This window comes from Leucopleurus acutus, assembly GCF_964270905.1.
Source record: "Leucopleurus acutus genome assembly, chromosome: 21".
Lineage (NCBI taxonomy): Eukaryota > Metazoa > Chordata > Mammalia > Artiodactyla > Delphinidae > Leucopleurus > Leucopleurus acutus.
Window position 1 is genome coordinate 10450492 of NC_139163.1, and position 143525 is coordinate 10594016.

Below are 143525 nucleotides of genomic sequence, written 5' to 3' on the forward strand. Positions count from 1 at the left end.
GAGCCCTGGTCCAGGAAAATCCCACATGCCGCGGAGCAACTAAGCCCGTGCACCACAACTATAGCCTGCACTCTAGAGCCCACGAGCCACAACTACTGAGCCCCTGTGCCACAACTACTGAAGCCCACACGCCTAGAGCCCATGTTGTGCAACAAGAGAGGCCACCACAATAAGAAGCCCACGCACCACTGCGAAGAGTAGCCCCCACTCGCCGCAACTAGAGAAAGCCCGTGTGCAGCAACAAAGACCCAATGCAGCCCAAAATTAATTAATTAATTAAAAAATAATGATAGCAAAGGCCTGATAAAACAGGATAGTAATAATAAAGACATGACACACTGGACGTTATCAATAAGGACACGACATAATGGATAATAAAAATAAAGACACGGGGGCTTCCCTGGTGGCGCAGTGGTGGACAGTCCGCCTGCCGATGCAGGGGACACGGGTTCGTGCCCCGGTCCGGGAAGATCCCACATGCCGCGGAGCGGCTGGGCCCGTGAGCCATGGCCGCTGAGCCTGCGCGTCTGGAGCCCGTGCTCCGCAACGGGAGAGGCCACAACAGTGAGAGGCCCACATACCGTAAAATAAAATAAAATAAAGACACGACCTAACTAGATATTAACAAGAGCCAGCAAGGAAAGCAAAGCAGGCTGAGTGGACAGACAGTGGCTGGGTTGGAGGGTGGTGTCGAAGGCCGTCTCCTGGGCAGGACTGAGAGAGAGACAGGTGGACATGGGGGGCCGGAGGCGTGGGGACAGAGGGCCCTGGCAGAGGGGACAACAGCAAACACTGTGGGACAGGCACAAGCATGGCCCAGGTGAGGACCAGCAAGACAGCCCGAGTGGCTGGAAAAGCATGAAGGTGGGGGAACAGTAGGGATGGCGTGCAGAGGTTGGCAGAAGCTGATCGTGGGGCCCTGTGGGCCAGGGTTGGAGTCTGGGGTCCACCGAGGTGTGTTAGCAAGCCACCAGGGGGTCTGTGTGGGAGAGCGACAGAGCCACCCCAGAAATGGTCATTCCCCAGGGAGATGACAAAGGCCAGAGGGTGAGATTCGTGCCGCGTCCTCCCCATGGATTTAAAACCCTGTCGGTTCCACACAAAACCCTGCACACGTTATCCATAATCGCCAAAACTTGGAAGCAAGCGAGGTGTCCTTCTGTAGGCGATGGATAAACTAACAGTGACACATCCAGACGATGGAGTATTTCCTTAGGGCTAAAAAGAATTGAGCCTTCAAGCCATGAAAGGCATGAAGGAGCCTTCAATGCATCTACCTGAGTGAAAGAAGCCAATCTGAAAAGGCTACAGACTGTGCGATTCCAACTCTACGACATCCTGGAAAGGGCAAAACTGTGGAGAGAGTGAAAGACGAGTGGTTGCCAGGGGTTGAGGAAAGGAGGGATGAAGAGGTGGCGCACAGAGGGTTCTCAGGGCAGTGAAACGACTCTGCATGCCACTGTCATGGTGGACGCCCGTCATTATCCATTTGTCCAAACCCACAGAACGTCCAACACCAAGAGTGAACCCCAGTGTGAACCAGGGACTTAGGGTGAGTACGGCGTGTCATTGTAGGTCCGGCGATTGTAGCAAATGTCCCACCTGATGGGGATGCTGATGACGGGGACGCTGTGGCGTGTGGGCAGGGGTATAGGGGACTCCTCAGTCGGCTGCCGTCTCCACATCCAGAAGCGCACCACACCTGCCACGAGGGGCCACTGCAGTCCTCAGGTGGAGCAGGTGTCTCCGCCCAGGGTGACTGGGCTGACACCGCAGTTCTCGGGGGCTGTCCGGGACACCCCCGCTGTAAGTGGGGCTCCTCTGTGCCTTCCTTCGTCCCGCGTGTGGTTTGTGACAAACACCATCTCTTTGGGGCAATCTGAACTTAACAACATCAGGCGGCGTCCGCCAGGACAGGAGCCGGGCGAGGGTGAGAAGGCAGTTACGTCAGCAGACAAGGAGCTCCACGGCCCCAGACGTGTTCAGCGGGACTCCCTCCTGTTGGGACCTAGGAATTCCTATCTTTAAGCCGCTCCCTAAGTGACTCTCCTGGACTCCGAGCTTGAGAAGCACTGATCCCGCCGACACCGTGACAGACAAGCGCACACACCCGACCTGTTAGAAGCGTATCTCACAAATAAGGAAATGCGACATTACTGAGCCCAGGGGTCTGCCCTACAACCTAGCAAGAGACAGAACCGCAGTCCAAATGGATTGCGAGCGACCCACAGCAGTGGTTTCCCTGCTGAGTTACAACCAGCCCCAGGGGAAGCTCTGTGGCGTTCACATCACTCTTTAAAGAAGATTTATTTATCATTTAATTTATTTTTGGCTGCTTTGGGTCTTGGTTGTGGCACACGGGATCTTCACTGAGGCAGGCGGGATCTTTCGTGGCGATACGTGGGCTTCTCTCTAGTTGTGGTGTGCAGGCTCTAGAGCGCATGGGCTCTGTAGTGGCAGCACGCGGGCTCTCTAGTTGAGGTGTGGGCTCAGTAGTTGTGGCGCACGGGCTTAGCTGCCCTGCGGCACATGGGATCTTAGTTCCCCAGCCAGGGATCGAACCTGCGTCCCCCGCATTGGAAGGCAGATTCTTTACCACTGGACCACCAGGGAAATCCCGAGTTCACATCCCTGATGACCAGCGGTCAGTGGTTGGTACCCACCCTCTGAGACACCCCGATATCGTGTTTACAGCATGCATTCTTTGGGATGAGGCTGGGTGCATTCAAATGCTTGATTTCCTTTGCTGAAAGGTCTGGGGGCGTCTTCTAAGACGCAGGAAATCAGTCAGGCCATTACGGGGCATCCACCTGACTGCAGTGCCCAGGCCCCTCTGCAGTTAGTGACACGGGGTAGGGACACCACCTACCAGCCCGAATGGAAGTCTTCCATGTGGTGCTTTGTTTACGACCTGTGCACAAGGAAATCTTAAGAACTGTGCACAAGGAAATCTTCCTAAAGATAGATTTAATTGAATTTGTCTGAAGAGGTTAGAAAACATCCTTCCTTCTCACTGGGCGGGAATATTAGACTTCTGTGACTTCTCACCACATCCTTCGTCTGCCCCAACGTTCCTTATAGGATTCATCATCTGTCTGCGAAGCCTGTGTGTTTTGTGCCATTTCATCTAATTGAAGAGATGCCAAAGGCCAAGAAAATCATTTTAACTCATTATCAGAATCCCAAGACTCAGCAGGAGAAAAACATGAAGCCATGGGTACGTTCAGGTTTAACTCTATTTCTGCAGAAGAAAATGCTATTTAAGAACAATGCTCTGTTGTGATTCCAACTCTGCCATGAAAAAATAAATGCTTTCAAGAGGGAAAAGTAAATTTCCAAAGAATCCCTACAAGTTAACAGCAACACTGGAGTCCATACTCACGTCCAGTGCAAACAAGGGGGCGTGCACCGCGTTTTTACACACTTTCCATCCCAGGAGGCTGAGTAAGGAGTGTCGGTGTGATGGAACCGGCAGAGCTGCCGAGCGGCTCAAGAGTGGGGTGCGCAGGACGCGTGCTCTCTCCTCCAGAGCTGAGGGATGCGGACTCCAAGGCACATCGAGGAGACGACCTCTGGCTCTCCTGCCCCTCAGAGCCTCGCCCTGAATCCCCGTCACAGAACCCTTCTGTCCAGGGCTTCAGGCCATCTCTCCACCGTGTGCGTCAGAACTGCTTGCCCGGTACTGGTGCTGAAGCCATGACCCACCTCTGCTGCCCTGGTCTGTCTCAGACCCTGCATGCCCCTCCCAAAGCGGCTGCGGTTGACGCTTCCGTGCGCGGCAGAGGGTCAGAGCAAAGAGCGCCGGAGACCTTGTGTGCAAGAGCCCACGTCTGCCACACTCGTCCAAACTCCGGCTCGAAACTCAACAGGGTGCACTGGACAACCTCTAGACAGGCTCCTCCCCCCGGCTCTGAAATGCACACGGCTCACCTCCCCTCACGTACAGGAAACGGCTACCCCAGAGGCCGGGGGAGGACACCCCCACTCCCCTCTTCCCACGCGGAGGACATTTCCAGGGGGTACTCCTGATGTCTCTCTGCACCTCGCCGCACCCACCTCGCCCCAGGGCAGGCGGGGGAGCTGCGTGCTGGATTGGGGGCAGGCCCTGCCCCTCGCACTGGGCTCTCCCTTTGGGATCTCCCCCTGCAAGAAGCAGGCGTCCGTCTGTGCCGGGCGTTAGTTTACCAAGCTGACTGAGTGACAACACGGAGAAGCCACTGAATGAAAAAGGCCGTGCTACTCACAGGGCCCTAGAGATAAGAGGCGTGCGATTGGCCGGTTTTAGTGATTTTGCTGGGCTTTGGGCGACAGGGCTGCCCCGAGCTGCCCGGCCCGGGTGTTTCAGGCAGAGGAGGGGCACCTCCCCGGGGGCGGGGCAGGCGGAGGAGGCCGGGCCTGGCCGGGCTGTTGGCATAGGTCCCAGGCGGGCTCCTGGCTGGGCCCTTGGCTGGCGGGGGCGAAGGGGGGCCATCTCGCTGCAGCCAGGCGGGACCTAAGAGGTCAGAACATCACAGTAGATGGAAAATTTTTAGTGTGTACAATCCACCGACTCCTGTGGACCTGCAGGCCCGGATCCCGTGGCCTGATTCCAGTGGCGTGTACCAGCCACTTGGTCAGCCAACCCCAGTTCCACTTTCTCTCCCCTCCTGTGCTGCTAAGTGTCTGCTCAGCCTCTGAGCCTATTTCTCAGTTTATCCTGAACTTGGTGGGTAGGGCAGGAGAGCAGGAGACAATCCCCTCAGGCCCCAATTCTGTGCCCCTCTGGACGCCAGAGGGAGGAGGTTTTTTCGGGAAATGGAGGGGGAGCGGCGGAACCCAGGGACGCGCTTCCAGCTTCACCCGATGCACTCATCGGCCCCCAACCCTCTGTGGGGCTTGGGCCGTGGGCTCCACAGTTGGGTTAGGCCTCGTTTCTTATTTTCTCTGTTGTGTGATGATTTGACCCGGGAGAGCCTCTCCTCCCAGGGCCCGGGATTCCTGAGAGACGGCGAAGCACACGGGGCAGTCTCTCATCCATCCCCCCTCCAGCCCTGCCAATCCTGCCCCTGCCGCCCCCAGCCCTGCCTCACACGAGCCAACATCTCCCCTGCCTGGCACCCCGGCGGAGCAGGGGCCCCTGCCAGCCCTGGGGATCGTTCAGAGCAGCTGTGCCCAGCTGTTCACGGGAACCCTAAGAACAGCTCTCCCCTCGCCCCTGCGCTGCGTCCCTGACGAAGCCAGCTGTGCGCTGACCCCTCTCCGGGCTGTGAGTGTAATAACCTTGCCCCCGCCAGCCTGGCTCCTGCTTCTCCTGTGTCCACACCAACTCACCTAACCCACAACCAACATCGTGTCGTAGAGGACAGCCTCTCCAGGAAGCAGTGACGGGGGGCGGCCCACAGCCTGCTGGCCGAGGGGACAGGTGAGGAAAGGGGGGACCAAGGGGTTCATATGCACCTGATGAGTATGAAGAGACCCCCTGGCTTAGAACCGGAGCTGCACGGACCCTCCGGAGTCCCCAGACTCCACATTCAGACGGGGGACTCCAGCCCTGGGCCTCGCAGATCGGGCCGGAATCTCCCAGCCCCGGGAGCACATTCCCAGGCAAGGACCCCCACCCAGGGCTCCGCTCCTAAGAAAAGACACAAGAACAGCTGCGCAGGTTTCAGGAGCGCTGGCATCGCCCAGTGATTTATTTCATCTCAGGATAAACAGACAGACGTACAAGGTTTTACGCGATTGGTACCCAGGACCTAGAAACTGAAGCATTGACCCATAAAGCATCAGCCGGCCTGAACTGTGTCTTCAAGACACCTGTTTGCCTTTAATACCCGACCACACTGCAGCACTGCTCACAGCTTTCAAAAGCCTCAGAGGAGCTTTCATCTCGCATGAGAACACATCTAGGCCTTTAGTTCAATTCATCTCAAACCAATTCACCAAGCAGGTACGAAGTGCCCTGCCAGCTCCTGTGGTCCAGGCACCTTCCTGGAAGGGGGGAAAGTGTAGAGAACGTGGCCGCTGACATACGTTCAGACGCAACCAGAAGATGACACATTCTCATCTTTAGCTCTTCTTATCTTCCCATGAATAATGATATTGCAGAGGAAAGGGAAAAATAAGGACAGTGATATATTTTTTAAAAACACCAAAACAAAACATTTTGTAAGCTAGGAAAGCATCTACAATAAAACAGAACACAAGAGAGCGCCTCTGTTTACACATCGCCCCAGGAAGGCGTTACAACAGATTATGTCCTGAAACCATCTTAACTTCAGGAAAACACAAAGGACCTCAAAAACATTGCATCTCACTTCAAAATCTTTCACAGGAAGTTACCCAAGAGACCCACAGATCAAACAGCAGCTCCAGAATTACTGAAGGGACACCAGAAATTAACAGGAATCGAGCAGGTGATTCATTTCAAGGATTTGTAGCAAAACTGATACAAAGGGAGGAGTTTTAACTAAGTGGCAAAAGAACTTCCATGGTCTTCAAGGAAAGGAGATTGGTGCTGCCAGAGATTCAGAAATCGAGTCACCGAGTTCCAAATCCAGTCCCGTAAAGCTGCCAGAGGCCACGCCGCACTGCGGCTGTTCCCCGAACCAAAGGTAAAAACAGAAAGGAAGTGAAGACGTCTTAACCCCGTTCCTTTGGATCCCAAATGAACCTTGATTGACAATACAAAAGTCATTGCTTGTGAGCTAACCAAAAGATCGAGCTTTCCCAAATTATAGCCTTCCCCCTTAAAATGCCACTGCTCTTTCAAATATCTGGGAATGTCAGTGTGCCTGGGTTTCTTAATTTCATGTGAACTACGGATGGATGTCGTAAATGCACTAGCTTCGTTTGACTCAACTGATCGAAGAGCAGGAATATTTTTGCACCAACTGTTTCTCTAAATAGAGCTGCATACAGCCTTGGCACATCACGTTGAATGTGACATGATCCGTCCTCGGAACATCAGACCTGGAGGGAAGTCTCAGCCAGGCCTGCCCCTCCCCTAGCTGTCCTCCAAACCGAGGCTCTTGCATGGGGTGGCTTTTCCGTTGGTGTAATCGGTGCACCACTCTCCTGGCTCTACACCCCAGGTACTGGCCTCCAAAAGCAAATTAAACTGGTCCTCTCAGCATGCCAGGTGCTCTGGTATCTGCTCTCAGTGATATTACTAGTAGAAGTGTGGTCTGCAAGGTTCTAAATCCTTAGGCATCCTCGGGCATCTCATCCTGACAAATGCCTGGGACTCCGGGGCCAGCTCCCACAGAAAGTGATGCTACGTCTAGTCCAGGCATTTCTTCGTTCAATTAAAGGATGAAATAATATACACACACTCCAGCTGGGCATGTTATCGTGTGGCTGTGCACACGTGACATCTAACAGGTCTCCCATCTTCTATGGGGAGAGTTTCCTTTGGAAGCCCACTTTCAGCGTTGATGTTTTGAAACGGTAAACATCAGAGGAATGATTTCTCAAGTAAAATCACAGTGATAATATCTCATGAGTTTGATACGGAAGGAATGAAAATATTAGCTTGGTTCCATTTCATGTAAAAGTTTTACCATAAATAATGAAAGTCTAGAGAAAGATGTACTATCATATGAAATGCTCCTGTCTTTAGAAGGCCATTATTTATTTTGGATTTCAATTCTTTTCCTCCTGCCACGTCTCCAGTCTATTCCTACCAAAAGGCCAAAGGAGTCAGGCAATCTGAAGCCTGTTTTTCTTTCCTAAGACGATGGACCAAGTTGCCGAGCATTGTCTCAGGTCAGGGGCAGTGATGGGCAGGCACACACGTCACCAGGACGCACCCGCTGAAACGGTAAATCCCGTGCTCTGGCGCAAGCATGATTCAAGCTATCATTCCTAAACAGCTTAACTGATCACTTTCACAACCACAGACTCTTTAAAAAGCATAACCTATGTCCCACATACCCACTGATTGGCACAGACAGAGGTAACCCCCCCATCACTGGATCCACGAGTAAATCATAGTAAGGTACAGATAATGTCATCTACTTATGTGCCAATACCTTTCAATGTGTACTTTTCCTATCGTAATAAAAAAAAAAGTGGATTGGACTCAGAATGCAGATCACTTGGCCTCTATGAGCGTATACACTTTATCCTTAAACTTTTAATCAACAGTAAGCCCTGTGTGTACACACTTGGAAAGTAAAATGTTATAACAAATGAGGAAAGATCAATGGATTTGTTTTTCATCCTTGTGCCCTACCAAAGTACTGAATTTCATGTTACTTCTACTACGGTATTCTGGAATTCACGATTAGAAAAGTGTAGTTTACTTGCTAAACTACGTTATACACATATGTTATTTCCCCTTATGTTACTATGCTGTCACTCCGCCACAATTTCTTAGACTGATGCTTGTAAAAATGAATTTCCCTCATCAGGATGACAGAATTCATATTTAAAACATCATAAGTAGTGGGTTCAACTGTGCCTGTATGTTATTCTTTAGAACTCTCAAAAAGAAAGGATTTTAACCTTCTTTTGCGGGGTGGGGGGATACTACTCTTTTTGAGTCCACTATGAAATACCAAAGCGGCTGGGCATACCTGGTGGGTACCAAATGCCCCTTTTAATGCAGACAAGCACCACGGCCACTGTCGGCTTTTCCTACTGATGACATGCGCTTTGGAAAACATTCAGTCACCGAAGATTCAGAACTCAAATAAGAGCAACTCGTTACTACATCACTGAACATAATTATTAACATCTCTTAACTTGAAAATATTAAACCCATCTCAGTTAAGCGGTGAGAAGGACCTGCTCTTGAGGTGTGTGGGCCTTTGACCATATCTGGGCCCCTGTCATGACAGAGGAGACACTTTCAGCTCTCACTGGACAGATCTTATTCGGAATCAAAGATTTCACCCTTAATACTTACTACGTTTGGAATGGAGCCAACCGCAAGTTAACCACATGTGGCAGGAACTTTTAAGTAAGTTAGAAAGGGTTTAAAAGTTTTACTTATCAGTTATAATTTTAAACCTCAAGCCGAAAAAAGTATGACCTTCTTTCAGTCGTTCCACTAATATAGTTCACGTTGGCCTATTTTAGGATCTCAGCTCTGGGAGGTGGCCCCGAGGTCCCCTGTCATGGTGCAGGAAGCAACGGTACCTGGTACCCCACACAACTCAGGTCTGGCCTCCCGGCCACTCCGCGAGTGATACCGAGGACAGTACACCCCGGTACACTCCAGGCCTCACCCACTGCACCCGGAGGCTTCATCTCTCATTCTGTTTCTTTCTTTCTCAGGTATTTTGTATCTTATTTGTAAGGTTATCTATCTGCACACATTCTACATCTTGCCATCGACCCCATTAAGCAAAGCAAAGCAAAGCAAAAGGAATGCAGACTAGGCAGAGGGCCTTAATACAGCATCGCAAAAGGTCTTCAAGGCCCCGCGACAAGCTTCTACCTTCTAAGCCTTTAAACGATCCCGTGGGCTGGGCGGGGCCCACCGGGGCCCACCCCCGACTCTCTCCCTCCCCACCTCCACTCCCCTCGCCCCTTCCAGTTTCCCAGTTGGGACCTCGGCCCACGGGGCGTCCCCTGGCCCAGGGCTGCCGAGGGACACGCCCGGGTGACCCGGCCCACCCTACGCGGCGCCCTCCTCGCCTCGGTCTGGCTTCTCCTCCAGCAGGTTGAGCACGAACGGGAAGAACAGGCCCCGGGCGTCCGCGGGGGCTCGGAGCGACTGGAGCTCGAAGCTGCCTTCGGGGCCCGCGTCGCTGGCGCCGGGCTCGCCGTCCGGGGGCGGCACGAAGCGCCAGGTGCCTGCGCGGCTCACGCAGTAGATGGCGCCATCCAGCGCGGCGCAGCGGAAGGGCTGTAGGCCCGACGGCGCGCCCGGGGGCCGCAGGTGCGAGGCACAGCGGCTCCACTGCTTGGCCAGGCAGTGGTAGCGGAGCACGCTGAGCCCCCCCGCAGGCCCGGCCCCCGGCGCATCGCCGCGGCCCCCGCACAGGTCGAAGCGGTAGATGAAGCCGTCCAGGGCCACCATGTCGGCCGAGCGCTCACGGCTGCTGCTGCACGGACACTCCTGCCACTCGTCGCGCCGCGGGTCGTACTTGAGCAGGCGGTAGAAGAGCGAACCCCCGGACACGTAGATCTCGCCGTTGCAGGTGGTGGCCTCGTGCGCCACGGCGAAGGCGCCCCGGGGCAGCGGGGCCACGGCGGCCCAGCGGTCAGCGCGCGGGTCGTAGCGCTCCACGCTGAGCAGGCACTCGCCGCCCACGGCGTACAAGTGGCCATCCAGGGCCAGCAGCTGCAGCTGCGAGCGCGCCTGGCGCAGCGGCCGCACGGTGCTCCAGCGGTCGGTGGCCGGGTTGTAGCAGAAGACCCGGTCCGAGGGCCGCGCGCGGCCGTCGGGGCCCGCGGGCCCCACGCCGCCGGCCACGAAGAGGTAGTTGTAGAGCACGCACAGGCCGCAGCCCCGAGCCGGCGCGCCCTCGGGTAGCCGCGTCAGCTCGCGCCACTCGCCCGCCGCCTCGTGGAAGCAGTAGACGGCGGCGTCGCCTCGGCCCTCCGCGTCCCCCGACGGGCTCTGCGGCCGGCTGCCCGCGCGCTCCCCGGCCGGGCCGAGCGCGGCGGCCAGAAGACGGGCGCGGCCGGCGCGCAGGCGGCGGCGCAGCAGCAGGTCGCGCTCGGCGCCCGACAGGCGCCCGAAGACGGCGGGCTCGCGCAGCACCTCTAGGTAGTGGTCGCTCATGAAGCGGTAGGCGGCCTCGCGCAGCTCGGCCAGCCGCTGCCGCTTGGCCGCGCTCAGCACCTCGAAGCAGTTGGCCAAGCTCAGCTGCGGCGCCACGGCGTCAGTGGCGCGCTGCGCGGCGCAGGGCAGCTGTAGGCGGCGCGCGCCGGCCACCACGTCGGCCACGTTGTCGGGCCGCACGCCCGCCATGCGCCCGCTGTACGCGTAGGCCAGCAGCAACCGCAGCGCCGCCCAGCCCACGCCCTGCACCCGCAGCACGTCCCGCGACGCGCGCGCACGGAAGTAGTCGCTGCGCGCCGCCAGCACCGCCTTGTGAGCCCGCAGCCGGCGGCCAGACACCTCGATGAGCAGGTCGGGCTCCCCGTGCTCCGGCCCGACGCCGGGGGGCACAGGCGCGGGGTCCCCGGCCTCTTCCGGGGACGTGGGCTCCTCGGCCGGCGGGCACTCCCCGGGGGACGCGGGATCTTCCGGGGACGCGGCCTCTTCTGGGGACGTGCGCTCCTCGGGGGACACGGGATCCTCAGGGGACGCGCGCCCTTCCGGGGACGCGGCGCCCGCGCTGCCGACTTCCCACTGCCTCTGCACCACCCGCCGGCCGCGGCGACAAGAGGGCGGGGAATCGTCCCCGGAGCTGAAGCACAGGGACGCGCTGAGACTGCAGGGTGTCTGCGCCGGGGACGCAGCGCCCTCCCCCCCCGCCGCGTCCGGCGGCTGCAGGCCGCCCTCTCCCGGAGCCTCGGGAGCGCCGCCCCGGCCCCCGGCCTGGCCGCACGCTCCGTCCCCCGGGTAGAGGACGCAGGGGGCCACCGGGCTCTCCATGCGAGCGCTCGCTCCGGCTGCCGTCCCCGCTCAGCAGCCCGGCATGACTTCGCCCGGATTCGGGCTGCCCAAGGTCGATGGCTCCTCCGGGGCTCCTAGCTTCACACGCTTCTGCTGGCGCGCGATCAGATTTCACTTGTGTCCACACTGGTTTTCAATCGCACGCAGCTCCCCTGGCGCCCGCCCGCTCTCCTCTCCGGCGAAAGGGGTGTGTCGACTCGAGCGCGCTCCCGGCTGAACTTGTGAACCTGGCAAGGTTCCCGCCCGGCGGCCGTCTGCAGGGGTCTTTGTGGCTCGGTCTCCGCACCGCGTGGTGATGATCAGTCCACGGACAGGACCGCCCTGCAGCCGCAGCCGCGGCTCTGTCTGTAGCTCCTGCTCTGCGAAACTGAGCTGTCAGGTGCTCCTAAGGAACTGGGCCTGCCCTTTCTTCCTGAGTCAGTGTTTATCCCTCCACATTCCATCACATCTCTGTCTCTGAGGACCAACGAATCAGAGACGGGCTGCAGTCCACACTTCAGAACACTGACTTAACTGCTGTTTCACAGGGAGCCGCCCCAGGGAGCTTGTTTTTTGTGCGTGACTCCCACGTGCGATTAAGGCTTATGGATGGTCAGCCGGACAATATCTGTGTGTCCTGGCCTCGGCAGCGCTCCTGATGGGCCTGCCTCGACAATGTTCACCTGGAAGCGGGGAGGGCATGATTCAGTCGCCAGGTGGGTGTTAGGAAGACACAGTTACTGCACACACTAGACCGGCTTTCCTCCTTCATCCATCGGGAGCCTTCCTCTGCGACTTCCTTTGTTGGAATATCAGGTGTTTCCATGTCATGTCACCACGCTCTTTGTGTTCCTGTTTATACGAGAAAGAGACAGAATGTTGGAATTTGCATTTTTCCATAGGGCTACCTTGTGTCAGTGGCAGCTACCCCATTTCCCTCCACAATTTTCAGGTTATAGGATTCAGATAGGGTGGGAATGGGGATTGTGACTTTTCAGTGCTGGAAAGTTTGGTGAATAAAACATATGGGATTATTTAGATATTAAAAAGCCGTTCCTCCCCTGGTCTTCGAGGCCTTTAAGGAAGAGCCCAATTCAGCCGTGAGCCTTAAGTACCTTGGGTTGAACCATACGAAATTGCTGGGTTTTGTGTGTCAATACAACGGCAGTCAAATATCAACCACTTCCTCATTTCGACCTAATGAGATGTGTATGTAAAATTGAGAACTTTCAGTGAGAAAGCATGGCCCGCCTGTGAAACCTCAGTTTTATTGCGGGACAGTTTTCCTGAAATCTTTTCCAGCCAGCTATCTCAAATTCATTTACAACAAATATTTGGAGAAAGGTGCTGGGGACCCTTCTCTGGAGTTGGCCTCGGAGGCTCCGACTCTGGAATCTATCTGAACGGCTCACTCCTGGCTTTGTAGCTCTGAAAAACCTCAGAGAAGCAACCCTCCAAAGAGCACACGTGCAGCAAAAGAAAAGCCAAAGCAAAACAAAACCAAAACAAAAGCCAGGGAACCACTTGGAAGGCAGATGTGAGCACCTGCAGATGAACTATAAAAAATAATCAATTATCTCTCCTAATTGGCAAAACCTTCACTGAGACTCCCCAGCCTAGAAGGGGGGGTCTTAGCACAAGGGGAGGGGCAAACTGGGCTCTGGTTTTCCTAAGAGGCCGCGGGCGAGAGAAAAGGACCAAATACATACAGCTCAGATGCGTCATCATTGTAGGGTATGTTCACCTCTCAAATGGGATAAAGGGATACTTAACCACCTACCCTCAACCTCTTCTGATTTTCTACTAATTGTACTTAATACCGTTGCCTGATCCCCATAAATGCTCAGGGTTGAGAGAATGGGTGTGTATAAAAATATATGCTTGCCTGCTCTGTTTGCTACCGTGTTACGAAAAAGACTTTCCCATTATTCTCAGAAATACAAGTGTCTTAGAGGTGGAGATTCAAGACACTCAATTCTGTCTCTCCCTTCCTCCCCGCCTCTCTCTCTGTCTCTCTTCCCCTCCCTCTCTCTTTCTCTCTTTGTTTTACAGAAATCTTTAACAGTAACCTTTGGGGCATATTCACAGGGTGCAGGGCACTGTCTAGGACATGTGGAAAGGCAGCATGGAGACAGTCGGGATGAGCTGAAACTCTGACCACGGGCATGTGGGTCACGGAGGTGCCACGTGTTTACTCAGCTGTGCCCCAGCCCGTGATGCTGCTGGGGAGGTCCTGCGTCCACTGAGATGGAAATGCACTCTGGCCCACAGCGACCGGAATGTGATGACAAACTGGAAACCTGCACAGATTTTATAAGCAAAGCTTCTGGCCTCTTCCCAAACGCCAGAGGTGGTGTCTTAGTCAGCTGAGTCATTCAAGGGAAAGTCAGATAAAAAGGAAGACATATACATATCTTCCCAAATATACATATAAACGTCAATGTCTGAAATAAAATCAGAGAACTGGCTCTCTTATTTACTTCATTCTTTTCACACTTTCTCTGTATGATGCAGAAGACCTTGGACCTCAGAAAACTAACTACTTTTTTTTTTTTCTTTTCTTGGCCAGGAGAAGGGTTTCAGCACTTCCTGGTTCTTTCTCTGGCTTGACTCTCATCGGGACGTGCAGAAGCCCAACCTCTGAGAGTTCTCTTCGTGGAAGTCATCACAGACTCAAAAGAAAGGCAGGGAATAGGACACACTGAAAAACCTAAGTTTGCAATTCTTAGGTTTTCAGAGCTCTGCAGAATCCATTTAAAGCCTGAAAGAATCAGGCTAAGTAGACATTTTGTCGTAGCCACAAGAAGCAGGAGCTGCATGTCCACAATGACACAAATATGACCCAGGTGGTCAGTGGTCCAAGCAGGCACGTCCTTGCCAGCTCCCTGTGCGCCCCTGGCATGGATCACAGACCAGGCTGGCAGAGCCGGGGGTGGTCCGAGACCTGAGCACAGCCATGTAATCCCATCCAAAGTGTGACAGCTGCTCACCCACTCAGCTGGCTCTCTGCCCCGTGACCAGGTCAGGAGTCCCTGTTCACCCACCCAGCCAAGGTGATGCCGAACACCTGAGTGTTATCAGGTGAGACAGAAGACCGTCTGTCACTGCGACGCAGGCAGCAGTGATGCTGGATCCCAAGAGCTGGGAGGCCACCCAGCAGGTCCACTTTCTGAAGGAAGCTTCTGCAGCATGACAGGTCCTGGCCCCCACCCGCCTGGCAGGGTAGAGGGTCAGCTTCCACAGGAGAAATGAGGAAATTAAGCAGAGGGGCCACTTCCTTTTTCAAATGGTGTTAAAGAAAGCCAGCATTCGGAGCTATATCTTTTTTCCCCAGCATGGCCCATTACTGTGATTTGGCCTTAAAATGGATGGGAAGAAGCCAGCCCATTTTGTGTATGTCCTCTGAGCACTGCAAGTCTGCCAAGACACTTAGGGTCAGATTCTTTGGATTGGAGGTCCGGGATTTGCAAGGGGACGTCCCCCCATGTTGCAGTTGGCTCCAGCATCAGAGTCCCCCTAAGGGTCTCCTGGAGGACTCTGTGCCAGCACCCACCCTGGTGACGGCAAAATAACTGCAACTCCCCGCCCGACTGAGGCATCGGGAAGGATTTCTTCCCTGAGCACTGCTCCTGGGCTCTGTTACAGTCAGATGAACGGCAGCACCTTCGCCCCATGTAGCGACGGGAGGGGATCTGTCGGTGGAGGTGTGGGGTGTAGTAACAGGCTCCCTCCTGACTGTAGTGAGAAAATATTTTAACAGGAACAAGTCTGCTTTAAATATAACTTAGGTAGCATTTCTCCCTGAAGGCTATACATTTCTTCTCCACATTGTAAATATCTAAACAGAATTTTTTAGTCTCTCCATGAATTTCTTCACTCTCAATTTGATTTTTTTTAATAAATTTATTTATTTTTATTTGTTTATTTTTGGCTGCACTGGGTCTCCGTTGCTGTGCACGGGCTTTCTCTAGTTGCGGCGAGCGGGGGACTACTCTTCATTGTGGTGTGCGGGCTTCTCATTGCGGTGCCTTCTCTTGTGGAGCACGGGCTCTAGGCACGCGGGCTTCAGTAGTTGTGGCACGTGGGCTCAGCAGTTGTGGCGCACAGGCTTAGTTGCTCCACGGCATGTGGGATCTTCCCAGACCAGGGCTCGAACCCGTGTCCCCTGCATCGGCAGGCGGATTCTTAACCACTGCGCCACCAGGGAAGCCCAATATGAGTTTCTTAAAGAAGATTGTCTATGATTTCCCAAATGTGGACATTATTTTTGTGCTTAAGGTGGATATCAGGTTATTTAAAATTAAATATGCTTCATTAGAATAATATAGGTTGCTAAAGAGACTCTCCGTTTCAAATAATTAGTCAGTTTTTTTTAATATTAATGAACAGACTTAGGAAGTTTATCTAAATGTCTGTAGCACCTATTGTTGTAGCCGATTCCTCCTCGGTGTTCTCCAAGTCACGCCCGACAGGTATCTCATCCGTGTGTCCAGCCACACGCCTGTGACAGCAGAGTCCTGGAACCACCACTTGTGCCCTGCCCGCCACCTGCTTCCCACACACCAGCATGACCCTGTTCACATAGTGAACAGCCAATAACTCCTGGGGTTACTTCACAAAGAAAACCACAAACAGAAGAAACATCATCGAATCTTAGAAACTTGCAGGGAATGTCAGGATATCTGTTTGATCATAGAATATGTTGATTCCCTTCAGCTGTTCCTACAGATATTGCTGGTACCTTCTTCCTTGGGCCCAATTAAAATGAGGTGGCGGTTCTGGGTGCGCAGGGATGCAGGTGGGTGGGAGCGGATGCCTCGGTGGGGGTGGGGAGGGCAGCCAGTGACCTTCACCCCAGCCCTGATTCCCACGTTCTCTGCACTCGTCACGGTCCGTGGTCTGGCCCTAGCAAGGCCATCATAGCGGCGTGCCTGGAACATGGAGTCCAACGCTGCCACAAGGCAGCATCATTCACAAAATAGGTTTTCATTCCTCAGTCGTCCTGGGAGCTTGGCCGTCTGGCTGCTAAAAGCCGGGTGCCGCGTGGTCTTGGAAGACGCGGAGGGCGCAGGGCCCAGGTCCCTGTGTGCAAGGTTCTGTACACGCTTCGGCCGAGGAGACACCCGCCACCTGGATGAGAGGACCCCCCAAGCCGGGTGTAGGCCGTATGTTCTGTGAGGTTTGGGGATGGGCGGGGCTGGTGAGCAGCCTGGCGTGTTGAATAATTGAGAGGGGAAGTGACGTCCTTCAGCAGGTCTGGTGACGTTAATCAGAGTCTATTCTGCCAGGTTACAACCTCTCATTTTTAATCTGCTCTTCATGAAGGACATTTCTAAGACTCAACGGGCTGTAACATAACCTGAATGCGCGAGTCATCATGAAACAGCTCACACCTATTCTATTTTACAGGGACTGCTGTCACGTGTGTTACATCACTGGGACATACGCGACCCTCGCAAGCCACCCTTCTGTGGGGTCGTAGTTTTTAGCCCCGTTTTACCAAAGAGGAAATGAGATGTGAACCGATGTCACCATACAATGAATCAGCCCCGCACTTAGTAGGTGGCAGAGCCAGACGGGGACCCGCTGTCCGGCCTTGGCGCCCATGCCACCAAGCACTGGGCCCAATGCTCTGCGCCCTTCTGTCTGTTAACAGTTCTGAGCGTGAAGCACTCGACTTTGCAGCACGTGCGCTGGGCTCGTGGACGCCTACGAGACACTCCCATGTCTGGTCCCCTGCCCAGCGCATCCTGGGAGCAGAATTCTGGTGACTCAGGACGCCCCCAGCTCTGAGAGCAAAGCAAATAGAGACACAGGGCAGGTCGTGGCGGGAATGGGCTCCTGCCGGCGCTGTCTGCGTGGGCCTGATTTAGGGGGTAACGGCGGCTGAATCTTCTGGCAGGGCTTCACTGGAGGAAGTAGAATTAGAGAATTTCCTAAAGAGAAGCTTTTACGTAATAGCTATTTTCAAAGTCCAAACTCCTTAGGCTGGTAAGTGAGGCATTGCGCCATCTGTTCCCAAGCCTCCGCCGCCCTCATCTCTCCCTCCTCTGCCCAGGAGTCCTCTCCATCCTTCGCACAAGCACAGAACTGCTGCCACGCCCCGGTAAAGCCTGCGTGGGTGTGTCCGTGCACGTAAACCCCATGTAGGTGTGTCTGTGTGTAAACCCTACACAGGTGTATCTGTGTGTACAAACCCTAAAGAGGTGTAGCTGTGTGTAAAAACCCTACAGAGGTGTATCTGTGTGTAAACCCTACACAGGTATAGCTGTGTGTACACCCCATGCAGGTGTACCTGTGCGCATAAACCCTACACAGGTGTATCTGTGTGTACAAACCCTAAAGAGGTGTAGCTGTGTGTAAAAACCCTACAGAGGTGTATCTGTGTGTAAACCCTACACAGGTGTAGCTGTGTGTACACCCCATGCAGGTGTACCTGTGCGCATAAACCCTACACAGGTGTATCTGTGCCCGTAACCCCCGTGTAGGTACATCTGCATATGCGTTCCCACCTCAGGGTCTCTGCCCGCACAGTCCCTGCCACCCAGAGCCACCTCTCCTCCTTTGAGCCAGAATTCTTGCTCATTCCCAGGCCCCCAGGGACCTGCTGTCACAGACACTACCTTCCTCACTTCCCAGGTCAGCAACTGTGCGGTCCATGTTTGCACAGAATGTCGTATTTCAGCACCTCATATGCACGTGTGTCATCCTTCTCCATGAGAATGTGGATTCACGACAGGGAGATGCATTAATCGTTCTACCCTTGGCACAGGGATGGGCTCTGCCAGGGCCCCCAGAAAAGGCCTGATGGATGGTGAGTGAATAAATGTTAACCAGAGAACCTAGAAAAAACAGCTCTGAAAACATTCAGATAAAAATCCCTATTATAGCAAGTTCTTGCACTACGTACAATGTATGTATGTATGTATTTATGCCTTACCAGTGAAACATGATACAGAGCTCACAAAGAAAAGGTTCTTCAAAAGGGACTGGTGTTTGTGGACGTTGGATCAGAGACAGGTTCTTACTGTCTTCTATCTAGCTATGCCCAGTTTCTATATTTCCTGAAACGAATATACACTGGCTCCACAGTCATAAAGGGTAGTGGGGTTAAGTCACAGGGTTGCTCCAGCCCAGCCCACGCCCCACCTTCCCAGCACCTGGTCCCGAGAGCACAGCCCCAGGCCAGGTCCTCCCCCTGAAGGGTGATGCAGGAGAAAGGCTTCGGCCAGGTGGGTGGGTCAGGGAGCTGAAATCAAGGGCAAGCTTGTCCTCGGGAGAAGAAAGTGAAGCCAGCACAGAGCAAAACCTAGAAAGAGAGGAGACAGTGCCTGGGCGAGTCACCCCCAGCCAGGGCGTGTGATGCCTGCGAGCTAATAAGTCTGTTTCTGGCTTCAGCGAACATGTGTGGGATTCGTGTCCCTGGAAACTGAAATAACTCTGACTGTAAACAAGAAGCCACCTTGCTGGGTCTCCGCGGGGTTTAGACGGACATCTGTAAAGAGCTTCGCCCCGCACAGGCTCCAGCTCCTGGCAACCACGCACCGTGAGGTGCCGACCCGGACAACGCCGGTCCCGGCTCACGGAAAAGCCCCACCAGGACGGAGTGCACAGCCCTGCAGCCTGTACCCAGAGCAGCTCCCAGCCCTTGTGGCAATTTTCCATTTTGTCCTCACGTTCCACATATGAGGACGGGTAGAGGAATTGCCATGATCTTGATTCCAGACACGAGAAAATACTGGAGGCCCGGAAACACTACATTACTCGTCTCAAAAGACCAAACAAAGTTAGCAGCAGACCAAAACCAGAGAGCACTTTTCCCCTCTTTCCCCGTCTCTGGGGCATTTTACATGAGGCCTCAGAAAAGATGCCTGTGGCTTGCACCCGTTCACTAAGTCAGCGGCCACATGGGTTCACAGGCCCCACTTCCCACTGCTCGGGAGTTTCAGAAGTTTGGTGGCAACTGTGAGTGTCTCTGTGCCCTTAGCCATTACCCAGGACAAGCCGTCTGGGGGAAGATGAAGCCCAGGGCAGAGAGATGAAATTGACCTTAATCCAGCAGGACAACTGGGTCGTGAAAATCTGCTGAAGAGCTTCACTCTTCTCCTTCCTTCAACAGATCACGGGTCTTTATTGTTAATTCAAGAGATGCAAGCAGTGTTAGAGCTTCACGACTCACAAGACAGCCCTTCGCTGCTGATGTAGTAACGCACCTGAAGTCACCAGCTTTAAAGCAGGGGGGCATGGGGGCATGGCCACCGCGCTCAGGGAAGCGTGTGTCTTCAGCCGCCACCTAACGTGACATCACACAGACGGGCCCCACCTCAGTCCCGGCTGTGACACAGCCCTGTGCTCCCTGAAGCCAAGACCCTGAAGAACTGAAAGGAAAATGGATGAGGGTAAACCTGTGCATTCACTCAAAAGGGGGGCTCCAAGTTACTTGAGCGCAAATTGTGCCCTAGGTTCCGGACGTGCCATCAGGGAGCAAACCCCGAATATTCTGCAAGAGAAGCACCTGCCTTTGCTTGTGGCTCGAGGTTCCGGAGTTGTTGACAAGCGCAGGGTGTGAACACTGAGATCACACACAGAATCACAGAGACTCTGCAAAGAGGCACCTGGATTGCAATCCTCCCTGGAAACCTCTAGCTCTGAGACCCAATTCTGAGCAATATTCGGGCAACCTTAACTCTTTTAAAATAAGTCTATTGTGCGAGTCCCCTGAAGTGAGAGGTGAACGTCCCAGCAGTGATGCAAAGCTAGAGCCAGAAGTGAGACTGCCTGGGTCAAACCAACCCATACTTTCCCCAAGTCTTCAATCTGTTCAAGTCCCACCAACGCTGAGAAATAATTAACAATATGCAGTCATTTGCTCATTCACTGAGTGGATGTATGCTGAACACCTACAGTGTTCCAGGAGGTGCTCTGGGTCCTAGGAAGTAGCAGGAACCAAATAGACTTGGCCGAGGCCCCAGGGAGCTCCCAGCGCAGGGAAGAAGACGAACGTAAGCCACTACGACACGAATTCTAGAGGAAGTACAACCACGGCAGGAAACATAAACAAGGATCCGGGAAGTAGTGATGGACAGACCTGATTTCTACTTGGGATCAGGTAAGACTCCTCTGAGATCAAGAGGGAGACAAACACAGGTCGGGTGGAAGAGAGAACAGACACCTTGCAGTGGAAACAAGCTTGACCAGTTCCAGAAGCTGAACAGGCTGGGTGCAGCCAGGAGCCCCAGGGTCAGGGGACTGGGCCCCTCCGCGGCACCCTGGCATCTTAATGACAAACGGGAATCCTCTGATGGCTTCAAAGAAGTGAATATGATCACTCTTGTGTTTTAGAAAGAGCGCTCTGTGTCCTTTTGTACAAAAAGACTGATTGGACTACTTTTAGACTGATTTTCTATCACTGCCCAAACAACCACACACATTAAGATGGATGAACTAAATCTACATGTATCAAGGTGCATAAATTTCAGAAACATAATTTTGAATTTTTCAAGGTCTGCCATTTGCAGAAAGATACAGTATAATTTACATACATTTAAACGTGAAAAAAATACTATATGTCATTCGTGGAAGTGTGGAAAGGACAGGTGTGAATTCCGGTGCAGTGGTTACTTCTGAGCAGGAAGGGAAGGGAGGGCTGTCCACCTGCTCTGTATCACTTGGCTTGCTGAAGATTCAAAGCATAAACTGCAAGACGAGAACGTGTATTGTCTCACGGGGATACATGAATATTTTTATTGCATTGTTTACAGTGTTTGAGTATTTTATAATTTACCACTTAAAAATGTTTTTCCAGGGCTTCCCTGGTGGCGCAGTGGTTGAGAGTCCGCCTGCCGATGCAGGGGACATGGGTTCGTGCCCCGGTCCGGGAAGATCCCACATGCCGCTGAGCGGCTGGGCCCGTGAGCCATGGCCGCTGAGCCTGCGCGTCCGGAGCCTGTGCTCTGCAACGGGAGAGGCCGCAGCAGTGAGAGGCCCGCGTACCACAAAAAAAAAAAAAAAAAAGTTTTTCCATATGTTTAATCAGTACTTATCAATTAAATAGTCAATCTGGCCTGCTACTGACCCTCATGGAAGCCACACGATCTGTAGCACAATTAAGTGAAGTCATTCACTAGGTAAGAAGATCCCTGTCACTGTATTCTTAGTGCTGGAGTAGGTGTTCCTACGTTTAAAGTTCCAGTCAAATTGAAATATGGGAAAGTTAAATAAAAACTCACATTTTATCATTTTTAAAGCTCTAAGCTCTTGGTTTGATAACAGAGAGACTTGTCCGAAATCACACGCCTATTACTGGCCGGTTAGAACCCAGATTTCTCTCCTATTAATCTCACTTATTTACCATTATTGGCGTAAATGGAAAGCAAGATAGAAACCCCTCTCTCTGTGGTCCGTCCTGCTTTGCTTTAGTTAAGATGTAATGACAGAGTCCCTGCCTTGCCCTCCTGCAGCACCTGTGTCCTCAGGCTTCTCAGAAACGGTGCTGTTGACCTAGTACATCCCCCCTCCGGCTCAGCAGGCCCTGGGAAAGGGCCTGAGCCTCGCATGGTAACCACAGCCAAGCAGAACCACCTCCTGCCTGGATGTCCGGAGGAGCAGCATGGCGGGGAGATTACAGGGAGAGGAACTGACCCGAATTCAACACATGGTCTCTGTCCTCAAAGCGACGAGGGTGGCTCAGTGGGACAAGAAGGCTGATGAGATGCTAGCTCACCTGTTTCCGAAGCAGAAATCAAGACAGATGTTCTGATGAGTGTGAGCTCACCCACGTGAGCCTCAAGAGAGGCCATTCCTATCAGGCCAGTCCTGACACAGCCAGGAATAAGTGGATGCAAAGACGAAATATTTAAACTATCTTGAGATTGAATCCGAGGAAACGATGTTATTAGCCTTCTGCCTTTGCAAACTCTTTTAACATCTGACTCAAAAGAGTTTACAGATGAAGGTTGCCAACATCTTGATTTTTATGGCATTTTTCCCCTAAAATGTGGCTTTGGGGTGAATGGCTGCAGTGGGTTCAGGGTGAGAGAGGTCACTTCAGTCTCAGAAAGATGAGTATTTTGGAAAACAGCGCTCCACCCTGGCAAATGCCACAGTAGGTCAGGCATGTGAAGACTCTGGGGGGCTTCGCAGGCGGGCGGGCAGTCCAGTGGTTACGACTCCGCCTTCCAGTGCAGGGGGTGCGGGTTTGCTCCCTGGTCAGGGAGCTAAGATCCCACATGCCCCTGGGCAGAAAAAACCAAAACATACAACAGAAGCAACATTGTAACAAATTCAACAAATATTTGAAAAATGGTCCACATCCAAAAAAGAAATCTTAAAAAAAAGCAAAACTCTGAGGCTGTGACTCCTGTGTGTGACGCTAGCACCGACATGCCTCCCCCACCCCCAGACAGCATCTTACCACAGTCTGTCCATCCGGGTCCGGAATTCCACGAGGAGGCGGCCGCTCCCCGAGTGCAAAAGGCAGCTGTAAAGCGGCACAGCGGGGGCGGGGGACGGTGTCTGCATTCCTGGCCACAGCACAGCTGCCCCCCGCCCGGAGCACCCGCTCAGAGCATCCTCACCAGGAGACGTGGGCTCCGCCGCGTCAGCACCTCACCCGGGGGCCCCAGGCCACACAACCGATGTTCCTTCTGGAGGCCGGGCCCCCTCTGGCCATGCATCCGGCTGGCTTCCTTCTCTTTGGGGGTCTCTGGCGGGCAGCTCTGTCCCTCACAGCCCAGCCCTTGGTGAGCAGTCTCCGGAAAGGGCTGCAGGTTTTAGAGAATCTTCCACAGACACCAGAACGGGCCCTTTCAGAGCCTGAGGACACGACAGCATCAAGCTGCAACACCAACCCACCTTCACCCACAAGCCTGTGACCTTCCAGAAGCCGTGCGGGCGGCTCTGCTCTGCTCCTGGCCCACAGCCCTCGGGTGACAGGAGACGGCCTGACCCCTCAACAAAACCCAGCCTCGTCCAGAACATCACGACGTCCAGCAACCGGGACCAAAGCGCCGCTGTGGACAATCAGAGGCCGCCAGAGGCTTGAGGACAAGGCTACTGTTCAGAGCCGTCTTACTAGGAAAACAATGGACGGTCATCAAGGAATATGACCGGCAAATTGCACTATATTCAGTGTATGTAGTCAGTATGTTGTCAGTAGAAACCCCACTCTTGGTGGAGGGATAAATTAGGAGTTTGGGATTGACACATACACACTACTATGTATAAAATAGATAAACGACAAGGACCTACTGTATAGCATAGGGAACTATATAAAACATCTTGTAATAACCTATAAGGGAACAGAATCTGAAAAAGAATATATATATATATGTATGTGTAACTGAATCACTTTGCTGTATACCTGAAACTAACACAACATTGTAAATCAACTATACTTCAATAAAAAATAAATTTAAAAAATTTTAAACACACACGCAAACACACACAACAGGGGAAAAAAGACAATGAGAATAATACCAAAAGGTTTAAAAGGCATGTTGATAGAATTATGAGTGACTTTTTTTTCATAACTCTTGGTATCTTCAAGTTGTCTATAATGAATATGTATATTTTTAGAATCAGAAAAATTATATGTATATACACATCTCTCTATAGATGTGTATACATATACAAGAATGTGTACATGCGTATGTGTACATTTACATCTCTGTGTGCACGTGTATGTGTGTGCACCAGTGTGTGCATAAAATAAAATGACTCAAGTTTTGGTTGGGCCCCAAGAAAGAATACTTGGTAGAAAAATATGGTCAAATGAAAGCTTTCTTATAATATCCAGGCTTTTAGGCACAGAACTATGAAATGAAGGATCCATTTTGTTAAATCCCCGGCCTGATTTAGGTTGTAGGTTTGAAGAAAAAAAATGTTGACACTGAAGACGTGCTGTATCTCAGGATTGCCAAGGGTTTTACCAGTCCCAGAATCCTTCCCCAAACTGGGAACGTTGCAGTTGAGAGATGGCAGAGCACCTGGTCCAGCCCTTCCCTGTGTTTCACACACACAGGAAGAAACAGAGACCAGAGAGGGTGAGCCACTTGCCCAGGGGCACACAGCTCATAAGTGCTGTGCTAAATTAGAAGCCACACCCTAGGACCCCTGCCAGCTTCATTCCCTGCACTATCTCAACTCCAGAAACCTAAACACACTGAGAACAAGTCCAAGACCCAGTGATTTTCATAATTTCTACAAATCCCATGATGCTGAAGAAGGCGCAGTTTCTGGGGTTGACGTCACAGAGCTGAGAGCTCCAGTGTTTCTTTGTCTTCGCTGGTGAAACGACCAGACAGAAGGACCTGGGAAGATCCGGCCGCCTGTGCACCTTGTCCCGGGGCTGCTGGGACTCCACAGCAGCGACAAGTGCCCCCGAGTTCACAGCCTGAGTGACCAGGCCCTGAGGCCACCCCCCACACACACACACACACCTGGGCCACGTCGAAGCCACACGAGGTCAGCTGGATTAAAAGCCCTTGTGCAAAAGCATAGAAGTCTTCTCAGAGCCTGTAATGCTGACCAAAAGGCGGCAGGTGCCTACACTTCATTTCAAAGTTTCACGCAGGTATTCCACCTCATTCGGCACATAACTGGGCCTACCTCTTCCATCTCAATGTTTCTCTCAAAATATCAAACCCTTTACAATAAGTAGTAAGAACGGTTGCACAAGAAAGGAATCAAGGTGCTGTCTGTTTGACATAAAAGAAATGAAGACAATTTTTCTTTATATCTTGACTTCTACATCAAGATGATTATCTACATGGATAAAAGTACTTAGTCTTATTTCCTACTCAAACAGTGATTTCCATGCACTCAAAAGACAGGAGTTGGCACAGGTGAGAGCCTCGTGCAGACTGACGGGATCAGTACGCAGCAGAGCCGTGACATAAGCTGAGGAATGGATCTAGTGCCCGTCATGTTTCTATTCCCTGTGTCACCCCGGTGGCTTGACTCCACTAACCAAAGGACCAGGGAGGGTGAGACTTCTCCCCTCACACAAGGTCCCCTACACTCAGAGCCCAGAAAGTGCCCGGCCTTTGGGAGACACAGACCTCGACATCCAGGCACCCGGGCCTCATGGGAGGGCGGGCTGAGGGCCACACACAGAGCTGCAGGGTGGGCAGCACAGGCCCCGAGGAGCCACCACAGCCCCCTGGCCACTGGCCAGCCAGGAGGAAGGAGCTAGAGGGCAGGGGTGGCTGGAGAGTGCAGGACGCAGCCCATCCTTTCCAAGGTGACCTCGATCCAGCCCACCTGCACGCTCTTCTCACGGGGGACGATGGCTCCCCGGATGTCTGCATGTGTGCCCTGGTCTCTGGATCCTAAACACTGGTGACGATGGTGAGGTGAGGCTGTGTTGAAAACAGCAGTAATACAGATTCCTCTCTTAGGACCCAGAACTCGGATGCCCGGTGCCAACGTGTAAGAAGTCCGGGGACACCAGATGCCCGGCTGGAGGGAGCACAGCGAGAGGCCACGGAGACACTGTGCTGGGCGCCGGGTCCAGCCCCGCTGCCCTCGTGCTCCCAGCCGGGCTGCAGATGTGCGTGTACGCCTCCAGATAATCCATTTGAGCTTCCCCGCCAGACGGCAGGTTTATAAGCCCAGTCAACTCCGTTGTTTTGAGCCAGTATGTTTGGACTGGTCCGTTATGCACCCGCCTGGACGGGGCTGCCACCAGAGCAGGAACCCGTGGCAAGCTCAGCGGTCCCAGCTGGGCAGCAGGCAGCCGGTGGGCAGATGCCTCTGGGCTCCGAAGCAGTTGCTAGCGGGGCTCCAAGGACAGGTGGATGGGGTTCCTGGACAGGGCTCTGGAGGGCAGGGCTCAGCAGCACCGTGGCCACACGATGCTGGAGACGGAGGATGCGCTGGGTGGGCTGGATGACGCTGGAGGAGACTTCCAGGCAGGGCCCGGGTGACCCTACTGAGCTCTGTCTCTGTGACCTGATGAGCTGAGAGAGGAGAGCGGAAGAAGGAAGGGTTCCGTTTTCAAGTGCGATTTGGAGCAAATATAAAGGAACCAGGCCCCACTGGGTTGGAAGATAAAGCTCTTCTCTTTCCCAGCCCTTGCGATACTGTCAAATTAAGATGGGGCCTCAGAACAAAGACGGATCCAGGTGGCACCATCAGATGCCCTGCTAAGACCTCATAAATACCTGAGGGGACACTAGACACAGGCCCTGGAGGTCCAAGGTAGAGAAAGGACTTATGTGGATCTGTGGACGGAGCTTTCGTCTGGTGGCTTGAATCCCAGCAGATCCAGAGAAAACCCACAACGTGTTTAAGATAATTGTACGGGAAGAGACACTGCCAACTTGGAGAGAAACCGGGGAAGAGGCTGAGAAAACCACTGAGCTGCGAACACCAGGCATTTCTCAGGAAACAAGAAGGATGACTTGGAGGGCAGAACCTAGAATCCACAAAGCAGCGCCAAGAGCGCTGGAGATCCACCCCCAGGAACAGGAACCCCGCCAGCGGGTGCCCGACTGCACTGCAGGGCCGTCACGGGCCACAGGTCACCGTGCACCTCCACTCCCGTCTGAACAGGACAGTTGCCATGGTTACTTTTATATGTCAGCCTGGTTGGGCCACAGGACCCAGGTGTTTGGTCAAGTACCAGCCTAGACGTTGCCATGAAGGTATTTTTAGATGGGATTAATATTCGGCATCAGTAGACTTGGAACAAACAGTTCCCTCTCCGCAGTGTCTGGTAAGACCTGCTTCCTGGTTCACAGACAGCATCTTCTCCTTGGGTCCTCACGTGGGGGAAGGGGAGAGGGAGCTCTCGGGAGTCTGTGTTATGAGGGCACTGATCCCATCATGGGGTTCCACCCTCATGCCTCATCACCTCCCAAAGCCCCCCCTTCCTAATACCATCACCAGGGGATTAAGGTTCAACATGTGAATTTGGAGAAGACCGACATTTAGTCCACGGCAGGCACTAAATCTGTGGGGTTGGTCATCAGACAACCACGCCAACTGGAATGAGCGTCCTGTCACCCGTGTTGTGGACTACAGCCCACGGCACTGGGAAGCTACTGGCCGTCCAACATCATAGTATTTGTGTCTTTAAATGACCACCCTGACGACTGTAAGAGGAACCGATCAAGGGGGAAGGGCAGCTGTGTGAAGCCCACCTGCAACCACTGCAGTGGGAGCAGGAGGGGACGGGTGGCTCAGACAAAGGCAGCAGACTTGGCATCTGTACCAAGGTCCTCATGACTAAGACTTTCCAGAAAACGGTGCTAACAGCATCCAACAGCAGCACAGTGGTTATCAGCTTACAAGACGTTCTGTCCACAACATCCCACGGAATGGGGATCCCTTTGTGATTCAGTACATCTCAGTTCTGTAAAATTAACACACGTCCTACTCCATCAAGGCCTAGAGAGCAAAGTTCCGTCAATTTACATAGAGGAAGTGCCACAATTAATTAGGAATCAAAATTATATTAAGTTACAAATCTATGACATGGCCTAGGGGCCCCTCCCGGCCTTCCTTCCGTTCTCTGCTGCGCCAGGCCCCTCTGAGCACCATCTCCCCTGGGCCGTCCCCTGCCGTCCTCCTTTGCCAGGCCTCATCATCCTTCAGACCCCAACTCAAAATCCCCTCATCAGATGCTTTCATAGGGGTTTATTCCTTTCATTTAGGCCACTTGTCTGCTTATTACACATGAATTAACATGATTATATTTTTAATGCCTTTCACCTTATTGGAACCTAAGCCGCAGGGGGTGGGGGGCGGGGTGAGGACCTGTGCCTGTTTTAGATGCCATGGCATTCCCAGCACCTAGAACTGTGCCTGACCTGGGGTAGACATTCGATAAATGTTTGTGAAAGAAAAAACTGGCTTTTAATTGGTCAAATATTGCAGGAGACCTGCAACGGCTTCAATTTCCACGGCACTGTTTAATATTCGTTCTGGCAGGAGTTGGGTTGTTGGTAAAAGGCAAACTCCTGGAAGTTTCTGCTGTATTCCAAAGGTCATTGCTCCTTGCTAACTATGTCCCAAAGAGGTGCAGGTGCCAACACTATACTTTCAGCATAATTACAATAAATCCAAGAGAAAAACTGAAATCAAGGCCAGGGAGACACTAATCCCTTGAACTCCTGAGAAAAGCAGATTTGTCCTGAGTCACCAGGGGAAGATGTGCAAAACGACGGGGCTGGTTTCTGGTCTGCACACTGACGGCCTCTCGGGGCACCTCTAAGGCCAACCCCACATCTGCCCTCCGAGGGGCATTACAGCTGCCTAAGTAATTCCAGCTTCACTGCAGAGCTATGATTATGGACAATTTATGCTGTCGGCGTTTAGAAAAAAACTGAAATAGGATCCCAGATGGAGGTCCCACAGCACAGAGCGCCCCCAGTTTCAGTACAGGGACAAAAGTGGACTAAAAAGAGGCCTCCTGCCTTCCCGCTGACAACGTGGCTACTTGTATCAGAACATATGGAAATGAAATCAAGCACTGGCGACTGCCAGGAAAGATGTTCAGAGATGAGGTTCCAGATCCTTCTGTTCTGCCAGGGCTGGAGCCAGCAGCAGGCAAAGTCCTCTGCAGGTGAAGGAGGGCCCGCCCTAAGGAACGCCCAGACACTAGGACAGCAAGACGACCACACGAAGCCAGGCTGCCCCAACAGCTCAGTCCCCATCTAGGATGGACACTTAACTGTTCTCTCCCCTCCTCCCAAGCCCAAGACTGCCTTAAATCCTGTAAGCAAACTCTTTGAGCTATTTTCATTGTGTTCTGATTATTTTATCAGCAATGCCTGTGCAATTGACATTAAACGCTGGAAAGACTTTCTTTCTTTAAAATTTTGCTTTGTTAGGCCCCAAAGGGAGAGTTGTAATGCCAGTTACCAGAAGCGCGCATTCCCTGGGCTGTCCCTGGGCAAATCTGAGTGCGATGGAGAGCTTCCTTCTGCGTTTCATGGGTGGGGAGGGGGGAGGATTCTAATAGGACCCCATTAGCTGGGGATAAAAGGCCAAAGGGCAACATCGGCGTCCATTAAGGGTCCTAATTAGAGGCTGCGCAACTGTTGGTAGATGGGGACTGGAGGAAGGCGACAACAGGCCAGGCACAGAGTGAACCGGCCCCTCCACTGCGGGCAGCGCAGGGGCTTAAAAACCTGACCGTAAAGCGCCTTCAGTGCTTTGAGCGAAATAAAGCTTATTACATTGATTCGTTCTTTTTCTTTCCCTTGGAACAGATGTGAGGGTGGGTGAAGACAAAGGATGTGGTTCTGTAGGAACCGAAGAAGTGGTAGAATTTTTTAAAACCTTCCTTCTTTAACGTTACAGGCGCAGCCCCCCGAGGGAGGCTGGGGTCCCCCAGCACGAGCGCGGGTCGGGGGTGGGAGGCCTGCTGCGGCAATGCATGTAACCTCCCCGCCGGCCGTGTCAGCCGGTTCCACGCAGTCTTTATTTAAATGTTGCTCCTTTTCGTACCCCCTCGCCCCCGCGCCATCATGCTGTCAGGCACGGTCAAACCTGAGCAACAAGCACTGCTGGTGGGCCGTCTGGTCGGTCAGTGGGGCAAAGGCTCCGTGAAAAGAAAGCACGCGCTGTGCACCAGCCCCCAGCACCCCACGAGCCCTCAGCAATCCCGGCAGCATAAGAAGCGGACCCTGGGGGTCGCGGGGGTCTCGGCCGGCGGGCATCGGAGGAGAGCGCGAGAGGCGCCGCCGCATCTTCCTCCCCTCCCCCGGGAACCTGGTCCGGGAGGGACCTCCCACCCGCTTCCTGTGCCCCGCGGGATGGACGCTCCAGAGGCAGCGCGGCCCGGCAACGACCGTCCGCGAAGCAGGGCCCGGGCAGCCCGGCACCGAGCCCGGGCAGCCCGGCACCGAGCCCAGACACCCCTCGGAAGGGGGAAGCGGCCGGGCCCGCCATCCTACAGCGTGGCCGCGAGCCCGGGCCGCCTGCCCAAGGAGCGGTCAGCCTGGGCAGCGGGGCGCGGACGCGGGGTGCGGCTCCTCCCCGCTGGGCTCCGGGCCGCTCCGCCCCCGGGTTGGCTCCGGCTGGGCTGGGCGCGCGGAGGCGCGACTGGCGGCGGAAAGGACAGTGGCCACGCCGCCCCCGGGGCTGGGTCCTCGGAGGCGGTCACCGCGGGCACAGCGCGGGGACTGGCCGTCACCCGCTTCCGGCAGGAGCGCCCTAGGGAGTCCCCGCGCCGCGGCCCCCTCCTCCACGCGGCGACCGGGAGCGGGACGGAGGTCCGCCCACCCCATTCCCCACACCCCCGCCGCGGGCGGGGCCACCCCCGGCCCCCGCCCCACGCCGGCCCCCGCCCCCGCCCCGGCGGCCACCTCCGTCCCGACCAGCGCCCACCCCGGGACCCCCGCCCGCTTATCCCCCGCCTCCTGGGGCGTCTCGCCGCTGCCTCCCCCCCTTCGGGGCCCACCCCTACCTCTCAGCTCTGCGCCTCGCCCTCCACCCCGGCGCCCACCCAAGCCCAGGACCCGGAACCCTCGCCAGGGTCTCCGACGCGCATGCGCGGGGCTCTTCCCGCGCACCTGTGAGAACACCCGCGGGCGGGGCGGCCGCCTTCCGCGCACCTGTGCGAGCGCCCGCGGGTTCCCGAGCATCTTCCCGCGCGGCCAGGCCCGGCCCGACGAGTGCCCCCTGCGCCCCTGGCCTGCCTTGGCTGCAGCGGGCCCAGCACTCACCGCGTCTGTGGAGGCCGCGCCTGGAGCCCCGCCGCTCCGAGCAGCGCGCCGAGGCGGGGACGCGGGGACGTGGGCGGGAGGGCGGCCGCAGCCCCCGGCAGGGCGCGCAGGCTCCGGACTGGAGCGCGCCGGCGCGGCCCCGAGTCCAGGTCAGCCCGCCCCGCGCCCTCCGCTCGCTTAACCCTTTCCAGGCGCAGGGAGGTCCCGCGGACACCCGGCTCGAGGCGAGGTAGCGGCGCCCACCGCAGGCGCATCCGTGCGCGCACGGGAGGGGCGCGGGCTGCGCGCTGGACCCGTGGCACCTCGTAGATGCTGAGCTTTAATCCAGCAACGCCCAACAAGGAGCGAGGAACAGGTTACCGCCAGCGCTCTAGGCTTTGCCAGCTCTCTTTTGTGTCCTAGCCCCCGCTCCCCCCCAAAAAAACCATGAAATAATGTAATTTAGTGTTTATCATTTGGAAAATTAGGGACGATGCATTGTTGAAGTATTTAGTGGTTAAGAAAACTGCCTACATCCTTACAGACTCCAGAACAAAAAGGAAAAGATTCAGAACACCCAAGTAGAGGAAGCGCTGAAACTTGTTCTTGTATCTGGAGACGTGGCCCCCACCAGCTCCAGGTCCCTGCAGCGGGATCGGGGCGCAGGACGACGAGGGACCGCCCGAACCTCGAGCCACGATAAGGAGCAAGATTCCCAAAGACCTGACAGCAGAGAGGGACGAAGTGCCCTCCGACCTGGGCTGCTTTCTGTTCCTGCGCACAGCTGCTTCCTGCCGGGTCAGCTCCAGTTAAGACTGGACCCCTGATGGTAAATGCTATTTTTAAAGGTTTCGTGAAAAAGTGATTAAATTTCCATAGGCACAGAGAGGCTGAGCCTTTACTTCTTTTTCTTTTTAAAAATTTTGCCTTCAACAGTCTCTGCCAGTTAAATGTTATGGGCCCTTCGGTTTTCAGTACCAGAGTTAATACCCTGAGAACGTCCTTAAAAAACATCTTTGTTTACTTGCTAAGTAGAATACATCAAGATTTGGGTTAAAGGAAGCAGAAACTGAGCAAACTATCGGGAAATAACTTTTTTAAATGATCAGTTAGGGACTTCCCTGGCAGTCCAGTGGTTAAGACTCCGCCCTTCCAATGCAGAGGGCATGGGTTCCATCCCTGATGGGGGAATGAAGATCCCACATGCTGGGTGGCCAAATAAATAAATAAAATAAAATAAAAATATCAGTTAACTCTAGCGGAAACAGACCTTTTGGAGGCTGAAATAGTTCCCATCATGTGCCATTTTTATTTTACCCATTGTATGTCAGAAATATTTTAGAATCTACTGCGATATTTTCAATGCACCTCTGTTTACCTTTTTACATGGAGACCGCATGTAACTAGCCTACCCTACACCATGATTTAAAGATGTCTGGAGGGGAGTTTAAATGCATTTCCCCAGCACCCGTGCCATCTTTTCAAGAGATACATTGCGCTGGCCCACAGCATCAGGGCTTCATCTGGCCTCCCCGCCCACCTTTGTGGATAAGCCCCCAGTGACCACCCAGCTTTCCCCAGTCACAGGTGCTGTCCCCACAGAGGTCCTGCTCTGTCCTCTCCGCCACTCTGCCAGCTTCCAGCGATCTGCTAATAAGTCATATTTAACTTCTCTTCCCACTGGATTTTACAGTGCTTGGCATATACTAAGTTCTCAATTAAGTATTTATTGAAGGAAGGAAAAAATAAATGAATTAACTTAAACATCCATGCAACCTCTACACCATCTAGTAGAGGAGTGTGGGGAACCTCATTTATTTTCAGACTTCAGATGTTTTATTTTTAAAACTGCCCTCTGGCCCCAATATGGTCAATGGAAATTGCTGAGGAACATGACATTTAATTAGGAGTTCATTCAAATGCCAGGGACCTGTAGATTTCCTGAAATTGAAGCTGGGGTATAAAAATGCCAAGAAGAAGGACTAGCTATCTTAAATATTTTTTAAAAAACATCCATTTCAAGAGTATTTCAAGAAAACTATTTTACTGTTTAAATCCTCCACAGCTCAGGGAGAGCCTGCTCGTGCACGGTCGACTTGAAGCGTGCAAACATATCACCACGCAAAACTGTGCCCAAAAATTAGAACCGAAGCTCATGGAATCATCCCGAGCACGACGGTTTACAGGCCCCTGAACGCAGAGTCTGGGGACCCGGGTTCCAGGTTCGGGGGACTCTGAACCACATTTGGAAGCTGCCTGGAGCAGTGGAGAGAGCAAACCTTTGGAATTCGGCCGGCTGGATTTCCAACAACAATTTCACCACTCCAAGTCCTGTGCATTTTGGACGAGACACTGTGCCCACTGTCCTTCTGTGTAAAGTGGTGGTATGGCTGCCCTCCCCACGGGACAGACCGAGACGACGGGCACAATGCACTTCGTGCCTCGGGTGTTAATCTTGGGGGAGCACCACTCACACTTGTCACTTCTGTCACTGCCCCCCTGGGTGTGTCGCTTCTGTCACTGCCCCCCTGGGTGACCTCCAGCAAATATTTTTACCTCCCCAGTTGTGTCCCCCATAGAGTTTGCATCATGCGCACAAGGGGGATGGCTGGTAAGTCACAGCTGCTTGTTCCGAGCCCCGTTAGGACCCTGGATGGTGTTTTCCTCCGTGTGCTAGTGCCAGATAACAGATCATTTCCCCAAAGTGTTAACGGCTCATAAGAGTTCATGCACCACCCCACTCAGCCTTCCAAAAGGAAAAAAAAAAAAGCAATTAAATTCCAGTAGCTGTCAGGAATTGATCCAACTGCTACAAAGCACTTTGAGTCTCTTGGCATGAAAAATTAATTAGAATATCTGTGTGTTGTCGTGGAAACCGCATTCCCTGGTTCATTCTATCCATTTTGTACAAAAGGAAATCCCTCCTCCCCCCAGTGCCCCCCTGTATTCACCCAAGCCCAGCCTGACTACTCTCTTCAGCTCTGATGAACTCTGGGTGCGTCTGCATCCTTTCATAAGCTACTCCTGAAATATTGGAAGCTCTTTTTCTCATGTCTGAGTGTTTCCAAGTATCTTATAAGCCAGTGCCTGAGAACCCTGTGCTCAGAATAGAGGATGCTGCCCAGCTCTCTGGAACATCACGGACTCCAGACTGCCAACGGTGGACACAGATGGGACCGTGCACCGGTCGTGTCAGCGCAAACATTTCATATCATACACAGTCCCTGGTCCAAGCTAATGCCTTAGTAACCCTGATTGGAACAGGACAACAGAGGCCTGTCTCTTTAGCCTCATGCAACGGCCAGCACTGTGATGGGGCGAAGTCATCCTCAGTCACTGCCGAATCAGCGATCCAGTGATGCCTCGTTGGGCTGAGCGCCACTTTCCATCGCGCTGCACCGCGGTCTGTGTGGACTACGTCAAGTGGTCCTGCACGCACTTTTCCTCAGCAGACTGCAAGCTACCAGGAGGCGACAAATTCTCGTCAATGAGTCAATATTACCATCATTAAATGGCCAATAAGTTTATTAGTATCGATCCCAGTGAGTCTTCTTTTGGAAAAGTAACAAAAATTTGCTAGTTATTTTAAAGTATTTTCAAGGTATGCATTTATAACGTTAGAACAAGTTATCTGCAATTAAATATGACTTCACAGAAGTCTCTGTATAGTGTATCTATAGGTAAGTGTAGGCAGAGTTCTGCAAAGTACTAGGTGTAGACACACACACACGCGCACACGCACACGCAGGACCCCAGGAGGAGGGGCCTCCTCCCATTTGACAGCTGAGATTTAACTCTCAAAGGGTGTAATGTAACTCTTCCATTCTGTGTGGGGCGGCGCAGGAATTCCAGCCCAACCCCGAAGCCCTTGCTTATATTCACAGTGAAACACTGTCCTTCCAAATGAGTGAATGACTCCACGCTTCAGAGAGCAAATCCAGAAGCCTTATGAGCACGAGAACCATCCTCCTTGTACCAGGAATCCGTGCGTTAAAAATAAAATTGGTGTCCCAGGGCACCTTGTTGCTTCCTTTTCCCACACGGACTTCCGCCCCGAGCCCAAAGACGCTTTGTGCTGTGAGTTAAAGGTGAACCTGCGAGCTTACACTGCCCGTGGGGGGAGGGGTGCTGCATATGCATCTTGAGAGGAGTCTTGCCCTAGATGTCATTCGGTTCAAGATTCCTACTTCAGACAGTGAGCCTGGAGGAAGTTTCCACACAGGAATGTCATGATGCTTGCCCGTAACTCTAGTAGGAGACAGAGTGGGACAAAAGAGGCTCCGGCCAAGGGGCCAGCACAGCCTGCAAACCTGGTGCTCATGCCGGTGGGGCTGGAGGACCCCAGGACTCGGGCCGTTGCTGTTATGCCGGAAAGGGGGTCCCCAGAACCTGGGTAGGTCTTGTCAAATAATTCTGTTCTCAATCACATTGCTGTCAGCTAGTAAGGAATATGAGTGATGGCTTTGATGACCTGCAAGGTTACACAGGACAGAAATCCAAATCAGAAGGTATGCACTGTGTTACTGAGCGCCCCGCTGACAATACAGTGACTGCAGAACAGTTTTAATTTTTCAAGTCATCTTTACATAGTAAAGGCCTAACTGGTAAATCCTTCAAAGTATAAACTAAATAAGCACCGCTACCTGATAGTACATTCTGGTTAACCCCAATTTAAAGGTTCTTACAGGTGAACTGTGTCCCTCTCCCCCCCAAAAAATAATGTTGGAGTCCTAACCCCCAGGACCTCAGAACGTGAGCTTATTTGCAGATGGAGACTTTCTGAAGGGAGCCAAGTTAAAATGAGGTCCTTACGGTGGGTCCTGATTCAATAGGACCAGTGTTCTTATAAAAAGAGGAGATTTAGGCACACAACAGACACACGCAGAGGGAAGCCGTGTGAAGCCTAAGACAGATCTGAGTGGTGTGGCCACAACCAAGGGATCAGGGACACCAAGGATGCCAGCGAACGCCAGCCCCTGGAAGAGGCAGGCAGGACCCTCCCCTGGACCTTCAGAGGGAGCGTCGCCCTGTGACACCTTGACCTCAGACTTCTGCCCCAGGCTGGGAGAGGATACATTTCTGTTGTCTTAGCCCCTGTTTGGGGTGCTTTGTTCCAGCAGCCTTGGGAAACTAATACAGAGGTTTTGTGTCTTCTCTACATAAGCACTGCTTTTCAAACTGTCTGTTGTAATGAATCAGTTATCTTTTTTCTGTTTTCAATCTATTATAGACTGACCTTTCCAAAATACGGTAAAAATGAATTGCTAGAAAAAGAAAATGTCTTAAATGACATGCAGAATGCAAAGCCATGTTCTTAGTGTTCAGTTAGACACACAATCATTCTGTCCCACTGCTGTACACGTTTCCACACACTGCTTTCAGTTTTCGTCCTGGCAGGGGGTCGGCACACGGGCAGTGGGCCACATGCCGCCTTAGCAGGCCAGCTCCAAGGACGCCTGGTGATGGTAGGCGGGCAATTGTCCTTGGGAAGCCGACGCTCTTTCACGCCCCTGCTAAGACCGCAGCACACAGGGTGGGTATTTCCCTGTCTTTCCAAACAATGTCTTATTGTGGAATTAAGCAATGCACCTGTGAAAAATTAGTTGGGGGTTGGTGGTTAAAATGTTTGAAAATGGGCTCTAAACTACTTCCAATAAATCTACGTGGAAATCTAACAGCCGGCCAGGCGGGCCTCTCTCTCCTGCTGATCTGGGATTCAAATGGGCGCCAGGAAAACACTTTTGAAAAACCGCTAACATCAAACTTGTAAGGCCTCTCTCTTTGAAACCCCCAGGCCTTCTTCCAGGAGGTGGGGATGCCCTTGATGTGTTTACAAGAGTGCTGGACACGGATTAGTTGCTGCTTCCCTCAGGCCCCCAGCTTCTGCTCTCAGCCTCCTGGGAAGCAGGCCGGCAGCTCTTGCGGGGGAAGGATGGGCCCCCCCGACCGGGGACAGTTGCGGGCGCCAGGAGTGTGTCCCAGCAGCCACCTCCCCTCTGCCACCCCACCTCCACCCAGCGGTTTGTTCTGCAGCAGAAGGTCCAGGCGGCAGAGAGAAGGGAGGGCCGGCTGGGCTGGGGCTCCCTCAGGCCTCAGAGGCCCCGGCCCATCTCCTGCTGTGTCTCCCCCCTACCCCGGGGGTCCTGTGGCCTCGAGGTCTGAGGCTACAAGGGCAGAGGACTCGGTTGGTGGGAGGGGACGCGGGACAGCTCCTCCGCTCACCATCCTGGATAAACAGATAAACGCCACCCTTTCCTGCCGCCCCGAAGGTGACAGTGCCACCCAGCCTGGCCTGTTCTTCCTGGAAACCCCCGTAATCCTGTTCGTGCCTCTGCACGCTTCCAGCAAGGCCCTGTCAGGTGCTTTCGAAGCCATCAGATAAACTCCTTGTTTATCTGAACTTTCAATACAGAAAAGAGAATTAATCTGGGGGGGGAGGGGTGGGGGGGGAGAAGGGCTGGCCTCGCCCTCATCCCCACCCCCCCTCCTCCACCCCCAGGGAGCATCTCCCAGGCCTCATGGCCCTTCTGCAGTCACCACTTCTCCCAGCGGGACCACCACCCCAGGGCTCAGCTACCCTTCTCCCAGCTCTGCTCAAGGCCTGCCCCCTTGGTGAAGCCGCTTCTGGGGGCTTCCCACCCGCTCTGTGCCCACATCTCTGTTCAGAGCTTCAGTGCTGCGCTGGTGCGCCGGCCCAAAGTTATCTGGTTCCGGGTCCGTCCCCCCACCAAGGTCTCCTCTGCAAACCCAGCTCCCAGCACACAGGTGCTGCGTGGACAACACTTTTTTTTTTTTTTTTTCTTTTGTGCGGTACGCGGGCCTCTCACTGTTGTGGCCTCTCCCGCTGCAGAGCACAGTCTCCGGACGCGCAGGCTCAGCGGCCATGGCTCACGGGCCCAGCCGCTCCGCGGCATGTGGGATCCTCCCAGACCGGGGCACGAACCCGCGTCCCCTGTATCGGCAGGCGGACTCCCAACCACTGCGCCACCAGGGAAGCCCGGACAACACTTTTCAAACCGTGTTTGTAGCTGCATATTTACATCACGCCCTGTCTTTGTCGGCTCGGGCTGTGGTGAAATACGACTGTTTCTCTTCGTCCTTTCTCACGGTCCTGGCGGCCAGGACCAGGGTCCTGGAGGTCTGGAGGTCTGGACGGCACCCTCTCCCTGTGTCCTCACTCGGCAGGGAGCCAGCACACTCCGGGTGTCCTCCTCTTCCTCTAAGGACACAAATCCCATCACGGCCCCCCCCTCATGACTTCACCACCTTCCTGAGCGCCCCCCTCCTGACACCATCCCACTGGGGTATGGACTGGGGGGACACACACAGGCCATAGCTCAGCCTTAGAGAAGAGCTGAAGGTCATACACCATATAGGACCATCTATGCCGGAGTATTTCGTTCTCTGTGCTTTTTCTTATCTCCCCCTGAAAGTATGTGGTTTTGCTTTTATCACTGGAAAGAAACAGGAAATGTGCTTATTTTTGACAGGTTTGTTTGGAGAATAAGCCCCACGGGAACGCTGCTGAACGTCTAGTCCCTCGGCTGTCACCGCTCCCCGAATCAGCCCCCAGTCAGCAGGCCTTGCCTTACGCCCCGTCTAGGAACCCCTCCTCCGGTCCTGCTGCCGAGCAAGGCCTACCCCTGCCCAGGACAGCAGCCAGCCTGCCCTTAGGCCCCCCAGGAACTGGAGAGCCCGTCAAAGGACTCACTGGGACCCGACCGGCCCCCCGGGGTCGCCCCGCGGGTGAAACGCAGCAGGCGGGGCTGCGGCGCTGAGGGGCTGGGGGTTCGGGCGCCTGGGCAAGCTTCCTGATCACACCTCCCGTCTCAGGGACCTCAGCCTGCATCCGGGTTCTGGCCTTGTCCTCGGGCACCGGACATGGGCAGGGCCGAGGAGAGCTGTGTGTGCCCAGGGGAGGGGCTGGATGCCCTCGGGGTGTCCTGCTGCCCTGGGGCCCCCACCCCCTCCCTCGCTGCAGAAGGCAGGAGGGTAGGGAACGTTTCCCGAGCCTGGAAAGACCCCGGCCCTCGTTAGCAGAGATCAAGTGAGCCGCCCCAGGTGCACCTGTACCCGCAGGGGAAAGCAGCCTCCCATCCTCACTCTTGCACCCGGGCCTAAGGAGGACACCTCGGACAACGTTTCCTGGTGACAGGCCTCCCTCCACACTGGCGGGCTTCTGTTCTCAGCAACGGTGCAAAATGGGGGTGGGGGCTTCCCCAGACTCCCCGGAGACCGGCCCAGTGTGGCCCCGCTGACTACCCCTCCATGGTGTCTATTCCTATGGAAACGGAACATTTCTTTAGTCTACAGGACTGTATGGTTCCCTGTGGCTGCTCAGACAAACTGCCATGAATTCAGTGGCTTAAAACAAGATAAGTCTATGCCTTACAGTTCTGCAGGTTAGAAACCCAACGCGGGTCTCGTCAGGCTGAAATCAACATGTCGGCAGGGCCAGTTCTGCTTGGAGAGTCTGGGGAGAATCCGTGTCCTTGCTCTTCCAGCATCTAGAAGGGCCTGTAGCACCTCCATCCGTATCAAAGCTGGCAGGCAGCACCGTCAAAGCTCTCTCTGACCTGTTCTGTCATCAGGTCTCCTTCTCTGGCCCCGACCCTCCCGCCTCTCTCCTATAAGGACCCCTGTGACGACACAGGACAGCCAGATGGCCCAGATCAAATTCTCATCCCAAGATCTGTAATTAGTTGCAGTTGCAAAGTACCTTTTGCCACACAAGGTAACATATTCACAGTAGTGGATGACGAGAATGTGGACACCTTTGGGGCCATCATTCATCCAGCATGAGAAGTTACTGAGATGCGGCTTGTTCAAGAAGTGAAGTGAACAGCCCAGTGGGGACAGCACGTCAGCCGGGTCGGGGAGAGGCCCACCTGCCCTGAACCCCCAGCACAGGGCCTGGCCCACTGCACACAACCACCATGTATGGGTTGAAAGGGTGAAAACATCTAAATAGAGGAGAAACTGATGGGCTCATGAGGATAATCGTGAATTACAGGACTGCAGGTCCAGAGAAAACAGAACGAAGAGAAACAGCTGCTCCGTATTGATACCGACTGTACGCCAGGCACTGAATGAAGACCCTCCAGCCGTTGTTTCATCTAAATCTCCTGCCAACTCCGTAAGGCAGCTTCTACTAACTCTGTGTACGGATGAGAAGACGGAGGTTCTAAGAAGTAACGAGCCCCTGGCTGGACGTGTGGTAAACACAGCAGTAAAGCCTGTGTTCTTACCCCGGTTTGTGTTTCTAGAAAACTAACTGAAATGGAATTCAGACGCAACACAAACTTCACGCACCAGGAAGGTGGCTTCACGTAGTTTCCTGATCGTCAGTTTGGACGGTGGGATGGACCTTTCTCCCGGGGCGGGGATGCAGCCCAGAGCGTGGCGGTCAGCATATTCTTTCTGGAAATTCACAGCCCCTGATGTCAACCGTGGACCCTGGGGAGACACGAAGTCTAGGCGGAGGATCCTCGTCTAAACACGTTCTGTGCTTGAGGAATTCAACAGCGCGTCTATCGTGAGTGCATGTGGGAAGCCAGAGCTCACGTCCGTCGCTTGCGTACATCGGGATACGCGTACGCTGAACTTGCTTAAAATAGCGTATATTAAGGTGTCTCCTGCCAGCACGGGTTTCCTTTCTCTCTCTTGGCCAAGTATGAATCTGTATCTTCTTCAGGCTCTAGACTAGCCATTACAGTGAATCTTGCTTAAAGACCAATTTAAGTAAGGGTGTTTGAATGTGGGCTGTTTGCCCCTGTTCACACCTGTTAGTCTGTAGGAAAAGTTCTGTTTCAGGACCTAAACAAGTTATTTTTATACTCAAATTAGAATAACAGTGCTAAAATGAGACAGACCAGTGAGAAGTCGGGGACATCTGGGAACAGAACGGGAATCCTGTATGTTCACATCACAAAAGACACCACACTGTGTGATGTCTGCAATGGGCTGGAAGGAAACAAGAAGGAACCTCCGGGACCTGACCTCAGCCCCGGGGACGTTCGGGGTGTCCTGTGCCCTGCCGGGTGTCTGGCAGCATCCCTGGCTGCTATGCTCTGGGTGCCTGTGGCACTCACGCCCGCACGGGTGGTGACCAGACACTGCCCCATGGCCCCCGGGGCCAGTTCACCCCGATTGAGAACCACTGAACTGAAGACAGACAGGAATCCCGTACGCTAGCACTAAAAAAGAAAAGCAGCAATTATTTTTGATGAGCAGAAGAAGATAAAGGTAACTCCCCCATTACTTACGGACTGGAGCAGCACACGCGCTGTTCCCTTCCTCGCCTGGCGCAGGTGTCCGGCCCTGACAACTCTCCTGTGGACGCCGGGGAAGAAGGCTTCCTGGCTGCTTCTCAGAGTCTTGCAGCATCCCTTCCCGGGGCTCCGCTGGCTCTGGGCAGGCCCCCACCGCCTAGGCCTCGGTTTTGCTGCCCCCAGCCTGCTGCCTGCGCTCCACACACACCCTGGCTTTGCCGTCAGGCAGCAAACAACATCCCGCACACTCAGGAAGGTCATCCCCTAGAAGGCAGCCCTACATCCTTGGCTGTACACGCCAGACAAGGTGGTCTACGTGAACCCGACTTACCAAGACCCTCTGCATGCAGGTGGACGCAACCGGGTTCGGAATTTCCAGGAGGCAAGCCGCGGTAACGGGTGCTCGATTATCGCAGCAAGTGGCAGGAAACACTGAGGGAAGAGCTCCTGGATCCCCGATTTCCGTGGGCGGCTTTTCTGAGGTCTGTGCTCCCAGCCCTTGGTCTCCCTGCTCCGTGCCCTGGCTGGGCTCCAGGCAGACGGTCACACAGTCCTGGCCACGCCCCAGTCTCCCAGTAGAGGCTCCAGCCCTTGTCTCCCTCCTTCCTCCTCGGTGAGTCCAGCCCTGTCATCCAAGATCTGGTAACTTCGGGGAAGGACGCGGGCCTACTCCAGCCCCTCTGCTGGCATCTCCTGCAGCCTCAGTGCACCCACCAACCGGCCTCCCCGCTGCCCGGCCCAGCCCGCTGGCCCTTCTCCAAACCAGTGTCCATCTGCTGAGGGATGTGAGCACAGCGGTCCTGGCCCCGTGTCTGCGAGGCTGCAATGAGCTGCCCTGGGCCCTGCACTGCAGGGGGGCCCGGGGGACAGGCGAAGCTCCAGGGTCACAGCCTTCCATTTACACGTGACAACATGGAAGCTTCTGCCCTGACTCGGCCCCTGTCTACCTCGGAACCAGGACTCGGCCTGTTCTTACCAGAACCAGGCAGAAGTGTCGCCAGATACGGGCCCGGAAGGCAAAAGAGGCACCAGGAATCCACCTGGAAGGACCAGGATGGCATTTCCCCCATTAAGATGCTGCAGAAATGTGCTTTCAACTCCCAGAAGCTGTCAGGCAGCAAAGAACTCACTAACCCGCTTTGCAGGGGTTAATTCTTTCAGACTCTGAGGGCGGCGCTGCCAGCCCAACAAACGCACGGCACCCGCTGGGGCCTTGGGCAGGGGCCGCAGGGGTGTGTGAGCCCGTCCGCAGGGTGGCGGAGGGGATGAAGGGAGAAGAGGTTTCCCAGGGAGCAGGAAACGCCCTGGGCCCGGATAGAACTGACACACGGGTAAGGAAACTTCCAGAAGAGTACCACGCAATCATCTACTCAGTTTTTCTTCCATATTCACTGTTTCTTGGGTTTTTTTTGCGGTATGCGGGCCTCTCACCACTGTGGCCTCTCTCGTTGCGGAGCACAGGCTCCGGACGCGCAGGCTCAGCGGCCATGGCTCACGGGCCCAGCCGCTCTGCGGCACGTGGGATCCTCCCGGACCGGGGCACGAACCCGCGTCCCCTGCATCGGCAGGCGGACTCTCAACCACTGCGCCACCAGGGAAGCCCTCACTCAGTTTTTTTTTTAAAGAAAGTAAGTGAAGTGGCTGCGATCTCTACACACTGCTTCCCTCAGGAGCCGTGACCTGGCATCTGATGGCGGGTCTATGTCAATGCAGAGCTCCCGCTACTTTGGAAGCTTTATGCCTGAAAAATACCCAGTTTTATGAAATGCTTTCACGCGTGTATAAATCTAAAAGCCACCAAAAAAACGTGCAGTCGCTAGGGCTTAAATTATGTCCATTTGACAGGTGAGAAAACTGCGGCTATAAATTATCCCTCTGTCCTCAGGATCTAGAACATTTTTATCAAATTCAATATATGAAAATATTTACAGAAAAAGATACTTTGGGACGTGATTTAGAGAATCAAATCAGATGATTCCACTTGCAAAGAATCCCATTTCCCGCAGCTTGTCGGAGAGAGAAGCAGTTACACGTACTAATTCAGGGAGTCCTCCAGACCAGCATGAACTCTGTTCAGGCCCGGAGTCCTGTCACCGAAAAGAGACCGTCTGGAAGGAAACCTCCTCTCCGGGCTCCAGGGTCCAGACTCCTGCTGTGAGCACTGCAGGTTCAAAAGGCACGGCGTCCCTCCCCGCGCTGGAACCAGGGCCTCTCGGCAGGGCCAGGTCCCGGGAGTGACTACTCACACTTTAATTAAAAGATGGGAATAGAATAAAGCGATATTGAAAGCTTCACCACACAGCTGGAAAGTAAAACCTGGTGAAGTGACAGATGGGCGACAGATGGGCGTGAGTGACAGCAAGGCTTTCCTGAATACGTCACCAATATTACAACGTAATATTGGCACTATTGGCACTACAACGTAATAGAGCTGGCACTATTTTCATTGTTTACTTATTTATCCCGTAAGAAAATGTGGTACTGGTAAGTTGAGTTTTTTGAGGTACTGATGAAGACCAAACAGTCTTTGAGCATCAAGGTTTAAGTAAAAGGCATATCCAAGTACTTCTGTTTTATGTGGACACTGAAAACACGGAGAAACTGTATATTTTTAATCAGTGCGAACAATATGGAACTGACTTTAGACACTCCTCTTCATATTTTATATTAAACTAATTCAACTCATGACGTCACTCAAAATAAAGACTGGCAAGTACACGCGCCTCTAGAGAGTTTCTCAGCACCGACATGGGATTCAAAGCGCTCTTTGACACGTACATTGTGCCCGTCTCTGGAATCCACACGGAAACTCCCAAACCAGCACGTGGGGATGCCACATTGGAAAGGACCACCTGACCGTCCCTCGAACCTAACTGCCCCTTTGCGTTTCACAGGAAAAAAGGCAACTCACGATATTGTATTTTTAAATAAAAAGACTTTATTCATGAAATAAGATAGCAGCTAATAGTTTAAGGAAGGCTCGGGGAGATATTTCTTTCACATGGGGGCACACATGCACCTTGGAAAATATTTGGCAGTCATAAAATTAGCATTTTTAGTCACCTGTAAAGTGCTGAGACATTAATCTCGGGTGGACCTGCATTGTTTTTCTTAACCATCCAGTAAGTAGAACATTGATAGATAACACGTGGAGCACAGCGAACTCACGGATCACTCATGCACGACGCCCGCAGAAGGGGCCCTAAGTGCCAGTCTGCCGACCAAGGGCCACCTTTCCTGTGTCCTGTGTCCGCCGCCAGCACCGGCGCCCACCCTGACCAGCACCATGCATCCTTCAGGACATGCATTCAAAGCTAGAAGCGCTCCTGGTCGACAGATGCAAACACAGCGGGAAAGGATGGACCAAGACACCTTCTACGTCTCCTGAGACACTAAAACACACACATCTCCAACGTGGGTATTTTGGCATTGACGTTTGAGTCTAAATGTTGACAGGCATTGAGGATTTTGGTTCAAAGCAAACGTTATTTGTGAAACGTTACATATAACATAGTGCCTAAAACTTTGTTAATTTTTTTAATAGAAAAATGCGATATAAAATACTACTTTGTTAAAAATATACAGTACACGCATTATACCACTTTGGAAAACTCAGTTCAACTCAGAAAGCACATAACACCACCCAGCCTGGTATGTGTTACGTGGCTTTCTTCATTGTTACAAATTCTATTCTGGAGTTAAAAGATATACAATATAAATAAAAGTAGTGAATCTGAATCAAGTACAATTACTTTAAGAATTGTTAATAAACCCCTCCACCAGTGAATATGCTGTATTTCCCCGTGAGTTCTGAGTCTGCGAGTTCTCTAGGTGACAGGCTACGAGAACAGGTCTGCAGCATCCCGTGTTTATTAAGGACCACGGGGGTCAGAGGGGGAGCATCCTCCCGGGACCCCCACCCACTCAAACACGGCGTCCACTCCCCTTCCTCACGCGCGTTCACACGGGGCTCCCCTGCCTGGGGTGGAGGGAGGGGCTGCCGGAGATGCCGCCTTGACGATATTGCACTTTTCGGCCCCGAGACGGCTGGCGATTCACGCCCAGCCAGCGCAGATGCAGCGGGACCGCTCGGGGTGTGTGACTTGGCTGAAAGGCCACCCCCGAATCTTGACCCTGGCTCACACATTCAGCAGGGGGATCTGCCAGACCATGACGGACGAGGCCAACTCCTCCGGCCGCTGCTGCCTGGCCTTCCTGCTCACCCGCCGGTGGCCCTGTCCCCCGCAGGCCACCAGCACGGAGCTGGCCTTGGCCTTCCTGGCCCGCCGCCCTCGGCCGGGGGAGCTGCAGGGGAGCCGCAGGGGGTCCTGGACGAAGCTCTCCTCTGAGCGGGGCCCCAGGGAGCCCGAGCCCTGGGAAGGCGTCGGGGACCCAGACGTAGAGGAGACGTCGCTGGCCTGGGCGAGGGAGCCCAGCGAAACCCCCAGCCAGACGGCGTCGGGGCCGCTGCGGCTCGGGCAGGGCCTGGGCCCCTCACCGGGGAGCGTGTCCCTCTGGTCTTCATCCTGGGGGTCGGCACCAGGGGGCGGGCTGTCCCTGGGCTTGTCTCTGTCTGCCTTGGAGGCGGCTGTGGCCACGACCAGGAACTTGACGGGTCCGTTGTGAGCATGGTAGGAGACCAGGCCTCGACCTGAAAGGGCACAGCAGGGCTCCGCATGCCGGGCAGGGCCCCGGGCACCCCCCGTCCACACGGCAAAACCCTGTACTCGACTGCTCAGAGCGAAAACAGCTTCCAGACCACGTTCTCGTGGATTTCTAGTGAAGTCCAAGAATGCTCTCAAAACCATGGTCTAAAATACAACTGTGGTTTTCGTCATTGGTATCTCAGTTCTGGTACTTGCGTGGTACTTTTAAAGGGATAAAGTAGATATTTTCCTGTTCTCTGTATAAATGCCTTCTTGCCTGCTCTAAGATAATATATTTAGGAAACGTTTCCCTAAATCTTGGTTTTAAAAACTTAAATGCCTGGGGCTTCCCTGGTGGCGCAGTGGTTGAGAGTCCCCCTGCCGATGCAGGGGACGCGGGTTCGTGCCCCGGTCCGGGAAGATCCCACATGCCGCGGAGCGGCTGGGCCCGTGAGCCATGGCCGCTGAGCCTGCGCGTCCGGAGCCTGTGCTCCGCAACGGGAGAGGCCACAGCAGTGAGAGGCCCGCATACCGCCACAAAAAAAAAAAAACAAAAACAAAACAAAACAAAAAACTTAAATGCCTGAAAAACATGTCAATGCTAGGAATAAGATGCCTAAACTATAAGTAGTTTCCTGCCATTTTTCACTTTAAAAAGATTCTGTGGTTTAGAATAAGTTAGTCCTATGGTATCGATTAAAATGGGGGCTCTTCAGTTCAAGGGTGATGTGAATTCAATTTTAAAAGAAGCACCAGAAACTCCCTGTAGGCCTTTTTTATGAAATGCAGACTCCCCCATAACACCGGGACTCCAAGGGTCAGGCGGGAACGGGATGTCCATTTTTAAGTGCCTCGCAGGTGAGGTGACAGAAATGGGGGATAGATGCCCTTTTCACCAAATGCTTTGAGGCTGAAACAGGGCCCTAGCACCTCCCTCCCACTCTGGCCGAAGCAGAGGACGTTACAGGATTCCTCAGCTGGGCGAGGTGACTTCCTCCATGAGCTGAAGGACAAGTCAAGAACTCCACCAACAGCGGGTACTGGGGGAGGGTGAAGGGATGGGGACGCCCAGACACCGGGCATGGAGGTGCGATCTGACGCGACAGCCCAGGGGAACATCCCAGCATCACCGGGTGAACCTGAATGTGAGTGTTTCCTACACACCTGTGGTCCCCTCCCGGACACACAGCCAGAGGAACCCGAGTCCCTATGAGAAGGGGTGGCCAGAGGAACCCCCACAGAGGCATAGCACGTAACACACAGAACAGGAAACAACTAAATACCCACTGTACGTCACATGGGGAACAAAGCCACGCTACAGAGCAGTGACACGCATGAGCTACGGTCACGTGACCAACAAGGATGCGCCTCAGAAATAACGTGGAAAGAAATCAGTCGGAGAGGAATACATACACGACGAGACAATGATAGAAACTGTGAAAATGGCACAATTAAAGACTTCTTTTTTAAAAAAGGTACAAGTTAGCAAAACTATGGAGAAAAACCAATGGAACGGTGACATGAGACCCAGCAGGAGAACGGCTATGTTTGGTTGTCGGGGAGAAGGGTCCCCAGCTGTGACGGGAAGGGCTTCTGACTCCTGGGCCTTTACCACTCAAACTGCCCGTAGTCACCACGTAGCTTCTGCATGTATCACAGGCAGGTCATAACGAAGACAGCAGTTAAGAAATGAATAAACCAAGTTGGAATTCCGTGATCCTAACAGGTGGATCACTGACAAAATAGGAATTTATCTAAAGCGCAGACCTATTTGCAGTAGACCCGTGAGAGCTTGTTGAGGGAAGGAAGGGCTGCCTGCGGTCAGAGTGAAATAGTCCAGCGCTGACAGTAGGAAGAAACTATAGACAGAGATCTTTATTAACATTTCAATGAGTTTCCTACAAATCTTTTTCTCTGAGAGTTATTACATAATCGACATAAAATTTTAAGATCTTGGTTTTACTTAACTCACAGAATTAACATTTCTCTGTATCATTCCAAGCTCTCTGCAAACATCATTTGCACTGGCTGTGTTACGTTCTAAAATGGCAACGCGACCACTGTCTTAGGCGTCTCCCTACTCCTAGTTTTGGATGTTTAGGCCGTTTCCTGTTCTTTCTGAATCATGGTTTATTCCTAGAGTTGGCTGCTTCACGAGACAGAATTTCCTGAATTGGAAACCCTGACTCCTGACGCAAAAGCATCTTCAAGTCCTAAACACCAAAGTGCTTTCCAAAAAGGCTGTGCCCATTTGAGCTCCCCGCAACACTGCAAAACAGCACAACTGAGCTTTCTCAGATGCTGGGCCTCTTTCTTTGCAAAACATAAAAAAGCATCCATTTTCACTGAGCAAAACTGTACAGAATGATCAAAACCAACAGGTGGCAAAAAAGGTAACGTGAAAACACGTCCTGGGGATAAGGGTCTCCCTGGACCACTGATGTCAGAAACAGGAAGACAAAAGTATGACCTGATGATTCAAATTAATAGACATAGTCTTTATAGTAGGAAAGAAAGGAAGGAAAAAGGAAGGGACGAAGGGAGAGAGAAAGCCACCTAAGTAATTTACACTGTTTAAGCAAAGACACAGCTGACCACAGACCCATGGGCTTGACGAGAGTACAGTACAGGACAGAGGCCCGGGAGACGCAGGCACTCGGGGGGTGCACTCACCGGTCACCTTGGGGATCCCCTGCAGACGAGGGACAGGCAGGGCCACCACGACGCCCAGGCTGGTGCCAACCATCAGCAGGCCGTGGCAGACGAGCAGGCTGGTCACAGACAGCCGCTGGTGTCCTGGGGGACAGGAGAGACTTGTGCCCCGCAGTCTGGCCCCTGCAGCCCACACGCTGGGGCAGGGGCCCCGGGAACTGCCCAGAAACCCTACAGACCCGCCAGAATGCTCCCCGGGCAGCCCCGAGCCCTCCCGGCCAGCGGGTGTCACCGGAGCCCTAGCCACACACCGCGGCTCCTTCAGCCGGACGAGCAAGAGAGAGATCTGGGGGGCGTCCTGGCTGCACCCCGGCAGAGCACGGCCACGGCCTCAGGACACGTGCACGGTGCTCTCAGCACCGCTGGCGCGGCCCTTCCAGAGCCGATCACACACTCCCGCCCCGAACCGTCCACGTAAATCATCCACTTCCAGGCAGAGCTGCACACACACACGTACACACACACGCACACACATGCATGTCAGACGGCAGCCCCGTGTGCGCAAGAGCCCACCTAGGCAGGTAAGAGGGAACCTCGCAGGTAGGACGGGCTCCCAGCGCAGCCCGCGCTCAGCATCACAGGGGAGAGACGCAAGCGAGCACCCAAAGGCTCCGTCGGAAGGAGACCCCTCACGGCCTCGGTGGGAAAGTCCGGGAGGCGCGGACACCCAACGCTGGAGTCCAAGGGCTTTGGAGCTTCTGGCTGTTCGCTCTGCCTTGTTTTGTTTTGTTCTGCAGTCGAGGCTCTGAGGCCCAGAGAGGTGGGTCAGCCTGACAACGTTAGGAAGTGGAGGGGAAGGTGCGTGCCTCCCCGTGACTCGTCTCAGGGACTGAGTCTGGGCCCCGAGCACCGCACCCCTGCCCTGACCCTGCCCACAGCACCACCACCTTCGACAGGGGCTTTAAGCCCCTCCTGGCGTCTCTGCTCGGCGCTCAGGCTCGAGAGCAGAGAAGGGTTACGCGGCTGCTCCCAGGAAGGCATGGAGGGCGCTTCGAAACAGCTGGGTTCTTCTGCTCTCTGGAAACGAGTCACTTTCAGTATCTCTGTGTTTGACCTAAGTTCATCTTAGATAAAAAGCATGAAAACAAATGGTCTCAACACCAAAGCCAAAGGCAGGTCACCACGCCCACTGAAGTTAGTTTATGATTATTTAGGCAACGGAACACTGAAGCCAAACCGAGACAACAGCTACAAAAACTAAAGATCTGGTTTTACCTCTAAATACAGGCATATTTTTTGAAGAAAAGCTAATGTATTAAGTTCATCCAAATGCGTGCCCGTGGAAGCAGCTGGGGCTTTAGAGACGCCTGGGACCTGCATGTCTGTCTACACCTGGGCCGGGAGCTGCCATTTCCAAACGCCAGGGAGAACTGCAGAAGCCATTTAGAAACACAGCTCTGGGCACAGCTCACAACGATTGCTATCCAGGGGCAGGTGGTCCCATCGTGGGGCAGCCCTTCGGAGAGGAGCTCCAGGGACCAGGGAACGTCCCAGGACACACGGGTGTGCCTTCCAGAGCAGAAGCCTCACTTGATGCCACGTGACCTAAAGATTCCCCACAGCTACGCTCGAGACAGAAAGCAAACCCGCAAAGCGGAGACCCTCCTCTCCAACCCTCTGGGAACCTTTGGTGGAAGCAGCTGGTGGAGGCGACTTTTGGAACTGGCTCACTGCTCTGTTTTGTTTTGTTCCAGTGACGTACGGCCTCCGCCACTACCCTGGTGCACAGGGGCGGCAGGTTACATTCCATCTGGATATCTTACTTCTCAACACCAACGTGGAGAATGTCATGACAACGGGATGGACAGGGGACAGAGCTATTATTTCCCTTTTGCAGCCGCTTTCTGAAGCCACCCTCCTGGAAGGAATACAGAAACTGGGGCAGTGGTATAGTCCTGTGGTCCTAGATGTGAATAAATTTCCTTTTTAACACACGAAAGTACTGGCAACAATAAAAACAAGCAGACTCTCATGACGTGGTCTCAGGCCTCGGTTCCGAGGTTGGCTGTGGGTTTTTATATCATTTAAGTCCACCCACACCCTCATTTTGGTAGCCAAGTCCTGCATATAAGCAAAAACTGTTTGTATGAATAAACTGTTTTGTGATTTATTTGATCGTCCTGAAATATTTTGGTCTGGGAAACTGAGTTTCCTTTAATTCTTCTCCAAAAAAGGAATTTGTGAGTTAAATTTTCTTTCACAGAGAATATATCATTTTTAAAATATCGGCCTAGGACTATTAAAGAAGCATCTGAAATACTTTTAATCTACCTCTTGGCTTTAAAGAAAACTAATGAGGAAAAGGGAATTTCAAACAGCCCACCTCCACAGTGAGGATTAACAGATCCTCGTAAAATATGTGAAATATTTCCAACCACTAATAAAAACATTAAGAAGATCTTACTTTCAAATTACAAAGGATAAAAGTTTACTACTTATTTTCATTCATAAATGCATTTTGAAAGTGACCTTCTATCCCCCTTAGGAATTTTCCCGCCTCTTTGCCTGTAAATAGCATATTAGGAACATCTGACTTTTCATCCTGTCTCCAGCTTTTACATCTGTGTTACGTTATATGCAGTGAAAATCTGGGAAACTCTCTAGTCTCTGTAAAGAAACTCTCTCCAGAAGTGGATCTCTCTAAAGAGAAAGGACAAAACAATTCAAAGGTACAGAAGGTGCCCTGTGTGGCGTCGGGATAGGGAAAAGTCACCGTGTGGGGAAAGGTTACGAAACATGACGAGAAGGGGAAAAACTACATGGTCGGTGGGAAAGACCAACGGAAACAACCCCGGGGCTTCTGGGAGGTGCTCCTGGGAGGACACCCCCAGACCTTCACTTCATCGTAACAAACGCGAAAGCAGGGAAAACTGGGATGTTTTTCTTTCTAACTGGTTTGAAAGCCGTCAGTTCCAGTGAATGATGGTTTGTTCCATTTTCAAAGTAGTCTAGGATTCATCTTTAATTTCACATATGAAAGTTTAACTGAATGGTAATTAGGGAACGTGGAGATTTTCCCATTCCGGAGGGTCTGCAGACAGAGCTGCTGAGAGGTGTCCAGGCTACTCCTTGTGGAAGCACCAGCTGTGGCCTTCTGAGCTGGCCAAGCTGCAGGCAGAGGGGCCACCCACTCAGCATCGAAGGGGGAGGCGAGGCGGGAGGGGCGGGGCAGAGATGCCGACAAAGGCTGCAGTTGGCCTGGGCCAGAAGTGAGTTATCAACACGAAGGGGCAAGGGAGCTGGCCGCTGTGTGATGCACGCTCTCCGGAAACCCCGCTGTCCTCTCACACGGGGACACAGGAGCACAGGAGAGGCGGCCAGGTTTATTCAAATGCTCACGAGAAACACACAAACAGGGGAGAGAATAGGAGAAGCAGCCAGCCTTCCAAGTGTGCTTGGAAAGGCTATGACTGGAACCCACTCCTGGCTCCCACCCGGGACAGAGACCAGGGAGGCGGGCAGGTTAGCGCAGGATTAACTGCTGGTTAAAGAGCCGCTGGTTAGCGCGGGATCAACTGCTGCTTAAGGAAGCTGCTAGTTAGCTCAGGATCATCTGCTGGTACAGGAGCTGCTGGTTAGCGCGGGATCAACTGCTGGTTAAGGAGCCGCTGGTTAGCGCAGAATCAACTGCTGCTTAAGGAGCCACTGGTTAGCGCGGGATCAACTGCTGCTTAAGGAGCCGCTGGTTAGCACAGGATCAATTGCTGCTTAAGGAGCTGCTGGTTAGCGTGGGATCAACTGCTGGTTAAGGAGCCGCTGGTTAGCGCGGAATCAACTGCTGCTTAAGGAGCCGCTGGTTAGTGTGGGATCAACTGCTGGTTAAGGAAGCTGCTAGTTAGCTCAGGACCAACTGCTGGTTGAGCAGCTGCTGGTTAGCACAGGATGGCACCAGAGCCCAGGGGACACGAAATCCACTCCTCGGTCTGTTCCCTAACTCATAAATAACCTTGAGTCTAGTTTAAGTTGCTGAATTCCCTTATGATGTGGTTGATGGTACTTAGAAGAGTTACACTGACTTTTGTATTACATAGAAAATCGTGCCACTTTATTTGGTTACGTCACCCCTGGAAAGCAATGCGCTCACTCAGCAGGGACCTGGGAAGGCTAATCTGACAGGGGGCGGGGGTCTCAGCACTTTTTCATCCAAATACCCTCCCCTGACTGTTCTGGACGAAGAGGAAACAGCTGCATCCTGACGTGACTCACGCAGCCTCATGACCCGGAGGAGATGCCGCCCTCTGACCCACGGGCTGTAACCACCTTGGGGACCGGGAAGGTTGACAGACGGCCCCTCGAAATGTGTGTGCTGACCCCAGGCGCCGTCATCCACTGTGTCTGCCAAGTATGATGTGGTTTACGGCAAAGCGCTCGAACTAATGGTGCTCAGAACAGAGCCCCAAACCGGACAGAAAGATGCAGCTCAGCACACGAGTCCCAGTCCACAGGGGAAAGCACGCTGAGACCTCGAGGGAACTAAATAGGTTCTCAGTTCTGCTACAAAAAGTCATGAGTCACAGTATAGTATAGTAATTTTTTTTTCCAATTGTGTTCTTTTTGGCCTGGGAAGGCTTCATCTCTAGAACCTACTGGAATTTTATATTCCAGTGAGAGCACGAAAGGACAGTTTACATGTTATTGCCATATATACATAAAAAACCCATTTGGGCAACATCACGAACACAACTCTAGAATGAGGCTTACACACGCGTCCAGGATGCTGGTGGTCCAAGGACCTGCCATTCCACAGGCTCACGTAGGGTGCAGACACGCACTGACACAAGTATTTAAGTGTCAGAGAGGACACAGTGAAACACTTCTCACCGTGAAACACTGGCCCAAGGGTAAGGCGATTCAAAGAAGGACAGACAAGACATGGGTGTCTGGCCTCCCTGTTTCCAAAAATGCAAGAAAATCAGACCAACGTCAGACGCCTTTCTGAGGACCACATTCAAGAACCACTGCCCAGGCACAGCAAGAGGACTCTCATTCTAAGGGCCCCTGATTTCTGCTCTAACTGTCCACCTTCCTCACGTCCGCCAGGTCTAGCAGCTACAAACCTGGGAGTAAAACATGAGATGCAGAGAAAGCACAGAATCCCCGGATACTGGTGGACCTGGGGTATTTCGCACACAGCAGGCAGATGCGGGAGAACACGCCACCCAAAGGCTCCTTCTGCATGGGGCTCGGGCTCAGGAGAAAGAGCCCTAAGTCCTGGCACAGGAGTAGGAGGCCCAGGGCGGCGGGGGCCCCGGGGGGGGCAGGGACTGTGTGTGGTGATGGTGACAGCAGGCAGGGGCACACCTGCCAAGGGGCCCGGGGATGTGGGGCCGCCAGGTGTCCCCACCTGACCACACGGTCTCCTGGCTCCACAGGAACCCAGGCGGATCCTGACCTGAACAGTGAAAGCCACGCAGGTGGATAAGAAACAAGGGAGTCGTTAACTGGGGGATGGAAAGAAGGAAAGAAAACAAGATGAAGTACAGCCGGTGGCCCAGGTGCAAACAGGTTATGTGGCCACGGGCATGTGACCGCTGGGCTTTGGTACAACAGGGACTGGGGATTCGAGCACCCTGGGAGGGCTTCCTGCACAGGTCTGTTCACGCGGTGTGGGTGGCAGCCCACGTGCTGCACACCGGATCTTTCTCTTCTCCAACTGGGAGCCAGGAGACGCAGCCAACGTGGGAAAGGAGGGGAATGCCGTGCGGCGTGAGACTGGTCCTTAAAAGCCCCGTGGAGACGTGGGCCAATACACACCAGGCACACACACCTGTACACAGCAAGCAACACATACACATACGAGTTACATACATACACACATCTGCAACATGCTTACACACACTAGCCACATGTCCTGCATAACAAGCCCATACGTGTATATACTAGCACACACCCGTACATAACAGGCCCAGGTGTACATACTAGCCACATGCCAGTACATAACAAGCCCAGGTGTACATAGTAGCCACCTGCCAGTACATAGCAAGCCGTGTACATACTAGCCACACCCGTACCTAACAAGCTCACGCGTGTACATACTAGCCACGCACCAGCCACATGCAGCTCCCACACCCCACTCCTGCACCTTGGCTGGTTTGACTCCCACTGCCAGGAACACCCTTCCCACGTGGGGCTGGCGGAGCCCCGTGGAGCCCCCCACCAGAGGGTCTCCTTTTCTCTGCCCTTCAACCTCAGATCCTTGCTCCCGCCCCCCGCCCCAGTGCTTTACTAACAGCACTAAACCGTCTGCGATGGGCGGCTCTGACCTCTAAGAAGGGCGCTTTAGTTCGGGTCACCGACAGCCCCGAGCCCCGGCCCCGGGGGATGTGGCACCGCCCACCAGCGCCCCAGGGCCCACCTGGCAGCATGTGGTGGACCGGGGTGGCGACGTTGACGTCCTGGAGATGTTTGAGCGTCTCTGTGTGGAAGAGGCGGAGCGTGGACCCCGAGGTGAAGGCGATCCAGATGCCCACGCCGGCAATGGCCATGTGTGAGACCACCATGCCCTCCTCCTGGTGGGCCTCGAGCTGGCTCTGCGGAGATGAAGGAGAAGGCGACGGCGGGGCGTCGGGGGTACAGCACGGAGCTGCACCCCACGTCGCCGTCACGGACCCGCCTTCTGGGCTGCGCGTGAAGCCTCGGGTGGCGCTGTCGTCCCCACCATGCCAGCGTGTCCAGCTGGCGCCCCGGATCTCACCTGCCCTCAACCACCTACAGCAAGGGCACCGTCACCCCAGATCCGCAGGTGCTGAGCAGCGCCCCTGGACGCCTGTGGACCATCAGCACCCCCAAACCTGAGCGGGAACGAGGGCCACGTCTGCCTGCAAGGAGGCCTGTACGGGTGGCTAAGCCCCCGCCGAGCTCGCAGGGTCCCCTCGGCGTCCAGCCCCGTCCGGCCCCCGGGTGGCCACCTACTGCTTCTCCGTTTGGCCAGGCCCTTCCCGAGCCTCCGGGCTGGGCTCTGCTCCAGGTCTCCATCCCGACAACCCTGCTCCACGGGGCCCCCGAGAGGGAACCCTTGGAACTTGTCCCCATGGTGGACGGGCTGGTGCTGGGCAGCTGTGGTCACTGCCTACCAGGGATTGGCGGGGGGCAGGTGGGGTGAAGCTTGGAGACACAGTGAGAAGAAACACTACCCTCAAAGGAGTCCTCTTAGCCCACAGCAGGTCACAATCTTGCACAGCTCTCTAGCCTGAAAAGAGGTAACTTAAAACCCCCTAGGAAAAAAACAGGCTTATGCCTCTGTCCCCTTCCTCAAGGACTGAGAACAGTGCGGGACGCTCTTTACAACCCACTATGCGGCCGAGGGGGCCAAAGGCACCATCCTCGCACGCCTACCCACGTGGAAAGGGCTCGCCGGTTAGCCCCTCACGCTGCACCCACGCCGCGCGGCACTCCCGAGCTGGACAGAGGGGGACACGTGAGTCTCTGATTTTGTCGGAAGGGAGGCTGCCCGTCCAAGGGCACCACACCTTGTTTTAAGTGAAGACTGCAGCTGGACAGGCAGGGCTGAAGAGCGGCCTGGGGGTCGTCCTGAAGCCGGGACTCAGGCGTGACAGTGATTCTGGAGTTCACAGACGCCCCCGACGGCCTGAGCGCTCAGTCCTGCCATCACCACCTGCCCGGGACCGCGTGTTCCCTCCGGCGTACCCACGCACCTCCCGGGAGGAAAGACGAGGACCCTGCTCTTGGGACGGACAACTGGCTCTGGCCCTCGGCCCCTCCTGCAGCCAAAGCCGGGGGGCTGCCGTTTCCTCCGAGACGCCCGTGCTATGCTCACCTCCACAGACACCTCCCTCTGCGCACGTGTGCACCCTCCCACAAAGCGACCCCGATCATCACAGGTCTAATTTAAACACGCGTCAGTGGGGACGAGCCGGTGCCGGCGGTTAGGAAGGACCCCCGAGTTCTTACAGTGAGTCCTCCTGAGTAAACACGTATGACTGGAAACGCTGGCACACGGCAACTCCACGTTTCACTTTTTGAGGAAGGACAGACTGTTTTCCCACAGCTGCCCCATGTCACGTCCCCACCGGCGATGTGTGCAGCTCTCGACTTCTCCGCGTCCTCTCGGCACTTGTTAACGTCCCTTCTCTATTGCTGTCATCCTCGTGGGCGTGACGTGATGTCTCATGGTGGCTTTGGTTTGCATTTCCCTAAGGACTAAGGATGGTGCACACCCTTCCCTGTGTGGCCGACTGTGTTTCTTCTTGGTAGAAATGTCCGTTCGGATCCTTGGTCCGTGTCTGAACTGGACTATTTTTCTTTTGATCGTTGAGCTGTAGTTATATAAGCTGTTTGTTACGCACTCTCGGCAGATACACGATTCTTAAGTATTTTCTGCCGTTCCGTGGGTCGTCTTTTCACTTTGCGGACAGCCCGTGGAGGAGGCTTGGGCTGCCCTGTACCACAGAAACAGACATGGCTTTCCTCTCCGGCAGGCTTCAAGGGGGATGGCTTCCATGCTGTTTTGTGAACCGGTACAGATCCCCTCGGAGGAAGCCCACTGCCGAGACCAGGGCTGCAGGAAGCGGTAGCACTGTTTCGCGTCCCACTGCCCTGTGTGTGTATCACCGCGCAGTCAGGTTTCAGCAGCAGAGCGGGGCTGACGGGAGGAACGGGGCAAGCGCCCCCCCCCCCCCCACGTGCGCTGAGACTCGGCCTCACGGCTCTGCGTCTCTGAAGAGGAGAAGCCCAGCTGGTCCTTCGGGTCAGCTCAGGACAAAGCGCTCCCTGCTCCCGGGAGGCCATCTCTGGCAGAGCAAGGCGGCTTCCAAAGAGAGGTTAAAAAGGGAAGAAAGCGTCACGTGATGCTGAGAAGTCCTTGTGCTACCTGAGCGTAAAGGAGCACAGGTACTCGCTCTCCTGGCTGCTGGCTCTTTCACAGTTACTGGTGAAACTTCTCGTGGAAGAAGGGAGAAAGTCACGGTCTGCTGGTCCTCAACCCCCGCTTCTTTCTAAGAACTCAGCAAGCCCGGGGAGGAGGCAGCCCAGAGCCGCTGCTGGTCGGGGCCCACCCTGTCCCTGCCGTCCGGCGGCTCCGTTCGGTTACTGCCTTGGCCGCCCCACTCCCATCCTCTGTCTTGCGGGCCATCTTGTCCCACGCGTCCTGCACGCTGCTTCCCGGCCGTCCTGTGGCCACCTCCACCGCTGCAGCGGCTGCCCGGGTCCACCACTGTCTGCTCACGGGTCTTCGGCGTCTCACAACTGGCTGTTTTTCTTTACAGAAGTGCTTCGTTCTGCAAAATCTACCTCGGATCCTCCTTCTCTGTCCTCCACCCACGGGGAGTGGAATTCTCCCGACAGAGCCCTGGAACAACCTTCTCAGTGAGTCTTCAGTCCCCAATCTCACACCCCTTTCAACTCCTTGCAAAAAAAAGTCCTCGGAGAAGACAGATTTCCTGGCGTCTGTCCCTTGGTTAAATCCCCACACGGCCCCCGTCGCGCACAGCGTGGCGGGGCTCAGGACGTCACACGCCGATCTGCCCCGGGAACCGAGCCAAGCGCGGCTGCCCTCACGGTCACGGCCTCAGCCCCGCCAGAGCTGCCCAGACGGGCCCCGTGAGCGCTCACGGCAGAGGCTAAAACCCCGGGAACCGAGGCGGGGACCACACGCTCCTGCGTGCGAGGGACCAGGTGCCCTCTGACCACACCTGCGCCAACCCCACGTCCCCACGCGCGGACTCACCCTGTTTCTGGGCAAAGGTCCTCCAGGAACCGCCTTCTCATGTCCTGACACACAGCACTCCTCCTCTGAGATGTCGTGCGTTTTTGCCGCCCGCTGAAGTCCTCCTCTCCCCGGACAGGGCGGCTTTACGGGCCTGTGACCCTCGCGGGGTCTCAGGCTCAGAGGGCTCCGCACCTGGCATGATGCTCGGGCTGCTGGCATCTCGGAGTCCGGGCTAACTGACACTGGGCGTGGGGCCCTGCAGACGCCGTAGCCAGTCCTGACCCCAGACCTGCCCCCAGGGGTCAGGTAGCTGGTGTTGCCCTCACCTGTTCTGGCACGGCACCTGGCCTGTGAGTTCTTCCTGGGCTTTGGGTTTTTTTGTACAGCACTGTACTTCTTAAATGCGTGACACGTTTGTGCTGGATGATGGGTGATGTGAACAATAATTTATCTCTGGGATGCTGGCCATTGTCTCCCACCTTCTCAGAGGCTTGGTCTTCTGTGTGAAAACAGGAACTTTGGGCAACAGGGTGTCGGAGTCTCCTGCCACCTTGAAATCATGCGGATCTGAAGGTCTCTGCAGGGTAGGGTAGCAGGGCCGGGACCGGCAGTAGGTGTTCAAGAACCGGTCTGCCTGCCAGCTTGGGCCTGTCGCCTCTGTGCCCTGCATTCGTGTCTTTCTATACGATGATGGGAATTTATCTCATCAGGAAAAAAACGCATCAACTCAGAAAACGCTCTGCTACTAGGTCACCTTTAGTATCGTATCCATTTCATTCTTTCATTCTATTTTTGTCTTCAACATCGGGGGTAGGGTTGGAAGGAAAGCTTTTTCTTCTTCTCCTGTCCTTCTGTCTGTCTGTCCTGAGTCAGGAACACTGCACATTGCAGAAAATCGAGAGTAAGGAAGGACAGGTCTTACTTTAAACAGCTCCAGTAATTAAACCGAAACTACCTGTGAAATCGGGGCTCCGAGAAACAAAGCTGTGAGGTCAGCACCCGCCGTATCCTCAACAAACCGCCCGCTCTTCAACGTCAGGTTGCTTTCAGAGCTGCGTCCGTGTTCCTAAAGCTCAACGTTTTCTTAAAGGGCATGAAGTAAACCCCGTGAAGAAGGCCCTACATAGCTGGGAAGGAAGAAAGAAGGCGCCCCCCCACCCCAGATCCAGGTGCAATGACTGCAGCTTCATTACGTGCATTTAACACTTATGCTTCCCCGTCTGCTTCCCCTGACCTGGCGGGAAGGCGGGGAGTTTTATTGCTGCCGCGCTGGGCACGCACAGCCCGCCTGGCTCGGCACCTCTGGGTGAGGTGCTCGGCGCTGCCCCATCAGAACGCTGAGCTGGCACTGCAGCCCCGCTGTCCCCGCTGCAACTGTGCCAACCACTGCCGTGCAGAGGCCACCGCGAGAACGTTCATGCCCCTGGACATCAGAACTCACACCCTGCTCAGCCCACCGCAGAGCGAGTGCAGCCTCGTGGCCCCATGTCGCTGGCCCTACAGACAGGGCACATGCAGGGAGTTTCCCTGTAGCAGCTGCCCTCACCCCAACCAAAGAGGCTGCAGACGCATTGCGGTTTCAAGCCTGCAGAGCTGCACCAGTAACCCAACTGTGGTTTCCCTGCCCGGCGGAACTACTGGATAAATTACGTTTTTTTAATAACAGAGTAGATTTTGCTTCTCTCTCTATAAACACATTTACTCATTTTGGTACTAAAAATGCACAGAAAGGAGGCTTTTATTTAAATCCAAATATGTTACTTCTGAGCCTTCAAGATTTACAGCATATACATCCTTTGGAGCATGTGGAAATAACCCTTTAATGATAATAAGGTCATAACGTTATGTTAGTCTGGAATCGCCTTGGCGGCAGCTATACAAACCATCATTCCGGCTTTCGGTACGAATTTATGGCAAAATTAACATATTGGTTTTGGAGAGAAGTTCTAAAGAAAGATTGTTACGTTATTATTCCTTCTCTGTGAAAAGAAACTGAAATACAGCTAACAGAATGCTATTTCTGGCTCTTGTATATTTACTCTAATAATAATTTATTCTAGTAATAAACAGCAACCACTACTGGGGTGCTCTTTGCTGGCAATATTACCTCTCATTTTGATGAGGAAGTTGGTTGATCGCCAGCTTGTGGATCAGAGCCTGAGGCCCAGGTAAGCGGCTCACCTGCGACCACCGTGCAGTGCAGGGTTGAGTTAGGATCTGGACTCTGACCCTCACTACGTCACCGATAAGGTGCGACACTGCTGGTGTACAAGGCAGTGGAATACAGCCCAGCAGTGGTTACAGCGTCTATAAAGTGCCCTGCACAGGGGCCGTGGTTAATGACCTCTCCACACCCCACTGAGGGCTTCTTATTACTCTGAGGCATGTGAAGTAAAAAGGAGCAGGTGGAGAGAAGTAGAAACAAGAAGTTACCATAAAAATACTGGGCAGAGACTTCCCTGGCGGTCCAGTGGTTAGGACTGCGCTCTCACTGCCAAGGCCCTGGGTTCAATCCCTGGTCAGGGAACTAAGATCCCAGAAGCCACGCAGTGCGGTGGGGGGAAAAAAAAACCAAAAAAATGAGCAAAAGCAATTTCACAGGTTTGTCTCCTGCCTCCTATTCTGGACACCAGCCCCATCTCCTCTATGGCTGCCCGGCTGACCCCGTCACTTGAGGAGGCTCCGTCCTGCGGGCCCCTGGGGAGGTCATGTCAGAAACAACACAGGTGGAAGAACGGTTTGCGGTCTGACAGCAAGAGTGCCAGCCTAGAGTCCATGCAGGACCGAGCTCCTGGCCGCAGCACCTCGGCTCCTGGGCGTGGACCTGCTCCCCAAGCCGCCCACAGGGATTCGGGGCAGCATCTGAAGAGGCCCCGGATCCACAGAGAGATGGGCCCACCCCCCGCAACCCTCACCTGAACACACTTCCCTTCCCACTACCTTCCTTGTGAGGGTCGTGAGATTTTCACTTGTGAGGTAGTTCACTGGCTGCAAAAGCACCCATGTTACAGGAGTTTCCTTAGGGCAGAGCGGAGCGAAGAGACAGACGGTGATGAACAGGTAGGAAATAAGTAGGTCTGTCTCATCTTTAACAATAAAAGGAGTAACATGGCTAAACACATTACACGTGTATCGCATGTTTTAGTAACATGGCTAAAACATTCAAGAGGTCCAATGAGAAGTGAAATTCATCTTCTCCATGTGTATATATGTACATACACACACACATACACGTGTATGGCTACGTGTTTACGTACACCCACGTGTGAGTACACTAGCTGTGTGTGTGTATTGTGAGTATGTCGCCTACTTGTATTTCTTCTTCTGTGAGCTGCCTGTTCATGTCCTTTGAACGTTTTCTATTAGATTGGTTTCTTCTTTTTAATTTAGCAAGAATTCTCTTTATATAAGAACACTAACACTTGGTGGCAGGTGCAGCAAATATTTTATCAATTTTCATTTACGAGAGTTTTGATACAAACAACACACAGTAGATGTTAAAAAAAAAAAAGGTTCTAAAACTTTACCAAATTTATCATATTCTTTACCGCGGCAACTTCTAGGTATACGACGTATCTGGAAAGTTCCCCCCACTGCAAAGTAACGGAACCATCCTACTGTTTGTACCTTGTCAGTCTGTGGCTTTGTTTGTAATCCTAACATCCCTCGCTCCAGAATGCCAACAACGGTGGAGAGCTGGGGCCTGAGACGCAGTCTGGTTTCTCCCAATGACTATGATCTCTGCTGAATAATCCATTTATCACACTGACTTGAAACGCCTCTTCAATCAGACACTAATTTTCCACATGTCCTTGAACACTTACTAGTATGTTCATACCGAATACACCTTTTAAAGTAACGTCTGTATTAAAGGTAAATAACAGACAATCGGTCCATGGATGTAGCTAGACGAGGGCTGTGGGACTTTTGAGTTAATCCTTCCTTCTAAGCCACACCAGGAGGGATTTTCTTTCCGCACAGAGCCGCAGGCAGGACACTGCCTGACCTTTCTACCCGCGAGAGGCGATCCTCGACATCAGCCTGGGAAGTTAGTCGCACTGGTTCTGAAGTGCGTCTTCCCGCACTGTGTAGCCACTTAAAATGACTTACCTCCACGGCGTGAGTCTCCACACTGATTACAGACACTTGACCTCCAGACGCCGCCCACAGTGTGTCTTCCATCATTAGCAGACTTCGAACTGGGAGGACGCCTAATTTTATCACTGTTTGAGGTTCGGAATTCCAGGATCCATCTTAAAAGAAGATATTTCTTTCAATTTCATTCAAATTCAGTTTCTCAAACAGACATTTCTCCAAAGAAGAAATACAGATGGGCAACAGGTACATGAAAAGGTGCTCAACATCACTCATCATCAGGGAAATGCAAATCAAAACCACCATGAGATATCACCTCGCACCTGTCAGAATGGCCACCATCGAAAACACAAGAAAATACAAGTATTGGTGAGGATGTGAAGAAGTGACAACCCTTGTACACTCTTGGTGGGAATGTAATAAATTGGTGCAGCCACTGTGGAAAACAGTATAGAGGTTCCTCAAAAAACTAAAAATAGAACTGCCGTATGATCCAGCAATTCTAGTCCTTGGTATATAACCGAACAAAACGAAAACACTAATTTGAAATGATACTTGCACGCCAATGTTCAATGCAGTACTATTTACAGCAGCCAAGACCTGGAAGCAACCTAAGTGTCTATTAACAGATGAATGGATAAAGAAGATGTGGTACCTATATACAATGGAATATTACTCAGCCATAAAAAAGAATGAAATCTTGCCATTCGTGACAACACGATGGAACTTGAGGGCATTATGCCAACTGAAATGAGTCAGACAGAGAAAGACAAATACCGTATGATCTCACTTTTATGTGGGATCTAAGAAAGCCAAACTCATAGAAACAGAGAGTAGAAGGGTGGTTGACAGGGGCTGTGGGTGGGAAAATGGGAGATGTTGGCAAAGGGTTCAAACTTCAGTCATAAGATGAATAAGCTCTGAGGATCTAGTGCACGGCATTACGATTATAGTTAACAACATTGTATGGTACACTTAAAAGTTGTTAAGAGACTAGATCTTAAATGTTCTCACCACAGAAAAGCAACAGTAAGTATGTGACGTGATGGAGGTGTGAGCTGGCAGACGGCGGTGGTCATTTTGCGATATGCGTCAAATCAAGACACTGTACACCTTAAATCTACACAATGTTATATGTCAGTTACAGATCAATAAATCTGGGAAAAAAGGTTCAAATACCCCCCTCCCCAATTAAATAAATCAAAATAAAGCCTAAATACATTCATAACACTGGAAGAAATGGACACAGACACTCCAAATCGAGTTGGGAGGCCTGCTAGACCAGACATATTATAGTAATTTCAAAATTTCAACTTGTTAATAATTCCCATGAAATTTAATCTCTACCGGATCAGTGGAAAAAACAACTTGAATGAGCAAAGCCATGCTACCAAAGCCAGATAAAGGTCGCAGAGAAGAGAAACAGAGAATCCCACGATAAACACTCACATGGTTCTAAATAAACGTGTATTTAAACACAAATCCCATCCAGCAGGAGAGAAACAACGCGTCCTCGCAGAGTAATCACGCCCCGAAGTGCCCCTGACCCTGACACCCACCCCCACCCCCGGAATCCGCCTTCATAAGGAACGGCTTCTGCCCTTCCAGCCCCTCGCGTCCCAGGGACCTGCAGTGGCTCCAGCCTCAGGACTCCTGGGATGGACGCTCATCCTCCAGGGCTCGCCTGACTGCCATCCTCCAAAGAGCCTGGACCCCAATGCCTGCAGGCGCTCCTCCCAGGGCTCCTGAGCCCCCCAGTCTCCCCCCCAAGCTGGCCTAAGCCCTAGTTTTATGGTCTGTTTATGGTACAACCCCTCAGGGTGTGAGAAGTAGGACTGCTCGAACCTGTGGCCACAGGGGATCAGCCCAGGGTCTCCCGAACCAGGCTGACAATCAGATTCTCCCTGTGGTGACGGTGACACCGGCCCCCAGCCTGGTGACAGCCACACCACACCGAAGGGGCACGCACCTCACTCCGTCCCCAAAGAGAAGCCCCGAGGGCCTTGAGCAAGGGCAGGATAAAGGCCTGCACTGAACGCATCCCTTTGAGGAACACGGAGAAGCCAGCAGGAGGACTGACTGTGCAACGATGGCGGGTGGCTGTCTATCTCACACGCTCCTTTAAGGACCGAGCGAGTCACAGGTGCCTCGGGACAAGGGGTGATAAAAGCCGATGAGCCTCGCGTTCTGCGAGGCCCGGTGCAGAGTGACACTCCCTCGGCCCACCCCAGGCGCGGCCGTGGCCCCTGCCGCCCTGCAGACGCGCCTGTGTCCCGCTCACCGTCCGCCCTGGCGTAGATGGCCACGGCCCCGTTGACCAGGCCGGCGTACAGGCTCTGGGGCGTGCAGGCCAAGCTCATGACCGTGGATTTCTCGGGAGAGAAGAAGTGCTGGAGCCGCACCTTCTTGGAGCCTTGGCTGCTTTTATAAATGGAAATGCTGGAAAAGAGAAATGGCAGCTCATGGGTACGTTTGCTCACGGGAGGTGCAAGCCCCCCGAGCAGAACCACGTTCGACCTTCCTGTCCATCCCCCGCATCCTGCCACTCCTTCCAGAAACATCCCACTTGGTCGTGTTGTAAAGACTGCTACCACTTTGATCTCCCTCTTTTTTCTTTTAAAAGAGAAGTTCTGCGTTATTAAACAAACAAACAAGCACCTTAGTTCTTCCTGTAGATCTAGGAACTTCACATCAGGAAAATCATCGTAACTCTCCTTTATACTCTGACCGTGTTCCGTGTGAGAATAACACAGAACAAGGCTCTGTCTCATTGCAAAGTGTAAGAGTGACGTGCACTTTAAAGCATGAACAAGAATGAAGCGTGTCCACGGCAAAGGGCAGGAAGAACTAGAACTTTCCCCGCAAGGAGCTGCTGCCCCCCTGGGTTTCCTAGGGTGACTTCCTCAGTCACTGGCTCCTTCAACGTCCTGGACCCAACAGTCTCCACCCACGTCCCAACAGAGTGGGGTCAGGGCGGGGCCGGCGGACTCCGCCGCCTCGCGGCTGGCAAAGCCGAGGGGCCCGTGTGCGACGCTCACCTCCCCTCCTCCGTCCCCAGGCAGACGGTGGGGATGCCCAGCACTCGGCCCCCCGTGCTCTCGGGCTCCCGGGGCCTGTCCTCTGCGGGCACATACACCATGCACAGGACGCGGGATTCCACGTTGAAGCACTCGATGACCTTGGGGCTGGAGTTTTGAAAGGAGACGATGGCTATCTGACCCATCTGACTGGTGCAGCTTCCGATCTGGGGGGTTCGGGAGGGAAGAAGTGGGCTGCAAGGGGCTCCACAGCACGTGCACGGCTGACACCCCACAGCCACGGCAAGATCCGGCTCCCACGTGGGAACCAGCTGGCCGATGAGGACCAAATAACCTTTACACAGTCTGCTCACAGAGCCCCGCTCCCTCTGCAACATGTTTATTAGGTCATCTTTTTCTTTTAATTTTAATAACAAGAACGCAGCTTTGTTTTTGTAAAAGTCACGTTTACATCCTTTAAAAACCACACACCTAGCACCACAGGATGGTAAAGGCCTATCCGTGCGCAGTTCAAAGTCTGAAAACGCAGGCTGGTGTCAATTTTAAACCAGGCCTTGCCTGAAGAAACAAGGACTTAAAAAGAGACAAAAAGGGGTGAGACTGGATCTCAAAGTGGGTCCCCGGCATTCAACACATCAGGGAGTGTTGCTGTTTTTCTAGAACTTGTACTACTGCTGCCATGATATTTAAGAGCCCCCTGTTTGCTGGATCACTTAGGAACACTCAGCAAGGTTTGTTTCCCAACTTAAACCTAAATTGGATTGTCTTTTCAGTGGGAAGGAGCCGGATCCTGTTACCAGGGAAGAGCATGCCTGGCTCTACACGAGAACGCGCGCCTGGTTCCAGGCAGTGTGCGTTCTTCACAAATGCCTCTTCTTTTCCATCAACATTGAGGATGTCGTGACCCTCTCCTTATTCTAACGCATTTTCCCCTTCTGATCAATAAGCATGCTGCCTTTCCCGGGACAATGTCGAACGGCCAGGCCCGCTCGGGCCTACAGGAAGCGGGGGTCTGACCAGGTGCAGGTCCTGAAATGGAAAAAACCTCCTCTAAAATTCAAAAGCCCTGAGGGAATTCAGCCCATCCCTTCGTTCTGGGCTGAGTGCAGAGACCTATCAGCTCATCAGGCTGTTTCCTTTCCAAAACTCAACCAGGGACTCCAAGCAGGCCAGCGCTCTGGCTGTGAGACGGGGCGGGGTGTGTGGGGAGTTACGCGGGGTCAGGACACCCGGGAGAGAGCCAGGTGGGGCTGCAAAAGGACAGAGGGCCCATCGTGGAGGAGGTCTGGCGGCTCCCCACAAGGGGGGCACCAGGAGACCTGAAAACGCACCACGCGAGCAATTCCTCTGGTTTGCACGAGCCAGCAACGTCTACTGCAAACGCAGGACCGTTCAAAGGCAGCGCTTCATTTGGAAGAAACTAATTTTAACTGCTAGGTCCCCAGCGTGAACAGCCAGCATGGTCTTGGAAGAGAAAAAACTCCATGACATTTAACCGTCCAAATTGAAAAAATATTCCAATGCTTCTAGTAGTTCATGGACTTTGGATTGAATTTAATCTGGTTAAGTTTTACAGGAAAAAGAAAAGAGAGAAATGTTTTAATGCCTTAGAACTCGACACCTTTTCCAAAAGTGATCAGCCCCCTTTCCTGTTTGTGTCCCCCATGTTTATAGACACAATTTGGGACACACCAGCCACAACGAGCTATCGGACCACTCAACTCTGCCATTTCTCATCTCATTAGCTGTGGACATGGATTCTTTGTGAACTTGCATTAAAAACAAACAAAAGGGGCTTCCCTGGTGGCACAGAGGTTGGGAGTCCCCCTGCCGATGCAGGGGACATGGGTTTGTGCCCTGGTCCGGGAGGATCCCACATGCCGCGGAGCGGCTGGACCCGTGAGCCATGGCCGCTGAGCCTGCGCGTCCAGAGCCTGTGCTCCGCAACGGGAGAGGCCACAGCAGTGAGAGGCCCGCGTACCGCAAAAAACAAACAAACAAAAGCATCTTACCCACAGGAAACCATGAGCCGTGGAAAACGAGTCTGGCTGATTCTCATTATTTAGGTAAGGCTCAGGATTATAAACGGCACATTCGATCTAAAGGGGAGAAAAAAATCAAAGGCCCGAATTTCAAATGGGACTCAGAGGAGGCCAGAGGGCACGTCTCACAGGGATGACAGCGTTCTGACATAAACCACGGCAACTCCAAAGGCTAAGAGAGGGAAAGATCGATGTATGAGTCTCAGAAATTTGCTTTTTATAAGCAACACCTAAGTGTGCCCCGGGTAGCTGCAGCTCTGGGTTAAGACCACACCGACAGGGCCCTCGCCTCTCCCGGGGAGCAGGTTCTGCCAGCGGGAATGGTCCCCATCAGCTGAGGGAGCTCCAGGGAAGCCCGGGCTCCAGGACTGAGTGTCGGCCAGAGACCAAAGTGAGAAAGGAAAATGCGTTTCTTAGAGAAAGACACACCCACACGTCTCTGCAGTCTGTGTGGACACCGGCCGCAGTGCGTGAGTCCACTGCACAGGGACACTGACAAAACGCCACCCGCAGACGGGGTCTGCTTCAGCCAAGAGCAGGCACCATGCTTCGGGCCACCGGAAGGTCTCCAATTATGACCACGTGGAAGCCGAGCCGCCCAGCGACGGGCACGGAGCTGCCGGACCTGAGCCGCAGGGCCTGATCGCGGGGCCTCGGAGTAAGGCCCAGCACCGGCTCCGGGTAAGCAGCCTCTGGCTTCAGACCACCACCCTCCTAAATGACTTCTACACAAACGGGCCCCGGAGGGGCCACGCCCAAGGCTGCCCCGGCGCCCCTTCCCGGTAACCGCCCGCCGCCCGTCACCTTGAACTCCTGCTGCTTGGCCACCGTCACAGGCATGTGTCCCACGAGGAGGGGGTGTCTCTCCTTCTTGATCTGATTCCCGTCGTCCTCCACGTAGAACCAGCCCAGGTGGTTCTCTTCCTCTGTGCCCGCGCCAGGGGAAGGGAACAGAGGTGGGCAGCGAGCACAGGCCCGGGGGCAGGGGGAGAGTCTGGCCCCTACTTTGGGTAAGACTGGAGAACTCAGGGTTTTCCTTCTGGAAAACGCCACAGCCTCTTCTCACCGGGGAGGCTGCAGACTTGCGGCTTTATGAGGTAAGCGCTCTGCCCTGAGTCTAATGGACGCCCACTGCCCCGTTCCCGCCTTGTGGACCAGCCATCGGCTGGGGGCGGGGGCACTGCGAACCATCAAAGCGCAAACCACCTGGGTCTGGTCTGTTTTCCTCTGTCCCTTTTTCAAACTAGCTGAGATGTTTAGATTCAAACACCAGGGACAGAGTGAGAAGTTTTCTAACATGGCACAAAACCGTGGGACAAGAAAGTACGACGAAATCAAGAAATGGTTTACTACAAAGCAAGTCATCCATCTCAGCTTTGAAAACGTGACGCATCTGAAGACAAACGGGAGCTTATCCTCAGAGCCTATCCGTGTCCTTGTTCACGGGGTCACCCCGAAGCCGGCCTGATAAACCACTGAGTCATTCGGGGAGGGAGGGAGCCCTGTTCCGAGGATCACATCCCGGCCCGGATGGCCTTCCTGCCACCAGCCTCGGATCACAAGGCCTATTTCTCTTCCGTATTTTATTTTCGGTTAACATTTCGGATGGTTTTGCACCTGAATGAGAGTTTTACACATACATGGACGCAGGACATCCCCGTGTCCTGAGTAACAGACCTGTGTGTGTGTAAATAACATCCAGGTATCTTATCCCACCCACCCATCTATCTAAATGTTCGCTACACAGATCAAAAGAAGGCAAGGCTAAAGGGACGTAGGGACAAGAAAATAATCAGAGTCACTCCCATCTCTGATAGAACCACAGGACTTATTTTTCGTGCTTAGAGGGTCTTCAGGGACAATTCGGTCCACTCCTGTGTTTTATTTCACAGGTGAGGGGTGAGGAAACAGGCTGAGACGAGACATCACTTTCTCTTCCTGTGGGCCAGACCCGGGACTGGGTCCTGCCTCACAGGCCACAGACTCAGAGGACTTTCACTTGTGTTGAACCATCTGAACTCATATTAATGTTTTGTTATAATAAAAGTGAGGTTTTTTTTTCCCCTACAACCCTTAACTTATAACACAAACATCTTAAAAATCGCTGCACTAGGGTTGATTTTTCCCGTGGAAACATTCTTTCAGGTGAATGGATGAACCTGTTGTAAAGTTTACTTCTCAGCCGTAACCTCATCCCCTCGGGCGTGCATTTCATCACAGAAGAGGAACAGGCATTGTGCCTGGTTCGAACATGCCTCATTTAGCTGAGAGCAACCGGCTCTTACCGAGGGCGAGCTTGGCCATCTGCAGGTTGTTGATCCAGGACTCCTTGATGGCGGCGGTGAACGTATTGAACACGGCAGTGAAGAAAGTCGGCCGGCCGCACCTGCCGGGGAGAAGAAAAGACACTGCACTCCACGCAGTGGGCTCCGTCCTGTGAAACCCAATCACGGGGCCTGCCCCTCCGATACAATCCCCAAACCGCGAAGACATGCACGTCATGACAAAGGGCCCCGTTCTCGCTGCTGGCCCGGAGGCTCCCTTCTGACGTTTACTGACTTGTCCTGTTTCCCCGGGAGCTGTAACTGGATCCGACAGCAGTCGGCCGCTCTGATCTCCTCTTCCTTCTTCAGAATAAGCCTCTGTAAACCCGAGGTCCAGTCGTGGGCTACCGACTGGTTCAAATTCTAGGAAGGAGATGCACAAGCACACGTAAAGGTGTTAATAAGACGGGACCATCCCGAGGGAGAGAAAAAAAGGGATGCCGAGACATGAAAAACCCAGGGAGACCCGTAACACTCAGCGGATCAGGAAGAAAGCACCTTTGGGAGGCGGGTCACGTGGTGCTGGGACATTCCTAAGAGAACTGACGCTCAAGTCAGCCTCCGGATGAACAAAAGTTACACCAAAAGCGCTTCACCTTCTCCGAAATAGGAGAAAACACACAATCAGATGGATTCTTAAAGTAACATCAGTTCTTGCTTTTGACAGAACGGGGAGGGTGGGGTCATGTGCTGACAACAACTTAGAAATTAAAAGAGAATTTGAAGCCAAGTGGCTTCGACTGTCACCTGATAGTTTCCTTTGAGGTTTCCAACCAGTTGAGTGATTTGACCGATGACATTTAAGTCATGCAGCAAGTTTTGTAAATCTTGATACAGCTGCCCCGGCCCCATGTAAACTCTGTCTGCAAAACAAGACAACAGAAAGAGCACGAATCTCAGGCGTGTTCACGCCGGGGCTTGAGGAAGGAGACACAAGAAGGGAGTCTCGTTCATCCAGATTTTTCTAAATGTGAACGTTTTCAGGTAAGTAGATGCTTTTCCCTTTCCGACCTTTCATTTTGACATCATTTTAGACTTTACAGAAAAGCTGCAACAGCACAGAGTTCCCTGCACCAGGTCTTGGATGTCAACCTTGCAGAACCAGAGAAGCATCGTGCAAAGCAGGAATTCCCATTGCTGCAGCAACTCCAACCAGCGCGGGCTCTACTCAGACCTCACTGGCTTCCCCGCGGAGGCCAGTTTCCCAGGGACGCGAAGGCGGGTCCCACGACGCATGAAGCTGTCACACCTCCATAAGTCTCCTCCAGTCTGCTAGGTCAGTGCCTCAGGCCATCTCTCTCTCACGACCTTGACATTTTTGAAGGACGCTGGTGAATTAGTCCATCGGATGTGTCACAATTTGTATTTTTAAAGCACAGTTGATGTAATCACTATTAGTAAAAGGTCCCTGGTCTCTAGAAATGACCTTTAATCGCAACCAAAGTTTCAACAACCGCGCTCTTCCCAACGCCAACCTGAGCGCCCCAGTGAGGCTTCTCTAAACGCTTTTCTAAAAGGATGGAGAGGAGGCCTGCAACGAGCTGGGTGGGTGCACAGGCTCCCAGCGCCCGCGAGAACAGCACCCACCGCTGACTCGGGCTGATCGCTTAGCCAAATGATCTAAGTCTGGGGGGACATTAAGCAAACGGTTAGCACACAAAGAGTTCTGAAGCTACTGGAGGGTTTCGGGAGTGAAGTGGGTGGATGGTGAGGATGGTGACTTTCTACGCACCTCAGTGTAACACTTGCCTGACCGGTGGAGTCATCTGGAAGCCCTGTGTGAGCAGCCATCCCAGGGGGGACAGTGCAGAGATTTGGAGCTGATTTAGAACTCTGCCTTCTGTGTCTGTAACCAAGAGCATCATAAATGAATAGGTACCTGTAAAGCCTCTTCACTCTTTATCAGAGGGTAGGTAAAGTGCAAGGTTCAGACAGAGACGGCAGAACAAGAAAGAAAAGGAAGGAAGGAAGGAAAGGGCAGATTCCTCTGTGCACCTTCTGAACGCACAGGGACGCCCTGGAGGTGGGCAGATGGTCCTCGGTGTGAAAACAAGAAGGGCTCGGGCAGCCCCAGGGCAGCCGCACTCGGACTCCTGGGTCACCAGGAGCCTCCTGCCAACCCGACACACTGGACTGATGCCGTCCACCACCCGGCAGCTGGGACCCGACAGGCCCAGCCTGTCCAAGCAGAGGGAGGGCGGGGTGGGAGCCGGGGAGGACGAGGCCCAGCGTCCAGGGTGGTCTAGAGTCACGTGTTGGAGCAGAGAGGTCGGCGGGCACCAGGGACAGGCTCTGGAGACAGGGAAGGACAGGAAACGGGAGGTCACAGGACTGGGCCTGGTTCCTCCTTAAAGCTGCGTTCACGAGGCCCCGCCAGCCCCATCCTATCTCATCAAGGATAAAACCAACGCTGCCTGAGTCACCCCATCCCCAGAGGGAGAAGAGGACTTTTCCTGGCGGGTTAGAGAATCTTCCTTATTGGGCAGAAAGAGTTTCTCTGCCTTTACCCAACGTGAAAACATCTCGAAGTTCACACGTGTGGTGAGCGTCAGAGATGCTTTATGGAAGGGCACGCTGGGGACACAAACACACAAACAGCGAGTAAGACGCTAATGCACCCAGAGGACGCGCACGAAACACCACAGCATCCACTCAAGTCACACAAGACAGAACAAAGAGCCGTCGTTCTTTTCCCAAACGTTACTTTCAGTTTAGGAAGGAATCTCTTTTTCTGGCTAAATTCATATAAACAACAGATCTGCAAATCAAGATTTTTGTTGGGTGGACTTCCTACCATCTGGTCACAATGCCCAGCACCCTGGGTTTCTGGGAGCAGACGGCTTCTCACTGCGCCCGTCTCCATGGAAACCCCTGCAATTTGGCTTGAAAATTCAGGGTTTGAAAGCTAAGTGGAGTCCATGTGGCCAAGGAAACAGCAACACTGTCCAGAGACTCCCCGTGGTGCGGACTCAGGCCCCGGCGGGTGTGGACCGGCTGCAGCTCTGAGGCCGAGGCCCCTGCGTCACACCAGCCACCTGGGTGGTGGGAGAGTCCGGGCCCGGGGGTCTCCAGGCAGGAGGCGCGGCAAGGAGGAGTAAATGGGGTACGGAGACACTGCAGACGGAATCCAACCCAGAGACAGTGGGTGGTTCTGGGGTGGCGAGAGGGATGCAGGGCGGGGGCTGAGTAAACACCCCACTGAACGAGAGAGGCAGACCTGCCCCACCCAGCAGTCAGCAGGCCTCGGGACAAGCTCTCCTTTCCAGAACTTTCCTTTCATTCAGAAAAGTTTGATATCTTACAAATCAAGGACTTTTTTTTACCGAGGAAGAACGGACTGTTAAAAATTACACATCTCCAGGGCACAGTCTGGTGACCGGATATGCACACTTCTGTGGGAGCCTCTCTCCCACCCTCCCGCCTGGACTGCGCAGTGGCCTCTGCCCGGCAGGCCAGCCCCTGCCGAGCACCCCGTCCCTCTCGGGCAGCTGCTTCCGCGTGGGGAACACACTTCTCTGCTTCCTCTGATGGCGAGGCTGGTGCCTACAAAGGAGCCCGGGACTAACAGGGAACTTTCCCTCCTTTTCCTTCCAGAATGGAGTCGACCCAAAGTCGCATCTGCAGCCGAAAGAAAGCTTGACGCCCTGCAGAGCGAGCATCAGCTCCGGCCCTGGACCCTGGGTCCAGGGCCCCTCCGTCCGCCTCAGAGCTGGCCTCACGTGCAAGATTACAGCCAACCTCATGCAGGTTTCGCTTCTGCTTGTATCATGAAGAGCGCCTCCTCCCTGCCCCTGAGCACTTGCTTCTTGTTTATTCCTCACACTTTGTCTTCAGCTGGGCTCACTTCTCAGGTCTTCGGTTTTATCTGCCCTTCTCCCACCCCGGCCTCTGCACTTGGCTGTGGAGACCCTCCCTGCGTCCCCAGAGGGGCTCCGTCCCCCGCACCCCCTGCCCAGATGCTGCTCCCTGGAGTGTAAGGATGCTTAGGGCTCTTCCGGCTTTTTTTTTTTTTTTAAGATTTTTTTTTTTTGGATGTGGACCACTTTTAAAGTCTTTATTGAATTTGTTACAATGTTGCTTCTGTTTTATGTTTTGGTTTTTTGGCCGAGGAGGCACGTGGGATCTTAGCTCCCGGACTGGGGATCGAACCCGCTCCCCCGGCATTGGAAGGCGACGTCTCAACCACTGGACCGCCAGGAAAGTCCCTCTTCCAGCTTACATTTTTTTTTTTTTTTTGCGGTACGCGGGCCTCTCGCTGTTGTGGCCTCTCCCGTTGCGGAGCACAGGCTCCGGACGCGCAGGCTCAGCGGCCGTGGCTCACGGGCCCAGCCACTCCGCGGCACGTGGGATCTTCTGGGACCGGGGCACGAACCCGCGTCCCCTGCATCGGCAGGCGGACTCTCAACCACTGCGCCACCAGGGAAGCCTCCAGCTTACTTTTAATCATGGCAGTAGCCTCCTCCGTCGTTCCTGAGCTGCTGTACCCACTGCCCCGGCTTCCCCCTTCACAGCCAGATAGCAGGGATCTGGGCACCTGTGTTAGATTTCAGCCTACAGGGGACACGCCGTAAATGCTTCAGGATGGGAAGTGACACTGTCAGGCTGGCCTTCCATTCTCTCTGCAAAGTTCCTGATGGCAAACAAGGGCCCCATTTCCAAACAGGGGCGCCTGGCTCCCTGGAACTGCCATCTGTGCCCCCGCAGGCTGCCGGCAGGGGCGAGGGGCACAGGGCAGACCACCGCCGACACGCACGTCAGCGCCATGTCCACCACGCTCTTCCTGGCCTGCGTCCCTGCCCCACGACAGGAAAGCTCCACAGCTGGACACTGGTCCAGCCGCTCAGCGCCCCAGAGCCCAGGCTGGTCCTGTGCCCCTACAGTGTGTCTCACTGTGCGACAAAGAGGCCCAGCTACGCGTCTGGCTTTTACTGCCCATTTTAAGGATTAAGTAACGAAGTGGAGAGCAATGGGTACGATTTTTACAAGACGGCATGTATCAGTATTTGCACATGAAAAAGTGCTTCCCTTTAAACCAGATCTAGCTGCTTCTCACCTGTTGAAATGTCTCAGGAACCTCTCCTTGGGAAGCGTTTGCTGCTGGGTGGTGAAGGTTTCCCTTCTTGTGTACGTGACTCTCTGAGGGTCTGGCAGCTCATCCCCCCAAGGCCCCTGCGGAGCCGGCACTGTGGCCACGGCCCCTCACACCCTCCACGGCGCCCACCTGGTACAATTCCTTGCAAACTGGGGGCGCTTTAGGGCCCACTTGTGGGAATTAAATGAAGAAAACACTCTACAGCGTTACCTTATTTCTAGCAAAAGGGCAATTTATTTTCTCATAAACCCACCTCCTGAGAAAGCGTGGAGCAGGGTGAAAGTAAGACACTATTAGCACAGAATTTTGCAAAGTCAGTTCCGGGGGTTGGAAGCTTAAACCAACCCAGGGAGCCCAGCTTGCAGGGCCCTGCACTAGAGGGAAACATTTAAGGCCATCACGTGTCACAACTCAAGGACACGGAGGGTGCAAAGCAAAGGCACGCAGCAGGGGTCACGCTGTCTCCGCCGCTGAGTAACAGACCCAATCTTGCAGCACTGAGCTTCAGAACAGAGTCGTTCAAACAGCAGAACAGTCACATGAATATCAACGGGGAACAGGACTTCTAACTTAGCTGACGGGGCTTGAGTCCCGTCTTCCAGCACATTCAGAATTAGCAAACTTTAGTTTGTTAAAAACCATTTTTTTTAATCTAGAAGGCATTTTGAAAACCATCTACTCCACACTCCCCTTTCACAGCTCAGAGCTAAAAATTAAACCCACTTTAAGGATGAGGAAACTACAGAGGCACGCACTAAACCAGGATCCCAGGCAAACATCTGCGCCCACGGCGCTGACTGCGTCTCTGCCAGCATCGCCCCTGATCTCCAGACTCGGTACCCAGAGCATCCTGTCCCCCGCCCGCCCCCCGCACTGTCTGTCCACTTGGCACCTCGACTGGTAACACCCTGCACTTAACACTGGTGAATTGCGTTCATCTGTATCATTTTTTTCTGGGTTCCGCATATAAGTGATATCATATGATATTTGTCTTTCTCTGACTTACTTCACTCAGTATGACAAATCTCTAGGTCAACCAGAGGGAAAGAATCGGGGGGAAGGATAGTTAGGGAGTCTGGGATTGACATGTGCACACTGCTATATTTAAAACAGATAACCAAAAAGATCTACTGTGTAGCACAGGGAACTATACTCAATATTTTGTAATAACCTATAAGGTTAAATCTTACAAGGAAAAGAACTTGAAAAAGAATAGATATATGTATACGTATAACTGTATCACTTTGCTGTACACCTGAAACTAACACAACGTTAGATTGTTAATTAACTATACTCCAAAATAAAATAAAAAGTTAAGAAGTAACATGTATCTAAGACTATTAATAGAGTTTTGGACAACGTGAACACCAGCATGGGCAGTGGCTCTGCAAAGCGCCCTTCCCAGGACAGCTGGACCGAGAACATGTCCAACCCGGGAGTCTCCCTACCTGGATACCTGCACCAAGACACCAGCCAGTCAAACTCCCACTGTCACAATCTGTTGATGACACAGACCTGTTAAGGGACGAATGGGCACCTTAATTCTTTCTCCTCAAGAAGCCAGCATTGCCTAAACATTAACAATCCCCTTCACTCTGCTCTCCTTTATTCCAAGAGACAGATATTCTACTGCGTTATCAGCAACTGTTTTGTTTTCCTTCTCTGACCTTAGCCTTTGTTCTCCTGGCGTCCAACCACACATGTAATGGAAACCATAAGAGTAAGAGGATCCTTGGATGGAGATGGATCCAGGGTCCCCGATTCTACAGCAACTTCTCAGGTCTTGAGGTCTATCTGCGGACCACTCAGTGGTCTCGGTCCTGCCTTTAAGGACTTAGCAGTATCACCAGTTGTAAAGCCAGAGTAAGCAGCTAGATAACCTGAAGCAAAGTTCTCCTTAAACTCAGAATGAAGAAAAAGATGTACTCTACAGAGTGACATTTTCTTTTGACAGACAATGAGGATTACGTATCTGCATTTGCCACAGCTGACAGGAGCTCGAGATAACATCCAGGGCCATAGCTGACAGGAGCTCGAGATAACATCTAGGGCCATAGCTGACAGGAGCTCGAGATAACATCCAGGGCCATAGCTGACAGGAGCTCGAGATAACATCCAGGGCCATAGCTGACAGGAGCGCGAGATAACATCTAGGGCCATAGCTGACAGGAGCTCGAGATAACATCTAGGGCCATAGCTGACAGGAGCTCGAGATAACATCTAGGGCCACAGCTGACAGGAGCTCGAGATAACATCTAGGGCCATAGCTGACAGGACCGCGAGATAACATCTAGGGCCATAGCTGACAGGAGCTCGAGATAACATCTAGGGCCAGAGCTGACAGGAGCTTGAGATGATAACATCTAGGGCCATAGCTGACAGGAGCTCGAGATAACATCTAGGGCCACAGCTGACAGGAGCTCGAGATAACATCCAGGGCCATAGCTGACAGGAGCTCGAGATAACATCCAGGGCCATAGCTGACAGGAGCTCGAGATAACATCCAGGGCCATAGCTGACAGGAGCTCGAGATAACATCCAGGGCCATAGCTGACAGGAGCGTGAGATAACATCTAGGGCCATAGCTGACAGGAGCTCGAGATAACATCTAGGGCCATAACTGACAGGAGCTTGAGATGATAACATCTAGGGCCATAGCTGACAGGAGCTCGAGATAACGTCTAGGGCTCAAATGCAGCAGGAAACAGTCCAGGTTCTTTCTCGCGTGTAATATTTTACAAATTAAGTCATCCTGCTTTCTGCTTTTCGATACTGCTGACTTGAATCTTATTCTAAGTTGGCTCAGTACGAACCATAAATTAGAAGCTGAACGTGAGAACGCAGTGTTCCCTGTAACACAGCATCTACTTCGTGGATTGAAGGCATCCTTGGAGACCTGAACACAATGAGGCAATCTTGATCACAAATCCACCTTGGGATTGCGTCCATTGTAATACACACAAAGGCATTATTTTTGTTCACAAAACCAAGACATAAATAGGATTTGCTATACTTCCAAGTAATTTAAACGGATTTTTAAGAACATTTAACACACAAAGTCTTCACGTTGCTCTTACTAAGTAAAATTTTAATCAATCAAGTCAACTGGGAGACCGCTTCTCCCTCCCGCCCTTTCCCACTCTGTCCCCCTCCCAAAACCACTCCTCAGCTGGTCCCTCCTTACAAAAGTCTGTGATACAGTTTGGTATTTCGATTGTTAGTTGAGACGGTATGCATGTTATTTAAACAGGAGCATGATTTTTTCATCAGCAATTCAGGAGTTTAGGAGCACATGCTCAAGGAACTAGCATCCCAAGCAGACCACCAAACCGCAAGACTGTTAACATCGGGCGAAGAAGAAGAACAAACAATAAAAGAGACACCCCATCAGATGGGACCCAACAGTCACCACGACCTGTTCCTGTAAACCCAAATGAACGTGCATGTTCGCTCAGAAAAGCTGCATCTTTCAAAAGCAGCCTCCTTCTGACCGTGTCAGAAACAACACAGTCTAAAAGGTCGCGGAACACAGGCTCCGGACGCGCAGGCTCAGTGGCCATGGCTCATGGGCCCAGCCGCTCCACGGCATGTGGGATCTTCCCGGACCGGGGCACGAACCTGCATCCCCTGCATCGGCAGGCGGACTCTCAACCACTGCGCCACCAGGGAAGCCCTGACACACTTCTTTTTAGTATTATAAATTTAAACATAAATTTTTTTATGTTTATTTTATATATAAAACAATTTATGGAAATTGTTTTATATATAAAACAATTTATGGCTCATTTTATATATAAAACAATTTATGGAAATTTTATATATAAATATATATGTTTATATATATTTATTTATAAATATATATATTTTATATATAAAACAATTTACGGAAAGTCCCCATTCACTGTACTCTAAGTGCTCCACAATTCGGGGGCCAAGGCCAGTGAGTGAGTAAATTTAGCCAGGCTTTACTTGGATAAAAACAAAGCAAAACAGAAAGAAAACAGAAGAAGAAAGTGATGATTATGACACCAGGTTCAAAATCTAGAATCTTCAGACCGTTTAGTAACAATAACTGTATTATAAGGCTGCTGGGCAAGCGCCGGGACCCTCTTCCCCCGATTCTCTGTGGAAGGCACAGGCGGGCACCACCTCCGTGGAGACCGAAGGGGAAGGGGTGGCAGAGCTGAGACCACCACCCAGGCCCACGCTCTCTGGGACCTTCTCTGCATCCACTCAACGCACCCTCCGGAGAGAGCAGGGCCCCCGCCGCAGCTGCTGGCGGGAAGCGCAGGACAGGACGCAAACCAGGAAGATGGAATGCATCCCAAGGGCAGGGCCCCCGCCCCAGGACCCCGACGGGGACAGGCTCAGAGAGGAGCCTCCCGGCTGGCACGTGTGTCCACGTGCGCCAGCCAATGTTCATAAGCACAGGCTCTAGGACCGTGTCACCCGACAGATTTACCGTGTTAACCAGGTCTCCTGACACGGTGAGGGGCTGAGGACCGAGCAGGTTACATCAGAGCCATGGCGGCCCCAGACCTGCAAGCGCGTCCGAGACGCATCACTCACTTGGCTTGGCGCCGGCCAACACTGCCAGGCTCTCGGGCGCGGGCACCACGGGACCCCTGCCATTCTCCCCCGCGCCCTCGCCGCCGCCGTATTCTATCACTTCCACGTGCCCGAGAGGGACGCTCCACTTCAACAAATACCTCTGGCCGGTCGATGTCAGGGCACTGCTGTCATGGGAGGTGCTGCAAGGGGCAGAAACCCTCGTGTCAGGCACAGCCAAGGAGTCAGTCACGGGACGCCTCAACCCTTGGAGACTCAAGAGAGACGCCTCTGAACTGCAGGCTTGGGTGCTTCTAGCGTTCTCACCAGGACTGACCACGTGGTTCCACAGTGGGTTTTCAGAGAGTATAAATATACCCAATTTTTTTTCTTTTCTTTTTTTTTTTTTTTTGCGGTACGCGGGCCTCTCACTGTTGTGGCCTCTCCCGTTGTGGAGCACAGGCTCCGGACGCGCAGGCCCAGCGGCCATGGCTCACGGGCCCAGCCGCTCCGCGGCATGTGGGATCATCCCGGACCGGGGCACGAACCCGCGTCCCCTGCATCGGCAGGCGGACTCTCAACCACTGTGCCACCAGGGAAGCCCAATATACCCAAATTTTATAAGAAAAACCAACAAAAACATATTTATAGAGAAGCAACTAATGAGAAAGGATTTGAACGATGATACGGACAGGAACCATAGCTGATTCAGGATGGCTAGAAACGGAGTTCGGTTCAGTTTCCAGCTCTGACATCTGCCTGACGTTTACAGAGAAAACCCACCCACGCGCCCCTCAGCTCCACCAGCAGTGAGTCGGGGACCCTCCCTGGACCCATGCAAGTCACAGGATGAGAGGCTGAGCTCTGCATACACATCTGTCCAGAGTGAAGGGGAAGCGAAGGCATCCGCTCACCGAGACACAGACCGCCTGTGACCACAGAGCTCCCCGCAGGGCCATGCATCTTACTGGACGTTGACCTGCCGGGCGCTGACCTACTGGGCGCTGACCTGCCGGGCGCTGACCTACCGGGCGCTGACCGTGGCGCACATGAGCACGTCATTCAGCATGAAGAGCCGGCGCTCCTTGGTTTTCACGATCTCCCCCCGGTCGTTGTAGACGGTTTCTACCACGTCGTCAGAGCGGACGAGGTAGCGACTCCCGCTGCTGAGAAGCTGGACGTTCAAAGACCACCGAGAAAAAGAAGAACAATGAGAATGAAGCCTGGCAAAACACACGAGCAGACAACGCCAAGGTTTTATAGACTCTTTCTTCTCTACAGATAATCCTTACATTCCCAATCACGCTTCGTGCACGTACGGTATAGAGTTCAAAAAGTGGCTTTTTTTTAAGGAATCTACACAGTGGCGGGGATCTAACTTCCTTACGTAAGCAGTTTCTCTGGCTATGAGATGCTCACGCAGCCACGGGGGCTCCGCTGGTTTTCACCCGTCACCCAATGTGCTCTCTCTCTTTCAGGGACTCCTCGGAATACACGCTCTGATCCTTACAGACGGTCGCCCCAACCTTTCTGTTACTTAGGACGCCGTATCAACCGGGAACGTCTGGGATTTTACTTTTCCCAAGGACAGCAAACTGAAGAAAACCTCCTGACTGCTCATGGTTTGCCACGTTTTACTTCTCTGGGCCAAACAAAGGACTCTTGGTTTTCTGGAAAGAGGCTTCATATTTACTAGTAAAGTGACATAGGTCATACAGAACTTATTTTAGCCGTTCAGCCCAGAAGGAAATCCGGAGTCCTTGGCCCAGACGTCCACACTGGCCGGCCGACCTCACGGGGATGAGGCTGCACCCTCACCAGCGCAACGGTAAGCAATGCGTCACCTCTGAGGGCCCTCGGACTGTCGGGGTTCCCAGACATTCGGGTACCATAGGGAAGCAGGATTTTAAACAACATGGGCCACCTCGAGAATATCAGCGAAGGGGATTTTCTGCCTGTAAAAATTCCTGTACAAATCCTTTGGAGAATCAGGGAAAACCGAAGCTTAAAATATATGACAATAAAGTTCTTATAGTTAAATCACTGGATGTCAGTATCCAGTAGGAAAGTACCCCTCTTGACAAAACAGAATTATTTAACACAGCTCATATCCATTAACCTCTTCCTGTGGACTATAGCTTCAGATAAAAACGGCAAAGCCTATGTGAAACTGGATTATGGTGGCAGGAAGATGGCTTTGTAAATATGAAGCTGAGGTACAGCTGTGCTGAAGAACTGCTTTCATGCTGTGTTCTGCGTCCCTTCTTCATGATAAATACAGCCCAGTCCACGTACCGTGGATACAAGTAAGAATGCACGTGAGTATCTATGCTTCAAGTAGGACTAGGATGAAACGCCGCATTTTGAAAGTAAAATTCGGCTAAAAGAGTGGCTCTTAACCTTTTTGGGGTCCTGGGTCCATGTGAGGACCTAGTCAATCTGCGAGCCCCTTTCCTGAGAAAATGCACAGACTACGAAGGCTCTGTGCACACTGTGCAGCGCTCGTGACCCCGAGGCTCTCCACGGACCCTCAGTCAAGAACTCTGGGCCAAGGGACTGGCCGAGAGGTTCCAGGAGGTTAGTGATAAGTGGCTCAGAGGGCGAAGGCTCATTAGCACGAAGCAGAGCAGCCTCAGCACAGAGAGGAAAACTCTCAACCTTGTTCAGGTACCGCTCGTTTATGGCTTTTGCGATCTGTTTGATTTCGCAGCGTTGATCAGCGTCCCTCTTCCTCTCGTTTAATTTCTCCGCCAGCGTCTCGAGCTCCGTCAGCGCCATCTGGAGGGGCAGCCGGTCAGGGTGTCCTCGGGGTGTGTTCTTCAACATGTCCTTGAGGAGGAACAAGGCAGAGGGGAGGCGGACGTGTGATGCGGGGGTGGGAGCAGCGGGCGGTCACCGCGCACCCCTGCCGACAGCATCCCGCGACTCTGGCAGCCGGAGGCTGGTCCTGGCATCCGCTGCTTCTGGGGAATAAAGTAAGCCCTGGGAAAGGGTAACAAACTCAGTGAGTCACAATCTGGCTGAACGTTCAAAGCTCCTTTTGCAAAAACAAAACTGCCTTATTAAACGGGGATGGGAATGGAAACAAGACACCATTTTCCAGGAGGGGACCCATTCCTGCTGCGAGCTCGCCAGGACCTCAGAAATCTCTGCTCTCTGGTAACGGTCAGGCTGCTGTTCTCAGCGTGAGCCAGACCAGTGGACCCACCGACGGCCGGAGTCCCCTTCCCGCCGGCGGGTCTGCGTCCCGAGCGCCCAGCTCTGAGCCGTTGGTTCGGGCGGAGCGCGGCAGCCCTGCAGGAGCACAGCACAGGCCCCAACGGCACCGCGAGCGTGGTGAGAGCCAACTCCAGGCTCTGAGCCAACTTTCGAGGGGGACGTCTAGGCGCCGGGTGCAGTCACCTTGCCGGCTTCGCAGAGGAGGGCGAGCCAGACCAAGGCCTCCCTGCCCGGGCCACCCGGCCCGCCCCCCCCGGAGCTTCAGCAGCCCTGTCTTTTTAAGCTTCCTCTTCTCTTCGGTCTGGAAAGAACTCGCCTAACGATCGCATGTTCCCCGTCTGAATGAACAACACACACTGCTCCACGCAGTGGTTTCCCTGTGAGCCACGTCAAACCCTACAAGCAGAATGAATCATCTTCACAGGAGCTTTGGTACCAGCAGCGCAGCTGGGTCGCACCCGCCCGGATCCCAGCACCATCCGCAGAACCAGCGCCGCACGTGGACGGACAGCTGAGCGGAGGAACGGGGGGTGCGCGGCGGCTGCCAGGCTGTTACTTATTGGGGTACCATACGGGGGAGAACACGGGAGTCAGGATAAAGACAGAGCTTCCTGGGGAACCACGTGGTGGAAACCGGAAGCCCAGAAAAGCCACGGCCACAGCCTGATCCCGAGCTCTGGGGGACGGCTACAGGGTCATCGCAACTACAGGTAACAGGCCCCGAGAGCCAAGGAGGGTCAGGTGTGGTGAGACGAGGAGAGGCAGGGGAGCGGCCGGGGGTCAGAGGAACGGGCCCTTCCACGCCATCCCCCTTCGCCGCCCCCTTGGCGCACGCGGGCGCAGCAGGGCTCGGAGCTCGGCGGGAGGGAAGCGCCTGCCCATCTCCCACCCCGTTCCTCTCCAGGACCAACTCCCAGGAGCATCTTACCCGCAGAGCAGGGTCCCTGCACACGGACCTGTAGGTATCTCTGAAGTACGGAAGTACAAAAGTACAGACACCGCCCCTCTCTGACGCCGACTGCGTTCTCCTGGGAACCAGCCCTGCTCTGTCTGAGCCCCCTGCCCCTGCGAACTGCCTGTGCTCAGACCGCAGGAAGGACTGAACACCTGCCCACGGGAACCGCATTCACACAAACCTGGGACCAGCCGTCTGGGTGTTGTGCCGCCATCAGGCCGGGGTGAAGGCTGTTTTCTGCCCTGGAGGGTCGGGGGCGTGGGAGGGGACGAGCCGTACAGGAAGCTCTAAGGGACCCGGGAAGGGCCAGGCCCAGGGGCCGCGTCTGTCCACGAGGACGTGTGCTTAAACCAAAACCCTGGAGTCTATCGTAACTGGATTCGGACTTTAAGAATTTTCATCTGTTTCTGCTCAGCAAACTGAAACATTTAGAGGTAAGTAAAAATAAAAATAAAAGGAAAGAGCAAACTTCTTACAAGAACCAAGTTTTAAAATTTGGAACCGTGTGACGGGCGGGCCCAGCGAGGCCTCGAGGCCTTTGACGCACCCTCCCTGTCCCTGGGGATGATTTCACGGTTCATGTTTCATCACTTTTAATGACCTGGGGAGCCAACAAGTCGCCTGATTTAACTCTAGAAACAAACTGAGTGTTCACTGAGAAACTGGAAGAGGAGGAGACCACTGCAGACCCTCCTCGGAAATAACCGATTCAAACGCCCTGACGCTCATCTAACGAGGGTGAGCCCTGAGCCCGCAAGGCGCGCAGGTCCCAGGTCTCGGGGGCCTGACAGCACGTCACACGGCAGGGCAAGGCCTTCCTGATCCGACGATGCTTTATGTCTGCACTCAAAGCCAGCTCTACTCTTCAGATCAACGCACGTACCTAACTGAGAATTCTTAGTCTAAAAAAATGTAGGGTCGGAGTATCTGGGAAATCTCTCTGCGCAGCTCCCACTCTCCAAGCAGCGGGTCGGCTCCGCGGCTGACCGGCAGCTTTCTGGACCTGCCCCTCCCCACTGGGCACACACCTGACCCCAGAGCAGGACCCTGGACATCTTGTGTCTACCTACCTGGTGACCAGCCCGCCTCCCCCAGGGCACGAGCGCGTGTGGTTAATGAAAACTCCCTCGGCTTTGCCCCCGTTCAGGTCCCTGGCCCGGGGCCCCTACAGCCCTCGGAATTTCCTGAGGGATGGGGGGAGGGGCGTCTGGTGTTCATAACAAGTCCCTCTCACCCCCCCAGAGTCTGTGCTGACGAGGGGGGTCCCGACGGGCCCAGGAGAGGAGCTCAGCACAGGTGGGGGCCAGAGGGACCGGCAGCTGCAGGCTGGGGTCTCGCCGCCCCCGGCCCTGCCCTGACGTAAGCGACCCGGGAGCGGGGGCAGCTGAGAGCCTGCCGTCTCCACGAGGAGACGCTTGGACACGGAGGGACGGACGACGGCACGACGGGACCGCTGGCCGGGTCGCGCGGGAGGCCTCACCTGGAGCAGCAGGATGAACTGCGGGAACCTCTGGATGGGCTTCATCATCAGGCTGTGCAGCGTGACGCGGTCGGGGCTGGCCTCCTGGCACTGCTGCGGGGGACAAAGGGCCGGCACTCGCAGCTCCCGCCCGGACGCCGCCCCGGGGGGAGCTCGCCCCTGCTCCCCTCTACGGAGAGGCTGCCTCCAAACCTGCTCCAAACACCCTCTACACCTCACACACCGCCAATGCAGCTGACGTCATTCAGGCTGCGGCGAGCCCGGGCTGGTTTCTGAACTGAAAGCTTCAATGTTTTTATTTGATGTTTTAAGAGCCATTTATGAGCTAATTTCAATACTCTAAGAGTCAAACTAGTTTCTAAGATTCTACAATCACAACAAAGTGCAGCTACAAAAAAAAAAAAAAAAGAAGAAGAAGAAAGTGACAGAATCCCAAGGTGGAGTAGCACGGGCCTCTAAAGGCACCTGCCCTGCACCTGGGGCACAGTCCCCGCGGCTGCCGCAGCGTGTCCTGCATTGGGACAAACCTCCCCACTTCAGCCCTCGCTCTGCCGTGGAGATTCGGGGTGCGGCTGGGGCGTGTCCGTGTCCTGGCAAGTCTCCCCAAGGGAGGCCGGGGGGAGGGACTCCAGGGCCAGGCGCCCCCTTCCCTCCGCAGGGGAGGCTTCTCTGGCAGGAGGGGACGCCCCAGGCTGACCATTTACAAACTGGGGAGGAGTCCCCAGCTCTCTCCAGCTGAGGGGCCACGCGGTGCGGAGCCCGGAGCCCGGCTTGACCTCGTGGACACCAGGCGCCTGGGGTAGGACAGGGGACTGGATGGCCTGCCTTCCCAGGCCGCCGGGGGCTGGCGGCCTGACGGTGGGGCTGCGGTGGCCTCCTGTCAGGTACTGTCGGCACCAGCAGGACCACAACAAACTCCTCAGAAAAAGTATACTTTAGGTCGTCCCGTGTTTCCTTTCTCCTGCTGTGACAGGGGAAGGCCAGAGTGCCGACTGCAGCTTTCCAGAGTGGGGTCGATCTAAGGACGGGCCACCTCCACCCCGGTCCTGCCTCAGTGGGAACCACCATATCACATGAGAGGGAGGGGGTATAGCTCAGCCTAAATAAGCCTTCACCCTGGGCGAGGACACCCCCCAGGGTTCACTGTGCAGGTGGCAGAACCTTCCAAGAACACAGTTCACGTAACAGGAACAGGCTTTGGTCCCAGGTCATAATGCAAACTGGAGCCTCAGGCAGATGAGACTCCGGCCCCGGCCCCCGGCCCCGGGACTCAGTATCTGAAGGGGAACTTTATCCTGATTCCACGGGCAGAGAGCCCTCTGGGCATGTTTACGTCCCAGCCTCGCTGATTCAATGTCACCCATCGACACCCGATGTCAGAGGAGGAACGGACCATGCAGCCCCCCTACCCACCGCGGGGGCTCATCTTTAGGGGGTCTGCTCACTGCCTGACCCAAAGAAGCCACAGAGCCCCCGACCGACTCCAAAGCCCCCTTCTGTTACTCCTAACGCTGTGCTGAGCAACAGCTGGCCACTTGGTTTGGGGTCTGATCTCCACTTTCTGACCCCTCCCATCTACCCACATATGTCTAAGGATGTGCAAATGAAGGTTATTTTCAAAGAGCTATGCTGTCACTAAAAACTTCACCATCCTTTCCAGCCCTGATCCAACACCTAGGGTCCTGCTGGTGCTAAAATCTTTACAATAAATAACATGATACATTTAGAGGGAAGGTTTGGTGAAATTTCACTACAAAGTATCTTGACATCAAAGCTGTTATCAGAGGGTGATAAAACACACAAAAAAATGTTTAAGTGCCTACCTTTAAAAATTCAAGAAAAGCAGGTTTTGTAGCACACGTTTTCTTAAGGATTGCCACAGCTGTGCTAAAATTATTCACATATTCACTGTAAGCATCCAGCACCATGGACTTAGAAAACTGAAATACAAGAGGAAATTGAGAAATGAAAGTAATGCAAAATCCAACTGCTTCCTCTCCAAGCTCACAGTAAAAGGCCGGAACCCGTGCTAACGATAACCGCTCGGTCACCGTGATGTTTTCATAGGATAAACTTCATTATGACTGTGTGTGATCATTGTTTTCTTAAGCAGACTTGCTAGGGTTTTTTCAATGGCTGGTTGATCTTATTTGCCAATGGTCTTTAAGGCTGCCCTGCTCAAAACTGTGGCAAGTTTGGGTTTCAGTTAAGAAATGTTCCTGACTATAGTCTACAGTCGTATAAAGATGGTGTTTACAGACATCCTCCTTTAAATTCCTGCTGACTGGCATTTTGTGGATTTCACCTCCAGGACAGAATGTCCTGCACCTCAGCATGTGGAGGTCCCAGCATCCTGACCTAACCATCCCCTTGAGATGCTCAGGGGAGGACAGCTGACCACACCTGTTTCCCAGGCTGAGGGGCAACGCCACATAGGTCCACTGCCCAATTTTCCCAGAAGCGCAAAGGTTTCCAGAGGCAGAGACGTTGGCCTCATTCCCTTTTATGCTTCTAAGATCCCACATATTCTTGAGGACAGACAGCGAGTCCCATAAGTAGATGTGGGGCCACTTAGAGAAGAAATGCTTTCATCTAAATTATATATTTTTTAAAAAGATTTTCTTCTACATTAAAAAAATGTTCCCAAGGTAAACATTTTAAGAAGGACAGACTAAGAGTTGAAACTAATATATAAAATAGGCAGAAATGCAATAAAAAAGTAAATGTCCGATATCTCTTTTTTGTTTTTCATAAAGATCACTGAAGGGGGTTATGCAAATGCATTTTAGTAAGAACTCTCTTTCCACGTTACGTTCAAAGCATACTTTATATACCTCATTAAGCACACGCACAGAACATATAGAAAAAAGGTTTCACGTATCACATTACAGCACTCCTCTAAGTATACGGACACTTAAAATTCTTTCAAGCTCTTGTCTCTTGACAGTGCTGTCCTCAATCAACTTCAGAATCCCTCTGCTACCTCTAGATAGAAAACTAGCCAGTCCGCAGTGTGGACGATTCACAAACGGGCCGAAGATAAACGGCTCGGAGCCACCTAGCGCTGGAGCTCAGGGCTGCGGCGGCTCCTGCTGGGAAAGGTCAGCGCAGCTGTGGGACCAGCTCGCGTCCCCTCGCGTCCTGTGTCACCGCGGGGCCCGGAGGCTGCGCCCGCACAACGGGACACCAGGTCAGGGAGCACAGGGCTGAGGGAAACAGGTGGGTATCTTCCCACAAGGCGGTTCCCAGGAGGGGTGAGACCCTGTGAGGGCTTAACGCCGACAACCCCACAAAACCGTTCACAAGCAGGGCCCTGACTCGGCGACGAAACCATCATCAAGTTGCCTGTGATGCCTCCCAAGCTGGACGGTGTGTAGTCTGAAGTGTTCCAGGGGCAGCTCCACCGGAGCCTCTGGACGTTTCTCTCTACATCCTTCCCCTGGGCGCACACGCGTGCTCAGCTTCCCGACCTCAGACCGGCCCCCGTGGAGAGCTCCGCAGGGTCAGCCGGGGCGCTGTGGGGTGCAGCTGGGCTCAGGCCGGCAGGACACCCACCCTGAGGCATCCGTGGGAGAAGGGAGGGGCCCTGAGCCCAGGGGAGCCCCGCAGACCCTCTGGGCACGCCAGCTCGGTTACCGAGGCCACGAAGACGTCTCCGATCATCTCCACCGAGTCCCACTCGGCCACGCGGCTGGCCAGCGCAATCTGGAACATGCAGTGGCACTGCAGGACCTCCTTGACCCGGTAGAAGACCGTCTTCAGCTTCCTCTCGCTCAGGATCTTGGGCTCCATCTCAGACAGCGGCTTCTCGTATTGCTGAGGCAGAAACGCACAAGGACGGCCCAGGCTTTTCTCAGGGTTCATGAAAGAACGCGGAGAAACTCACCTGCGCAGCTACGTTTGTGCCCAAACAGACCAGGCGACCTTTGATGTCAATACACAGACACAATTCTCAGATTCTTTTAAGAATTTTGCCAATTTGAGTATTTTATAATTCACAGGTTCACGAAACATATCCGTTATACAACGTGGCGTTTAGGTACCTCCAGAATCCTCTTGAGGGCATCCACGTAGCTCTTCTCACTGTCGACAACCGAGCCCAGAATGTATCTTCTTACGACCTGTTGAGAATTTGAAAAGACAACAGTCAAAACCTGCCTCAGAAAACACAACAGATGAATTTGACTTCTGTTGAGGCTTGTGGACAAAAAGTTTTTTGTTTTCAAGACAGTACATAGATGAAAACTCCCAAGGCCTTAAAATATATTAGTGCATTAACTACCTACCATGATGGGCACAGAACGTCGGTTCCCCATCACTACAATTCTGTTATTTGTAAACCTCAAATTATAAACCACAACTACAGTAACACAATTAAATCACGGCATTAACAACAATTTCATTCACTCATCCAACAATAATGAACTGAATTAACGGGTTGTATTTTATGTGCCAAGCGTGGAATTACATGGTATATCATGTATACATTAAGCATAGAAAACAAACCTTCCAGTCTTGACTCAAAGAATGCTATTACCAACACATCTAAAATCATTATTCCAAAGTTTTTTTTTAAAAAAAAAACTTTTGGAAGGTGGAGGTATAGTTTTGTTTTGTTTTGAGGCCATTCGAAGCCTACAAGGCTAGGAACGCAGAGAGTAAATTACCAACGTCAGTTCCAGGTGCAAAAACTCCTCCAGACTGAGATGCCTGCATTTCAAACAGTGACATCACTTTGGGATTTGTTTTCATGACTAGAGGACACGCAAGCACAAGTTTCTGGCTGTAAGATGCCTGTTTAAGGCCAATGACGACACTGGGCACTTTTGTCCAGTTTACACACCATTTGCAAAGTTGTTTTTGCCAATAAATGGCAAGTGGAGCATAGAAATGACAAGGCTGCTCCTCACCCCACCCCCGGCAGCCCCATCCCAGGAGCCGCGACGCCACCTGGCGGCAGAAGGCACATCCTCCGGGGGCGCGCCTCTTGTCAAGTCACCGACATCCACAAGGGGGCGACTCCTCTCCTTACAGAAGGGCTGCTCCTTCACAAAATGAAGGCAAAAAGCAACCTTCAAGGACACTTAAGGAAGAAAGTGATGTGTGTAAAAGGCAGATGAGTCTGGAATTAAAGCACAAGCGCACGCGGCCGCAGCGATGACCCCTCCCTCTGAAATGCGGGTGGCACCCCACGACCCAGACACCCCCAAACTGCGGATGGTCAAATGTGGACCAGCCTTCTCCCAAAATTCAGATTCCCACACACTGTCTCAACTCTGGGGTCAGGATATTTCAGGATTTGGGCGGGCGGGGGGTCTCACCTAGGAATTAAATATGTTTTTTTAAGTCCTGAGATGACACTAATGTATCAGGTCAAAGGACCTGGAACTGGTATTACTGAAAAATACAAAATAAAACCCCCAATCTCCCCCAGATCCCAGAGCTCCCGCAGGTCGGGTCAGCCCCTCAGTTAAACTCAGTGCGTGGACAGCATAGCCAACACGGGTCCCCAGGCCTCAGGCTTCCCGGGACCCTGACCCCGAGGCTGCAGGGAGACCTCAGCCCTGGACTGAGATCCAACGAGGCCACGGCGACCCGCGGGAGATGTGCCTGGACCAGGAGGTGATTAGAGCAATGGAGGAGAAGGAGGGTGTAAAGGCGGGAGGGGAGAGGGGGAGGGGGAGAGAGGAAGAGGATAAGGAGGGGTAAAAGGGGGAGGGGGAGGGGGAGGGGAGGAGGAGGAGGGGGTAAAGGGGAGGGGAGGGGTAAAGGGGAGGGGCGGAGATGACGAGGAGGAGGAGGAGGAGGAGGAGGAGGAGGAGGAGGACAGCAGCCCCCCCCATGCCTGGACCCTGGATCAGAGGCCAGACGGCAGAGGATGCTGGCCTCATCCTTCAGCTTCAGTGCCACCTTTCAAGTAAATGACAACCCAGGAAATAAAGGCTTTCCTCCCACCAAACTGGGCATGTAAAGAACGCTTCACATGCAGCATTTTTCCTGACAGATACATTACCTTATTTCAACTTTGGAAGAAAAAATTCAAAGAGCACTGACATCGGGTTTAATCTTTTAACGGAAAACTCCCCAGAGAACAAGCAGTAACCAGTGGGGAAAGCAACCTCTGTGAACCAGGGGATAAGAAGGGAGCCTGCGGGGAGCGGCGCAGAAACCGAAACACAAACCCTCTCTGGCCGCCGTGCGCCTGGCGTGGCGCCTTCAGCCGAGGGCCACCACACGCGTCGCGTCACTGTCTTGTGGGGCCACAAGGAAGACACCGCAGACGCCATGTCCCCGTTTCAAGGGAAGGAGGACGGCGCTGGCGGAACAAGTGAGCGGCCTGGCGGGAGCTTCCCCTGCCCCAGTGCGGGGCCCGGGGTGGGAACTGGGCCGGGGTGGGGGGCGCCTACAGAGGTGCCCTTTCTGCACCAGGGACCCGTCCTCGTTGTCACCACCCGGCCCTCCGGGGGACAAAACTGACTGGCAGGTGTGTGTGTCTGTTGAGATCCTGCGGGCTCAAAACTCCCTTGTCCCCCGTCCCCTGGCCGACCCGCATGCCCCTGCTGTCTCCAAGTCGCGGCCTGGCCGGGGACGCCCTGCAGCTACATGCGTCTGCACGGCGGCCACAGTCCCTCACCCGCGGGCCCCCCATGGGGAGGCTCCGCGTGCCTCCCAACCACGTGACCCCCACACTGTCCGGGAAGAGGACCCAAGTCCTGGAGCCCCAGGGGAGGCCTCCCAGAAACATCGAGAGTATTTCTGAGCAATCAGTGCCCTTTTTCAGACTCGTGAGGCTAAAATGAGGTGGGTGAGCCAGGAACTTGGGCAGCGAGCAGGGGGGCAGCGAAGAGCAGCCTCTCTGCTCTTGCAAAAACCGTCGGCACGTCGCTGCCAGCAACGCGGCCACATTTCAACCCCAGGAGCACGAGGGAGCTGAGGACGCGGGGTCCAGGGGGGCACCGGACCCGGACACGCCCGTCGCCCAATGCCACCTGACCACAAGGCCCCTCTGGGCCTGGGTGTCCTCCTGTGAATGTGCTCCACAGGGGGCATGCAAGGATGAGGGGGGTGACCTTTACACCTGCCTGACGTGTCCCCTCCTGAGCACACAAGCCCGGCCTCTCACAGCCCAGCACCCACACACCAGACACTTCACTAGCACCTTCAACCCGCTCTGCTGCCCCCTGCAACCCAACCAAGAGCCAGCTTCTTCCTCCAGCCTGACCTACGGCTAACAGCCCCTCGGCAACCTTTGCAACGCAGCTTGTCATCTTTCTTACCAGACTCTGAACCTGCCACAGAGGATTTATATGTGGTTCTGTCTGCACACCACATCTGTGCACGCGTGTCGTGTGTATGATGCATGCATCTGTCAACCACCTTGTATACCTATCACCCACCTACGTCTATCTACCTACATCATCTATTTACAACATCGGTCATCTCTCTCAGTCTCCATGACCTGCATCAGGCTGCCCACGTGGGAAAAACTCAAATCACAGCCCACCCGAAACCATCAACTCCTCCCCTCAGTGCCCCCAACTCTGTGGTACGCCCTTGTCTCTGACGCCCTTGTTTCCGAAGCTTTCCTTTCCTTTTACCCAAAGATAATCAAATGGAAACCACGGAATATCTTCCCTCTGCTACCTACAGTATTTTCAGAGATGAAGAAATTCATTGATATTCGGCTAACTTCGTGAGCTGCTGGAAACCTATCTTTTAATCTCAGACTCAGGCACTATGTACACACACACACACTTTACACAGTCACATCTAGTCCCTTTGTGGAGATGTCCCATCAGTGTGAATGAGTATAAACGACCCTCACAAAGAATGCAGATATTCCACGCATTTTTACAATTACATTGGGGCTGATACTCAAGATATGTAGGCTCGCTGCTGGGTTAACCCCTTCCTTGCTGGACCAGGAGAGGCCAGTGGACGAGCCCAGGTGGCTGGAACGGTAATTCCCAGCCAGCACAGCCGTCCTGGCGTAAGCACGGGGGCATCCGCCCTGCGCATCCTACCTGCTGCTGAGACAAGCCTTCGGGCATTGGGGTGAGGACAGCTTCCGGATGCTTGCAGTCCACGTCAATGAACAAGTTCTGTTCCTCTTCAAGACAGGGTCTGTGGTCTTAAAGGAAGACAGAATGTGCTAGTTTCACACTGAAACAGGATATAACATCACAGCGCAGTCAAGCTGGCTGTCCAAGCAACGCCTTGGGCAGACACCTCAGTTCTACGTCGCCTTTCCGCCCAGCAATGAGTAAAGTGAAGTTTTAACAAACCCAAGAAAACATCCTTCCCCCAAGAGGAATGTGGTGTTTGTTGATATTTGAGACTTTCAATATTTGAAGTCTAACTTCAAAAAGCCGAGGTGTCATTTGAACACCTAGATGGCAGAGTAGAAATACATATTTCAATGTCTTAATCTATAACATATCAAAGTCAGAAACAAAGAAAAGCAGCTATGAATGACTAAGAACCAACACTTGATAGTCAGGGAAAACGAAGGGAGACTTAGTAACTTCCTGACTTTCTCCCTTTCTCACTAGAAGTCTGTAAAAAGCACAACTTCCCCAAGATCAAAAATTCTAGACCCAAATTAAATTCATTTCTAAAAACTTAGATGCAGCTACGTAATCTAAAGAATTCACAATGGGGCTTCCCTGGTGGCGCAGTGGTTGGGAGTCCGCCTGCCGATGCAGGGGACACGGGTTCGTGCCCCGGTCCAGGAAGATCCCACATGCCACGGAGCGGCTGGGCCCGTGAGCCATGGCCGCTGAGCCTGCGCGTCCGGAGCCTGTGCTCCGCAACGGGAGAGGCCACAACAGTGAGGGGCCCGTGTACCGCAAAAAAAAAAAAAAGAATTCACAAAACAGCTAGAAACCAGAAAAGCACAGGAAATTTTAGATAATAGGAACCTGGAGATGATCTAATTCAAAGATACAAAACCCTAGCTGCACAGAAGAACTGTCAGAAGAGCTTTAAGGAACCTACAGTGTCTATACACCTATTGGAACGGCCAAAATCCAGAGCAGTGACTACACCAAGTGCTGGTGGGGATGCAGGATGGTGCTTTCTTATAAAACTAATCATACTCTTATCTCATGACCCAGCAGTCATGCTCCTTGGTGTTCACCCAAAGGAGCCAAAAACTTATAACCACACAAAAACCTGCACACGGATGTTTCTAGCAGCTGTATTCACAATCGCCAAAACTTAGAAGCAACTGAGATGTCCTTCAGTAGGTGAGTGGATAAAATAAACTGTGGTCCATCCGGACAATGGATATTACTCAGCTAAAAAGAAAGGAGCTATCAAGCCATGAAAAGACGTGAAGGAACCTTAAATGCGTATCACTAAGTGAAAGAAGCCAATCTGAAAAGACTACAGGCTGTATGGGTCCAACTAGAAAAGGTAAAACTATGGAAGCAGTAAAAAGATCAGTGGTTGCCAAGGTCTGGGGGGAGGGAAGGATGAACAGAGGATTTTTAGGGCAGTGAAACTACTCTCTATGATGCTGTAATGATAGATATGTTTCCTTATTCGTTTGTCCAAACCCACAGAATGTACAACAGCAAGAGTGAGACCTGATGTGAACCATGGACTCTGGGTGATGGTGATGTGACAGTGTAGGTCCACGATTGTAACACATGGCCCACTTGGTGGGGATGGTGACAGTGGGGAGGGAGGCTGTGCCTGAGTGGGGCTAGGGGTTTATGGGAAATCTCTGTACTTTTCATTCAGTTTTGCTGTGAACCTAAAACTGCTCTAAAAACAAAATAGTCTTTAAAAAAAACACAACATTCCAGCGTGCGGACGTCTCCCTCAGAGGTCCACTGACGGCCTGGGGGTGGAGGCCTGGCACCGCTATTTGTAAGAGCTCCCGGTTCCCCGCTGTGAATTCCAGGGCTACGAGCTGCGACTTTAGCCCGGGCTTCCCACCTGACAGCTCAGGAAGCTAAGGCCGCAGGGTTCAGGGGTGTGTGTAATGGGCCCCCCTCCCCCCAAACCAGGGACGATCCTGTGATACTCTAGTCACTCTCCCCCTGGAGCTGCCTTCCGGCCTGCCCCGTGCACCTGGACCCCGTTCCCTTGCGATCCTGGTCCAGGGGTCTCGGGTGGGCCCGAGTCGGCATTTCTGAGCAGCCCCCAGACTCCGGGGCCCCTAACCCCAACCTCTGCACCTGTGGGGCTCTGCCTGTGTGCCCTCCCACGAAGGGCCCCCTCTGGGGCACCTGCCCCGCGGCCAGCTCCCCACCGGGGAGCTCACTCTATCAAAATCCACATCCCCGTCTCAGCCCCTGACACACTCTCCATCCTACGTGAGGAGGCTGGGGGCTCCGTGAGGATCACACCTTCTTTAAAGGCCCAGGTGGCTTTACGGCCAGTTACAGTCTTCCCGGGCCACTCGCAGGGGAAACACGTGACCTTAACGTCCTCTCCCTGCCCGGTTATCAGCAACCTGCACTGAGCCGGCACCGGCTGCCCATCAGAAGGTCGTAGCGGCAACACAGGAACGTGCTCCTCAAGGACCAAGTGAGAGTCAGGACGGTCATTCCGCACGCAAACCCTCAGCTGCCCGCACAGCCGGGCACCTCGCACCACACCAGCGCACAGACATGCTCAGACGCTGGAGAACCCGCGCCCAGAGCTTGCTGCCGACGTGAACACACCCAGACAGGCTCTATCTTTCTGACACACAAGCGCCACGGGCTCCTGCCCCTGAGTGAAATGTTCACGAACCTGAGAATTCTGGAATCCTCTCACCAGCACAGAGGATCCTGCGTCCCCACTCAGAGCCCACCGTACCCGGCCTCAGCCGTGAAGGGGCAGGAAACGTGCCCAGGAGCCCCAGGCACTGCGAACACACCCCCGTGACTGTGTTCTATTATCCACGGCCCTGCTGAGAATCCAGGGGCTCTGTGGGGGGAGAGCAAGCCCCCGGGGGGACCCCCGATCACCCGACTGCTGGGAGGAGCCAGTTAAGGGGGGGGCGAAATCCACCCACTGCGAGAATTCACTCAACTTCCTGCCGCCCCCGGAGTCCCCGCTGCCCCGAGCCGGCCCCGAGCCCAGGCAGCCTCCCCGAGGCCGCGCCCCGCAGACCTGCAGAGGCGAAGGACTTGGTCCTGATGAAGGAGCGGCCCCGCTTCACCACAGCCTTCGTCTTCTCCAGGCCGTCCTTGGTGCCCTCCTTGGCGGCCTTCACGAGCTTCTGCATCTGCGGGGAAGGGAGGCCAGGTGAGGCTGGGATGACTTGGCAAAACCTCCTTGCTGCTTTTACTCCATTTTAAAAGAACACTGTCAAGTAGTTTGCTCTGGAAACATCATCTGAAATTGGCTTTTTGATCTGGGAGAGCTTTCTTGGCTGTTGTGAAAGTGTGTGTGTGTGTGTGTGTGTGTGTGTGTGTGTGTGTGTGTGGTTTGGGGCTGTTTGGTTTTTATTTTGCTGGTTAAAAAAAAAGAAGGAAAAACAAATTTACAAACAGAGCCCTTCCTTAACATAGGTTTAAAAACGTCTCCTGCTGTGTAAGTCAGTCTTCGTTTTTATTACAAACACTTGCAAAGGGCTTTGCAGAAGCCGAGTGCGGAGAGCTGAGGCCACAGGTGTGAACAGTTTGCCCAAGGTCAACGGACAGATGGCAGGAAACAGTGGAGCCCCTGGCTGGAGACCCGCCAGCCGGCTCAGCCGCTGGACACTCCCCAGCCTCCCCGGGGCTCACCCTGGAGGCCGGTCCAGCGGCTCACGGGCCCTTCGTACTGATGGTCACAGGAATGGCCAGCTGGAGAGAACTGCCGGGATACAGACAGAGGGACGGCCCGCGGGAGGGGTCGGCAGACCCCCTCCTCCGCGGAGACTGAAGGGTTGGAAAGACCACCGGCCCCCGCAGGGGAGTTTGTCCATCCTGGTTCCCTCAAGCCAGGTTCTTGGCATAACACTTAGACTGGCCGTTGGTGCCAAAAGCCCCCAATGATGTGCTTTGGCATTTCACCCCCATTTCTTATCCTTAGACTCTAACGTCTGAGATATTGGCCACTGGGTACGGAGCGACTGATCCTTTAGAGAAAACCCAGATGGCCTCTTATGACACAGCCAACACGCTTTGGGTCTGTCTAGGTGCCGGCCTCCCCGCCCTCCTGCGATCCTCCCCGGGGGAGAGGCTTCAGCACTGCCCGCTCCCCTCCAGGGCTTCGCCTGGCCTCCCTCCGGCGGCCCTTTCTACGGGGCCACTGCCCGGTTGCGCGTTTGCGCACAGCGGCGCCGGCTGAGCGGCTCTCGGGGGCTGAGTGTGCACCCTGGACTCGGGAGCTGTGCCCCTGCGGGGTTTCCACTCGAGGAGCCTGCAGCCTGGTGCCGGACTCTCGTAACTCCAGCCCGAGCGACTCTGCAATTCCTCGCTGTCCCCGCGCCTTAGGCTGTGTCCCTGAGGATGTGCCCCTGGCCCACCACCCACCTCGACGGACACCAGATCCAAGTCACACTGCCTGGCTGACCCCGACTCGGACGCCCAGCCACTCACCACCGCCCTACCCGCCAGGTTAAACGCGGCAAAGCCACTCTGCCTGCTCCGACTCCTGTATCCCTTCATCCAAACGCGGCTTCGTCTGCTGACGACCCGGGATAGCCGCCCGCCGTCCCCGCTTCTCCGCAGCCACCGCTGGCGCCTCGCGCTGCCTGTGCGCCCCTGCCCGCCCGGCTGCCGGGCGCCCCTCCTTAGCTCCCTACCCCCACATCGTCCAGATCCTGCCGCCCAGACCCGGGCTGCACACGCTGTCCATGCTCCCTCCAAGGAGTCAGAGAATTAGGGACAGACAGACGGCCAGGGAGCCTGCAGGGGGCCGAAGCCACACAGGTGCCAGGCTCCGGGCGGAGGGAACGGCCGCCCTGGGTCGCACAGCTGCAGCAACAAGCCAGGCCCTGCTTCTCCTGCACAGGACGGCAGCGCGTAGCCGGCCCCAGACGAGTCACCCTACCTGCTCCTTGCCGCTCTGCCGCCGTCTGCTCGTGCACATTCCCCTCTCTTTGCTGAGCTGGCCTGCCTCGTACCTCTCCCTGGACCACCCGGCCCTGTGCTCCCTGGAACCACCCCCACCCCGGCCTCCAGATTATCCCAGGGGCTCCGCCTGTTTCCTGCACGGAACCAGCCCAACGCTGTGCCGGAGGAGATGCCATGATTCCGGGGGCTTCGCTCCTGCACCGAAAAGCGTGGAACAGAGCCGTGATGTTCCAGAGACGTTTCTGAGTGAACACCTGCCTCAGGTAAGTGCCTTTCAACACGTGTGAACATATCACAAACGTCAGAAGGACGAAGATCCCAGTGAAGGAAAGGTTACTTGACAGTGCCCTTTTAAAACATCTCAAACAGTGGACACCACGACACTCACACCCAGCAGTTCTCAACTTTGTGGTCTCAGGAGCCCTTCGCGCTCAGAAGAGTCATCGAGCAGCCCAAACGGTTCTGGTTTACCGGCTTTATCTATGTTACGCTACGTAAGGAGTTAAAATTGAGAAAAATGTTGCATATTCTCATTAATATTCATTTAAAAACATTTCACCTACGATATTTTGTCTCAGGTAACGTTTTATGAAAAATTACTACATTTTCCAAAACAACAAAAAAAGTGCAATTGTTTTGCACTTGGGGGAAACTGCCTTGCGTCTGGCGTGGAGACGGCGGATCCCACGTCCCAGCAGGCGTGGGCCACGCCCTGGGGCCTCCGTCCACACGTTGGGGGACGGAGGGGGACAGAGGCGAAGGATGCCCCGGAATTGACAGGAACTCGCCACTGCCCGGGTGGCCCTGGGGTTCCCTGGACCGCACCGTGAGAACCACCACCCCGGCAGAACTGGCCAGCTCTGGGGCTGAGTTTTCTCGTTAAAGGACAGTCTGTTTTTTGCAGAAGCGTTTTCAGCGTGAACCACACTACCTTCAGTTCATGTTTGTGCTTTAGCTGCTGAATCTCTACCGCGCCCACCGCGTTTGCCACCAAATGTCTCATCTTTTTCTCATAGTGCTCCTTTAAGCGGGTTAGGTCATGGGAAAGCTACAGTACAAAGAGATACAAGCTTTTCACAACACGCTCTTTCCGGTGCTTTGAGACAATCTTACATTGAAAGGGCTTGAGCAGCGTCTGGTGGGTGATGTCCACACACCAGGGTCCTACTGCCCCGGGCCCCCCCTCCTAGCCCACCGGCTCTCGAGAAGTAAACACATGAGTGAGGAAGACACATCATCAGAAGACAGACTCCAGGTGAGCCAGGCTGGAGACTCTTCTATGCTGAACGAGAGAAAGTAAATGCACAGAAATATGTGGACACCATCACGCCTTTACGTTTTGGTGAAATTAAAATGATCAAAAATGTAGAAATATATATAACATTATTCCGCTGTGTCAGCACCAAAGCAAAAGAAGCTTGAATTCAAGATTGTATCGATGGGGGAAATGATTTGGGGATGACCACGTAGATTTTTAAGTCTCCAAACTGACATAACTTTCTCTGCAGCCCACGGGGATGGGGTGAAATCTTGTAATTCAGTCCTCACGTGATCACAAACGTCTCCAATATGCAAACCGAGGCCCCTGCTCCTTAGTGAGTGTTTCCCATGTCAGCCCAGACAAGGATACCTCAGCAATTTTTTTTATGAAATCTGAGACTATGAGAGGAGTCTTAAACGACTTACAGTGTCATCCTGGCAGCTTCTGAAATACGACTTTTTAAAGTAGGAAACTTGGTACTCCTTAGCGCTGCCCTCGGGACGCTGCCCCACAGGACGGACGCGTGCTGGACCTGGTGAGGACTCTGCACTCACAGCCGCCCGGGGCTGGCCCTCCACCGTCTCTGCTGCTGGGCCACCTGGCCTCCTCTATCAGCATTGCTGGTGGTGCATCTGGGAACACAGGTCCAGCTGGGCGGCCAAGAGGGCGGAGTGTCCACTCAGTAATCATGCCCACGGCTCAGGGGCCATCGCCTGACCAGCCCAGTTTGCACATCATCCGCCAGGCCTGCTGAAGTCGAAATTTACGAGCGTTTTAACCGCTCTCCAAGGCCCCACTGGGTGCCCCATCCTGCTGAGATCAGGCCCCGGTGCCGTATTTAAAATCTCCATTTAAACCTGGAATGTTGGACTCGGCTGTAACAAGCCAAGTGTCACCTTAGTTACCAGCTCCATTTAAAATTACAGCCGTAGCTTCATTCACTGGTTAAGTCTCGGCTGTAATAACTCTGGTGACAGAGACAGCTAAGTTCTGGGGAAAGCTTGTTAATGATATTGAGTAGCGGGGTTGACCACCACCAACTGGTAGAGTCTTCTTGAGTTTCAGGACAAGATTACAGACTATGCGAACACGATGCGCCCGTAGTAATCTGTAAGCCGCACCGACGTGGAGGCCACGTCCAGGGGCCCATCGGCCTGGTCACGGGGGTGCAGGCAGGGGGAGGTGTAACTGATCGGTCCCGCCCTGACTTATCGACTCTGCTGTGATGACGAGGCACTAGCCACAGCCTCCACCAGCGTGCGGCCTACATCTAGACCTCACACAGAAAGGACATGGCGTGCTGACGTGACCGTGGACAGCAGTGGGAATCACCCTTTTACCAACAGCCAAAACGCCCAACGACAAGAGTATTCGGGGTGGCCAGTCACCCCTGGACACCGGACACCTCAGTGGGGTGATTTCCCTCAGCAGGGCCTCTCTCAGGTCCCCACCCTACAACCTCCAGCCCTGGAATCCACTCCAACCTGGAGCTCCTCCCTGGACCCTCATCTCGGGAGCTTCACACACACACACTCCCTCCCTTTGAGGGTGCTCCTGGGCAGCTCCGCCGCTTTCGTCCTATAACATCCTTTTGTAACATGTTCTATTTTTACATCTTCCTGTTTGTGTTGAGAACACTGAGGTTCAAAACATCCCGTAAAGGACAGCAGAGCTGTGCTGTGTCCCACCCGGCCAGGCTCCATCCATGCAGCGGGCTGGGCGCAGACAGCATTACGTGTACACAACACAAATATCCAGGGAATGCTTATTTACGTAAGTTATTCAAGATAGCGAACTCGCTTAGGGCCTTTGGAGGGACTTAGTTTATATAAATTTAATTTTCCCATCCTGCCGAGATTCTGTTATGTGAACTAAGGGGAGTCTTCTCTTTTGCCAACATCTAGTGCTTTTCTCAAAGTACGTATCAACAGCTTAAAAAACGACAGTTTAAAATAGTACGTGAATGAAAATGACATCTTATAGTCCCGTCCACATGTCCACGTGAGAACGTTTTATCTCTCAGGCACACACACTGGACACGTACTTGCTTTTTGTGGTCGCTGCGCAGGAAGGACTGGGGGACCCCGTTTCTGCTCTCCGAGTCGCTCTGTTCCTCGTAGCTCTCAAATTCGCTCGAACTCCACCCGTACTCCAGAGAGCTGTTTCCACCTTCATCTCCATTCTCAACATCATCATAAATCATTTCATCTGAATGCATAAATGCCAAAAGGAAATTTAAAACGTAGACCCTCACTGGCTCTTGTTCTGTCTGTGCACGTTCGTCATCTGACCACATCGTTGGGGGCTGGTACCTCGGAAAAGCTTGGAGGAATGGAACCTCAGGTGTGGCCGCCCCCGGAAAGGCGCTGGACTGATGGGCGTGGGGTGACAAAGCTCTGATAACCCCCCAGCCCCATCCACGTCCTGAGGACCACTGGTCTATGAGAAGCCACCACAATTATACCAAATGATGTCTTGCCCATAGAGAATTTCTGACAAAGGAAAATTTTTCTTTAGATAAATGTATGGAATAGAAACAGATTAGACATACAGACAGATTAACAGATCACAAACAGATGGACGATAGAGATATTCAAATATGAATGCAAGTGAAGCTTACTGCAAACAACTATAATTTTTGCTTTTGTGCTAAAATTAGCCCATAGTACCTATAACCTGTTACTGTATTTAAATATCTTCATCACATCAGTCATCTTAGAATTAGTGAAAAGCACATCTGTTTACGCCACCAGATACAATGCCAAAGGCACTGCCTGCAGAGGGGACACACCGGTCTAACAGAACAGCTATCACCTTTGGCAGGGGCACCGCCAGCCCACCTTTTGTTGCCATTTGGTTTTTGAGACCCCAGATCAGCCCATCTGAGCTGGGAAAGGTCTACCAGAGAGGATCAATTACTCAAAAATGCATTTCAAACTTGGTTTTACAGCAACCTGCCTTTAGTCCCCACGTTACTTGCAGCAGGTACTTAAATAACTACCCCGGAGCACACTTATTCTAAGGACCTGGCTGGTTTATATAGAAAGAGGGCCGAAAGTAAGCGCGGGTATCCTGTCATGTAGGAATCTTGGGAGGAGGCCTCCGTTAGCTGAGGCCCTAACAGTGCTGGGGACCTGACAGCGTCCAAGGCATTTGTGGGATGAATAAATGAATCCACGCAGTTTGCTATCGGTTTTAAGAACATGTCCTCTATTAGGCTGGGAAAGTTCCCTCCTATCAGGAGTTTTTAACGCTGGAAGGCACGGTACCAAGTACCTTCTAAGCGTGTATCAGGATGAGCGTATGGTCTGTGTCATTCGCCTGGTTCTGTGGGAAATGACATCTAAAGAACCAGCCAATGTTGAAAGATACCTGGACTCTGGACACAAACCTCCAGGGTTAGGATGGGCTTTGGCTTGTTTGCTGAGATGCTGCCAGACGTGGTTTCCTGACATTTCACTTGGGGTGTTCTGCATCACGCCGTTCGGGCAAAGGGGGCTCTAAGTTTGTGCTAACACCCTCAGGGGGATCAGAGGGGGTCAGTTCACTTGCTCACTTCTCTTTCCTGCCTTCTATGGGGTTCAGTACCCTTTTCCTTGAACTATTCCTCGAGGGTCTACGAGAGGTGAAGCTCTCCAATCTGCGTCTGAGGTTGCCCGTTTCTCTCTTGTTCAAGGACAAGACTTGGGCTGGATATGAAGATGCGGGCTGGAACCGAGCTTTCTTCAGCACTTGGGGAACATTACCCTGCTGTGTCCCAGCCTGTCGAGAAGTTGCAGTTCCTCCCGGGTGACTGCGCCCTCGCTCCTGTCGCTGTTAAGATATGCACAGTGGGCTGTGCTCGGCAGTTGGAATTGTACACGCCTTGTGGCGGATTCATGCTCAACCTGCTTTGAATTCGTATTTCTACAACCCGGGAACTTACATCTGTAATTCTGGAAAATTCTTAGTAATTCCTTCCTCCATGACTTCCTGTATATCATTTATTAGAGACATGCCGGCCCTTCAAGCCTCCATGTTTCTTCCCCTTCCATTCATATTTTTCCCATCTTTAACTCCTCCTGTTTCTTTTTAGGATAACTGAGAAAATTACCCTACCTTGAGGGCTGGGATATAAACACGTGCACACACGAAATTGTACCACACAACATCGGTGAGACACCGTAACCTTACAAAACGTGATTACAGACACACAGAGCTGTGCACCTAAGGTTTCTGCCTGCCCGCCTACATCCAGAGGGAATGACGGTAAAGTGCATCTCATAAAACTCCAGCCCAGACAAAAATCAAACCTGGCTCAGAGTCTGAATTTTCTCTTGGCACGTCATCATAAATGGCTTCTTCCGGATCTGGAAGAAAAGGAAGGGGAACTTTAAAAACCGACCCCGACCCAGGGAGAACGTCCTGCACTTCAAGGAGCTACAGACTCCTGTGATGTTACGACTACTCGAGAAGTTAGTGTTATGATAAGGATGACTCGTGGGGCCTTACCAAAGCATGAGCACTGTTTCTAGGGCAGAACACTTCCTTGGGATGGAAGGACATCTCTAAACGAAGCGGTTGTGAAATGTATCCAACAGGAGTTTTACGGTCTCCGAGCCAATTTATTCCATTATTTTGCATTCAGTTACACGTCTCTACACAGCTCTTTATAAACATTTTTAACTTTATGCAGTTGATGTGTTCTGATACACAAAAATTACAAAGGTGGCGTGCAGTCTCAGAAACAAAGGGACAGCTCCACTGCTGCTGTCGGGTAGGAAGCTTTAGAATCAACCGATGGCGTCATCTCATTTTTCACCCCTGCAGCTGAAACGTGGCCACACGCGCGTATAAAAATGCTGAGCTTTGAGGACAAAACCTCTCAAACTGCGTTACGTGAAACGTTAGCATCCTAGGAAACTGTAAGGTGTTTTCTTTAAAAAAAAAATAAAAGAGGGATCCTCCACGGGCAGATACTCCGTGTGCGTGTCAGTGGTCCTACAGGAGAGCAATGGGGTTTGAAGTTCATGCACATATTTGGAAGAGCTCCATGCTCTACCGGGAAGCCAACCAAACTATAGGGTCCTCCGTCCTGGAACCCACGAAGGTGACTGGTTACTAACCAACACAAGCCAAAATGACATAAATACAGCCTCGCCCTCCTCTGACGTGCGGCCACCGTCCCCTCCCCACATTCCCAGGACCCAGCTGCTTCTCGTGCTGCGCTCAAGCTCCCACATCAGAGAGGCTTGCTGTCCCGGAATAATGTTCCTCGACTGCGACCACGGTATTTGCACCCCCGTTAGGCAGCATGGGGGGCTGTTGATGTACAGACCTTACTTTCAAATACAGCTGTTCTACTAATAAAAACGAGTCATGGGTCAGCTCTGGTCAGTACTTCAGGTGAATGGACACAGGACAGGAGAATAACTGGCTGAGGCTGACAGATACGCACTGTCCCCGGGGGTCTCGGGGCAGCCCTCCAGGCTCCCGGCGGCCGTGGTACTCACTTTCCATCCAGGCTGTATTCGCCGGATCTGCAACCCACCGGGCAAGGGCACTGTCCTCCTTATGGACTGGACCTTCACTTAAAGAAAACACACCAGAACATCAGGATGTTGAGAATCCCTCCAGTGATTAAAAAGTCACTGTGCATGCAAATTGGGCACTTTCCCAGGTAGCATTACAGGATACACCAGGTTCAAGACTTCCTCCACAACCATGGATAAATAAGTGCATTTGAATGCCTACCACACACACACGTCTAGCACAGCATCCAGTGCAACAAGACATGAAGAAACGCAGTCCCTGTCCCAAGAGGCCTGACTCGTCCTCCTGTTTGTCAGATCTTGCAGAGGGTCCACTATGTGCCCCAAACGATGCTGGGTTGTACGGGCACACCCAAGTGAGATTTGGGCCTCTCAGTTCCAGCAACAGGGCAGACTTCAGTACAGCACTTTCAATATTGGATAGAAAAACCAGGCAGGAGATCAATAAGGAAACAGAGGATGTAAACAGCACTACTGACCAACTGGACCCACCAGACCTCTACAGAACACACCCCCCACCAGGCTTAAGAGCTACAATTACAAAACTCTCAGAAGTAAAGGATGAAAAAGCTTCAGGACATTGGTCTTGCCAACGATTTATTGGACAGGACACCAAAAACACAGGAAATAATATGAAAAAATAGATAAACTGGGCTTCAACAAAATTAAAAACTTTTGTGCCTCAAAGGACACTACCAAGAGAATGAAAAGACAACCCACAGAAAGGGAGAAAATTCATGACTCATTTATCTGATAGGGGTTTGATATTGAGACTATATAAAAAAATACCTACAACTGGGGCTTCCCTGGTGGTGCAGTGGTTGAGAGTCCGCCTGCCGATGCAGGGGACCCGGGTTCGTGCCCCGGTCCAGGAAGATCCCACATGCAGTGGAGCGGCTGGGCCCGTGAGCCATGGCCACTGAGCCTGCACGTCCAGAGCCTGTGCTCCGCAACGGGAGAGGCCACAACAGTGAGAGGCCCACGTACCGCAAAAAAAAAACAAAAAACTACAACCCAACAACAAACCCAATTCAAAAATGGGCAAAAGGACTTGAATAACATTTCTCCAAAGAAGACATGCAAATGGCCAATAAGCACATGAAAAGATGCTCAACATCATTAGTCATCAAGGAAACACAAATCAAAACCACCACGAGGTACCACTTCACACTCACCAGGATGGTGATGATTTTGAAAAGCAGGAAATACGTTTAGTAAGCTTGGAAAAATTGGAGCCCTCACACACAGCCAGTGGGAATGTAAAATGGTGCAGCTGTGATGGAAAAAAGTTTGGCTGTTCCTCAGGAAGTTAAACGTAGGATTACTGTGTGATCCAGCAATTCCACTCCTAGGTATGTACCCAAAGGAATTGAGAGCAGGGACCTGAACAGATACCTGTACACCAACGTTCACAGCAGCGTTATTTACAGTAGCCAAAAGGTGGAAATGACCAAGTGTCCATCAGTAGATGGGTAGATAAACAAAATGTGGTATATACACACAATGGAATATTACTGAGCCTTAAACAGGAAGGAAATTCCAACATACACTGCAATACGGATGAACCTGGAAAACACGATGCCGAGTGAAATGAACCAGACACAAAAGGACAAATACTGTACAATTCCAATTATATGAGTTACCTAGAGTAGGCAAATTCACAGAGACGGAATGCAGAATAAAGGTTACAGGAGCTGGGAAGAGGGGGGATTGTGGGTAGGGTTTCTGTTCGAGATGATGAAAAAGTTTCAAAAGTAGATAGTGGTGATGGTTGCACAACAATGGAAATGTATTTAATGCCACCAGATTTTAAACTTTAAAATGGTTAAAATGGCAAATTTTATGGTATATATTTTTGCCACAATTTTAAAACAAATAATGCAATATACCAAAACCCACAGAATGGTCCACTTTAAATAAGTGAAATGTACTATGGTATGGGAATTATAACTCGATAGAGCTGTTTAAAAACAAAAAAATAAACACACCTACCATGCACCAAGCATGTTCCCATGCTAGGGGGTAGGTGCTCTAAGACTTGGTAAAACCTGGTCTTTGTCTTTGAAGAATTCAATCTAGTAGCAGAAAGGGACACAGAGATAACAGTGAGAGCACAAATGCAGAGCACAATGCAGGCGTGTGCACACAGCTCTGGAAGCGCAGAGGAGGACAGTTTCATGAAACGAGACATTTAAGCTGGGTTTTGAAGGGTGAGTAGGAGTTTGCCTAGGGGAGGGGATTCTCCTGGGAATTTCGAGCAGATGCAACAGCATTTGTGAAGGCAAGTGGAACGAAAGAAAGACTTATAATCAAGTTAGTTTCAAGAATTGTAGATGAAAGCTGGGTTAGACAAAGTTAAAGATCCTTTCTCCCCGTCGGGATTCTGAGAACCTTTACAAGGTTAAGTACTCTGAACGTCTCTGGCAGGGAGACGGGAGTGGCGCGTCATCCAGCTCTCTGTGGCTGTGGACCCGCAGTTTTCTCTTTTTCTGCAAAGCATAATGTTAACGTCTTAAAGAGTCCTGGTGTTCAGGAAGACCCGATCTGGGGTCCCTGGGTGAGAGGGGAGAGGGTACGGAGGACAGAAAGACCACGGGGTGGGGGAGGGGCCTGGGCAGTAAGAGCCTCGGAATCACTGCGCATGACATTTCAGGAGAAGGTCAGGGACTCAGAACATCCGTGGAAAATTAGTAAAGATACCTGTTTGTTGGATCCTCAGAACTCAAGGAATTCAACTGGCTGTCTTCTGCTCCTTCCTGCGTCTCTGCCAGGAAAGAGAAGAAGTTCACATTGTTTTACGCCCGAAAGAAATGTTGAGGAAGTTGCTTTTTATCCTCAAAATGGTTTCATATTTTCCTTTCTTATCAATGAGAGGTTTACCTTATTGTGAAGATGATCAACTGATAGATTTAAGATTTTCAGTTTTTAGATCAAACGTATTCAAAATAGGATTATGATGAAGAGTGACACCCAAAGGTCTTATGAAACTACCTGAAATAAAACGGTGCCCAAAGAAACCAAGCTAGAGAAACACCCTAATTATCTCCTGTTTCTTAAGTTTTCATGGGAATTTGCAATTGTGATTTACTTGAAAATGTGTCTACATGACAAGCTCAAAAGATTCTCAAGAAAGAAGTACTGAAGTTGGTGATATCTGACAACCAAACTCCCTGTTTTCCTCAACTGCCTTAACTGGGAAGGAAAGAACCCTCTTACTGAAATTTCACACAAATATGTCCTGATCATGCTTCTGTGACGCCAATGTCCTCGGGGCTACTCCTGCCCATCAGGACGTCCACACCGGGACAGTCCTCACGGTGCGTCCCAGCACAGAGCATGGAAGCAGAGCAGGTGAGAGAAGGGAAAACTCAGCCGAGATGCCTTTACTGGGCTCATTCTGAACAGAACCGACTGCACTTCTCCAGAGGAGGGATGGTTTGTGTCTTCAGCTGCCCTCCTGACCTGGACGTGCGGGGGGTGGGAGGCGAGGAGGGAGTGGCAACCGCCCACGGGCTTCGGCCGGGACAACGGTGAGCTGCACACTCGGGCCCCGGCTGCTCCCACAAAGCACCGCAGCCTGCGCAGCTTATGGACAACCTGGAGGCTGGACGTGCAAGGTCAAGGCGCTGGCAGGTGCGGTGTCTGCTGAGGTCCCTCAGCATGGGTCCCTCTATGAGGTTCACAGACCATCTTCTCTGTGTCCTCACTTGGAGGAAGGGCTGGGGGCTCTCTGGGGTCCTTTATCAGGGCCCTGAACCTATGCGTGGGGGTCCATCCTCATGACCTCATCACTCCTGACACCGTCACCTTGGGGGTTAGGTTTCAACATGTGACTTTCGGGGAGACACACACTCTCCCTTTAAACCTAAAAACTGAAGCCCTGCAGAAACAGCGGATGCTGAAGCAATGCAGCCAAGGGGCATCTGCGAAGACGACGGAGGCGGCTGCGTAAACCACGTCCTCGAAGCTACACGCCTGCTTCTTCCCGCTAAGTGGAGGTGAAAGCCGTGACTCACTGAACCAAAACCCCAGTCACGGAGCTGGGCCCCCTCAGCACCCCGGCCCCCGACAGCCAATATCATAGGTACGGGGACAGGCTCCCTGCACCTGCCCGGCTTCCTGAGAAACCTCCTGATTCTCCCGACTCCTGCCCCTCTCCCGGGTCCTCAGTGTGCCTGCTACACACGCACGCACACGCACACACACGCCCCAGGTGTGCAGTCTGCCCTGAGAGACGGAGAGCACCTTCTGCCCTTCCCCCCAACCCCGCCGCCCCGCGAGGTGAGGCACAGGTGCGCTACCTGCGGGGCCCACGGGGGTGAGGGCAGGGCTGGAGTAGGCAGGCAGCAGCACGGGCAGGCCGGAGGGCACGGCGTAGCCGCAGGGCACAGGCACCGAGTACCCGCTGGGCACGTGCAGGCCCCCGCCCTCCCCCTCGGCCTCCGGGTCCGGAGGCGGCGGCTGGTCCTCATGGAGGGGCGTGATGTCGATGACAGAGTAGGGGTTGACTCTCGTCGGGACCCCGGGTCTCAGCGGTTCCGCCAGGGCGTCTGTGTCTGCTCTCGTGCCATTTTCGTGTCCTGAGGGTGAGAGGAGCCCGTGGCAGACACCCGGCCGTCAAGGGCACGGCCGACGCACCCCAGGCCTGGAAGCACTGTCCTTTGGGGCATCGGTGGGGTCAGCGCGACCTTGGAGGCAGGGCACGCAGCCTGGCTGAGCCCAGGGAGGCTCCTCCAATGAGGCGAATGGGTGACACGCTGCCAGAAGCGGGGGGGTCACTAACCACGTGGAGAGGTGGGGACGGTCCCAACCAGACCATCGGTGAGTGAATAAAAGTCACCAACGCCACCCCCAAATTTTAAAATATAAATTAAACTTCTACATTTCATCTCAAATGGCATTATTTTGAAAAAATGTTTTATGCAACACAGTGACAAACTGGTGAGGCCATTTTTATTATTAAATAACAATACCTGTTTCCTCCAAAATATAAATAGAAAGGTAGGTAGACAAGACTGAAAATCACGGAAAATAGAAAACGAATAAGAGAATCTCGGCCAAACTTAAGTCATTTCAGTTCACATCGTATCACAGAAACATCACACATCTCGGGCTCCCGGACCCCACCTTCCCCAGGACGTTCCAACCCACAGGTGGGCCGGCTGGTCCCTGGGTGGCCCGAGGACGCACCTGATCTGGCCGCGGTTTTGGCGGCGGGGATGGTGGTGTTGGCGGCGGGGCTGTCTGCTCCCGTGTCCCTGGCCTCGGGGGCGCCCGGAGCCCGTCTGTCTGCTTCTGGAGCTTCATCTACGCTGTCGAGATCCAGCTGTTCCCCCTCCTCTTCCTCATTGTTGTTAGTGTCGTACTTGACTTCATTCTCTGAAGTTTAAAGTAACGTAAACCACAGTGTTAGCGTTACCGGGAAAACGGCTTCCACGCTCCTAAACACACCGCAGCCAAAGTCAGCCAGCGATGAGCACCCAGATGGGCACCCGGAGGTGCTGGCGGCACCAGGACACGCCCTCCCCGCATCCCCCGCCGGGCTGGCCCACTGCCTTTTTTCCTTTTTTTTTTTTTTTAGGGTACGCGGGCCTCTCACTGTTGCGGCCTCTCCCGTTGCGGAGCACAAGCTCCGGATGCGCAGGCTCAGCGGCCATGGCTCACGGGCCCAGCCGCTCCGCGGCATGTGGGATCTTCCCGGACCGGGGCACGAACCCGCGTCCCCTGCATCGGCAGGCGGACTCTCAACCACTGCGCCACCAGGGAAGCCCTGACCCACTGCCTTTCTACTGGGGAGAGTTCGTGCCATCAGGCTTTGGGGCAGCGATCTGGCTTTCCTCTCAAAAGGACCCACAACTCACAGTCTGGAAAGAAAAAAGCAGGAGAGACAGAAAGGAAGAGAAAAAGCACTTCCCACACTTTACACCTGGACTGAGAACCCCATTCGTAAAAATCAACTTGGAATAACATTAAATAAACCACCAGGCGAGGAGCAATGTGTAACTCAGAAGTTCCTACATGATCAGTATGATTTCATCCCTTCTGTTCATCCCGGCGGGCTGCGTACCGTCCTCACGGTTAAAATCCACAGTTGTGAGCTACCTGTGTCACCTTGGTCATGAGAATTCTTTCCAACACTGCTTTCTTTGGGGGAAAGTGAGAGGGGATGCAAGGATTTGCTGATATAAGGGTTTTTACATGACAAACAATAAGATCCCTCATGCAGACTTTTAAAAGAAAAAAAAAAAGTCAGTTGAATTTAAAGGATCAGAACATTGTTCCTGCCATAATCTCAAATCACTAGGGGGTGACTTTCTTTAAAAATCTTTTTCAGGAAAAAAAAATGCACGTGCTGGAATTAAAATGTGAAATGGCATTAAAATCCTCTGTGTCTATCTGAGTTTTCTGTACGTTATGTATATAAATACTAAATAAATTACACTTACAAATGTTTTGTTCTAAAAAGAAATGGGTGAAGGTGGTCACGGGAGATCCTGTGTCTCAGGTCCCACGGCTCATGTTTCATTCTGCCCCCTCCCAGATATTTTAGAGCCCATTTAGTGCGAGATATTGTAAAGCTTTTTTCTAACAATTTTCATAAATTCACTTGTAGGTATATTTTATCTAATTCTCAAAGTCTGGCAGTTGTACGATATAATCTCAAACAAGAGGTTTGACAAGAGAAAACCCCAGCATGTAGTTCGGAGTCTGTGCTCTCGAGAATCTCAACACTGCCCGGCATGATTTGTTGTTACTAAGTCAAAACATAAGCTACTTTTTCCCCATCACTTTTGTCAGGGTATTTTATTGGTATTATTTCCCTGTCACGTGTATTTGGCAAACGTGAATTTAAGGAAATGATGACAACTGTATTTAGAAAACGTTCTGGAAAATTTTATTGTTCTGTCTCAGAGATTTTTTTTAATTTTTTTTTTTTTTTTTTTTTTTTGAGGTATGCGGGCCTCTCACTGCTGTGGCCTCTCCCTTGCGGAGCACAGGCTGCGGACGCGCAGGCTCAGCGGCCATGGCTCACGGGCCCAGCCGCTCCGCAGCATGTGGGATCTTCCCGGACCGGGGCACGAACCCGCATCCCCTGCATCGGCAGGCGGACTCTCAACCACTGCGCCACCAGGGAAGCCCTGTTTCAGAGATTTTTTGCTCTAATATGTGTTCGCCGGTTGACTTCAGTGGATAAACTGAGTACCTAATGATTTAGCAAAAAAAAGGAGAGAAAGAGGCGGCAGCTGCAGGGAAAGCGGGGTGGGGTGGGGGAGGGAATCCATCAGTCCCAGCCCAGCCCGGGAGCCCGCAACTCCTGGCAGAAGTTAGGACCAAAGGCCACAGTCCACACAACTGACCAGGAACCCTGGGAATCAGGATGGGCTGGCTGGGGTCCCTGACACTCCCAGTGGGAGAGCGCTGGCCGCAGGGGTCATCCCTCCTCTGTGAGCAGACAACCCTCCAGGACAACTGAAAACCCATTAACACCTGTTAAAGATGTGCCACAAATTAACACATTAAGGGAAAAAAATAAAAGAGTATTTGTAAATTCAGAGATCGGAGCTAGGCATGTTGTTCCTGGGGCTTGTAAGACCATAGCTGATTATAATATGCAAGCTGAACCCGAGATATGCTTCTCTTTATTTCAAATGAAGGCATTTGTTTCTTAATTCCTCTTACTGTTATGAAGGAGAGCTTTAAGAAGCAACAGGCTGCACACAGCCCCACCAACAAGGGGCTATTCACAGCCCGTCCTCTGCTGCCTCTAGGCTCTGCGTGTCACAGCTGGGACCAGGTCCCAGGGCAGCAGGGTGGCGGAACAATGCCACCCCCTGTCACCCGCTGGCACGCCACCCGCTGTCCTTCACTTCTGCCCGAGCTCGTCACCGTCACCGGGCACCTGGTGAGGACTGTCCCGAAGCAGCAGGAACATGGTGACATTGCTGACTTCCTTTCCCCACCATGACTCGCTTTTCTTTTGTTTTGCTATTAATTATAGAAAAGCTTTAGCTGGTAGTGACTTTACCATCATCAAAGTGTTGAGTTCTGCATCCTGAGACATCCTGGACCATCTTGTAATACAGTGTTTACATCCCGGAGCATCTTCTAACTTGACTCTCTGAGAGCTTCCAGGGGCCCCGCCTCTACGAGCTTTATGGATGTTACCTCCTGAGGGCGGGGCTGCTCCAGCTGTTATCCCAAAGGAGAAGGAAACCGAGGCCTGGAGAGATGCACACATACCCCCGGTCATCCGCTCGCGCACCTCAGGGACCACGCTCAAACTCGAGCAGCTGTGCAAAACCCATGAAGCCGCGGGTTTCTCCGCCACACCCCACCTCCTCCCAAATCCCACTTTACCCGCACGATTTGACTTGTCGCCAAGGAAGCTTCTGGAAAAGGCACAGGTGCCTGATGACAGGTAACGATGGACATGGATAGTGTCACCTCACCTGAACACGTTATGACACTGTGCACAGGACACTATGCGGCCACTGAGAATGACAGCTGTGAAAGCTATGTGGTGACACGGAAAATACTTGTAAAGTTTCAAGTATGACATAAAAATGTATACTCAACAATCTTAAAAATGTAAATTCAATGGCTGCAATTATGCAGAAAAGAAATATGAGGGAAAAGACAGAGAACAGATGAAAACACAAGTGTCCCAGCGGTGCTGGGGAGAATGGACCTCAGTGATTTCCAGCCCCTCTGTCATGTTCAAGGGAATTTTTTTTTTTTAAGATTTAATTTTATTTATTTTTGGCTGCGTTGGGTCTTTGTTGCTGCGCACGGACTTTCTCTAGTTGCGGCGAGTGGGGGCTACTCTTTGCTGTGGTGCTCGGGCTTCTCCATGCGGTGGCTTCTCTTGTTGCGGAGCACAGGCTCTAGGCATGCGGGCTTCAGTAGCTGCGGCACGCGGGCTCAGTAGTTGTGGCCTGGACCAGGGCTCGAACTCGTGTTCCCTGCATTGGCAGGTGGATTCTTATCTACTGCGCCACCGGAGAAGTCCCTCAAGGGAATTTTTAAGAGGACAGTTTCATTTTCACAATGGGGGAAATTATACCTAAAGCATCACTGAATCATCAAAAACGATGCCAGGCTGTTATCCCCATTGCTAATCGTCACAAGTGTTAACTACCCAGAAAATCTTGTATCAGAGTATTATCATGTTTAAGGCATGGTACTAACATGTTTAAATCGTGGTCTTAGCCCTGGGCTGTCAACCAGGAAACAGCCATCAGCCCGGGGAGATGGAGCTGGTCCTCTCCTGGCATCCTCAACACCCCACGTCGGCGGGACCTCCCCAGGCTCCCCAGAGGAAACCTCCCAGGCGGCCCATGTAGAAGGTGGTCCACGTAGAAGGTCCCACCTTCTCCCAGCTGCGAGTCACCTCCCAGCTAAGAGGGGCCCTGCCTGGGGACAGGGTCGGGGGAATCACCCGTGAACAGCCTGGCAGGACTGGCTGCGCCCCGGGAGCGACAGGCCTTGCCGGTGAGACTCGCTCGCGACTGTGAAGACAGCAGGCGAGCAGGGCCCAGGAGCACCTGGTGCTGGAGCAGCAAGGGGTGGGGGGACAAGCGGCCCACTGCAGGGAGAGGACGGAGGGCGCTCGTGGGAAAGGGCGGGGAACTCTGCTCGGCCCTCAGCGCCCCTCCAGCCCCCCGAGGGACCCGTCGCTCTCTGCACCCGTCCTCTTCCGTCTTTATTGAGGCATGAGTGACAAATAAAAACTGTGTATTTATGGCGCAGGACTGGATGATTTGATCCACCTGTGCTCTGTGAAATAATCACCGCAATCAGCCTCCACCCCACACAGGTACCGTCTTCTCTCTTCTCTGCTTTTCCCGCCAGCAGAACATGTAAGCTGCCCTCTCAGCAGACAGGCCTCAGCATCTCATCCCTGCGGCTGGACCTCGGACGCGGCCTCCTGCCAGCTGAGTCCCCGCACAGGCCTGGCTGCCACCTCGTGGTGCCCGGGCGTCTGGTCATGCGCCCTGGGCCGAGGCCTGTCCCAGGCTTGCAGGCCCACCCGCCAGGACGCGGTGCTGCTGGGCCAGGCCCTCTCCTCCCGGGACCAAGCACAGAGGTGCCTCTGGGGGTGAAGGTGGACGGGCGTTTCTGCAGAACTCGGGGCATGACTGGGAGGCCGAGCCCCTGGGGGGTGGGCACCGGCGGACACCGGGCGTTTGCCGAGAGCTGGGCAGGCAGGCGTGGCCTCCTCTGCGGAAAGCAGACCCTGTGTCCTGGAAGGACAACGCACCTGCCACCAGGTTTGAGCAGCGCGCACGTCACCCAGTCCTAAAAACCAGGTGCAGGTGCTTCTGGGCCTGCCTTTTGTATTCTGATGCCCCCAATAGCCGACGCCCCCTGAGCACCTTGGAGCCCGGCAACTCCCTATCCTGCGTGGGTGCTGAGGGTGCTGGTGCCCCATGGAAACAGCGAAACGGCACAGAAGACAGCGACGGCTGGTTTCAGTGAAAGGCCAGGAAGGAAGGGGCGGGAGGGCAGTCGGGGGGCAGGAGGGAGCCCACTGCCCGGGCCACGCTCGGGAGCGTGCGGCCAGCACCAGGAGACGGCCCAGCGCACAGGGGGCCGTGGGGACCCCAGGCCTGTCCCCGAGAGGCCACGCTGCCCGGCATCGTCTGGGCATCACCTCCTTGACGGGGATGAAAAGTGGTGAGCGGTGTTGGTCTGTCTCGCTTTCAGTTCAAACAGTCAAAGTCGGGTCTAGCCTGGAAGACCCCAAAGGCCAGCCACTCACACTCAGATCAAACTGCGGCCCAGAAACAGGCCCCAGAACCCCTGGCAGACCTGGAGGGAGCCGACAAGGAGGCTGCCTTAAGCTCCGGGGGCAGGTGGCCAGTGGCCGCAGGGTTCGGCCTAAATCTCCTCTCTGAAATGGGCCGTCACCCCCCTTACCACCTCCAGGGGGTTCTGATGGGTCGGGTGAAAGTAAACACAGGAGACCCTAGACACTGGTGTGGGCACCGCAGGGATGGGTGGAGGGGCTCGGCCAGGACCCCCAGGCCTCCGCCCCCTAGGGCCTGGGTAGACCCTCCTCCCTCCCAGGAGCTCCTAGCCCAGGCCCCACCCCAGAGGCCGCGGGTTAGTGATGCCCAGAGCGTGGAGCCTGGGAAACAGCCCCAATTCACCTGCCCCGCCACCGGCCTGCAACCTGTTACCTTCCCGGGCGGGAGCCGGCGGGCCCGGCTGGTCCATGCTGCCGCGTCCACCTCGCTCCTGGGCTCGGAGGATCCGGGACCTGCGAGGATGAAACAGGCTGTCAGGACCGGGGGGAGGGTGGCTCCGGACACCTCTGGGCACCCCGCCGACAGCCTGAGAGAAGGAAAACGCAGATTCCATCCATAGCCGCAGCGACAGATCTAAGGACGTGAGGACCGCAAACCGCCTCGAAATAACACTGAGGGCAAAGCCAGATGGAGACCGCCGGTGTCTTGACGTCACCTTGAATTGCAGCCAGGGGTTGATTTCTGCAGCTGGATTCAATGGCCGGAGCCAGCCCGGCCCAGGACGCCTTGATTCTCTGCTTAATTTCACACATGTTGTAAGGGGAGAAATGGACACGCAAGTCCAGTGGTTTTTCTTCCTCCTTCAACTAAATCTTTAACAGTTCTGAGTGAAGGATTAGTTTCTGAGGATGAAGGAGGAGGCTGACCGTTTCCACAAGCCCTTTCGAGCCAGCGGGTCAGTAAACCCTTGGGTCCGGCCCGGATGCCTGCATCCTGCTTTGTTTCCTTTCTCTTTTCTGCTCTTCCTGTTTCCTCGCACGCTGGTCTAAGAATGAGCGTGAACCGCCAGGCCGTGAGAAGGCTGGTCCCGCACCCCTCAGCATCCTGTGAACCAAGGTCTCTGGTTATGAGTGTTGACACCACCAACACCTGCCTGGATTCTTCCAGAATGGTCGCAGGAAAGCAAACCTCACTCGGGAAGCCGCACTTTGCAGAAGCACCTTCCCGGTTCTCAGGGTCCCAGATGAGGCCCAGGGAAGCCCCTCAGTGACACCCTAGCCCCACGGACGACACACCACATTCAGTGACGCCAACCGAGGCAGTTCACCCTCTCAGAGAGAAACTGCAGTGCGGTTTCCAAACCATTTACGACAGACACGTTCAGACCACAAGGGTCAGGGAACTCGAGTCCCGGAGAACCTGGAACAGTAAGCGGACGACCAAACCTTTCTCGACGGGGAGACATGCCGGCTCCTGAGAGCGAACGTAAAACGACTGCTTCCGTTTCAGTCAACAAACCCTCAACCAACACCTGCCACATCCTGGTCTGCGAAGTCACAAGGGGGCACGCATGCACACGTGCACGGCCACGTGACCGAGGTGTGTGCACACGCACACATGCTCACACGCGTGCACACACATGCACAGAGGTGAGTGCACACACACGTGCTCATACATGTGCACACACATGCACACAGAGGTGAGTGCACGTGCGCGCGCACACACACACACGGAGGCCCAGGGGGCTGCAGGGAAGGAACAGGAGGGAGGACAGGAGGATTCGGGGCCCCAGAAGCACACAGAACCGGGGCGATGTCCGCTGCCGCGTCCTCTCCCAAGAAGTAAATCAAAATACCCGAGTGCGAATTTAACATCCCGTTGGATTCACATCGGCTTCGTGTGGCGCCAGGTCAGCAGTGACATGACACAGACACACGGACCGCGTCCACGGTGCTGCGCCTTAGGTGACGCCCAAGAAGGAAGCAGGTGGGGCCGCTGGGCGGCCCTGGATCCGGTGCCAGGACCCCACAGGCACTGCTGGGCAGGACAGACATGGGTCCGCAGGAGGAAGACAGTGCGATCCCTGTCCTGGGAGGAAGCGAGGAAGAAGGAACTGGTCGGGGCTCCCGGGGCGATGAGGGCTCCCACGTTACTTTACATCCGCACCACTGACTGAGGACGGAGGCTCTGCCTCACTCCCCCAGCACGAACCAGCCAAACTCAGAGCAGTCCGAGGACCTGCCGGGTCGGTGAGAACAGGGCCCAAGTCGCCAGGGAGCTGGGCGTCAGAGCAGAGCACGCCCCATGCACCCCTCTGTGTGACCCCAGCACTGTCCCTCGCAGACACTGCTGGCACGTTGCCCGGGCTCGTCCAGAACAAGCGGGACGCAGAGCCATGCGGGACCTGACAGCCACGTGGCTTTCCGTGTCTTATAGATTCAGGTTTCTCAATCACGTCATTTACTCACCTTAAACCATGCTGGACAAATCTCATTAATGCTATTTGTTTCTACTGAAAATGCACAAAACAGAGTCAAATTGACTTCTCGTTTCCCATTGCTAGCGTGTGGGACAAAGCAAAGAAAGACCATGCCTGTGCTTTTTCTTACTATGATGCCTGATTCTATTAAACAACCACCGCTCACCCGCAGAGCGCTCCCAGGGTGCCAAGATGGACCTCGCAGCCGTCCTAGTCGTCCTACCCGAGGGTGAGAAGCCGAGAGAGCATGGCTCTTATCTCCAGAGGCGAGCTGGGACCGGAACCCAGGCCCCTGGTGCCTCGGTCTGTGTGTGTGACTGCGTATGAATTTCAGTCAGACCACGACACTTGGGGACTGTTTTTTCTTCCCAAATCAGCATCCATGGGAAACTGCCTTCCTGGAAGCTCACACACACACACACACACACACACACACACAGGATCTGCCTCTGGATTTGGGGGGCCTGGGTGTCCGTGGTCTGAATTCCACTCCACGCAGGCATCACCCAGCACTGAAGTTTCAGCCCCTGGACCTCCCAGCAGCCGTAGGAAGCCTGCTCCCCGAAACTGGGCACCTGCCGTCTCCCGGATGCCCTCCAGGTGTTTTTAGGGATGGGATGAAGCCCGATCGGCCCACGACCGACCTCGGGACGGAGGACAAGTCTCGCTTTCACGAGGCTCCTCCCCGGCAGAGGAGCAGCAGGAAATAAGGCCAACCTGGGCTGCAGGGCCGTGGGGATCATCACTGCCATTTTCCAACTTAAGCATCCTAATGAGAGATTTCACTGTGCACTCAGGTTGTGGTTTCCAACAAAAAGATGACACACGCGGTAGAAGCAGCAGCCCAGAGAGACGGGCACAGAGATGGTCCCTGCAGTGCGGCTGTGACTCTGCCTCAGAGCCTGGGCGGCGACAGAAGTGCCCCAGTCACTTGATTTTTTTTAATTTCATGGAAATAGCCTGAGTCTTTGCTCCAGTGAGGTTTCCAGTGTCTTGGCCGTCTCTGCAGACCTGCAGGGAGAGCACCGTGGACGTGTGGACGCTCTGAGGGACGGGACCCGCCACCCCTCCCAGCAGGTATTCCCTGCGCAGGGGAAGCTCTGGGTCCTGCGGGTGTGGAAGGCAGTGGGCTCTCCACAAGGTCCTTCCCGCTGAGAAGCAGCATGACGAGTAAGCAGGGGGCTGGGAGCCTGGACTCGAGAGCCAGTCCAGGGAGACCCTGCTCGGCTCCGACCCTCCGGCTGGACGAGCTCGGTCTCCTCGCTGTGAACCGAGGTGACAGGGACATATCTGCTGGCGGCCACGGGCCTGGGAGCAGACAGCACTGGGGTTGGTTCCCCAACTCCCACCCCGGCCTCCGTGCTGTCCAGTCACAAAAAGTTGGCGGACAGACTACAGGCTGAGCCTGCCCCCGACCCACCCAGCTGGGACCCGTCGAGTCCACGCACCAGAGACTGCGCTGCGGTAGGTCAGGGGCACCCAGCGTCCCGCACGAGGGCTGGAGGTCCACTCAGAGCCCAGTGGGAGCCAGTGCACCTCAAGCCCGGGGACAGAGCCCGGGGATGCGGGGGACGCACGAATCCTCATGGCTCATGGCCGCTGGCGCTGGGTCCGTCGTTGCCTAAAACCACGAGCTTCCCAGCGACCTCACGTCAGGAAGGTTCTGTCTCCACATGGAGATCCAGGAAGGAAAAACTAAAAGCTCACAGGACCTTACGGTATGAGTCCTGTTGGAAAGGCTCCATCTAAGTTTAACCAAACAAACTCCAGGGCAAACCAAACACACCAACCGTTTTCACTGAACATTTTCATAGATTTTTAAGTAGACATAATGCTCACAGAAACAAGGACGGAAGGGAGCGGGGAGAGAGGGAGGGAAAGAAAGGAAAACACAGAAACAAGAAGGAAGGAAGGGAGCGGGGAGAGAGGGAGGGACTCCCTAAGCCGAGCACAGAACTTAGCCGTCAGGGACGTCTATTTCGTGCTCATCGAATTTGGACCGCAAAGGGCACAGGAGTGCAGAGCACACATGGGGCCTTGCTGGGGGTGTGTCCTGGGTCCCGTGTTTCTCTGCTCACGTCAGACTGAGGCCACTTCCATGGGGCCTCCTCCCCTCCCCTCAGAAAGGAAAAAAGCGAATAGAAGTGATTTATTCCGTGTGGCAATGGTTATTACACAGCATCCAACCCACAGATGTTCACCTGCTCACCATCTTTTCCAAATGGTCCCCTGTCCAGGGGATCAACCCCTCAGAACTGCTGGAGGGGTGCTCACCTGGACGGAGGCTGGGAATCGTGCCCTCCCCGCCCCAGGCAGCGCACGCTCTGCCACCCACACCCGCGCTGCCTCGGCCCTGCTGCCCTGACTGCAAATCTTTATGAACCAACCCCCCCCCCGCATACTCCTGACCCGAACTCACCCTGCGAACAGCTCCCGGGCACCTCTGCCTGTGTGTGTGGTGTGTGTGTGTGTCTCTGTCTCTCTGTCTCTCTCTCTGTATCTCTGTGTGTGCCTTTCTCTCTGTATCTCTGTGTGTGTGTCTCTGTCTCTCCATGTCCTCTCTCTGTCTCTCTGTGTCTGTCTCTCCGTGTCTTCTCTCTGTCTCTCTGTGTCTCTCTCTGTATGTGTGTCTCTCTGTGTGTCTCTGTATCTCTGTGTGTGTCTCTCTGTGTCTCTCTCTGTATCTGTGTGTCTCTGTGTGTGTCTCTCTGTATCTCTATGTGTATGTCTCTCTGTATCTCTGTGTCTCTGTCTCTCTCTGTCTCTCTCTGTATCTCTCTATGTCTGTTTCTGTATCTCTGTGTGTCTCTGTGTGTCTCTCTGTATCTCTGTGTGTGTCTCTCTGTGTCTCTGTCTCTGTGTCTCTGTATCTTTGTGTGTGTGTGTCTCTCTGTGTCTCTGTCTCTCCGTGTCTCTCTCTCTGTCTCTCTCTGTGTCTCTGTCTCTGTATCTCTGTGTGTGTGTCTCTCTGTGTCTCTCTTTCTGTATCTCTGTGTGTGTGTCTGTGTGTGTGTGTCTCTCTGTGTCTCTGTCTCTCTCTCTGTATCTCTGTGTCTCTCTCTCTGTCTCTCTCTGTGTGCCCACCCCCTGGGGAGTCCACGTGGCTCGGGAGGGGGATACAGCCCTGGAGCCTCCCCAGACACTGTCCCTGCAAACACCACAGGCCGCGACACACGGGCCCAAAAGAATGAACACGTGGAAGCTTGGCTGATGCCCAGGCCATAATCTGCACTTTTATGGGGTGAAAACATGCACTTAATTATTTATTAGGGCCTCCTAATAAGGAACAAAACCCAGAACTGTGCCTGACACGGGGTCTGCTTTCAGAAGAACACTTGTGGGGGGCAGGGGTGGACAAGGGGGAGGGGGGTCGGAGCGGGGCGATGCTCCTGTCCCCACTCTCCCTTACCTTCTCTGCCCCTCACTCTTCCATCCCTTAAACACCTGGACCACAGGCCAGGCCTGGCCCAGACCGGACTGGACTGGCCTGGACCGGACTGGCCTGGACCAGACTGGCCAGGCCTGGACTGGACTGGCCTGGACCAGACTGACCTGGCCTGGACCAGACTGGCCTGGACTGGCCTGGCCTGCACTGCTGCTGTTCTGTGCCAGGTCCCTCCAGAATCCAGCAGGCCCTGCCCCCAGCCGCAGGCCCACATCAGCCGGGATGCACGCGCCCCGAGCCAGACTCAAGCATCAGGAAGACAGCTGCCCTGCTGCCCCCGAGGACCAAGGCACCCAGAGACTCACAGTACAAACGCTTCACGCCCCACGGACTCCTGAAGCCTGCCCGCATCCAAGGCCCCCCACACGGCTGTCCACGGCCACACAATCCGGCCTGAGAGCCTTCTCTCAAAACCTCAAAACCACCTAGACAAAAAGCACCATCGCTTCATCTCAAAACTTACCAAGGACGAAGTTAGTTCTGTCTTTAATTGGCAGTGTCCTTGAGAAATGTTTTCATCAAAGGGGGTATTATATTCATAAAACAAAACCGGACAAAGTTACTCTTGCAGGGGGGTCACCACCGGCCTGGCCTCTGCGTCTCCGTGTGTGACATTCTGTGCCCTCTCAGTCGGCTGGTGGGCATCTCTTCCTCTGATTAATTCTTGGGCTGCAGCCTGTCCTCTGTCTGCCCAGGCCTCCCTGTCACCTCCCCCGCCACACATGCCCCTCCAAGGACAGGCACAGAGCACCCCAGCCACTGGCAGTTCAGGACTTGACCAAGGACGCAGAGCAAACAGGCACCAAATCACCCCAAGGGATCAGGGGAGGAGGGCGGCGAGGAGGCAAGACGGCAGCAAACGCCCCACCCCTCCTCCTGTGACCCACACGCGCAGCAATTTCTTGCATGATGTGAATCCCAACTTTCAGAAACAATCCTTACAGACAAGGACATCCAGCCTCAGGAATGGAAGGAACCTGGGAAAACCCTGGGGCTGACGTCCATCCCCCTGCCTTCCTTGCAGGAGCACGTGGGTCAAGGTCAAGGGTGACGGACTGTGAGGGCCCTGGCCGAGGGGCTCATATTCCAGCAGGAGTTCCCGTTATTTACAGGAAACACAATGGAATTCTTCCACAGAGAAGGAAGTGTGCTGTGCGAATGTGTAATTACAGCAGTCGGATACAGACGAAGCCACTGTCCCTGCAAAGCTCCCTGGAGCTTTTCATCACGCGTCCAGGGGCAGCAGCTCAGCCCAGGTGTGGGGCGGCCTGGCTCCACCTCGTCCCACCCTACAGTCGCCGTCCCCTGGGATGCTGGCATTGTCCACACACCCAGCACTGGCTTGGGCCACGCTGTGGGGTGGGAAGGAGGGCTGTGTCCAGGCAGCATCTGCAATCACATCTGCCCTGCTGCAGAGGGGCTGAGACTCCCCTAGGACGGGAGGAAGGAGGACAGAGCCGGAGTGCAGACTCAGTGTGGGGAGCGGAGAGAGCTTTCCTGAGGAAGACTGGGGGGAGAGCAGCACGAGGCAAGGCAAGGCAGAGGAGGCTGTGGCCTGAGGTGGGGCCTGTCCAGGTCAGAGCCTCAGCTCGGAAGGCGCCACGGAAGGTGTTTGATCAGGGACTGATGTGGCCAGAGTTGCCTTTTTAAAAGGTCACACTGGGGCTTCCCTGGTGGCGCAGTGGTTGAGAGTCCGCCTGCCGATGCAGGGGACATGGGTTCGTGCCCCAGTCCGGGAAGATCCCACCTGCCGCGGAGCGGCTGGGCCCGTGAGCCATGGCCGCTGAGCCTGCGCGTCTGGAGCCTGTGCTCCGCAACGGGAGAGGCCACAGCAGTGAGGGGCCCGCGTACCGCAAAAAAAAAAAAAAAAAAAAAGTCACACTGGCATCAGGTGGACAGGGCATCGGGGAGGAGGGCCAGGTGGATGGAGGCCATCCCCCAGGAGGCTGTAGGGCAAGAGGCTAGGCTCATGACCACGATGATGATGGGAATGAGGAGGGAGAGGCAAAGGAGACGGCACAGAAAGTGCAACTATGGCAGCCAAGCCACCGGGATGGGCACCTTCTGCAAATCTTCCCACTTTCTTCTGGTGGTTGATTAGCAGTTTCACACCATCGTGGTCAGAAAAGATGCTTGATATGATTTCAGTCTTCTTAAATGTATTAAGACTTGTTTTGTCAGCTAACGTGATCTATCCTGGAGAATGTTCCATGTGTGCTTGACAAAAATGTCCATTCTGCTGCTTTTGGATGGAATGTTCTGTACATATAAAATTCACTAAAGTTGCAGAACATGAAGATGTCACAAGAAAAGAAAGTTATAAGCCAATATCCCTGATAAACACAGATTCAAGAATCCTCAACAAAATACTGGCAAACCAAATTCAACATTAAGTGAAAAGGATTTATTCCAGGAATGCAAGGATGGTTCAACATCTGCAAATCCACCAATGTGATACACCATATTTTAAAAAATAATGAAGGACAGGGGCTTCCCTGGTGGCACAATGGTTAAGAACCTGCCTGCCAATACAGGCAACACGGGTTCGAGCCCTGGTCCGGGAAGATCCCACATGCTGTGGGGCAATGAAGCCCATGCACCACAACTACTGAGCCCACGCTCTAGAGCCCACGAACCACAACTACTGAAGCCCACGTGCCTAGAGCCCATGCTCTGCAACAGGAGAGGCCACCGCAATGAGAAGCCTGTGCACCACAACAAAGAGTAGCTCCCACTCACCGCAACTAGAGAAAGCCCAAGTACAGCAACGAAGACCCAACGCAGCCAAAAATAAAATAAATTCTAAAAATATATAAAATAAAAAATAATTTAAAAAAGAAGGATAAAAATCATATTATCATCTCAATAGATGCAGAAAAAGCATTTGACAAAATTCAACACCACTTCAAAACAAAAATTCTCAACAAAGTGGGTACAGAGGGAATGTGCCTCAACATAATAAAAGCCATTTAGGACAAACCCACATCTAACATCATACTCAAGAATGGAAAGCAGAAAACTTTTTCTCTAAGATCAGGAAAAAGACTAGGATGCCCATTCTCACCTCTTTTATTCAAAATAGTATTGGCAGTCCTAGACAGAGCAATTAGGCAAGAAAAAGAAATAAAAGGCATCCAAATCAAAAGGAAAAAGTAAAACTGTCACTATTTGCTGATGACATTATATATAGAAAACCCTAAAGATTCCACCAAAAAAATTGTTAGAATAAACAAGTTCAGTGAAGTTGCAAGATACAAAATCAATATACAAAAATCTGTCTCATTTCTATATGCTAATAATGAACTGTCAGAAAGAGAAATTAAGAAAACAATCACATTTACAATTGCATCAGAAAGAAAAAATCTAGGAAAAAATTTAACCAAGGAGGCGAAAGACCTATACACTGAAAACTATAAGATACTGGTAAAAGAAACTGAAGAAGACACACATAAATAGAAAGATATTCTGTGCTCACGGACTGGATGAATTACTATCATTAAAATGTCTATACACTACTCAAAGCAATATACAGATTCAATGTAATCTCTATCAAAATTCCCATGGTTTTTTTTTCACAAAAATAGAACAAACAATCCTTAAATTTGTATGGAAACACACAAATAGCCAAGACAAAGAAGGACAAAGCTGGAGGCATCACATTTCTTGACTTGAAACTGCACTGCAAAGCTACTGTAATCAAAACAGAATGGTATTGGCAAAAAAATAGACACATAGATCAATGGAAAAGAACTGAGAGCCCAGAAATAAACCCATGTGTATATGTTCAATTAATCTGCAAGAAAGGAGGCAAGAACAGTCAAAGAGGAAAGGACAATCTCTTCGATGATTAGTGCAGGGAAAACTGGACAGCTATATGCAAAAGAATGAAATTAGGTCACTACCTTACACCATACACAAAAATTAACTCAAACTGGATTAAAGACTTGAATTATGGCCTGAAACCATACATCTCCTAAAAGAAAACACAGGTGATAAAGTCCTTGACATCAGTCTTAGTGATGAGGTTTTGGATTTGACACCAAAAGCAAAGGTAACAAAAGCAAAAATAAACAAGCGAGACCACATCAAACTAAAAACTTTCTGCACAGCAAAGGAAACCATCAACAAAGTGAAAAGACGACCTACAGAATGGGAGGAAGTATCTGCAAATTATCTATCTAATACGGGGTTAATGTCCAAAATACATAAAGCACTCATACAACACAATAGCCGAAAAACCACCGATCTGATTTCTAAAAACATGGGCAGAAGAACTGAATAGACATTTTTCCAAAGAAGAAATTCAAATGAAAAGATGTTCAACATCACTAATCATCAGGGAAATGCAAACCAAAACCACAGTAAGATATCAGCTCACACCTGTTAGAATGGCCATCAACAGACAGACAAGAAATAACAAGTGTTGGTGAGGGTGTGGAGAAAAGGGAACCCTTGTGCACTGTTGGTGGGAATGTAAATTGGTGCAGCCGCTATGGAGAACAGTATGGAGGTTCCTCAAAAATATAAAAAATAGAGCTACCATATGACCCAACAATCCCATCTCTGGGTATTTATTCAAAGGAAACAAAAACAGGATATCACAAAGATATCTGTTCACGCCCCCTCTCTCCTCCCCCTCCCTCCCTCCCTCTCTCTCTCTCTCTCCCCCCACCATCTAATCCACCAGCAAATGCTGTCAGCTCCACCTTCAGAGCACATCCCCAATGAGGTGAGCCTCTCTCCCTCCCTCCATGGCCACCATCCGTCTCTTGCCTGAGTTTCTGTAAAAGTCTCGTAACTGGCCTCCCTTCCCCCATTCCTGCTCCTCTGTAACCTTCTCAAGGCTGCACCCAGCAGGCCCCATGAAAGCACAGTCGGCGTTCGCACCCCTTTCTGTCACTGTTTCCTCCCCAAGGTGGAGCCCTGCCTCAGCCTCCATCACTCAGCACTGCGGCCACCAGCCTTCCTGCTGCTCCCAACACACTCCTGCCGCAGGGCCCTTGCACGGGCTGCTCCTTCCGCCTGCAATGCTCTTGGGTGGACATGAGTGCAGCTGTCACTCTCCATCAGGTCCTCACTCAAACGTCACCTTCCCGGTGAGGCCTTACCTGCCATCTTTGTGAGTAGCAGGCCCCTCCCCCCAGCACCCCCAGGCCTGTCTCCTGCTTTATTTCTATCATCATCTAAAGTACTATCTACTTTCCTGTCTACAGTGTCTCCCAGGCACAGGACACAAGCCCCATGAGAAAAGGACCTGGGCCTTCTGCTCACTGCCTAGTCTTGGGACTGAGGGCACTCGGTAGTCAGCACCCAGTAGGTGCTCACTAAATATCCATCAAATTAATAAATCCCTTCCAGATGTGCTGCAGCATGTGACCACCTGCACCTCTTCCCATCTGTAAAAAGGTTGTTCTTTTTTTTTTAAAGTTTAAGTACAAGAACTTGATTTTTAAAACACATGAAAACAAAATGACATCGAATGTATTTCATCAGGGGAGAGTCGGAGGCCTAAGGCGATGGCCTAACATTAGATTCCCTGCTGGAAGCTCCGGACAGACGGCAGGCGCACCCAGGAAACGGGGCCACGGAGCACACCCAGGCGCCGGCAGGGAATGAGCCGTGGGCACAGCACCCTGGTGTGAACCCTCCTCACCTTCCCCGGGGTCCTCACCCTCCTCCCACGAAGGTGGAGAAGGCGGCGGCGGCTCTTCCGGGGTGAGCAGGAGATGAGGCAGGGTCCCAATGCCCTCCTGTCGGCCCAGACTGGCTGCAGCGGCCGCACACCCTGCAAAAAATCTCTCCCCCCTGCAACTACCTGGGATTCGTTTCCCAAATACTTCAGTCGTCTTGCAAATGCTGCACCTTTCATCCCTTCCTATTAAATCACCAGGAGCAGCACGTGTCTAAACGCTCTTGCAGAACAGAGGCCGGCAGCAGGCCCAGTGGGCTCCCTCTAGACCCCGGCTCTGGGCCTGAGACGGGACTCTGTCCTCCGCAGACCCTGGACCCCAACAGCCTGAGTCTGATTTTAGTTCCAACTGAAAAGCGATCTAGGGCACGCCAGCTGGGACAAGAACTCTGAGACGGAGGCCCATGCCCGGCACTGCTCTGGGAGAAGGGCCCCACTGGCTGAGTCCCTGGCCACGCAGGTGACGTCCAGCCCAAGCTTCTCTGATGGACGTGAATCGGTGCTGCCCACGCGGCCGCTTCCCAGCGACCTGCGGAGTCAAGTGCTTGAGAACAAAGCATCAGTCAACATCTTATCACTTTTGCAGCAAGAGGGCCGGCCGGCCGGGGCCAGGGGCCAAGTCCACGTCCTCGGGAGGGAGCAGGCGGCCAGCCCCGCGACGAGCCCCAGCCCGGAGCAGGCGCCGCCACCCGGCCAGGCTCAGACCTGCACACACAGGGAGGCAAGAAACATGCCAGATTCCTGCCCTCAGAGCTCAGCACTCCTTACCCAGAAGCAGGCTCTGGCTCCCAAGATGGGATCACGGTTAAATCTGGAACTCCTGGGCAGTATATACAGTGGCCCACACCGCCTCCCATCCCCACCACCAGGCAGATGCCTACACTTTCAAGCAGCCCTTGCAAGCCACTGCTGAAGCAAGGCAGAGCCTGGCCCGAAGGCAGAGCAGCCAAGCGACTCCCCTACGTCCTTCCAGGGATCTAAGGCCTTCCAACCCCAGTGGAGATGGGCGCTGAGCACGGCCTCAGCACAGACGCTACCCCTTCTGCTCGATGTTCTCCGTCCCGTCAAGTCAGAAACCAGCTAAAGTCACCCCCCCCCATCTTCCCTTCAGGGAAATAAGGCGAATAACAGAATAAAACACTAGGTGTGCACAGAACACTTTTATCAAAAGAAAACTCCTCAGCTTTTCCAGTACTGTCAGCTCCCATTCTCCACACCACTGCGAAATGACTCAAGTTCAAAGTTCGTATCTGTTTGACTTTGGAGTCTGAATGTCCACAGTGCTTTCTTAAAAAAAAAAAAAAAAAAAAAAATGATGTCCACACATGAGGCTCGGGTTCCCCACAGCCTGCTGGCCTCCAGCCCAAGAAAAAGAGCGAAACCTCAGCCCAGGAAGCAAAGCCCTGCCCTCAGGACCCTGACACACCTCACGTGTGAAAGGTCCTCTGCTACGTGTAGCTATCAGTATACAGAGTATTCGGGCATCCTCACCTATTCCTTTTGTTTTCTTCCTAAATGCCCAGGTCAGGGTCACAGGGGACTCACTGAGCCAAGCCCTTGGAGTCTCAGACAGGCCACCAGGTCACCAGCCGCCCCCCTCACCTGGTGGAAGGCTAGCTCAGCCATCTGTGTGGGAGCGCAAAGCATCACCCTCACCCACCCATGACCTTTCTTCACAGCTCCCTTTCCCAAGGGCACTGCAAGGCTGGAGAAGCTTTTGGCGCTGCATTTTACTTCAAAAAGTAATTTCTAGTATCAGAACGTAGCTCATGGAAGAGAAACACTTTAAACCTAAAAAAATAAATAAAAACTTTAAAAAAATCTTTTGAACACTCTTTAATGAAACCATAAAACATCAACAACCCAGAGAAAGCACCTTCTACTAGCAGGTACGCATTACTTTCATGATATAAAGAAGAACAGGAAATGAAAGAATAACACCAGTGCCATGACTGCTCATTTTTATAATCAAAGTTTTGAAACTGTGCACGCAAAAACAAAGAAGCAGCAAAAACAAACTTTGATGTCTGGATCTTTGAAAAGTTGGGAAGGAGAGACAACGGGGGGGGTATAGTGGGTAGGGGCTGGTGGCAGATAAGAGGGTCCTTTGCCAGCTCTCCTGTGCCTCACTGCTCACAGCCATCACCCCAGAGCTGGCCCTGCCCCCCACCCGCAGACCTGCACACCCCTCTGTACTGCAAAGCTCCCAGAACTTCCCACCTCGTTTTCTCAAATTACACTTCCAGAAGGCTTAACCCAGAGAGCAGTAATCCTACCCCAATAAATGTTTAACATCTATGTTCCCCTTCTATCTTGTTTCACTCCACGTATGTTTCTACCTGTGCAAACTATGAATAATGTATGAAGTATACATGAATATGCTCTGAATATCCCAAGATGTGAATTTTTTGTTGCAGCTTTTCTATCATGCCTTGTGCAATAAGAACACTGTAGTTTTCAACAAGGGTCTGTATTATTGATATTCCAGAGTAATACAGCCAAACTCACAGCATTTTTAGTTTGCTCTAACTTATGCAGAACGTCCTTATTTTAAAACACATTTCCACACACTTGCGGTCCAGCAATTTCCAAAGTGAGTAAACAAATTCTGTGGGGACCTGACTCCCCAGGGTGGGGTGAGCAGTTCCAGAACTCAGCCCAGGGTCCAAATGCCACCAGAACCCCTCGATCTCCAAGAATTCCCAAAGAGTCAAGAAGTTCTTCTAACCCCAGCAGAAAAACTGCAGAGAAAACGCGGCACGTCAACATATCAAGATGACAAATTTGGTAAAACGAGAAAGTCAAGTTCGATTTTTAAAAGATGAAAAGCTATACTGAATAACTTTGGATTTTACTTCATCCCTAAATGTCTACAACTGCTTTGATAGAATCTGGCCTGTATGGAGAGACTAATCTATTATGAAATACCACTTTCTATGAGTGACTTTTCTTATGGACATGAAATCAGGAAACCATAAAGAGTCACTGAGTCACCTAACTGCACATGTGGCCACTAAATCATATCCCAGGGCCAATCAAGTAAACACTGTGCGAGCTTAAGGGGTAAATTATATTTTTAAATTACACAGAGTATGTCTCATCTTTCCATTATAATAAAAGTTATTTCCTAGAAAACAGATGTCCAAAATATATTTTTTAAGCAATAAATGAACAGTGAAAACGTTATCCCTCCCAATGTTCTACCTGAAGGGATATTAAGTAACTCTTGCACAAAATCCAGAACACTGATGACTACTTTATTTTTTTCTTTGTGGCTCAACCAAAGAAGAGCTAAAAATCCATTGCATTTTGAGTTAATGAGAATTTTTACCTCTAGTAATTGAAAAGAATATTACATTGCACCAAGTACGTCTGCTGCTTTCTCAGAATGTTCACGTCCTTTTAAAAGCTGAAACATTTACTCAGATTTTTACGTTCAAACCGAGGGCCTCTCAGAGGGCAGGTGTGGCAAGGTGGGGATGAGCAAGGTACCTGCCGACCACTGGCAGCACACCCGCTTCAGTCTCCCCAGGAATGGAAGATGGGGGGAGGGGGAGGAAACACGTACGGGTTTTTTAAGTACAATAGTAATTATTTTCACCCTAAAGTGGGCCAAGGACTTTTTCCTCTATCGGAAAATATACATGACTGCTCCCCACCTAAACACCCCAACTCGCCACTCCTCCTGCAACGTCACTGGGGCCCCGGCCTGGGGTCCCTCCTGCACCCTCCTGACAGCCTGCGGGGTCTCGACCCGGCTCCCGTTACCGCCGGGATTCGCGGTAAATGGGGGCTGTCCCGGGCCTCAGCTCCGCCACCTGCACGGTCCGTGCCCGGGGGCAAGGTGCACCCCGAGTGGCCCTCGCACAGTCACCCAAAACCTGGGGCGGGCGGGCAGCCCGGACTTCAAGGAGCGGTGGTATCTGGCCAATTCGGGGGAGTTAGGCAGAAGTGCAACTTTCAAAGGAAAAAAAGTAAACTCCGAATCCCCGCGATAGGTGGGCTCGCTGGAGGCGCCGTTCAAGGACCCCCGCCCGCCTCCCACCCACTCTCATCCCGCAGGACCCCCACCCGCCATCCGCCATCCGCCCCCCACCCGCGCTCAACCCACAGGACCCCCGCCCATCCCCGGCCCGCACTCACCCTGCAGCCAGGACAGGACCCCGGCCCGCCGTCCCTCCGAGGACCCCCCTCCCCTCCTCTGGTCTGCGGCCCCGGGATGCGCCCTGGCCCCGCCCCGCCCACAGGGAGGCAGGCCCACCCCACGCCGTGATTGGCTGGATTGGATGGTGCCGGGCGCCCACTGGCTGCCGCGCCTGCCCGTTCCTCTGCGGCGCCCCGCCCCCGCGCCCGCGCATTCCTGCGGAGCCACGTGGCCACCCGCACCCCCTCCTTCGGCTCAAAGCCCAGCCTGGCTGCGCCCACGTCGGCTGGGGGCGCCAGGCAGGACCCCTAGACCCGTGTCTTTTCCCCACGGAGCCCTCGGGCTGCTCACTTGTGGGCAGGGGGGCGCCCGGCAGGGCACCCCCGGACCCCCAGACCCCCATCTCTTCCCCGGGGAGCCCTCGGGCTGCGCGCGCGTGGGCAGAGTCCGCCGGGCAGATCACACCCCTAGATCTCCCCACCCCCCTCGCTGTCCCCAGAGCACCCACCCTCCCTTCGCTCGCTGGACCTGCCAGCAGGGGCGTTCCTGGCTCCTCAGAAGGTCAGCTGCCCCGAGGCCCGCCAAGTGTTTGGAGTTTGGAAATGCAATGAGTTCACACATTGCCGAGACAATTTTTAAAGCTTGCCTTTTACTGGAAAGCGCTCATTTTCACCTTTACCTTGACGGTGAACATGGGTTCTAGAATTCCGTATCTTGTAAGAGCCAAAAAGCAATGCTGTAAGAGGGAGAGCTTGACCCTGCGTTTTCACCCTTGGAATGGACAGCGCTTATTGGGCCTAAAAAGCATCCTTATACTACGAGCCCATTTGAGGTTAAAAATCCACGCAGGGCTTCCCTGGTGGCGCAGTGGTTGGGAGTCCGCCTGCCGATGCAGGGGACGCGGGTTCGTGCCCCCGTCCGGGAGGGTCCCGCATGCCTTGGAGCGGCTGGGCCCGTGGGCCATGGCCACTGGGCCTGCGCGTCCGGGGCCTGTGCTCCGCGGCGGGAGGGGCCGCAGCAGTGAGAGGCCCGCGTACCGCAAAAAAAAAAAAAAAAATCCACGCATATGCTTGGTTCCTCACAGAAGCGCCTAAGATAAACAAGAATTTCCTTCTGTGCTGTTGGAATTGTTTGCCAGGAGCATTTCTTTGTTTTATAATTTTAAAAAGGAAGCATATTATTGCTCTAATTTCTGCTATAGGACAAAACTCGAGACAAAGCATCTTTAACAAGAATACAAACCAAAATGACAGCTGAAGAATGTTGCCTGTTACCTGGTCAACAAGGTAAACAGATGAGCCGTGCCCTAAGCCTCTCCCATCTCCTGCCCAAATCTCTCAACCAAATCTCTCTCTAGAAGTAATTTAAAGTCAGAACGTCGGAACTGCCAGACACCTTAAAGATCTAAGGTACCATTCACTAGGTTTATAGAAGGAAGACCATGTAGCTAAATGTCAGAAAGCTAATTTGAACATTGAGTGCCTTTAAAGCCCCCATGCTCTGTAAAATTTCTTTCCCTGGAAATTGTGACTCATAAATCATAGCTACCATATAAAGACTACAATGGTTGGGAAAAAAATAAGAGTAGGTAAGGGAATATTTTAGCAATGTTTATTATTAGCATTCTCTAATTTTATGGGAAAAGACTGAGCTGTTTTTAAATACTATTTCAGACCTATCTTGGAGCACCCTGGGAAGATACTAGAGCCTGAATCAATTGAAACAGATACTTCCTCTCAGTGTCTTTAGTATCAGAAACATTATTTGGGGTCTCTTTTCCTAGGGCTCTTTGAGTACCTTATTCAAAGTTCTCCTACCCAATTTTCTTAGTAGCCATGGTGGACAGAGGTAGAAAGACCAAGTGAGTTAGTTCTGTTCACCACACAACAGGAAAATCCTGTTACATGTTGTGTTTCTGATCTAGTGGAGCAGAGATAAGAGGGAAATTATACTGTATATGGATGAAACAAGGGATTGGGAGTCGATTTGGGGATCCTATTTTGGTTTCTAACACTAACAAAATCCTGTGTGACTTACACAGGTCTCTGAGCTTCCATCTCACCATCTAGAAAATGTGACTAATAATATCTACATCATAGATAAGATGTTTAAAAGGGAGAACTATATAAAGAACGCAGTATGATGTCTGGGAAGAGTAGATGCTCACTAAGCCATAATATAATTTGGGTCCAACTTTTTTTTTTTCAGGAGCAAGAAAACATATTGAATCACTATTTCTAATAGATGGCTCACAAGTTCATTTTAAGAAACTTAAGGAAGTTCAGGAGGCTGCTATTGTCATCATTTTTCACTCAGAAATCGTGCTATTTTGGACCATGGGGACAATACAGTAGCAGCATCATAACTAGAAGCACAGAGTGCAGCTTCCCCATTTCCACAATGGCTGTGTTGACCCCCTAAGCTCAGGGCCATCAGGAAGGGCAATGCTGAAGTGGGTGGGGCATGGTGCTGGGGCAGAAAGAACTCCGATTGAAGCCTCCAGTCCTGTCTAGTTTATTCTAATGTTCTTCAGATATATCACCATTTCCTGTAAGTCCTGATGTGGAAGAGAATCAGAATTTCCATTGTAATTTCCTCTTTGACCAGTGGGATATTATATATATATATGGAGAGAGGGAGAGGGAGAGGGGGAGAGAGAGAAAGAGAAAGAGACTGAATATGAGGGAGTGGCTCACACAAGTATGGAGGCTGACAAGCCCCAGGACGTGCCATCTGACTCAGGAAAGCCGGTGAACCAAGGGAGCCGATGGTGTGAATTCCAGTCAGAGGACAGGAGATGACCTGAGATGACCCAGCTCATCAATGAGGCAGAAAAATGGGGAATTCCTCCTTCCTCCGTCTTTTGTTTTTTTCAAGCCTTCAGTTGATTGGACGATCCCCACGCACATGGGGTGGGGGCCATTTACTGAGTCCACGGGCTCAAACGCTAATCTTCTCTGGAAGCACCTGGAAAAAATGTTCAATCAGGGTAACCCATGGCCGTCAGTTGCCCCATAATATTAACCATCACAACTACACACTGTTGATGGGAGTGTAAAATGGTACAATCATTTGGAACATTTGTTTTGCAGCTTCTCGTAGGACAAGCACAGCAACCGCCCTCTTAGGTATTCCTTCAAGGTACAGGAAAACATAAGCCCGTAAAAAGACCATTAAAAGAATTTTTTTATTCGTTAACAGTTCAAACTGTTCAAAACAGTGCACATAGTTCAAAACTGGGAAAAGTCAAAGTGCATCAAAGGGTGGCTGTAGCCACGAAGTGTGGTCTGGTCCCACAGGAGAGCGCTGCGTGTAACAGTATCAGAAAGGACAGTAACAGAAAGGAATAAACTGCACTCAGTGGCTGAGATGAACCTCAAACACACTGCGTTGCGTGAAAAGAGAACAGACCTGGAGCACACCCGCTGCCCACAGCTGCGTGTCCGTCTCTACGGAAACGACCGCCGTGGTGGGTGTGTGGGTGCCTTCGCTCAGCCCCAAACCAGCGGGCTGGGCCGGAGGCGGCTGGCGAGTGGGAGGGGCTCCCAGCCCCTGTGCCCTGATCCGGGCCGCTCCCTCCCTCGCTCTTGCTCGCCCTTCCGCGGCCTGCCTGCAGCATCTCCGCCCCGCCCCGCCCCGCCCCTACCCGCGTCCCCTCCGAGGGCCGGCAGCCCGACGAGACACGAGGGGGCGGGGGAGGGAAAGGAAAGCCAAGAAGCGGCGACGAGGCGGAGGAACCCGGCAAGATCAGTGAGGCGGATCCCACGGCTGCTGTTTCTGGCGTCACGGGAATCTGGAGGGCGAGAAGGAAGCATTGTTCCAGGCGGAGACAGGGCTGTTCTGTTCCCAGAGCCCTTGCCGTGAGGCCCGAGCTGTTTTCTCGCTTTGCTCCGTGTCCAGCGGGGGAGGCGAAGGGCCCCGAGAAGGGCAGGCAGCGCCCACCAGCCGCAGACGTGGGTCGAGAGCCGGGTGCAAGGCCTCCATCCCAGGGCTTCAGGTTCACATGCAGGCTCCCCTGAGGCCAGCAGGTGACACCTGGACTTGTGTGGGCTGGATCGCTGTGTCTCTTCCCTCCCTCCATCCCGTCCTCCCCTCCTCTCCTCTGGCAGGACGGTTCAAAGTTTGGGGAGCTGGAGCTGGAAAGGAATGTCCAAGAAGGGACAGAGAAGGAGGACGGGTGTTCTAGAAGCGTCTTTCCTGCTCGGAGAGCCCTGGTCCTGCCCAGAATAAGCCCTGATTCTCAGCAGGGTGAGCACAGGGGTCGTCGGTGCTGAGGAGACACGCAGTCAGGAAGGTGCCATGATTCGAGGAGCCCAAAGGAACGCCCCACACCCCACTCCTGTGTGTAGGTACATCTGTTTTTCTGACCTGGTGGCCTGAGCTTCTCCACCGGTGAGAAGTAGGGCATCTGCAGCCCCTGCTGTCCTGTAAGGGGCCAGCATACCTCAGGGTTGGGCAGTCAGCCACCTTGACCTTATTATTATCCAGGGCTGCTAGGAAGAGCAGGGGGCGGGGGAGGACCGTGTCTGGGCTCTGGGAATTCTGGTGCCGAGTGGTCCGAGCAGCGGAGGAGAGGAAGGAGGCTGCAGTGGACAGAGGGGCTCAGACCGACCCCACCCGCAGTCCCTGCTTCTAGTTCTCCCCCCTGTTTCTGGAGCTGCGTCACCCAGGACGATCCTCGAGGATGTTTCCTAAGCTCGGGTTCATTCCCATCCCCACAGGGATGATCCCAGCCTTGACCATCCCACGGGGCTGACCCCCTGACCACCGCTTCTCCCTCTCAGCAGGACGCTGACTCCCATTGTATCTAGAACTGCTGAGGCAGAGGGTGACCTCCCTCTGCCCACTCCCATCCACACTAGAAGGACATGAACGCCTTTCTCGGGGACGAGTCGCCCTGCTCCTGCCCAAGGCCACCGCGGTTACTTTGTAGTCCAGGTTCAGACCTCTGCTCTGTCTCTGCTTCCATCCACCCCACAGATCCCCACCCCGACTTCCAGACCTTCATCACGGTGCCTGCAGGTGGGCCCCACCTCTGTTTCTGGGACCCTTCACGTGAACTCTGAACGAGGGTGTGTGTCTGCAGAACCCAACCTGAGATGCTCACCGCTTCAATTCCCAGCTCCCCTGCCCGCTGCGCCCCGTCCCACCTGGCTGTTGTGACACAGCTGTGACCTAGCGGACAGATGTGTGTCTGTCCCCAGTGCCCGTGCCCAGAGCTCCGCAATCCCCTGGGGCTTCCTGGGTGATGGGAGCATGTTGGTTCTAGTGAGGCAGCTCCCGGATGGCTCAGAAATACTGAGCCAGGATGAGAGGCTTGGAACTTCCAGCCCCACCCCCATCCTCTGGGAGGGGAGAGGGCTGGAGATTGAGTTAACAATGGATCGTGCCTACGTGATGAAGCCTCCAAACAAATTCACAAACTATGGGGTTTGGAGAGCTTCCAGGTGGATGGACACATCCCCAACTCCCCGGGACGGAAGCTCCTGCCCCCAGGACCCTCCCAGACCTTGCCCTCTGTGCCCCTTCACCTGGCTGTTCGTCCCTAACCTTTAATCTTATCCCTCAGTAGGTAATAAACCAGTAAACGTAAGCAGTGTTTGTCTGAGTTCTGTGAGCAAATTACTGAACCCAAGAAAGGGCTTGTGGGGACCCAAGTCAGAAGTGTGAGAGACCTGGGCTGGTGTGTGGAGCTGGGCATCGTGGCACCAAGCCCTCAACTGCAGGACGTGATGCTAACTCCGTGTGGATGGTAGCACACCCAGCTGCCGTCGGAGGATTGGTTGGCATGCGGAAAAACCCACACGCTTGGTGTCAGAAGTGTTGTGAGTAGAAGTTCTTTCTCCTGCCATCACTCTGCTGAAACATCTGGCTGAGGACCTGGTTGGTCCCTGGCTGCTGCCCCCAGGCAGCGAGCGGGCAGCTCTGTCTCTGTGCCGAGCTCTGCACCCTGAGGCCTGGCTGCTCAAAGCTGCCTTCTCCCTTAGCTGACACGGTGCCTTCCTGGTTAAGGTGTTTTCAGACCTGCCCGTTTCTCCGCCTACACTCTCTCCCGCCCTACAGTCAGCTTTCAGGATCAGAGTCTGGTCTGTGTCATGTGTCTCTGTTTTCCTTTTTTAAGTTTCATCCTCCTGATGGCCAGTCTCTGCAGAGCAGCCAGAGTTGCACAAAGCAGATCGGATGCAGTCACGCCGAATCTCAGGGACCTACGATGGTTCCCTCCCAACCCCCGGCAGAATCAAGTCCCAACCTCTGCTTTACAGAAATGGGCAGCTTGGAGTGTATGATTGCAGCTGACCCTTGAACGGGTTTGAACGGGTTTGAACTACAAGGGTCTGCTTATATGCGAATTTTCTTTTTTCAATAAGCGTAGTAGCTGTATTTTCATTTTACAGATTTTTAAATTGACTACGTTTGGGGAAAGTTTGTGTTTGATTAGAGGTCACAATATGTGGAATCAAAAGAACGAGGGGTGGAGTCCTGATTCCATCCAGACTGTTTCAGCTTCCTGCCCTCGGCCGAGTCATGGACCATTTCCTTTGTTTTTGAGGCAGAGATAGCAGTACCCATGTTTTCGATGGCTTGGGGGTCAGTGCTCCCACCTCCCCATTGTTCAAGGGTCAGCTGCATTGGTTTCTGCCTTTCCCACTAGACCGTGTTAGCAGATCACACTACAGTTTAATTCTTGTCGTTATTCGAAAGATTAACTAACGAGGCAGCTCCTGGAATGATAAAGTGGAGAATTCTGACAACACCAAGTGTCGGCAAGGCTGTGGAACGACTGGAATTCTTGTATGTTGGTGATGGGAACACAGATAGGACATTGTATTGGGAACACCACCTGCAGTCTCATAAATTAAGTGTATAAGTGCCATCTGACCCAGCAATTCCACTAGGTATTTATCCCAACTACATAAAAAGACTTGTACAAGGAGTGTTCTTGGCAGCTTTATTCAAAACAGCCCCTATGGAGACAACCCATCAATAAATAGGTGACTAGATAAACGAGTCCTATTACATCCATACAATGGAATGCTACTCGGTAATCAAAAAGAACAATATTGATAAATCTGCAAAGGTTAACTGAGTGAAAGAAGTCAGACATGTAGGACTGTCTATTCCCATGTACATGAAGTTCTGGAACAGGCAAAATAATCTACAGTGAAGTCTAGGGCAAGAGGGGGAATGGCTTGGGAGGAGCCCCCCCAGGGCACTTGGGGTGATGGAGATGTTGGCTGGCATGCCGGTGACATAGGTGTATGCGTTTTTCTAAACTCATCTCACTGTATATTTAAAATGGGTCCATTGACTTTATAGTATGTAAATTGTACCTCAAGGGAGTTCTTTTTTTTTTAAATAAATTTATTTTATTTATTTATTTTTGGCTGCGTTGGGTCTTCGTTGCTGTGCACGGGCTTTCTCTAGTTGCGGCGAGCGGGGGCTACTCTTTGTTGTGGTGTACGGGCTTCTCATTCTGGTGGCTTTGCTTGTTACGGAGCACGGGCGTGCGGGCTTCAGTAGTTGTGGCTCATGGGCTCAGTAGCTATGGCTCACAAGCTCAGTAACTGTGGCTCGCGAGCTCAGTAGTTGTGGCTCGTGGGCTGTAGAACGCAGGCTCAGTAGTTGTGGCACATGGGCTTAGTTGCTCCGTGGCATGTGGGATCTTCCTGGACCAGGGCTCGAACCCGTGTCCCCTGCTTTGGCAGGCGGATTCTCAACCACTGCATCACCAGGGAAGCCCCGAGTTCATTTTTTTTAAGTGAGTCAGATATCAAGGTAAAGAAGAGGCAGAATTTGAAGTGAGTTTTTTCTTTTTTTTAAAGAGACTATTCTTTATAAGATTTTTTTTTATGTGGACCATTTTTAAAGTCTTTATTGAATTTGTTGCAATATTGCTTCTGTTCTATGTTTTGGTTTTTTGGCCGCAAGGCATGTGGGATCTTAGCTCCCTGACCAGGGATCAAACCAGTACCCCTGCATTGGAAGGCGAAGTCTTAACCACTGGACTGCCAGGGAATCCCTGAAGTGAGTTTTCATGTGATAAAGAAACACTGTGAATGTTAAGAGTTCATCATCCCTGCGGCCTCCTTTCAGACTCTCAAGGCTCTCCCTCCTTCCTCTCTAATTAAACTTACTTCTTTGGGGGCAGCAACATTTGATATAAAATTTAAATAATTTCAGGTTCAATTCTATTATTTTTCTCTTTGGTTTATTTATGTGGATAGAAACACTGTGTTCTATGTTATAGTTCCAAATGCATGGTATTGTAGCTTTGTTAGGTTTTGTGCGCTTGCCTGGGTATAAAGCAACAATCAGAGCAATACTGTCACAGATATTAACTTCAACTAATGAGCAGGATAAGCTCTGTGTCACAAGCCACCTTCAGCTTAGGGACACTCGGTCTAGCAGACACTCCCCCATAAGGTGCCAATTTTACTGGCAAGCCCTTAGTAGCAATAGATTCAGTTTTCTTACTACGTCCCAAATCAGAGATTTTAATTAGCTTTTATCGCTTTTTACCTTTTTTGAGTTTCACCTAATTATCCCCAAATTTAAATCTGACTGAATTATTTAACAAGCAGACAACAAAGAAGCTATTCTCAAAAACAAAGAGCCCCACCCTTTCCGGTTCTTGGCCCCTGCTGGGTCAGATCCAGCCAAGATTTGAAAGCATTTGTGGAAAAGCTATGACTCAGTGTATGCTCACAGTATGGTGGTTTTCCTATTTCCCTCCCAAATGAAACTTAGACAAGACCACCTTGTTGCTGAAGATGAAAAAAATCAACAAACTAATTTGAGGGGGAAAACGATACCATTTTCTAAAATCTCCTAAGCATTTCCTTTTCTGAAAACAGACATGGGAATCTTAATTGAAAATGATAAGCTAGTTAAACATTACTCGTAAGAAGCACCATCCTGTGGTAATAAAATGTGAATTTGGCTGAAAATAGAAAGATGTATGTCTTCACCTTAGCCATGCTTCAACTAGTTGGATGACTGGATAAAGTGTTTAATTTCTCAGCCCTGTGAGATGGGGATGGATGATCTCACACTTCCCCCCAGTAATACAATGGGGAATAGATAGCCTGTTTTTCTGATAAGGGGTTAATACCCAAAATATATATAAAGGACTCATACAACTCAGTAGCCAAAAAAAGGCAAACAGACAATCTAATTAAAAATGGGCAGAGGAACTGAATAGACATTTTTCAAAAGAAGACATACAAGTGGACAACAGGCATATGAAAAGATATTCAACATCACTAATCATCAGGGAAATGCAAATCAAAACCACAATGAAACATCACCTCACACCAGTTAGAATGGCTTTTATCAAAATGACAAGAAATAAGTGTTGGTGAGGGTGTGGAGAAAACGGAAACCTTGTACACTGTTGGTGGGAAAGTAAATTTGTGCAGGCACTATGGAAAATAGTATGGAGATTCCTAAAAAAATTAAAAATAGAACTACCATATGGTCCAGTAATCCCACTTCTGGGTATTTATCCAAAGGAAACAGAACTGCTATATGGAAAAGATATCTGCACCCCCATGTTCACCACGGCATTATTTACAATAGCAAAGATATAGAAACAACCCAAGTGTCCATCAACATATTACTGGATGAAGAAGGTGTAGTGTGTGTGTGTGTGTGTGTGTGTGTGTATATATACACACTTATGTATACATATATATATATGTGTATACAGAGATTGTATTGACAGTTGCCAGAGATGAGGGTGGGGAATGGGCGAAATGGGTGAAGAGGGTCAAAAGCTACCGACTTCCAGTTATAAGTTCCGGGGATGTAATGTACAGCATGGTGACCAAAGTTAACAATATTGTATATTTGAAAGTTGCTAGGACACTAGGTCTTAAAAGATCACAAGAAAAACATTTTGTAACTATGTAAGGGGATGGATGTTAACTAGAATTACTGTGATGATTATTTCACAATATACACATATATCAAATCATTATGTTGTACACCTGAAACTAATACAATGCTATATGTCAAATATACCTTTTTAAAAAAATTGGAAAAAAACCAATAAAAGTCAAGCCTGAACTTCCTTGTAAATGTAATGAAGCCTTTCATGACACAGGGGAAGAAAAAGAGTGGTGGTGGCTGTGCTCTTATCCCTTTTATCACTATTTATTACTTGTACTACTATTTATTGCTTCTATAACTATTTATTACTTGTATCACTATTTATTACTTACACTACTATTTATTGCTTGTATCATCACTATTTATTATACTACTATTGCTTGTATCACTATTTATTACATATACTACTATTTATTACTTGTATCACTATTTATTGCTTGTAACACTATTGCTTGTATCACTCTTTACTACTTGTATCACTATTGCTTGTATCACTATTACTTATACTACTATTTATGGCTTGTATCAGTATTTATTGCTTGTATCACTATTACTTGTATCACTATTGCTTGTATCACTATTTATGGCTTGTATCACTATTTATTGCTTGTATCACTATTACTTGTATCACTATTGCTTGTATCACTGTTTATTGCTTGTATCACTATTTATGGCTTGTATCACTATTTATTGCTTGTATCACTATTACTTGTATCACTATTGCTTGTATCACTATTTATTGCTTGTATCACTATTTATTGCTTGTATCACTATTTATTGCTTGTACTGCTGTCACTTGCACCCAGCTGATGCTGAGGGATTCTGTTTTGCCAGGCACCAAAGTAAAGCAGGGCGGATTCCTGCTGAAACTGGCCCCCAGTCTGCTCCCTTCTCCCTCCATGAAGTCCCAGTTCTAGAAGGTGGTGCAGCCCTTCTCCCTAAACCCACGCTGATAGATTCTGCCCCCTGAATGAGGTTCATCACTGCCCTTCTCCTACTGGTCCACAAAGTGGAAGTACGGGGCTTGGTGAGTGGAGCTCTTGGATTTCAGCTGCCGCAAGTCCCTCGTGCAGTCAACAACTATACAGGCCACACCTGTGCCCTCAGAGCTCCCATCTAACTCGGGGCTTAAGACTTGTCTCCGTTGTAGCCCCCGCCGCCTAGCGGTTTCTTCTTTCTCTGAACCCCTATAGGTCAGGTTGTTTGCTTATGTGATGCTCTAAAACGCATTTTAAACTTGGGTTGTATGATTTTTAAGGCTTCTGTTCCTGAGGTTCTGATCCTCAGAAGGGCTGGCTGTCAGTTTAAAACATGAGAGTAAGTCGAGATATTTGCTTTCCTACATTAAGTCATTAAACACTCGTCAGAGGCATTGCCCCGGGTTTCAGGAGGAAGCAGGCATGAGACACGCTGTGTCCCCACCCAGACCCTGTTATTAGTCGGGCCAGGTTTCAACCCCGGACACTGACCGTGAACAATTGAACGTCTCCTGGGGGCTCTATTCCTGTGAGCAACCTCATTTTAAAACCTCCTTATAAGTCAAGGATCACAGCCACGTCCCTCGTTTGAGGCTCAAACTGAAAGCGTGGGTAATGAGTCAATACATTGCACCTGCCCTCACTAATCAAGGTCATTTTAAGACTTCACGTCCTCCAAGCGGCAGGGATCCTAAACAGTAAGCTGTTTGCCCGAGCTGTTTTCCGGCAGTTGGAGGCTCAGCTGCCTGGAGCTTAGCCTGAGCCGGTTGAGACTGGATAGGAGCACTGACCACTCAACTGGGCCTGCCGAAGATCTGGAGACGTGGTGACCTTGGGGAGGCCTAGAGCCTAGTTACGCCTGCGCAGAAGGTCCATTACGCACCTTATCCCTTTCCCCGCGCCCTCCCCGCACTGCCCACGCCCCCCACGTCCCCCACGCCCCCCACGCCCCCCACCTCGCCTCAGCCCGCTCCCACGTGCCCCACGCCGCCAGCCTAAGCCCGCCCCCCACGTCCCCCCACACCCCGCCCTGCCCCGCCTCAGCCCGCCCCCCACGTCCCCCACGCCCCCGCACGCCC

The 143525-nt window shown here is 52.8% G+C and overlaps 2 protein-coding genes across 2 annotated transcripts; both read right to left on the reverse strand.

Annotated features, from left to right (window-relative positions):
* Positions 1-9601: 9601 nt before the first annotated feature.
* Positions 9602-11533, reverse strand: KBTBD11 (kelch repeat and BTB domain containing 11; the record flags this gene model as incomplete). Its single annotated transcript, XM_082864012.1, has 1 exon — positions 9602-11533. One exon carries the CDS (start codon positions 11531-11533, stop codon positions 9602-9604), a length of 1932 nt encoding a protein of 643 aa, XP_082720138.1.
* A 34065-nt stretch (positions 11534-45598) lies between these two features.
* Positions 45599-116617, reverse strand: ARHGEF10 (Rho guanine nucleotide exchange factor 10; the record flags this gene model as incomplete). Its single annotated transcript, XM_082863902.1, has 29 exons — positions 116537-116617; positions 116254-116333; positions 110261-110449; positions 109372-109650; positions 107771-107834; positions 105032-105108; positions 103832-103888; positions 101584-101747; positions 99210-99326; positions 96387-96501; positions 93302-93408; positions 89321-89398; positions 88914-89093; positions 87101-87217; positions 85278-85370; positions 82282-82452; positions 80652-80797; positions 79645-79826; positions 70731-70846; positions 70219-70346; positions 69945-70045; positions 68464-68585; positions 67630-67716; positions 65618-65823; positions 64861-65018; positions 62595-62737; positions 55173-55347; positions 48779-48901; positions 45599-46110 (listed from the first exon to the last, which is right to left on the reverse strand). Exons 2-29 carry the CDS (start codon positions 116288-116290, stop codon positions 45599-45601), a joined length of 4044 nt encoding a protein of 1347 aa, XP_082720028.1. The 5' UTR covers positions 116291-116333; positions 116537-116617.
* Between the last annotated feature and the right edge of the window lie 26908 nt (positions 116618-143525).